Here is a 144,179-nt window from a genome sequence, read left to right as displayed (position 1 = left end):
CCAGACCAGGTAAGGAAGGCAGATTTCCTTCCCTAAAGGACACTAGTGAACCAGATGGGTTTTTACAATAATCATTTCATGGTCACCACCACTGAGACTAGCTTTTTTTAATATTCCAAATTTATTAACTGAATTCAAATTCCACCAGCTGCCATGGTGAGATTTGAACCCATTTCCCCAAAACATTAACCTCAGCCTCTGGATTACTAGCCCAGTGACATAACCACTACACCACCATTCCCCTCACAAGGTACAACATAACTGGAGGAAACAGCACCTAACCAGTGGGCACACTATCGTGTTTTGCACCTCAGGGATATGCAAAGTTAACACACCAGCTTCAATGTGTCAACAGGAGCTTTATTTCAATGCTTTTAAAATGTCTGCTTTCTCATCCTTACTGCTTGTTTCAGTTTCTATAACCACACTCATAGACTTAGCTCACAGCACACAGCATAGTGAGCAGTCAACAGACATATAATGAAGCACCGAAGAACTGAACACAACCGAGACAGGCACAGCTGCATGTACTTAGCTCCGCTGAGGAGATGGCTTTGGTATCATTGGAGCTACCACGACTGAGGCCATGGTCAGCGGCAGCGCTGAAATCATCAAAGATGACAATATGTTCATCGAAGATAACAATGTGTTCATACCTAATCCTCGTTCTTAGATCCCACTTCATCCTTAACCCAGAATCTCTTCTGAATTACAAACTGAATATGGCGTGAGCATGTACCTCTTGCTTTCCTCGCTCTTCTCACCACAGCCTTACCCTTGTGCCTTTCTCCTTTCAGATATCCAGGAACTGCAACCTGGCCAGGCAATGGTGGAAGAGGAAGAGTTGGAAGAGCAGGAAGACAGTGATGAAGAAGAAACACCATTTCTCACTCTCATTCTCGCAGCCACCATCTCAGATGCAGCATACTTCAGAGAGTAGCTTGGAGGTGGGATCTGCACATGGTGAGGCAACAAGCATGAGTAACCTGCAGCCAGTGGGAAAGACAAGCTTAGTGCAGGTGCCAGCTCACTGGAGGGCCAAGTCATGCACAAGTTCTGGTGCAGATGAATCAGATGAGCACTTCAATGGGGCGGCCAACATAAGAAGGCTGATGGTATGCACACTGAAATGCTTGGTGCATTGGGAATCCTGCCAGAAAGCCTGTAGTCATTGTCATAGAATGAGGAGAAGTCTGGCAGCAACTTGGCACAGGACTTTATACAGAGCTTGATGTCCATCTTCTTAAGCGTGGAAGTGAATGGCAAACTCCATTAGCACACTTGCGGCCCCAACCATGATATAGCTTCTTATGGCTGATGTCTCAGCTTCCAATGCAGCACGAGCAGGAGTGGAAGCTCAGGCTGAAGGCATACAAGCTCAGATGGTTGCCATCATAGCTCCAGATACCAGTGCTCAAAAGGGCCTGCAGGTTCTCACAGCTGTCCAGCAATCTGTCCTCTAGCAGATTACTAGGATTGCTGACCTGGTGGAATAGCAGTGCTTTCATGGAGCACAAACCTGCTGAGATGTCTCTCCGTGTGACAGCATTCATTCTACCACTACTGCCACTCCATCAGTGCCCTTGCTGTTGCCACCCAAGACATCCACCACCTTTGATGAGATAGAGCAGTGCAAAGCCAGGCCCTTCTAGGGCCAGAGCTACTCGAGATTTTCCTGCAAGGCCATCTGTGGTCTCCCCAAATGAAAGCTGACATCCTTCCACCAGCAGTGCTGCAACCACTGGGTAGCACTGAATCAGAGCACTAGAACAGGCAAAGGCACACAGAGGACGAGTACTAAGGGAATGCACAATGCTGATGTTTGTATACTATGTGGCATGATTTGATTTAGTTATTTGGTTTGGAAGGTTCGTTTTATGATGGCTTTCATTTTTGCATTCTGGCCAAGCAGGCACTGTAATGGTCAGTAACAGAAGACCGGTAAGGTGTGGGATGGTAGGTGAATGGGGAATTAGGTTTGCATTTACTGGAGAATTGCTCCCTGAGCATTCTGGGCTTGTATGACGGCCTGCTGACAGCTCTCCTCCTCCTCCCTTTTCCAGCAGCTTGCTCTGCTCTCTGTTGCATCTGGTCATTCTCCCTTTCATGCTGCAGTCAAAGGGTGGTGCATATTATTGCATGCAAGCCTGGAAGCAAGTGGTCCGTGCAGAATCCTTGAAGTCAGGACAAAATCCCACAGCATGTGCCTTACTGCTCCCTGTAGACTTCAGCAACTTTAAACAACCCTGGAAACCACCCAACGCTTCCACAATCACATGAAGTGTCAATAGAAATCAACCAACAACCATGCAGTAAGTAATTGATGATCCCTTTAAACACTGCTGCTGGGGAGAGTCCTTCTTCTGCGTGTTCACCTGTGTGAGATCATGAGAAGGTGTTCGCTGGAGTGCAATGCTCCAAAGTGGCAACACAGGTGACAAGTCAGTGTTATACACAAAGTCACATTACTATACGCCTATTGTGCATATTTCTGGTGAATGTTCCCTATGCATGTGCTTATGCCTTCACCAGGATAGTCTCCAGCATGGCTAGCACCAGAAGCATGTGCATATGCTGCTGATGCTGTTTTGGAAGCAGAGGGAGATACCTCATAATCTAAACCAATGCAATTCTGCTGGATGGTGCTAACAGAACTTACTCAATTTGTTGTCAATGAATGGGTGACACTGCAAGGCCACATTTATTGTCCATTACTTGAGAAGTTGGTGCTGATTCTCTTTGAAACTCTTTAGCTCCTACAAGGGAATTCCATAATATTGGCTCAGAATATTGATACAGCACCAATTCAAGGTAGTGTAATTTGGGGGGAGCTTGGAGGTAACGGTATACCTTCTTGTCCTTCTTGGTGGTACACCCACGGTGCTGTTAGGTAGGAATTTCCAGGATTTTGACCCAGCGACACTGAAGGAATGGCGATATGGTTCCAAGTCAGGATGGTGTGGGGCTTGTAGGAGAACTTGCAGGTGGTGGGGCTTCCATGTGCCTGCTGCCTTTGTTCTCCTGGGCTAGATAGTAGGGATTGCAGGTTTGTGAGGTGTTGTTAGAGAAATGGATCATGTATCCAGGTTTAAAACGACAAGATGTTATGAAGAATGTCTATATGTGTTTAGTCTAATCTTCAATGTTCACCATTTTCGCAAGAAACAAAAAAAATCTCTCCCAACCTCATTTTGGGCAATTGGTTCCATCTGCAAGCTGAGCTGTGGGAACGGATTGACACCAGGTGCCAAGGAGAAGTCTAGAGGTGACCCTTTTGGCTAAATTAAGTGAAAAATGTTCTCCACCTTAGTTTTCAGGATGTATCCACACCAGATCAGCACCAGGGAATCTACTGGTGAACATACCTAGAACAGTGCCAATTTAGGTACTGCAAATATTTTGAGGGGCATATCTTTCTGAAGCAATTTACAGTGGAGTTTAATTTGTTCTTATCTGCAATGAACAGGCCCATGTGCCCTACCTGACTCCAAAGCAATTTATATTGTTACTCCGATTGATTTTGGATAGGTGGTCACAGCCCAAGAAGAATAAATGTTAAAGCAAATGTGTTTTCTTTTCATCTTTTCAAAGGAAAGTATTGATTTGAGGCATTCCTGGAGTACCCAAGGTCATTTCAAATCACATCGTTCATTAAGTTACATGATGTCAATGGACCCTTCATGTCAAATATACCCGAAGGTGACATATGGCACATGTTAAATAAAAACACTTAGAACTGTGCATTTTTTGACTAAATCAATTCCAAAGAACCCAAGGCAACTTTCTTTAAGGTCTAATGTAGTGGTTCAAATTTATGGCTTGTGCATGACAAGTTAGAAATATTTGGTATTTGGACAGCGCAGGATGTATTGGAAGTGGTCAGTTAATCCAGAGTGGGTAGAAATGAATTACAAAAACTGTGTTAACACAGCCTGCTCTGTGTCCAACGCAACAGCACACCTGGACTTCCTGCACCCAATTTGGCAAGGAAGATGACTTGGGGCCAGTTGTGTCAAAGATAGGCAGACTGATTGGCATTGGAGGACTGAATCATGAGAAAGGTGTGAGTGAATTTGAGCTATTTGTCCATCACAGAGCTGATTAAAAAGGCAGATCTGGTAGCAAAGGTAAGTTGAGAAAATCACTTCACTGCTTCAAACGAATCCATGAAAACAGGACAAAGAAGCACAAGATCAAAGTAGCAATAAATAAATTTCAAACTGATATCAGGGAGGTTTTCTTCATGCAAGAAACATAATCAGCTGGAGGTTGGATTTCTGTGTTTTGCAATGGAGACAAAAAAGCCTGCAACCATCTAAGAAGAAAATGCTGTGAGGGAGTAACTGCTGGGTCGTTCTGGCTGGGCAATCTTAGAGGTGCTGAATGGCCTTCCTCACTGTATCTATTTGTGGTCTTGCAAAGGGGGTACAATGAGATTCCAGGCCAGCAGAGCTTTCTCCCATTAGTGAATTCTTATATTTAGCCATTTACAATGGGAGTTTGTTGTTCGCCAACAGGATATCATAGCGCACAGACATCAGACACCCATGACTAAACAACATCATTTAGTAAACAGTAATGTTAGCTGAGAAGCAATGGTGTTAGGATACTCACTGATGCAATAGAATATTGTATTTATGAAAACAAGTGAATTTATAAATCTACATTAGCGATTCAATTGATCATTTACATAATTAAGATGTTAGAGCAGCAGTCAAGCAGCAAACACAGACATTTCTGTCACTTCAGCAATTCTTCAGTATTGCAGAGTTGACAGCTATTTGCAGTTACTAACCTTTGTTTTATGCAGACACTGATTTCTGAAACCAAATCATATATTCTGTCAACATTTGTGCCTTTCTTCCTGGCCATTGCTGTGGCTTTCTAGATGATATTCTTGTAATTTTCTTGAGAAAGGTGGGCTGTGCCTGGCTGGAATTGTCTTCCCTCTTTGGCAATTATTTCTGTTTTTTACCAATGATACAATGGAGATCTCAGCTGGGAGTCTGGACAGTGACTAGCAAGTGTAAATTCTTAAAAGTCTGCATATTAACTGCTGCTTGTTACTGGCAAGGCAGAAAGTGAACATTAACTCTAGGCAATTGAGCTGGGCCCAGTGCTTGGTTGTTTATTTAGATGAGCTTCATAAGTGGACAATTTACTGATAATTGTCACTTCGTATGAAGTTGCTCATTAAAAGAAAAGGAGCTGGCTCTGAACGCAGAGATAAAAACAAAAAACTGCGGATGCTGGAAATCCAAAACAAAAACAGAAATACCTGGAAAAACTGAGCAGGTCTGGCAGCATCGGTGGAGAAGAACAAAGTTGACGTTTCGAGTCCTCATGACCCTTCAACAGAACTAAGTAGAAATAGGAAAGGAGTGAAATATAAGCTGGTTTAAGGGGGAGGGGTGGGGGGGGTGGAAGAAGTGGGTGGGGGGTTGTTGGGACAAGCAAGCAGTGATAGGAACAGATAACCAAAAGATGTCACAGACAAAAGAACAAAGAGGTGTTGAAGGTGGTGATCTTATCTAAAAGAATGTTCTAATTGAGATTGGAGAGCAGCACGAGCAAGGTAGCTCTTGTGGGGGTGGGGTGAAATAAACCATGGGTGGAATACATTTAAAAATAATGGAAATAGGAGGGAAAAGAAAAATCTATATAAATTATTGGAAAACACAAAAGGGAGGGGGAAGAAACGGAAAGGAGGTGGGGATGGAGGAGGGAGTTCAAGATCTAAAGTTGTTGAACTCAATATTCAGTCCGGAAGGCTGTAAAGTGCCTAGTCGGAAGATGAGGTGCTGTTCCTCCAGTTTGCATTGAATTTCACTGGAACAATGCAGCAAGCCAAGGACGGACATGTGGGCATGAGAGCAGGGTGGAGTGTTGAAATGGCAAGCGACAGGGAGGTCTGGGTCATTCTTGCGGACAGACCGAAGGTGTTCTGCAAAGCGGTCGCCCAGTCTGCGTTTGGTCTCTCCAATGTAGAGGAAACCGCATTGAGAGCGACGAATGCAGTAGACTAAGTTGGGGGAAATGCAAGTGAAATGCTGCTTCACTTGAAAGGAGTGTTTGGGCCCTTGGACGGTGCGGAGAGAGGAAGTGAAGGGGCAGGTGTTGCATGTTTTGCGTTTGCATTGGGAGGTGCCGTAGGTGGGGGTTGAGGAGTAGGGGGTGATGGAGGAGTGGACCAGGGTGTCACGGAGGGAATGATCCCTATGGAATGCCGTCAGGGGGGGTGAAGGGAAGATGTGTTTGGTGGTGGCATCATGCTGGAGTTGGTGGAAATGGTGGAGGATGATCCTTTGAATGCGGAGGCTGGTGGGGTGATAAGTGAAGACAAGGGGGACTCTATCATGTTTCTGGGAGGGAGGAGAAGGCGTGAGGGCAGATGAGCGGGAGATGGGCTGGACACGGTTGAGGGCCCTGTCAACCACCGTGGGTGGAAAACTTCAGTTAAGGAAGAAGGAGGACATGTCAGAGGAACTGTTTAATGGGGCCAGATTTTCCTCCTTAATCGAGCACTTATTTGGTCAGTGCACAACATAGGCATGCAACCCTCACCACGTGATCATCTCCTTTGAATTCCAAAACAAAAATAAAAACACCTGCCCCTTTACTTCCCCTCTCCTCACCGTCCAAGGGCCCAAACACTCCTTTCAAGTGAAGCAGCATTTCACTTGCACCCCTCAGTTTAGTCTACTGCATTCGCTGCTCCCAATGCGGTTTCCTCTACATTGGAGAGACCAAACGCAGACTGGGTGACCGCTTTGCGGAACACATTTGGTCTGTCCGCAAGCATGACCCAGACCTCCCTGTCGCTTGCCATTTCAACACTCCACCCTGCTCTCATGCCCACATGTCCATCCACCCTGCTCTCATGCCCACATGTCTGTCCTTGGCCTGCTGCATTGTTCCAGTGAAGCTCAACGCAAACTGGAGGAACAGCACCTCATCTTCCGACTAGGCATTTTACAGCCTTCTGGACTGAATATTGAGTTCAACAATTTTAGGTAATGAACTCTCTCCTCCATCCCCACCCCCTTTCTTCCAATAATTTATATAGATTTTTCTTTTCCCACCTATTTCCATTATTTTTAAATGGACCTTTTAGCCTATTTCGATCCCTTCCCCCCACCCGACCCCCACTAGGGCTATCTGTATCTTGCTCGTCCTGCTTTCTACCCTTAATGTCACCTATTAGCACATTCCTTAGATAATATCACCACCTTCAACACCTCTTTGTCCTTTTGTCTATGACATCTTTTGGCTATCTCCACCTATCATTCACCCTCTATCCAGCTCTAACTGTTCCACCCCCTCTTAAACCAGCTTATATTTCACCTCTTTTCTATTTTTCCTTAGTTCTGTTGAAGAGTCATATGGACTCGAAACGTTAACTGTGTTCCTCTCCACAGATGCTGTCAGACCTGCTGAGTTTTTCCAGGTATTTTTATTTTTGTTTTGGATTTCCAGCATCCGCAGTTTTTTGCTTTTATCATTTGAATTCTACCCAGGCAACATTCCAACATGCTGAAAAGATAATTGTCTCTTTACATAACTACTTCTGTGTGTGGATGTGGATGTGCATGCGCATGGTTGGGTGTGAGGGAGAACACAAGATGCAGGTATATATTATAGGGGTACTGAAGAGGGGTTAGGGTCCAGGACAGTTTTATGTATGCTGCACTCCATGTGGTGTTCAACTGTAGTCATTTTTATCTTCACAATCCAGGAAAATCTGCAACGGCATGAAGGACACCAAAGCAATGCAGAATTTGTACTGAGGCAATGCTCTATTCTTAATGGAGACCCAAAAAAACCAGCTAAGAGGGTAAGCCTAGAAATATTGCAAGATAATGCACGCAGGACACGATGAATCAATTGTATATCAGCATGCTGTTTTGCAAAGTTCCTTACCTTATCTATCAGGCTACCAGAACTATCAGGCTCTGAACATGATAACTCAGAAACAGGATAAGATACTCTCTAGCCTTCTAACTCTAGCCTTTTCTGTATCCTCTCCTTCTTTCATTATTCTATTGCTGCCTCCCATCTTTCATCCTCCAAAATTTCAGCTCATTTAAAACTCTCCTTTTTTATTCATTCACGGGATGTGGGCTTCGCTGGCTGGGCCAGCATTTAATGCCCATCCTTAATTGCCCTTGAGAAGGTGGTAGTGAGTTGCCTTCTTGAACCGCTGAAGTCCATATGGTGTAGGTACACCCACAGTGCTATTAGGGAGGGAGTTCCAGGGTTTTGACCCAGCGATAGTGACGGTGATATATTTCCAAGTCAGGATGGTGAGTGGCTTGGAGGGGAACTTTGCCTTCTATTGGGATAACAAGGGATTTTACCAATGAAAACACAGGGAGCATGTGCACCAATGCCATGGGCCAAACTAAGCAAACACTATTTTAAAAAGCACCTTAACATGATGCCATAGCCTTGCTAACTGCTTGTGCAGCACACCCTACAATATCACAAATAAAATATTTCACTCTTGGACCATTATGCAAAGCTATGTTTGTAGTAATGTTATCAAATTCAACCAGAAAATTTGGAATAACATATAATGAAAAGGGTTAAAAAAAATTCAAGTGCTGTTATGTCATTTCTTTCATGATCAAATTTGAATGGTTTACCCTTTAGGCAATTCCCCAATCTTTCTGTGTGGCATCTCAAAATAATATTGTTAGTCAGAGCACAAAATCTGAAAATGGTTAAGTTAATAAAAACATTAAGTTAATCAAAAACTATCCTCAATGCTTTCTCCCACTGGTATTTCCTGATCAATGTCAATATGTCAATAGCATTTCTGCCATATCAGTGGAAATTATCACATGTCCTTTGACAAATAGTCCAGCAAGAGCAGATCAATTCACTGATGTCTGTTGGACAGCAAAGCAAAATCAAAATAACCAGGTGTGAGGTGTTGATAAGCAGAATCCCTGTAGCTGGCTAATAAAGGGAAGAGCTTCAATCGTTTATTTCAAAACCTGTCTAAAATGGCTTCTCTTTTCCACAGTCTGTTAATATCCAGCGGAGTGATTTGCAAAATTCTATCACCTGTGAGTCCAGCCTATGAAGCCCAGGCAACTGTAATGCCAAATAGAAAGAAAATTAATTTCATGTGTACATATGCAATCTCGTGATACTACCCTGATTTCATTTTTACAAATATAAAAGTTGAGAAAAATTATGGGGCTTTAACTTTAACCTGTCTTTTTTGGAGTCAAATGTTGAACTTCTTGAGTTTAGCAGACTGCTCGTCATCACATATCCTGCTTATTGTATGTGAATCCATGATCTGTCTCAGCCCTAAGGTCTGGAATTCCCTCCCTATACTCTCCTTCCTCTTTTAAGAGGCACCTCAAAACCAATCTCTTTGACCAAGTTTTTGGTCAACAGTTCTAAAGTCTCCTTTTTGATGTTTTATCTGATTATGCTCTTGTGAAGTGCCTTGGGCCATTTTACTACAGTACATGCAGTATATAAATGCAAGTTATTGTTAAATACTAACAATACCCTAATTTACAGCATCATTTCTGTTATGTATTGCAACTAACAGAAAAGATTAGTTGGTACTACACTTGGTAGAGATTAGTTGACTTAAAGGTTGAAATATTTTTATCAGCCAGAAAACTGTGATCCAACAAGATATCAGCGTAACAGGAAGACAATTTTATTATTGCTGTGAGGGATGTGATCTTTCCAAGCAAATAAATATTTATAAAAATGTCACTACAGCTTCCTTCTCCAGTACCACTGCTTTACTAGACATCGATTCATCCATGAGAAAAGAATGATTAATAAAATCAAATACAATGCAAAAAGGGCAAAATTATCCAAGGGCAATTTTGATTAAGAGAACCTTGAAATTTCATCTTTTTGATACAAGGTTAAAGACATCTGCCATAATATCCAGCTCCCTAGTGCATGGTATATCAGCACTGCAAGTGCTGTTTTGCCTCCAAAATGGTGTCTGCAGCATAAGCACACACTTCTGACACTAACTGTGCCATAGGCCACTGACAAGGGCCTTCACATGTGCACAGGGAGCATACAACTTAAGTATGGAGAGTAGGCAGATTGTGATGTCAATAAGCATGTAACACCGATTTAACACTAACCCTGTCATTTTGGAGCACAATGGTCTTGTTAGCTCTTGCACACGCACAGCTGAACATGCATTCAGCAGCAGGAAGGACCACCACTAGTGCTATTTAAATGGATCATGAACTACTTTCAGGTGCAGTAGTTTTCAACTCCTGTGGCCTGCAGCATTTCAGGGAGAGTGAGCAGAGGCCACACAGAACAGCACAAGCTACTGAAAGAGGAAGGAGGAGGGAGAGAAAGGCTCTCAGCAGGAGGCCATATCCACCCAGGATGTTCAGGGGGCAATTCTCCCATATGAACCTCAGAAAAGTACAACATGTGAGACATCTCTGTTTCACTAAGGTTGTCTTCATTGAAATCTGCCACCAGCTGCAGTCTCAACTGCAACCTCAGAGGTTGATGAGGTGCATGGGGATGACAGTGCCAGTGGCTGTGAAGGTGACCATGGCCATGAACTTTTTGTACCTGGCACATACCAAGCTGGAGCAGGCACCATTTGCAACACTTCCCACTTTTGCATCCATTGTTGCATAAGAGAAGTCACTGAGGGTCTGTATTACAAGAAAATTACATTAATAACTTCATGACATACCTCTCCCTGTCGAAAACTGAACCGTTTATAATTCTAAAAGACGACTCCATTTTAATAACCCATCTCACACTATCTCCTATAATTATTACACTGTTACATTACCAGATGCATACACTAACATAATATATATGCACAAGTCTTTGGTATCAACAGAAGTCATTCCAGTTCAGTGTCTAGGTTTTTTTTTAAAATGTCCCATTTTCCTTTAAGCTTCAAACTCTTGATAACACATCTGTGAACAGATTTTCTCTTCAAACAATATGTATAATATGAAGATTAAATGGTTGTAATAATAGACTCCATATGAAAAGCCATGCACTTTTGCCTCGAAATTTGTCCAATAGCTTCAAAGGATTACGGTCTGTATAAACAATGGTTTCGGATGAATTGTTTGCAACATAAATTTCAAAATGCTGCAATGCTAACACCAAACCCAAAGTCTCTTTTTTGATCATTGAATATCTTCTCTGTTGTATATTCAGCTTCTGTGAAAAATACCCTATCGGTTTTTCAATTCCAGCATCTTCTTCTTGAAACAGCACAGCCCCAATGCCTATATCACTTGCATCAACGGCCAACTTGAATTGCTTGGCATAATTGGGTACTGCCAAAACTGGTGTCATAGTTAATACACTTTTCAAACTATCGAATGACTTCTGACACTCCTGTGAATGGTCACTTCTTGTACTTTTTTAATAGTTCAGTCAGTGGAGCAACCACTTGGCCAAATCTTGGTACAAATTTCCAGTAAAACCAACTCGTGCCTAGAAATCTCAAAACTTCTCATTTTATTGTAAGCACTGGGAAATCCATGATAGCCTTAACTTTCGCATCCCTCAGAGCTACCTTACCATGTCCAGTGGTATGGACTAGATATGTAACTTGTGCTTTTGCAAATTCACTTTTAGCCCAGTTAATCACCAAACTAGCTTCTTGTAGTCGAGTAAATAATTCTTCCGGATTCTATAAATGCTCCTCCCGTGTCTGACTGAAAACTATTAGATCATCAATATAAACAGCACAATTGCTTAGACCTGCAATTGCTTAGTTTGTCAGTCTTTGAAATGTGGCAGGTGGATTCTTCATACCAAATGGCATGACTTTAAACTGATATAGTCCACTTGGCGTTACAAAAGCTGATATCTTCTTGTTGCTTTCTCCAACAACAGTACCTGCCAATATCCTTTTAACAAGTCAATCTTTGTGATAAATTTTAATTGTCCCACTTTCTCAATGCAATCTTCCAACCATGGTATGGGATATGAATCCATTTTTGTCATCTCATTCATTTTTTGATAGTCCACACACAGTCTTTGTGTTCCATCCAGTATCGGTACCAGTACAATAGGCGAACTCCAGTTACTGCAACTAGACTCAATGATACTATTTTGAAGCATGAGATCAATTTATTTTTTCACTTGTGATAACTTTGCCAGATTTAATCTGTAAGGTCGGTGAAAATGAAATTTCTACCGGGACATCATGTAAAGCTAAATGTGTCTTTCTCAACTTATTTCCACAAATAGGTTTGTATGACTGCAATACTTTTCCAAATCACTTTGACATTTGTTTGGAAGGTAACTCAATATTTCATTTAATTTTTCAAGCACCCCCATTATTAAATAACTGTCATAACCAATAATTTTAAGTGGTGTGTTTGAGATGCAGCTCTAAATTCAGGAATCAGACCACCAGTTCTTGAGAGGTTTCTTATCAAACACATGAGACATTTATTAATTTGCATGAGTTAAATATATACACATGGCTACAAATTACTACTATCATAATTTTTAACAAATTCCCAAACTAATCTCTATCAAGGCAACAGCAACCCATAGGCTTTAAGCAGACACCAAGCAAAGCATTTTCACCTTACAAATTCAAAATTAAGTTCCTTTCACTTTGGTTCCTTTGTAGGCACAGTGGTAGGCTTACAGGCTTTGATCATACATTGCCTCTGCCCTGCACACACAAAACTGCTATCGGTTACACCACATCTCATTGAATATAAATTCTCATTGTATCACCAGCCCTATTCTAACAATAAAACCCCTTTCATAGTACCAATTTTATTAGTAATATAAACATTGTTTGGTCTCTGCTAGCTAGGTGTCAGATTTCACTCCCCTTCTTGAGTGCTTTATTCAACAAAATGCAAATACACTCTATCTCTCTTACATCTCAAAATTAGTATACATCAAAGCACCAAGACTAGCTGGCCTTAATCCAATTAAGACACACACATAGATTCTATTTTTTAAAAAATAATTTCCGATAATATACATTAACAGCCTCATGACAAGGATTAAAATCCCCTCCAAATGGGAAATTAATGGAATATAATTTCAAACCCATGGACATGTTTTGACCTCATGATTGGAGCTATAAATTTCAAAAAGATTAGCTGCAGTCAGCTGTACAGGGCTGGCCAGCAAAGGGTTAATTCAAGAAGTCTGATGACCCAATACAATGGCACAAAGGACATATCATCAATACAATACACTCAAGGAATTAGTCAATCACCACAGAACAACAGGAAATATGTTTTGGCGTGTCTGAGTTACATTATTATAAAAGAGCAGATCTAAGGCTTTGGGCTGCGGTTGGAATAAGGGTCAAGGTTAGTCACCTTGACTCAGGCCTACAGTCAACATCGGACAGACCAGCTGTGTTGGGGATTGTAAATTTAGCCAAATCATCATGATATGGGTCTGAGAGTTTTGTGAAGGGCTGGGGTGAAAACTTGGTGTTTTTTGGCCAGTACCTTGTAACTTGTTTCAGCCACATCTTGGTGATTTTGGTCTGAAGGTTTTTTTCTTTAAGGTTTCAGGACAGGACAGGGCGTGATATTTTGCCTGTGTTTTTATAAGTTTTAACTGAGTTGTGGTGACTTTATGTTGGGTACTGGGAATAGGTTGTTTTAAATTTGGGGTTTTGTACTATGGGGCTGTGGGTGATTCAATAAAACAATTGTGAATTATCAGAAGAAACTTGTCTCGCTGGTCATTCTGTTTAAGCCAAACACTTGTGAATCCGGTGTCATGAACTTAAGTGTGGGGAGGGTCTCTGAGGGAAAAGGGGAGCCCCTACAGAGTTGGCAACAGCTGAACAAATGGCACCATGGACAAAGTGGGGGAGGAAAAGTGATCCTCCCATGACAATGGAAATGAGGTGACAGAAGTATATCCATGAGAAGCTAAAGCCAAGTGAGGCTTGGTTAAGGGAAATAGCTAATTCAGAGGATCCATTAAAGACAGAAAGGGCCACAGGATAGTCAGGGCATGAACAGACGGTGAGCTATTATCAGGGCCAGGTCTGTAAGGTAGAGGAAGAGAGAAACGTGTATCAGAGGTTATATTATGAGGTCAAGGCGCAGGCTCAGGACTTGAAGATGAAGTGTGAGGGTATGAAGGTGGCTTACCATTTGGTAAAGGAACAGAACAGGGACAAGGTGCCTTTGGAGGTAGAGAAGTTGTCTAATAAACAGGTCCAGGCAGTGCTCACAGAGCGCCTGGAGGAGGGGGGACAGAATCCCTTTTGCAGAAGCTGTGTTCATCCAAGAATGGATGGAGTAGAAAAAGCTAAAAGCTGAAAAGGTAACAGCCCTTTTGGTTAGAACAGTTTATTGTGCTGAGAAGTGTGGCAAGGTTTTTCAGGAGTCAGAGAATGTAAGATGCAGGGCAAGCAAAGGAATTGGGAACTTAAAAGGGAAAATGGGCAGGCAACAGGTACTGGTCCCTGCTGAGATGAGAAGACATGAGCTCCCCTGTCAGTGAGACCATGGTCCATCTGTTTGCGTAAGGTTGAGACATAAGAGAAACTTTGGGGTCATGGAAAATGGTTAGGGGAAAGTAAGAAATTAAGTTGATTTGCCTACAATATAGTTAAAATGCTGTGTGAACGGTAAAATAAATCTTGGGTGTATATGAGTGGATTCAGCTTCTGTCTGTGTGTTTTAATAAAGTGTCTTGTTTGAATTTGTGTGTCTGTGCTCCAGTGCCTGTCAATGAGTGGACGGATGTTGGAAGCGTTAAGTCCAATTGTGTTGTATGCTTGTGCTGAGAGAGGGAGAGAGTGGGTCTTTGTCTCTTTGATTTCTCTGTGTCTGCAAGCCAGTGTCTGTGTCACTTAAAAGGTGCTTAACCCCTTGAGGTCTGTTTTTGTAAGTGGTTTTCGAACAGTTGGCCATTCAATGTGTTTCATAAGTTGGAAAAGGAGAGAATGTGCGTGGATGAGTATGTTTTAAAATTTCTCCTGAAACTGTGATATCTATCTTAAAGGGGAGGTGTAGTTAGTGAAGTAAAATCTTCAATGATTGAACCTGGAGTCATGATTACGGGCCAGAATCATGATTCCAAGGTATTTTGATAAACATGTGAGAATTTTAATTCGGGTACAAATTCACAAATGTGAGAGCGAGGAACTTACAATGTTTGGTAGGATTGATTGGAATCTTGGATATTTGAATTGACCATGGATAATCCTAATTGGATTGGTAGAGGCAAAATACTGCGGATGCTGGAAATCTAAAGCAGAAACAAAAAATGCTGGAAATTCTCAGCAGGTCTGACAGCATCTGTGGAGAGAAAGACAGAGTTAATGTTTCAAGTCCGTATGACTCTTGAAGAGCGCTCTCGTCTCTGAAGAAGTGTCATACGGGCTCGAAACGTTAACTCTGTCTCTCTATTAATTGGCCTAATTGGATTGGTTTTGGGTTAAAAACTTGTTACAAAGTTTAAGGATTTGGGAATTTTGTCCTTAGAAAAGGGAAAATTTTGAGATTGGATACTGCTAACTGGAACTTGAGTTCAGACTGCCAAAAGTAGGGGAAATAAAAGAGAGCTTGGAATTTTAAACAGTTGAAAGGGTAGTTTAAAATACTGTCTGAGGAGAATGTGAAGAAATCTGAACAAGAGTGTAAAAGATATCATGAAAATTCAAAATATATAAACAGTTTCTGATTTTTAAATTTATTTTCATTGGGCATTACAAAATGTTTAAGTTTCACAATTGTCAGATGTGTTTGGACAAATTAGCCCCGAGCAAAATGGATCTGTGTGTTTTTATTACAGGTAAACTGCATGTAACAAGATCTGCTGTAGCTTTGACAAAATAGTCATGGATTAAAGACCTATTTTAAAAAAAGGAAAACTAAGAGCAATTTGGCCTTAACCCACTCAGGCCATTGGTTATTTCCCAAACAAAGTGCTTGAATTGGGAAGTCTGGTGTAAACACATTGACCAACGAGTGTCAGACTTTTCAAAACCAGTAAGCCTGAGCACAAGAAATTGGAAACAAAAACAGAAACAGAAATACCTGGAAAAACTCAGCAGGTCTGGCAGCATCAGCAGAGAAGAGTACAGTTGACGTTTTGAATCCTCATGACCCTTCAACAGAACTAAAGTAAAAATAGGAGAGGGGTGAAATATAAGCTGGTTTAAGGAGGGGGTGGGGCGGGGTGGGGGGGGTGGAGGGGGGGGAGAGAAGGGGAGGTGGTTGTTGGGACAAGCAAGCAGTGAAGCAGTGATAGGAGGAGATAACCAAAAGATGTCACAGACAAAAGAACAAAGAGCTGTTGAAGGTGGTGATATTATCTAAAAGAATGTGCTAATTAAGAGTGGATAGCAGGACAAGCAAGGTACAGATAGCTCTAGTAGGGGTGGGGTGAAATAAGACTGAAAGGGCATAAAAGGTATAGATAAATGATGGGTGGAATACATTTAAAAATAATAGAAATAGGTGGGAAAAGAAAAATTTATATAAATTATTGGAAAAAACAAAAAGGAGGGGGAAGAAACGGAAAGGGGGTGGGGATGGAGGAGGGAGTTCAAGATCTAAATTTGTTGAACTCAATATTCAGTCCGGAAGGCTGTAAAGTGCCTAGTCGGAAGATGAGGTGCTGTTCCTCCAGTTTGCGTTGAGCTTTACTAGAACAATGCAGCAAGCCAAGGACAGACATGTGGGCAAGAGAACAGGGTGGAGTGTTGAAATGGCAAGCGACAGGGAGGTCTGGATGATGCTTGCGGGCAAACTGAAGGTGTTCTGCAAAGCGGTCACCCAGTCTGCGTTTGGTCTCTCCAATGTAGAGGAAACCGCATTGGGAGCAGCAAATGCAGTAGACTAAATTGAGGGGTGCAAGTGAAATGCTGCTTCACTTGAAAGGAGTGTTTGGGCCCTTGGACGGTGAGGAGAGAGGAAGTGAAGGGGCAGGTGTTGCATATCTTGCGTTCGCATGGGAAGGTGCCATAGGAGGGGGTTGAGAGTAGGAATGGACCAGGGTGTCACGGAGGGAATGATCCCTACGGAATGCCGCCGGGGGGGCGTGAAGGGAAGATGTGTTTGGTGGTGGCATCATGCTGGAGTTGGCGGAAATGGCGGAGGATGATCCTTTGAATGCGGAGGCTGGTGGGGTGATAAGTGAGGACAAGGGGGACCCTATCATGTTTCTGGGAGGGAGGAGAAGGCGTGAGGGCGGATGCACGGGAGATGGGCTGAACACGGTTGAGGGCCCTGTCAACTACCGTGAAATTGGAATTGATGAATTAATTTTAATTCATATGGGTTGGTACTCGAAACATTTTGAGGGAATATTATCTGAAATTCAAAGGGATTGTGGGAAAACAAAAAGGCATACACAGACCATCTAGGTGGTTTCTATGGATATTTTAAAAAGGGGTTTCTTTTGAGGAAGAAGTGAATTAAATATTACAAGAAATCTGTCTGCCCAACAACACTGTTATTTGGATTTAGGACAATTTTGAGATGTGAAAAGCACAGGAATTCTCTGAGTGGGAAACCACAAGACAGATGAGCAAAGGCATAGAAATTGCAAATGCCCTGAGAGAGGAACCACAAGATGGGTGAGCGACACCTGAGAGAGGAATCACAAGATGGGTGAGCAACCCCTGAGTGGGAAGTCACAAGATGGGTACAGATGAAGGGAGAGCTGGAGAATCTTTTAAGACCATGCATGAAATAACTTTATTGATACTGAGTGAGGTGATTTGCAGGTCAGGAGTGCCATACCGAAAGGGTTATCAATCTAAGCTGATATTATTCAGAGATCACGTTCATGTCACAATGGAAAAACTGTTTCACCCCAGAGGGATCAGTGATACTAGGGATGGATTTTGGCACTGATATTCAGATCCATCCCTGGATATGTATTGCTCCTCATTTTTGTTATTGTACAATTCATTATTGTGGGCTGTAACTTCCTCGGAGTGGCAATCAGCATCGGATTGCCATTCCGTGCCCACTTACCTACACCAAATTCTTTCTGTGCTTATCTCGCCTGACCTTCCAACTCAGGCCTGGCGAGATCCAGGCAGCGCAGCTGTCTCTGAAGCCAACATCGAAGTCCACCACCGTCGAATTGAAGGAGACACGCCCCTTTTTTACAGCACTAGCTGCCATAAAGCAGGTCAGTTTAAAGGTCTCATTGAAGTTGACAGGCCAGGGAGAAGGTAAGTGCCTTTTTTTTTTAATGTTCATTCACGGGATGTGGGCTTGCCCATCCCTAATTGCCCTTGAGAATGTGGTGGTGAGCTGCCTTCTTGAACCGCTGCAGTCTATGTGGTGTAGGTACACCCACAGTGCTGTTAGGAAGGAAGTTCCAAGATTTTGACCCAGCAACAGTGAACAAATGGCGATATATTTCCAAATCAGGATGGCAAGTGACTTGGAGGCGAACTTCCAGGTGGTGGTGTTCCCATCTATCTGCTGCCCTTGACCTTCTAGATGGTAGTGGTCGTGGCTTTGGAAGGTGCTCTCTAAAGAACCTTGGTGATTCCTGCAGTGCATCTTGTAGATGGTGCACACTGCTGCTGCTGTGCATCGGTGGTGAAGGGAGTGAATGTTTGTGGGTGTGGTGCAAATCAAGCGGCCTGCTTTGTCCTGGACAGTGTCAAGCTTCTTGAGCGTTGTGGGAGCTGCACTCATCCAAGCAAATGGAGAGTATTCCATCACACTCCTGACTTGTGCCTTGTGGATGGTGGACAGACTTTGGGGAGTCAGGAGGTGTGTTACTCGTTGCATGATTCCTAGCCTCTGATCTGCTCTTGTAGCCATATTATTTATATGGCTAGTCCTGTTCAGTTATTGGTCAATAGTAAGCCCCAGGATGTTGATAGTGGGGGATTCAGTGATGGTAATGCCATTGAACGTCAAAGGGTGATGGTTGGAATCTCTCTTGTTGGAGATGGTCATTGCCTGGCACTTGTGTGGTGCGAATGTTATTTGCCACTTGTCAGCCCAAGCCTGGATATTGTCCAGGTCTTGCTGCATTTGGACATGGACTGCTTCACTATCTGAGGAGTTGTGAATGGTGTTGAACATTGTGAAATAATCAATCATCAGCGAACATCCCCACTTCTAACCTTATGGTGGAAGGAAGGTCATTGATGAAGCAGCTGAAGATGGTTGGGCCGAGGACACTACCCTGAGGAACTCCTGCAGTGATATCTTGGAGCTGAGATGGCTGACCTCCAACAACCACTCCCGTCTTCCTTTGTGCGAGGTATGACTCCAACCAGCAGAGAGGTTTCCCTCAATTCCCATTGACCCCAGTTTTGTTAGGGCTCCTTGATGCCACACTCGGTCAAATGCTGGCTTGATGTCAAAGGCAGTCACTCTCGCCTCACCTCGGGAGTTCAGCTCTTTTGTCCATGTTTGAACCAAGGCTGTAATGAGGTCAGGAGCTGAGTGGCTTTGGCAGAACCCAATCTGGGCTCCAGTGAGCAGGTTATTGCTAAGCAAGTGTCACTTGATAGCACTGTTGATGACCCCTTCCATCACTTTACTGATGATCAAGAATAGACTGATGGGGCGGTAATTGGCCAGGTTGGATTTGTCCTTCTTTTTGTGGACAGGACATACCTGGGCAATTTTCCATATAGCCGGGTAGATGCCAGTGTTGTAGCTCTACTGGGACAGCTGGGCTAAGGGAGCAGCAAGTTCTGGAGCACAAGTCTTCAGTACTATTGCCGGAATGTTGTCAGGGCCTGTAGCCTTTGCAGTATCCAGTGCCTTCAGCCGTTTCTTGATATCACATGGAGTGAATCGAATTGGCTGAAGACTGGCATCTGTGATGCTGGGTACTTCCAGAGGAGGCCGAGATGGATATTCCACTTGGCCCTTCTGACTGAACATTGTCGCAAATGCTTTAGTCTTATCTTTTGCACTGATGTGCAGGGCTCTTCCATCATTGAGGATGGGGATATTTGTGGAGCCTCCTCCTCCAGTGAGTTGTTTAATTGTCCACCACCATTCATGACTGGATGTAGCAGGACTGCAGAGCTTAGATCTGATTCATTGGTTGTGAGATCGCTTAGCCCTGTCTATCACTTGCTGCTTATGCTGTTTGGCACGCAAGTTGTCCTGTGTTATGGCTTCACCAGGTTGACACCTCATTTTTAGGTTTGCCTGGTGCTGCTCCTGGCATGCTCTCCTGCACTCTTCATTGAACCAGGGTTGACCCAATACAATGGCACAAAAGACATATCATAAGTACAATACACTCAAGGAATTATTCAACCACCACAGGCAATAGTACTGGAACAGGGTCATTCAAACCCTCATTAATTTTGGAGCCAGGTGCTGTTACTGTGCCACCTCAAAAGCTGGAGAATTGCTCATACAATGAGAACTAATAATATTTGTCTGGATACATCTTCCATGGAAAACCCTGTATTGTTTCAACCAGCAGGAGCTGATGACATTTGTCTGGACTTTGCATGGAATCAACTAAATTGGATCAACAGGAAATATCTTTTGACATGTCTTAGTTAAATTATTATAAAAGGAGAGCAGACCTAAGGCTTTGGGCTGCAGTCAGAAGGAGGGTCAAGTTTGGTCACCTTGACTCAGGCCTATAGTCAACACTGGACAGACCAGCCGTGTTGGGAATTGTAAGTTCCAGCCAAATCGTAGTGATATTGGTCTGAGGGTTACGTGAAGGTGTGGGGCGAAAACTTGGTGTTTTTTGCCAGTACACTTTTAACTTGTTTCAGCCATATTTTGGTGATATTGGTCTGAGGGGTTTTTTTCTCTTAAGGTTTCAGGACAGGGCATGATGTTTTGCCTGTGTTTTTGTAAGTTTTAACTGAGTCAAGGTGACTTTGTGTCGGGTAATGGAAATAGGTTATTTTAAATTTTGGGTTTTGTACTCAGGGGCTGTGGGTGATTCAGTAAAGTAATTGTGAATTATCAGAAGAAACTTGTCTCACTGGTCATTCTGTTCAAACCATACACTCGTGAATCTGGTGTCACGAACTTGAGTGTGGGGAGGGTTTCTGAGGGAAAAGGGGGACAACTACAGTACCACTCTGTCCTGCAAGAGAGAGGAGGGAAGTATATCAATGAATGTGGTACAATCTGTTTGGGTGATGTGGCAGTAAAGTCAAATATCTGGCAGTGTGCCAGCTATGAACGTGAGGCTTGCAGCAGTGCTGAGTGTGAGGATGAGGTGAAGTTATGGACGCCTATGTATGAGCCGAGATTGACAGATTGTTTGTAGATGAGTGATGGAGATGTGGTGCATTGAGCTGTGTGCAAGGCTTGTCATGAAGCTATTAATGTATATAAAATTATGGAAAATGTTTTTCTTTTAAAATAGAGGTTTAGTCTGTGGGTGTGCCTTAATTGGATTAAAGCGAGCAGGTCTGAGTGCTTTGATGTGTACTAGTTTAGGTATGGAAGAGAGATAGCGTGCATTTGCATTTTTTGAATAGAGCTTTCAAGAAGAGGGGTCTGACGCCTATCTAGCAGCTACCAAGCAATACGTTTATATTACTAATAAAATTGGTACTATGAAAGGGGTTTTATTGTTAGAATAGGGCTGGTGATACAATGAGAATTTACATTCAATGAGATGTGCTGGGTATAACTGATAGCAGTTTTGTGTGTGCAGGGCAGAGGCAATGTAAGATCAAAGCCTGTAAGTCTACCACTGTGCCTGCAAAGGAACCAAAGCAAAAGGAGCTTCATTTTGAATTTGTAAGGTGAAAATGCTTTGCCTGGTGTCTGGCCAATTACTGTCCCATCAGTCTATTCTCAATCATCAACAAAGTGATGGAAGGTGCTATCAAGAATCACTTACTCAGCAATAATCTGCTCATTGATGCTCAGTTTGGGTTCTGCCAGGCAACTCAGCTCCTGGCCTCATTACATGGTGCAAACATGGACAAAAGAGCTGAATTCTAGAGGTCAGAGTCATTGACCTTCATTAAGGCAGAGTTTGACCAAACGAGGCATCAAGGAATCCTAGTAAAATTGAAGTCAATGGGAATCGGGGGACTCTCCAATGGCTGGAGTCATACCTAGTTCAAAGGAAGATGGTTGTAGCTGTTGAAGGCCAATCGTCTCAGCGGCAAGACATCACTGGAGGAGTTCTTCAGGGTTGTGTCCTAGGCCCAATCACCTCTAGTTGCTTCATCAATGAGCTTTCCACCATCATAAGCTCAGAAAAGGGGATATTCACTGATAATTGCAGAGTGTTCAGCCCAATTCACAACTCCTCAGATAATGGGGCAATTATGCCCACAAGAATCCTGGACAACACTTAGGCTTGAACTGATAAGTGGCAAGTAACAAGTGTCGGGCAATGGCCATCTCCAACAAGAGGGAATCTAACCATCTCCCCTAGCCATGAAACAGCATTACCATCACTGGATCCCCACCAACATCCTGGGGGATACCATTGACCAGAAACTTAACTGGACTAGCCACATAAATACTGTGGCTACAAGAACAGGTCAGAGGTTGGGAATTTTGCAGCGACTAATACACCTCCTGACTCCCCAAAGCCTGTATGCCACCTACAAGGCAGAAGTCAGAGTGTGATGGAATATTCCTCATTTGCCTGGATGAGTGCAACTCTAACAACACTCAAGATGCGCAATACCAAAAGAAAAAAGGGCAACAGTTGCATGGAAACACAACAACTTGAAAATTCCCCTCCAAGTCACACACCATCCTGACATGGTAATGTATTGCATTCCTTCATTGTCACAGGGTCAAAATCCTGGAACTCCAGGACTGTGTACATACACCACATGCTCAAAAAGGCAGCTCACCACCACCTGCTGAAATGAAATTAGGGATGGGTAACAAACGCTGGCTTTGCCAGCCATGCCCACATCTCAAGTACACTTGAAAAAGTGCAACAGTTTATCAGAATATAATTTATGTTCTCTGGACAAGACAAACCTCTTCCTGGAGCTGTTTGTTTCTTTGCTGCTCTTCAATTGTGTCGCTTCTCGGTTTTTATCTTCCATCCTTTTTCTCTTTATGGCAGTCACGAGTTTTTCTTGTGTCTGCCTCACCGCCTTTTCCTTGTTTTTTGCTCACTCTTCCTGTACCTCTCTTCCCTTCCCTCAGTGTCAGCTTGATCCAACTCCTAAACTTGAGCACATAGCCCAAGTGGACAATTCACTGCAGTGCCAAGGGTCCGTTTCATTGTCATAGGTAATTTCTTCTGGATGAGATGTTGTCCCTTTCAGCAACCTGGCCAATGAAGATTGTTACTTGATTAGTAATCCAGAGAATATAAATTCAGAGAGTTCAAATTCCACCAAGATAAAGGCAAAATACTGCAGATGCTGGAAATCTGAAACAAAAATAAAAAATGCTGGAAAAACTCAGCAGGTCTGGCAGCATCTGTGGAGAGAAAGACAGAGTTAACGTTTCAAGTCTGTATGACTTTTCTTCAGAGCTTAAAGACAGAGTTAATGTTTTGAGTCCGTAGGGCCCAAGTGCTCCTTTCAAGCGAAGCAGCGCTTCACTTGCACTTTCCTCAATTTAGTCTACTGTATTCGCTGCTCCCAATGTGGTCTCCTCTACATTGAAGAGACCAAAAGCAGACTGGGTGACTGCTTTGTGGAACATGCTCAGTCCACAAGCATGACCCAGACCTCCCTGTCGCTTGCCATTTCAACACATTACCCTGCTCTCATGCCCACATGTCCATCCTTGGCCTGCTGCAATGTTCCAGTGAAGCCCAACGCAAACTGGAGGAACAGCACCTCAACTTCCGATTAGGCATTTTACAGCCTTCCAAACTTAACATTGAGTTCAACAACTTAAGACCATGAACTCTCTCCTCTATCTTCACCCTTTTTTGATCCCCTTTTTTCAATATTCATTTTTATTTTTTTATTTTTATTTTTTTTCCACTTATTTTTATTATTTAAAAAAATAATTTATTTCCATTTTTATTCATTGTTTTATCCCCAGCTTATAGCCTATTTTCAATTTTTTTCCCCACCGATGCACCCTTCCCCTATGCCACCCCCACTAGGGCCATCTGTCACTTGCTCATGTTGTTCTTTCCAGAGTGCTTACCTTGGTCCGACCATTATCAGATTCTGTTTTCTACTCTAAGGGGAGACTTTTCCCCATGTTGGGCGGGCCGTGGGGGAGCAGACGCAGGTGGGTGCATACCTGATCGCCGCCCGCGATCGGGTCCTCGCCGACATTTTACGCGGGCGGGACAAATAAGGCTAGCCCAGCATAATGTGTGACTCCCAGGGATAGCAGGAGTGGGTTGGCGGTGGCGGGTGTGCAGAGACTGCTGGGTCCAATGGCGACCTGGCAGCCTGTTTAAATGAAGGCCTGGCAGCCTTTGCAAGGCTGCTCAGAATGGCCGGGAGAAGAGCACGTCAGAGGGGGCATCACGCAGGTCCGGAGAGTAGGACATCAGGGCAGTGTGCCCCTTGTTTCTCTGACGAGTGCCTAGCTGCCCTCCTGGAGGAGGTGGCAGCATGGTGGGAGGTCCTCCTTCTGAGAGACGGAAGGCGGAGGCCTCCCCACCTGATTAAAAGTGCGTGGGAGGAGATGACAAGAGTGTTCGCTCCCATGATGTGGTGCAGCGCACATGGCTCCAGTGCTGTAAAAGGTTCAATGACCACCTGAGCTTGAGAAGGGTGAGTACCATGTTGCCTCAGGTCACTTAATGCAGCCGTTACCCTTTCCCCCCAGCCCACACCGCAACCCCCGGCAATCCAAAGTACAGAAACGGCATTGAATCCTTCACAGCATGTATCCCTCGCTGGGTGTGGCAACAGATCAGAGGCTGGGATATTGCCCATTCCCAGTTCACCCTGAGAGGGTTAAGCTAGGATGTGTTCTGCATCCGCAGTATGTGTGGCACTGACACTCAGAGTATAGAATGGGGTTGAAAATCAAGGGTCTGCACCTAGGCAGAGTGGTGGAACTGCGAAGCATGTCGAAGTCAGGGTGCTAACATGCTGGGAGGGAAGCTTCCAGGTGGCAGGGCACCAATCCATCTTTTGGTGTTTGCACTCCACATGCTTGTGCCTCCTTGCTTAGCAAAGTAATATCTTGTGGTGCCACATGTGAAGGAGGCAGCATTTGGGCAATGGGGGTGGGGGGGGTGGGGAGATGGCGGTCAGCCCTGGCTTCTTTGGGTGAGTGTGCGGCAGCTGCGGGGTGATGAAGAACTGGAGTCCTGCAATGTCCCACTCTGGCTGGGTTGGCAGGGATGCGATGGGAATTCAGGTGCAGCCTGGACTAGTCAATGCTCTTCTCTCCTTTTCAGGAGAGGACTGCGCACAATTCTGCAGAACGGAGGTGGACTGGCGGAGGCCAGGCCCGGTTGGCCATCCCGACACCTTACAAGCAGCAGGCCATGGATCTGGAGAGGCGCCATGCCCCCAGGTCCACCGGTGGCAGTGAGGCTGGGGTCACAGGGAGGTAGGTATGTTTGGCGAGCACTCAGGTCACCATGTGTGTCACAGAAGCCGTGGCACTGCTGAATTCTCAGTGATTGAAGTTTGCAACATGGGTTGACCATTGCTTATGGAAGGATGAGCGCATAATGATCTGGGGGAGCAGCATGCAAATTGACATTGTCTGAACTTTAACTAATCAAATGTCCTTGTTCTTTTCAGCATTGCCGGAGCAGGGCCAAGAGGAGGAGGCAGAGGGCCCACCTCTCGCACCTGAGGCCCCAGAGGAAATCCACTCAGCAGCGTCACGCCATCTCAGCCAGGCAGGCACCAGCACAGATACTAACACCTCGGTGGGGATTAGATCTTTGGCTCGTGTCCCGGGGCACAGCGATGAGGGCACTTCACACTCGCTTGATGTGCAGGCAGAGACAGAGAGTGCCCAGTGTGCCGGCAGTCAGAGGACTGCTGGGAACCAGGCACATGCTCAGTCGGTGGTTGACGATGAGCCTCTGGAGTCGTCCGTGAGGCAGCGGTCGCTGGAAGTGCAGCAGGGTATGTGGGAGAATCTGGCGGAGATACATGAGGCTATGCGTGGCATGGTGCCCGTACTGAAGGAATGAGCCTCACGGCTGAGCGCCATGCTTCTGCCATTGAGAGTGTGGTGACTCTCATGGAGAGGTTTCTCCAGGAGATTAATCAGGGCCTCCTGGGGTTGCACTCGGACCTGCAAGCCCTCACATCAGCATTGACCTCAGTTGGTCAGTGCCAATATGGGAGATGGTTTGGGCACCAAGTATCCCAGCTCGGTGCCCATCCATCCACGGTGAGCAGGAAGGTCCAAAGTGACCTCACGTCGGCACAGCAGCTGCCTGTCGTCTCTGCGGGCTCCTCTCAGGGTGCTCTGGATGAGGTCAGCAGCTCCTCTGCCCCTCTGCCAGTGACCGTAGCATCCGGCGAGGCTGCGACGACTGGGGAGATGCCAGTTGTGGAACTGGCCGCTCCCTCCCAGGCAGAGCCAGCACAGGCTCCATGGGCCAGAGGACGTCCGCCAAGGTCATCGAGGCCAACAGGACAGCACAGTGAGCAGGCTGTCTCAGATGCCAGTGCCAGCATGGGGGAAGCACCTAGACATAGCACACTTAAGCACAAATTTAAGGTACCGTAGGCACACCACGGGTTTCTCACTGGTGCTTTTATGTTGGCGCATAGTAGTTTACTGAAGACTTTGTGATGTTCAACACCATTTTTTTTGGTTTATGAAGTTACATTTGTTCCCTCAATAAATTTTGACACATTGCCATGCCCCAGGGTGATTCCTTACTTCTGCAAGTGGACAGGAACCCATGACGTTATGAGTGAGTTGTTTGACATTGAGATTTATTGACAAGGGCTTTAGTTAATGTTAGTATCCAGGCTGATTTAGCACTAGGGATGAATTTTCCTGTTGGCGAGCGGGGGCAGGGCCCACTCGCCGACGCGTAAAATGACGCACGGTGATGTCGGGCGTGCGTCCCGGCGTCACCGCGCGTCATTTAGATTGTCAGTTCGGTGGGCGCACAGCCACCCGAACAGTCAAAAGCCTATTAAGGCCATTATTAAACTAATTAAAGTTAAGAATGCTGCTCGTCCAACCTTAAGGTTGGTGGGGGGCTGGCGAAGAGCCTAGGCGGCCTTCGCATTTATCATGAAACCTCATCCATAAGCGGGATGAGGTTTCATGAAGGGTTTGTTAATTAAATAAAAATTTTTGAAAAAATTAATGGGCATGTCCCAGCTCATGTGACAGTTTCACATGAGGGGAAATGTTCTTAATTTTTTTCCACCTTTATTAAACTTTCCATAACTTAAACTAATTTCCCTGAGGCACCTCCATGCCTCAGGGAGATTTCTGCACTCTTTCGCGTACATGCGTGAAAGAGCGCAGGTCCTGACTCAGGGAATCCCCCCCGCCTGCACAGGGAGCGTACAGTGCTTCCGGGTGTGTGTCACACTGGAAGGGTCTCAATTGGCCCTCCCACGTAAAATGGCAGAGTGCGCCCGATCAGGGGCACCAATCGGATTTGTGCTCGCTCCCGCCCGCCCCCGCACAAACCCCCCGATGGGGGGAAATTTCTTCCCCAGGTATCAACTATGGAGCCTGCAGCCCTGACGTGTTGAAGGTCCATCTGTGGTGTGCTAGCTGAAGGTTCTTTGGATTAAAGCCTTCCGGGTCTCCCTGCCTCCCTGGAGTATGCCCGGGTCAGCGTCTACCCCCTCAACATTCTCCTGTGCCTGCTCATCCTCGGACTCACTGCTGGACTCATCATGTGCAGCCGGAGCAACTGCATCCACGTCTTCTTTGTCCACTGCATCCCCACTTTCTAGCACCAGCTTGTGGAGAGTGCAGCATGCAACCACTATCAGCAACACACGATCTGGGGGGTACTGGAGTGCGCCCCCTGAGCGGTCCAGGCATCGGAAGCACATCTTGAGAAGACTGATGGTTCTCTCCACCACCGCCCTTGTGGAGGCCTGGCCCCTATTGTACTGCTGCTCAGCTTCTGTTCTTGGATGGTGGAGAGGCATCATGAGCCACCTTCTGAGGGAATAGCCCTTGTCACCCAGCAGCCATCCATCCAGCCGGGCTGGAGCACTGAAGAGCCCCGGCACCTGGGAGTGTCTGAGGATGTAGGCGTCATGGGAGCTGCCTGGGTACCTTGCACAGACTTGTAGAATCAGCATCCTGTGATCACACACTATCTGCACATTCATGGAGTGGAAGCCCTTCCTGTTGATGAAGGCCCTGGGCTCACCTGCTGGCGCCTTGATGGCCACATGTGTACAGTCTATAGCACCCTGGACATGGGGGAAGCCAGCAATGGCCGCGAAGCCTCTGGCTTACTCTGTCTGGCTGGCCTCGTCCCATCGGTAGTGGATGAAGGTCAATGCACGCCTGAACAGAGTATCTGTCACCTGCTTGACACAAGTGTGGACAGCTGATTGGGAGACTCCGCAGAGATCACCCACCGACCCCTGGAAAGAGCCGGAGGCATAGAAGTTGAAGGCAGCTGCGGCCTTTAGTGCCACTGGCATGGGTGCCCACCCACACAGTTTGCAGAGATCTCAGGGCCTATCATCTGACAAATGGAGGTGAATGTCTCCCTTGAGGGATGGAGCCTCCTTCAGCACTGGACCTCAGACATATTGAGGTAGCTGCTTCGCCGCCTGTACAACCTGGCAGCAGGATAGTGGCATCTTCTGCAGCCCCTTCTGCGTTGGACTTCCCGTTATGCCTGTGCATCTCCTCCCAAAGGTGACTCCCCTGGAGGCTGAATGTGGACTCCTGACCTCCTCCCCCCTTCTGGCCCTCCTTCCTCCTCAGAGGAGGTGCCTCCAGTGGAGTCCCATTCAACTCCCATTCCCAGGCTAAGGGAAGGCTTCCTGAAAGCGGCAGGCCCCAAAAATGATCTTTACTCTGGAGTCCTGACCAAGGCTTTTACTCCTGTCCTAGGAGCTGGTATGAGTTTAAGTCTTCCTGCTCACACAGGCAAGTATAAGTAACTTTCACACTTAAATACATGAAAGATCACATTCGTGACCCCACTCACCCCTCTTATCCCGCCCGGGGATGAGGTTTATACAAATGTCTCCTACCCACCTGCCCGTTGTGCCTGTGCGACATCCTGAAGATCACACTGGTTGCAAAAAAATTGTATTGAATTGCTACCTCAAGGGCCTTAACTGACCTGTTAATTAATGGCGGACGTGCCTCCTAACTCAGTGTGTCCGCCTTCCGAAATATCGTGATGGCGGCGGTGACATCAGGACACACACCCACCATCACCATGTGTCATTTTATGCATCGTTGTGTGGCACTGGCCCCCGCACGCCAACAGGAAAATTCTGCGCTTAATGTCACTATTAGCACCTGCTTTAGCCAGCACCAACACCATTAACACCCCTTTAATCTTTTGTTTATGACATCTTTTGCAATCTCTCCTTTGCCTCTACCTATTGCTGGCCTTCTATCCAGCTTCACCTGTCCCACCCCTCCTTAAACAGTTTATATTTCACCACATTTCTACTTCACTTTCACTCTGAAGCAGTGTCATATGGACTCGAAACGTTAACTCTGTCTTTCTCTCCACAGATGCTGACAGACCTGCTGAGTCTTCCAGCATTTTTTGTTTTTGTTTCAAATTCCACCAGTGCAGTTAGTGTATTCAAATTCATGTTTTTTTTTAGAAAAAGCAGAACTCAAAAAATTGGCAATGGCAAAAAGTGACCTTGAAGCTGATGCACGGTCATAAAAACTCAACTTGTTCACCAATGGTCTTTAGGGAAGGAAACTTGCCATCCTTACTCAGTCTGGCCTATGTGTAACTCCAATCCCACGCAAATGTGGTTGACTCTTAGCTGACTCCTTAAGTAGCCTGGCAAGCCACTCAGTTGCATCAATTTGCTCAGGGTAACAAGGGATGGGAAATGTCAACCTTGCCAATGGCACCCACATCCAGAGAATTCATTTTAAAATAACCAGCATCAAAAACCCTTAGTACATATGAGACCAATTCCAGTCGTCCAACTTAATTCAGACCAGAGTTTGCAAAGTAAGACTGATTGTGTACACTGAATTTCCTAGACCATGAATTTGAGTGACCTGGGCCACACCAAACATATCGCAAGACTGGTCAGAAAGCCCTGAAGGTTTGACAAGAGATCAGCCTGGTCTGCCTAATGTGACCAAAATCCCTTACACTTCTTTCCTCTTCAAGTCTACTAGGATGGTGTGGCTACATAATTTCTTTGTCTAGTGATCTGCTGCAAGGGATGTGGACAAAATGCGTTGAATTTCTGATCAGTAAAAATGTGAAGCAAGTGAGAACTCCAAATAACTAAAGCCCAGGCCTGCACATTCGGAGGAAGAACTAAACCAGAATGGTAACCCTAAATAGATTAATACAAGTCAAATTGGAGAAAGGACAGGACAAAGAGAGGAGAAAGGGGGATTAATCTAATTTACAATTCTAGAATTTAAGAATCACATATACTAAATTCTGCTTCATCTAAAATCTCTCATCTATGTATAATTGTGACACGCAAATCTTACTAAACAGCAGAGATGCTATGTTTATGTGAAATCCCAGTTTTTAACCCAGGCTCATCAGAGGGGCCTCATGCTGAACTCAGCAGAGCTTCCTTGTTTAAGCAACACTCCACTTCCATCCATTCTTTGTGTGCCTTTGTATTTTGACACACTTAGTGTCCGTACGCTACAACATGATTCGAATTGTGAATTCACCATTAGGAATCTTATAAATGTAAAGTGAGCTTTAATTTTTAACCATGTTACTATTATTAATGAACACATGATTCAGAAATATTAACGTGAGCCAGTTCCCAACAGCATCATGTATAAAAGTCGACAGGCTGTATGCAATGGCCTGTACAAATCACAAGTTATTTTTCACTCTGTCATTATGAATGCTGAAGCCCTAATCATTTTAACCCAAGCAAATAAATGTGTAGGTTGTTGTCAGCATAATTAAGTTTGGGAATTTTACCCCTTATTCTAAACAAAGTAAGCAGTGCAAGAATTTTGTGTCTCCAGAGTGAGCCCAAATCCCTGATTAGGCCATTTTTCATCCTAATCCAGCTCCTCCAGCTGGCTCCAGGTCATGCACATTTTTCAATGGATAATTCAGCAGTGAATCCACTGACAGTTTACACAGTAGTTTCCAAATTGGCCCCGAGAGGTAGGCCTTGTTTGTGCCAAGACCAACTCAGAGTGTAGGAATTTGTCAAGTTTACATTAATTGTACGGTATGAACTTGATAGGTGCAGACACAGAGCCTGCTCCATCCTCTAATCGACAATATAACTGAAGCACAATATGAGTTAATTGTGCAATGGCTGTGGCCTCGTAACTAGTGTGACACCACTTTCTAATACTGCAAGCTAGCTATGGGGCCACATAATCAAATTTCACACCAGAACATTTGCTCGGTTCAGTAAACCAAATCAAACAACTGAAATTCAATTTAAGATATTCAGAGGAGCCCTCATTAAATTGTATCAACCCCATCACACAAAAAGCTCATCTTCACTAAATTTATGAAAATATGTAAAAAGAAAATGTTGTAATTGCATGAAGTCAAAGGGAACATGTGTACCCACACCAAGATGGTTGACTCTTAACTGCCCTCTGAAGAGCTCTAGCTATCTGTTCGGTTGCATCAAATTGCTAGAAAAATAGTCCAATACCATTTCAAGGGAACTAGGCATGGTCAATAAATGCTGACCTTACCTGCAATGTTCATATCCCATGAGTGAATAATAAAAAGACTAAGATACAGGCCCATCATATTCCATGGCACAGTCCCTATAACATTTGACCCAGTTCCCACCACATTGCATTTGACTGACATCGCCCAGCTCCAACACATCACTGTAATTCAACCCAGGGTATTGTCAATCACTCGTTGAATTTATTTTTTGACTCTAAACCTACTTTTCAAAGCATATTTGAATTTTGCAATTGTACAAGTAAAACGCTGTTTGGACCCTGGTTTCAAATGGTTTTATACAGATTGGGGACTTGACAGTGAAGCACGCAACAGAAGTTTTACTACATGTGTGCTAAGAAATCAGATCAGACCGAACCCACATGGAGGTGTGGATCCTGTATTTTCATGATTATGTGCATGACACCTCTTGCAAAACAGAAGCAAGAGTGAAATGCAGGTTGGTCATAAAGTATTTCAATGCTTGAACAAATCACAGCAATGTAGATTGGGGTCTACATTATGAAAGGATACAGTGACCTCTATTACACAGTTTAACCACTAGTTGTAAATTTATCTGACGCACCATCCATAAACTGCCAGACAATATATGAAGTGGGAGAGTACAGGTTTTTGTTCACGTTTATTACTGACTGTAAAACTAGATCAATTATTTAAAACAGGCTTATGGTCACTCAACTATTCTGAACATCTTACTGTCAGGTAATGTTAATATTTAAAATGTGGTAAAAATGTTCCATTTCCAGCAGTTATCCTTTACTTATAGTGCAGAAAGTAAACTGTTTAATGCAGTCCAATATAATTCTCATACTTGTTGTACAATATTTTTTATAAAGTGCAAATTTATAGTTTTGAAACCAAGTGGACATTGCTCCTCTAAAGCAATTCATAAGCACTGTTACTACTGTACGCTACTACAAGATAAAATATATGGCAAAGACCTCAAGGTCCACAGTGATATTATGGCTCCAACATATAAATAGATATCTAAGGATAGCAGTATTTTTTAAAAGATAAGCTCTGATTAGTCCATGATTGTTTTCCAATTGATAAAGCTTGGCTACATTTTCTTGGTGGTGGCTACGTCCATTCTGTGCAGCATAATACTGTACAATAGCAGTGCACATGGATTTACTGTGAATAAAAGAACAGGCTGGATATCTTGAATTTGAATTGGAAATGTTATAAAGAAGCATTGTAAATGAAGACTTAGTTGTAGCAAACTACATGTATAATGGACATGCTTATAACAGATAATTGCATCTATTGACAAAATTCTGAAATTCAAAAGTCAGTGCTTGTTGAGCTAATATGGTCTGAAATGGAGTTTGAACTTTAATTCACAATCATTGTTTCAGATTGCTCATAAACCCATTCAATGTCAAATCACCCTTTTGGCATTTCATCGAATATTATTTTAAGTATCATTTGGCCTGTCTTACATCCAGTTGTAAAATAAAGAGCTAAGGTGCAGTCAGGGCTACCTTATGTTGCATTTGATTTTACCATCATATATAACACCATCCACTTAAATGTACCAGCTGTTGTTAGATTCAACATGTGTTACACTCACTGACACAGGTGCATATCTAAACTGGACTGGGTTGCATTCAGAGGCTCTATAATGATTTCAGCTTTCACTGTGGACATAGCTATTAGGATTTTAGAGCCAACAAAAGTAGGTGTTTAATGCTTATTAATGGTTATCATTTAAAATGGCATTCAAGAAGTTACTCAAATATGGTTCACATCCAAAGATCCCCAGGGAAGTTAGAGAAAATTTTCCAAAATTCTGGAAGGAAAATTGTGCCAGTGGTCTGGACAGTTGCAAATGTGACTCCATTCTTCAAAAATACAAGAGGACATAGATAGGCAGACAGGATGGATGGATGGATGTTAGATCCAGTGCCCTTGGTTTGCTGGGGCTAAAAGATCTAGGTTGCATGCTTGTTTTGGGGTGAGCTAGTTGGTGCAGAGACAGAGAACATCCAGAGATTGTTGAAAAAAAATCCTTAAGTTAAATACAGTAAAAAAAAGTTAAATTATTTATGTACTTTAAATAAAAACTAGAACCCTTACCTTAATCTATTTTAAATTGGAGAAAAAAAGAGAAAAAATGTTGCCAGGGATGAAGAATTATAGTTATGAAGCAAGATTTGAGATATTTTAATAGCGATACAAAAGGTTAAAGAATGATCTGATTGAGGTCTTCAAGATATTGGAAGGTTATGATAAAGGTGATGGATTGTTTCCAGTGATTGATGAGGCAGCAAAAGGGCACAATTAAAGGAAGTCATCATAAATAAAGGGGAGATTGGAAAAATTCTCTATGCAAAGGATAGCTAGTGCTTAAAATTCTGTCACAAATTATTATTTGAGGTCCCATAAATTATTTTAAAAAGGTGTTTATTTGCCTGAAAAAGAGAATTACTAAAGATTATGGGGAATAAGTAAGAAACTGATCAGAATGGAGGCTTCTGTGGAGGAAATCACTGCCACAGATGTAACAGAATAAAGAGTCAAGTTGTGTTACAACGTTATGGTCAAAATTTGGTTTGTTCCCTTTTTTGGACACGAAGACTGCAATTCACAATCTGTCCAAGGTCTGTCCTGTTGAGGCAGGCAGCACATAAACATTCATGCTGCCCAATCAATTCCACGATTATAACGTTCAGCAGAGCAATGCTGCTGGCTGGCTGAATGCTCAACAGTGGGCCCAGCGGGCTGCATGGCTGGCACCTCCAAAAGACAGTTTGGCCCTCTTACGCATTGATTGTAAGGAAGCTGCTGATGACTATCTGTACAGCAATTGGCTATAAAGGGAAGCACCCCAAATGATGCAACAGGGAAGAGAGGACTCCCAGGTTCTTAGATCTGGCACTAGAGGCCTTAGTCCAGGAGATTGACAGGAGGAGAGAGGACATGCTTCTACAGAGGGTCAAGTGGCCCTCAAGCACCAGTGCCCAGAGAAGTTAATTCCAAGAGTCTGGCCCTAAGGACCTGACAGCAGTGCTGCAAGAAGTTAAATGACCTCATGCTGGTGGTCAAGGTCAGAATGTATCTTCATGACATCTCCCAACCATCACTCCACCAAACTCACACACTGCTCAAAGCACCACACCCCATCAGTCAGAGTTCAGACCTAACATTCAGATGCTCCCCCATGCTCATCAATGATGCCAGCCTCAATGCCTCCAATACCTTCACCTATTCAATTGTGGCAGGCTCATCACCCAGTTGAACATACTCACTGATATCTTCCCTCTCTCTTACAAAACATAACCACATGGAGCAGAGGGGAACCAGATGGAGACAGGCATGCCAGCAACACTTAAATTTGCTGTCACAGAAATCATTGCATTTGGTGCCACCAAGACATTCAGGATGGCGGTATGTTCCTGTCAATGGCTCTTCTCACATCCCTCCTCACCCCTATTCTGCTATCTGTGAAGTGAAAGATGCAGACTGCGTGGCAATGAACTTTATACTTTCCATCCCACCTCACTTTCCTCCCCTGATCTTCCCTTACTAATTTTCTACTTAGATACCAAGGGCCTCGTCATTTGCTCAGCTATTGTAGCTCACAAGAAAAGGGCAAGAGTTGCTACGGACCTATGAGGAAGAAGCACTATCAGTTGATCAGAGACTTGCAGCCACCAGCTCTAATGCTAGCAGAGTATGTTTTAAGGGTAATACAGTAATGTGAACTGCATGTGCTGAGTTACCGAGCAGAAGTTGGCTGCAGCCAGGATAGAGGGAAAGGGTAGCTCACCTGCTAACTCCCCTGAGGTCACTCACAAGTTGTTACAGTGGACTCAGGTCAGGACATCGATGGGGTGGCCTATGGGAGAATGCTGATGAGTATGGCATTGGCAAGACTGTCAGACAGCCACATCACAGCACAGGAGTCCGGCTCCAACATGACACAGGTCATCGTGCAGAGCTTGGAGCATATCTTTCCAGAGTTGAAGTGGTGGCCAATTCTATAACAGCATATCCAGCTGTGATGCAGCGTTTGGTAGCTGCTGCCTTAGAGACAGTGGAGGGTTCAAGAGAGTCTATGGTGAGGTAAAGTGTTGTCAGCCAACATATAGAAATTGACATGTTTTTGGATGATGTCTCCAAGGGTCAACATGCAGATTAAAACTAGTTCTGGGGCAAGGATAGATCCTTGGGAGGCACCAGAGGTAACGGTGCAGGATCAGGAAGAGAATCCATTGGAGGCAATTCCTGATTACAACTATATAGATAAGAATGAAACCAGTGTGTGCAGTCCCACCCAGCTGGATGATGGACTTGCAGCATTAGAGGAAGATGATAAGGTCAACCATGTCAAAAGCTGTAGCTGGGTAGAGGAAGATATGGAGGGATATTCGCGTAGGAAGTCATTGGTGACTTTGATTAAAAGCTTTGTCAATACTCAGATTGGCACAAAAACCCGACTGGAAAGATTCAAGCAAGGAGTTCTGGAAAAGATGGGCAAGGTTTTGGAAGATGGCAGATGGAGATAGGGTGGGAGATGACAGATGGAGATAGGGCGGTAGTTTGCAAGGACTTAATGGTTAAGGGTTAATTTTTTTCAGAGGAGTGATGATGGCAGATTTGAAGGAGAAGGGTACGGTATCTGATGAGAGGGAACTGTTAACATTATAAGCTAACATGAGGATCAGGAAGGGAAATTGGGTGGTTAGCAAGTTAGTGGGAATAGGATCAAGGGAGTAGTGTGTTGGTCTCATGGACAAGGTGAGCTCAGAGAAGGCCTGAAGGCAGATAGGACAGAAACTAGAGAAAGTTGCAAATTTAGGGCAAGGACAGGGGAAAGTTTAAGCTAAGCTCATCTGCTGCTGAAACCCTCATCCATGTCTTGGACTTGGCTATTCCAATGCACTCCTAGACAGTCTCCCATCTTCCACCCTTAATAATCTTAAGCTCATCAGAAACTCAACTGCATATGTACTAACATGCATCAAGTCCGATTCACCCATCACCCCTGTAGCCCTGACCTAAATTGGTCTCAGTTGAACAACAATTTTACAATTCTCATCCTTGTTTTCAACTCCTTCCACCTCACACCTTCCTATCCCTGTAACCACTTCCAGCCCTATAGCCTTCCAAGATATCTGCACTCCTCTAATTCTAGCTTCTTGAGCATTCCCAATTTTAAGTACCTCCACCCTTGGCAAACAAACCTTCAGCTACGGAGGCCCTACGCTCTGAAATTCCCTCCCTATACCTCTCCGCCTCTCTACTTCGTTCATACACCTCAAAACTTATTTTTTGATCAAGCTTTTGGTCATCTGTGCTAACACTTCCTATGTGGATTGGTCTTGCATTTTGTTTGATAATGCTCCTATGAAGTGGCTTAGGAGTTTTTATTATGCTTAAAGCGTTTTATAAATGCAAGTTGTTGCTGTGTCTGAAAGCTTGTGGGCCTAAGTTTCATTCCAGCAACTTCCACATGTAATCTAGCTTGACATTTCAGTGCAATACTAAGATTGTGTTGCAGTCAGAAATGCCGTTGCTTAGATGACATGTTACAAGGAGGCACTTTCTGTCCTCTCTGATGGATGTAAAATATCCCACACAATTTGAAGAGTGGGGAGTGCCCAATGTCCTGACCAATTTTGAAGTTTTCCCTTGGATTTGCCATCAATCACAGTAGTTGTAGTTTTATGATATCCCCTTGTTCTTGATTGGCATATTAATTCCTTTTATTATTTTAGACAGTTCAATTGGATCACCTCTCAAATTCAATTCCAGAAGAGTTTAGCAAAATTCAACTAATCCCTTTTGACCATGTACATATACCCCAGATATCATGCAGATGAACTGTTGCTGAACATCCTATGTGTTTTTCCTAAGGGATCCACCTAAAACTGAAAACAATGTTCCAAATGAGGTCTGGGAAATGTTCTAAGTACAATGCAAATTACCATCTTATTCAAAAACTAAACATACATTTGCCCCCTAGCCATTGGTTCAATAATTTTATTCAATAAAGAATTAAGCCTCACAAATCAGGAAAATCCCAGTTTTGAAGTTTGGCTCACCATAGATAATTGTATCTTAGTTTACTTAAATATTTCAGCCATAGCTGGGTTTCATTGAACACTTATGGAATCAATGTCCAGGAGCAAGGAGAATTAAAATTTGTATTTCATTTATTACTGAAAATGCCCAACATTCAGCTATTCCTCCAAAATACAAACCTAAAACATACAAACTCCACCTTTTAGCTGGCTGACTGCTGTAATATTGACAAGTTCCACCTTTGACTGTGACACTCAGCTTCTTCTCTGAGGGATAATCTGCGCTTGTTGTCTTTAGTTACTTTATAGTTTAACTAACCATGTTCCATGTTATCTGCGCACTGTATTTTGCTGCTTTATTTCTGGGTTTAGAGAGTTAAGCTATTAAGCCACAAAATAGTTTACAAGTCTTACTTTTGTTCAGTGTTGCAATAGTCCTTTCCAACCTTTTGCCCCTTCTAGGAACTTCGAGCGGAATCGCTGGCATCGGGCGTGTTCAGTGGTGTGGGTGGGCAATATGGCAAGAAGGCCAAAAATCGGTTTCACGATGTCGTGAAACCAGTTTGCAATCGTTCTCTCAGCCATTCGATGGCGGGCTGCCTCTCACACTATTGGACGTAGGGAGACTCATTGTAATACATCTGCATATCACTATAAGGCTAGCCCGCTGGAATCATCCCCCCACGCTGGATCGTCTGCCCACGTCAGGGTGATAGCACGCCGACGTGTTTCACAACAGCACATAAGCGACGTGCACCTGACGAGCTGCACTTCGTTCAGAATTTCGAGGTTTGTTTGCCGACCTTGCTTCAGGCAGTATTTGCAGTCATCAGTGACAGACCTCACAGATAGCACCACATCACTTTTATGGGAGCTCATGGGCAGGTCTCACACTACCAGACCAGCTACAAGGCTTTGTACAGCTGCAGGGCTAGGGCTTGTTTGGGGAAGGAGGAAAAATGGCCTCAGGAAAGGGAAGAGGCTGCAGGGTGAGGGCTGACTGGGGAAGGCGGGGTATCCCAGGGTTTGTGTGGGGGCACAAGTTGATATGTGTAAGTGGCCTCAAGATGGTGAGGGCTCAGGAGGCAGTCTCCAGAGCAGATGAGGACAGATGAAGATGTGAGGGTGGGTGTGAGAGAATGAGCGGAGATGTCCCTTGAGTTGTCAATGAATGAGATGCCAGTGCATGTGTGTTGGGATAGAATGTGTGAGTTTAGAGTGATGAGATGGTTGCCTTACCCAGGTAGCATGGATGAGGTCATTCGTCCTCTATCTGCATTGAATGGCCAAGCTCCTCTGTGCAGCAATGACACCGATCACCACTGCCATCGCCTACCAAGCTGGGGTGGTAATGTTGCTGCCCCTCCTGCGACAACAGCAGGGGTAGATGACATCACGGCGGGCATTCAAAAGGCGCTCGAGGGACACATCACTAAACCTGGGGGCTGCAGTCTTTTTGCCTTTTGGGGCTATCCTATCTTCTTCGCAGCAGTCCTGGGTTGGAAGCACTTAGAGGCGTGTATGCAGCTGCACTTTAAATATGGTCCCCAGCGTGCTGAAGCGGCGAGGTGATGGCATGGTGGGCGAATAAGAGCACACCTGCCATGGAAACGGCGTGTTTCCCGGGAATGCATAATTAATGCAGTGGGTTTGGGATGATAAGACGTGAAAAGCTGCCATTGCAGCTGGCAGGTAAAACGTCGTTTTACCTATCCACTACCGTGCTTAGTGCAAATTTGGGATGATTCCGCCCTTTATCCATTATGTAACATGGTGCAGTACTAAAGTGTGACTATCTTTTTGAAGACGGGTCCACAATAATTTTTCACAAGTTTCTTCCAGGAATCACTTGTCCTCTGAGTTATAGCCACTTTTACACTGGTGGTCAGGTTCCAGGAGAGCAGGGTTCAAACTGAGTGCAATGTCATAGGAGCACTCTATTTCCTGCTGCTAAATTTTGGAAGACCGGGCCAAAGGGAAACTTGGGCTCCATACCTCTGACCTCCACTCATGGGGGACACAACTTTGGGCCCTAGGTCTCAAAGATGCAGGTCACAGCTTGTTCATATTACTGCTTGCTGGTGGTGAAAATTATATGACAATCTAACATGATTAGTGTACAAATATAATTCAAATCTCACCCAGTTTTTGTCCATTTTGCTGTCCATTATCTTATCCTCCAACATTTCAGTCGGCTGGCAGATGAGCAAACCACGATCTGAATGCTTAACTTGCTTTTAGAAATATGATGCATAATGGTTCACATTACGATTTCATATTCAATTTTATTTCAGTAAAAATGCATATTGTATATTAATGTTTACCATTACAATAGTTTGACACATATAATCAATGTCAGTTACTAAAAAGCACCTAGATGTAGATATTCCATTTTTACATATAACATGTTCTGACTTGTAAAAGCCATGTCATACCAGAGGTTTCAACCTGAAAGCATTAAAATAATTAACACTCAAGCTAATGAAATAGTGGCTCATGAAGTTATCACTTGAGGCAAGAATTCAAATATCAAGGATGAAACTAAAAAGCATTTTTATCTGTCTCCTTTTGTTTTTAAGAAGTGCACTTAATGCCCTTTATGTCCATCTTTTGTTACCCAAGATTAGCAAGGCATTTCACTATATAAATCAAATGTTTTCCTGAGTTATTTTCAAGAGCCTGCCATGTCAGGCAAAATTAGCTGTGGGTTTTCTTTACTCTAGTCAAATTAAGCACATTTACAATTAGCTTCATATATGCAGACTATGAAAGCTCACTAAAGAGCTTGTAATCAATTAACAGCAGAATCAGACAAACATTTTTAAATAAGAAAAATCTAAAGTTAGCTGAATTCCAGAGTAAGAAGCCAAATATAAATAGTTCTCAACTTCACTCTGTTGTAGCTCAACAATCCAATTAAAAATATTTCAATGAAGTTGAGTTCAGAGTTAGAATTCTATAAATGTTGCAACTTCCAAGCCTGCTGTTCTAACATTGGCAATGTATACATGGGCAATAAACACTGCAACACATGTAATGGCAAAAGCAGGTTTCCAATAACAGGACACATTCAGTTTAGGGGGAGATGGAAGAGGGGAAAGGATAATCAATAACTTAAGTGGCGAAGCTGTGTAAAGCAAGAGAGATCACAGTAATATTCAATGTAACAAAAAGTTGAATTAGTCCAGTTGTTTTCACATTATAATTATTGTTAAATTCTGTTGTGCCTGCATTTGTAATAATAAACTACTTCTGGAGTCTCTTCTGAAATTTAAGTAAATTGCTTGTGCAGAATTGTTGCTGCCTTGCCTATGAAATCACTGCACTCCAAAGTAATTGTGCGAATCTGATATTACTACATGATATACACTATACAAATCCAAGCCACATTTCTGAGCTACTAACATAACCCAATTTTACGCCATAAGCTGAATAATTCGTTTTCATAAAATGTTAATTCCCAGAAAGACTTCAAAAAAAATTTGGCTGGTGGCAAGACTGACCTACAAAACTCTTGTCTTATCTACTAACTGACTGTTAAGAGGCAATGAATATATTTCAATGCATCCAAGGTGGTGGTTATCTGTTACCATTTAAAATGAAGGAGATTACATTTTTACTGCAATATCAGCTGTAAAACAAATTTCACTGACTTGCATTAATATGGGTAGCAAATTATTTACTGAGCTTTGCATCTGCATATTTCAGGTGCAAGTTCATCTGCCATGTAGGCTAACTGCACTTAGATTCACCATTACACTACACACTGAGCAATGATTCCATTTATGCAAAGATGAAAAAAATTGTTCAATAAAAGAATAAATGTGACATTTTATCTAGTACGTATTTACTACTGGCAAGATTGCAATTGACTAAAATGAACTATTTTAAGTTGCTCAGTTTCTACCAATGATCAGGCAAGCAATCAACTCAAAGCATTAATATTTCATACTTTTTTACATGATCTAATGACCCTAACTGATCTTCATATTGGAGCAAAAAAAAACGTAATATGGTGTATTATTCAAGGCCTGATTGTCAAAAACATATAACACACTCCTGCATTTATTTTGCAACACACAAGCACATTTCATAACGAAAAGCACATCATGCAGATTGTCGACAATTCTAGTAAATCTTCACATGACAGAATAACACTCCTTTCTCTGTAAACAATGCCTTCCACTAAATAAATTCTTCAATTTAAGGTAAATTGGTGCTCAAGTATGAGATAATGATTACATTCAAAGAAGTCATTCTTGAGGTTTCAGGTGCAGATACAGTGCTTGGTGTGAGCTCTTTCACTTCTTAATGTCACCTCAGTATTTTAAGATTCTCCAGACCTTTATTTAGGTTATGTGAAAACTCAAGTCCCTGCCGTTCAAGACAAAAAAAAACTCTCAGGAGAAAATAAAGCCTTTACAGTAATTTACCAAAATCACCTCCCTCTCGAAATTTTGTCCTGTAAAGTTCTTAGACTCTTCAGCAACTGTTGTGTAAAAACCTGATGGATCCTTCCACAATATGTATTTGTAGTTTTCTGCAGTTCTTTTTCAAGTGGATGCAGGAGTGAACGGATGGGATCTTCCCCAAAAGGGTACTGCAGAGATTGCAAGACAACATACAAAGCACTAATGAATTAGTTACATTTGAAGTAAAAACATACATTTCAGTTTGTTTGAAAAGCAAAACTTAATTCGGTCTTCAAATACCAGATTTTTAATTTATTCTTTCAAGGAACGTGGGCATCACTGGCTAGGCCTGCATTTTTATTGCCAATCCCTAATTACCCTTGAGAAGGTGGTGTTGAGCCGCCTTCATGAAACGCTGTGGTCCATGTGGTGTAGGTACACCCACAGTGCTGTTTGGGAGGGAGTTCCAGGATTTTGACCCATTTCCCAGGCAGTGAAGGAATGGTGATATAATTAGACCATAGAATCATAGAAGAGTTACAGCACAGAAAGAGGCTATTCAGCCCGTCATGTCTGTGCCGGCCAAACAAGAAAAACTAAAAAAACCAAGCTGCCCATTTTAATCCCACCTTCCAGCACCTGGCCCATAGCCTTGCAGATTACAGCACTTTAGGTACAGATCCAGGTACCTTTTAAATTAATTGAGGGTTTCTGCCTCCACCACTAAACCAGGCAGTGAATTCCAAACACACATCACCCTAAGAGTGAAGAAGTCTTTCCTCATGTCTCCTCTAATCCTTCTACCAATCACCTTAAATCTGTGTCCCCTGGTAATTGACCTCTCTGCTAGGGGAAACAGGGCATCCCTGTCTATTCCATCTAGGCCCCTCAATCAGGTCACCCCTCAGCCTCGTCATTTCCAAGGTAAACAACCCCAGCCTATCCAATCTTTCCTCAGAGCTGCAATTTTCAAGCCCTGGCAATATTCTTATAAATCTCCTCTGTACTATTATGTCCTCTCTGTAATGTGGCAACCAGAACTGTACACAAAATTCCAGCTGTGGCCTAACCAGCATTTTATACATTCCATCAATACGTCTCTGCTTTAATATTCTGTACCTTGTCCAGTAAAGGAAAGCATTCCATATGCTTTCTTTATCACCTTATCCACCTGTCCTGCCACCTTCAGGGGCCTGTGGACACGCAGACCAAGGTCTCTTACTTCCTCACCCCCTCCCAATATCCTTCTGTTTGTTGTGTATTCCCTAGCTTTGTTTGCCCTCCCCAAATGCATTACCTCACACTTCTCTGGGTTGAATTCTATCTGCCACTTTTCTGCCCACTCAACCAAACCATCAATATCATTCTGGACACAACAGTTATCCTTTTCACTATCAACTACATGGCCAAATTTTGTGTTCCAAGTCAGGATGGTGTGTGGCTTGGAGGAGAGCTTGCACATGGTGGTGTTTCCATGCATCTGCTGCCCTCGTCCTTCTAGGTGGTAGAGGTCATGGGTTTAGAAGGTGCTGTCGAAGTTGCCTTGGTGAGTTGCTGCAGTGCATCATGTACACCACTGCCACTGTGTTTCGGTGATGGAGGCAGTGGATGTTGGAGGTAATGGATGGGGTGCCAATCAAGCAGCTGCTTTGTCCTAGATGGTGTCAAACTTCTTGGATGTTGTTGGAGCTGCACTCATCCAGACAAGTGGAGAGTATTCCATCACACTCCTGACTTGTGCCTTGTAGATGGTGGACAGGCTTTGGGAAATCAGGAGGTGCGTTGCTCTCTGCAGAATTCCCAGCCTCTGATCTGCTCATGTAGCTACAATATTTATATGGCTGGTCCAGTTTCTGGTCAATGGTAACACTGAACAATGACCTGCCTTTCAGATGCATCTCAGGTTTTCAGGAACTAAAATGAAGGCAATTATATATTTTAGAGATCAGTGAAAGGATAACCTCACAATAACCATTTACAGTTTATTATTTTCCAGATTCTTGTGGTCAATGAAATAAATGGATGTTCCCATACACCACTTCATAAAATGTGGTAATGAGCTGGTACAAAGCACTGCCACCCATTATACTGTCTACAATTTGATTCATTGTGCTTCACTGGCGACATTGTCATCACTGACAAGGATATAGTAAAAGATCTTTTGAAAGTCAATGTACACCACATCAACTGCATTAACTTTATCAACTCTCTTTGTTACCTCATCAAAAAACTCAAATCAAGTAAGATTAACACAATTTGCCTTTAACAAATCCATGCTAGCTTTCCTTAATTAATCCACACTTGTCCAAGTAACAGTTGATTTTGTCCCGGATTATTATTTCTAAAACCATCAAGGTTAAACTGACTGTGCTGTAAATGCTGAGTTTATCTTTGCACTGTTTTTTGAACAAGCATGTAGCATTTACAATTCTTCAATCCTCTGGCACCACTTGGTATCTATGGAGGATTGGACAATTGTCAGTACCTCTGCAATTTCCACCCTTCTTATCCTCAGCATTCAAATGTATCCCATTCAATCCTAGTGATTTATCAACTTTAAGTACAGCCATCCTTCATTCCCTTTCCCTCTCCTCTGCCCTACCATTTTTTCCCAAAAACTACTGTCCTCTTTTTCCCTCTTCCCCTTATTTAATTCTCTCCTATCTGTCCTTACAACACTTCTTTACTTAACTCTGTGCCTGTTTTGCTGCTGCTTTAGGAGGCTCCAGGTATGGGCAGGCAGATGAAGGAAAACAAGAACCAGCAAGAGCAGATAAGCACCTCTAACCAAACAGACTGGAAAGCAGGAGAATGTGGACCTCTGAACAAAGTGGGAGGGAGAAGCCTGAGCTGCTGAAGTACATAAGGAGCAAATTGGGTGCTAAAGCAGCACTGGAAATGGAAAGGAATAGGTTGCTGAACATCAGAAGGGGCAGTAATGGAATGAATTTACCCACCCAAAGAAAGTACTTCTAAATGAACCACAGGTGAGGAACAGGTTCAGGTGACGCCTTCTATGCTTAAGTGGTATATCAACACTAGATCACACATTAAGATTGAACACAGTCAAGGTGCAGGAAGACTCCTGACGCTCCAGCAAGTCATCATCTTCAGGGATTGGGGAAGGGTTGGATATTAAAATAAAGACAGAACTTCCAGTATATACTTTAGTTTGAAACAGATCAAAGTTTCATGATGCAGTTGACAGCAGAGTATATCAAATAACAATTTAAATCTTGCAAAAGCTGTTTCCACTCAACTCTGTACCACTGCTTTGTTTTGCATTTATGGGCGATAGTGTACCAAACTTTTCCCAAAAATTTGGCAATTTCACATGTAAGACAAATTTGAAATTACATCACCATGTTTATGAGTCATTAATCAACATAAAACGGAAGGATTTCTTGGGCCTCACTTCCAATTTTGGATTTGTAACAAGATAAAGTAACAAGGATAACACGAGCAGTAGAATTTTATTTCTTTGTCAATCATAACCTTAACAACTTGAGGGAAGAAAACAACTGCAATGTGGTGGCTGGAAGATTATAATAGTGATAAGTTATATGAAAGTCTCTAATAGGTGAAAAACTTTCCAGAGCTTCACACTCACATTTTAAATATTACAGAATTTAACATGAACTTCTATATCGTACCTGAAATATTAAAAGGAAGAAAGGCAGTGATTTGCATATTACAGAAAAATGCAAAAATTTAGATCCACAGCAACTGACCTTACGACAAACAAACACAGAGTTTATGATCCCAATCTTTGCACAATATCAACCAGTATTTGTCAGTTAGACTTTATAGCCTAAAAGGGACAAAATCTACACTTTTGCAGCAGAATAATTCATTGTATTTTACACGGTGTAATATTCCTGTCTCAATAAAGCAACATCATGAATGAGTGGGATTATTAGAAATTTTTATTCAATAACATAAATTTATATTTTATACACCTTAGGCAATAAATCCACTGCAGATTATTAGGATTATATGAGAAGTTTATGTAAGTCTTGTACTGTGAAAACCATGAGAAAAAATATTTTCAAGCTCTTCAAAAATAAAGTCTTTTATGTTTTTAGTGTATTGACCTTAATGCCAGCACACACAGAATACAAAACAAGATCATCAAGGAAATTGCAACAACTGATAAAAGCATTTTGTATATACTGTTTTTATGATACTCACAGGACCATAGGCTGCAATCAAAGTTTTATAGCAATACACTTCTGCTGTGATCAATACAGTCTCAACTCCCAAACAGCAGATATCTTAATTTCTATTGTAGAAATCTCTGTCAATGAAAAGCTGGCTGCCTGATATTGATTTTTCAAATATAAATTTTAACTTAACTTTAGACATCCTAAACTTGAAAGTCCAAAAGACATTGAATGTCAACCAAGGTCATGCATTCAATGATTTTAGAAGTTTATTTTGATTACTCAACATTATCAGAACAGTCAGTCAGAAGGGTTGTGTGCGTTTACATGGGTGGACTTCCCAACCATTTGATATATTTATGCTGTGTTACACAAAGTGGCCTGAATTTTCCCGTCGGCGATTTGGGGGCGGGGCCCTCTCGCCTACGGAAAAATGACACGGGGATGACGTCGGGAGGAACCCCCGACATCATCCCGGTCCCTTTAAATTTTTAGGAAGGCGGGCGGACAGCAAATTCAGCTGTCTGCCCGCCGACCTGTCAATGGCCAATTGAGGTCATTGACAGGTTAATTAAGATAATTATAAAGACCTGCCCGTCCAACTTTAAGGCTGGCGGGCAGGCCAGGAGCCCCAGCGGGCTTCTGATAAAGCATGAAACCACATCCACTGGCAGGATGAGGTTTTATGTCCGTTTTTAAAAAGTCTAATAAAGTTTATGTCCTTTTTATTAACTTGTCCCATCTCGTGTGACATTGTCACATGAGGGGGACATGTTAATAATTTTTTAATTTTTCTATTTTTTGAATTTTCTTACCTGTCACTAATCTCCCTGAGACAGGACTTTACATCAGGGAGCAGTGCGCTCTTTCGCGCACATGCGCGAAAGAGCACACTTTGACAGATGGGCAATCCCTTCCCCCCCCCAGCACAGGAAGCGCATAACACTTCCTGTCAGTCAGGCCGCTGGGCGGGCCTTAATTGGGCCGCCCACTCAAAATGGCGACAAGCCCCGTTTCGGTGGCAGGGGTCGGCTGTCCGCCCGCCCGCCCGCCATCCGAGGGCAAAATTCTGCCCAGTGTATAGAACCTATTGGTGCAGCTAAAACCAAAGCTCAACATGATCACTAATACCAGCCACACAGATAACATTGGTGGGTACCTGGAGTACTTCAAAAACCTCCTTCATGGGACATGGGGCAGAAGATTGCCGTTGGCGCGCGGGGGCAGACCCGACACACCAACGTATAAAGTGATGCGAGATGACGTCGGGTGTGCGTCCTGACGTCACCGTGCGCCATCACGATGCTTCATTTGGCAGGCTCGCACCGGATTTGGCTGCGTGCCTGCCAAACTGTCAACGGCCTATTAAGGCCATTAAGAAAGCAATTTACCTTATTAACGATGCTGCCCGTCGAACCTTAAGGTTGGGGGGCAGGCGAAGAGCCCAAACGGCCTTTGCATTTTCCAGGAAACTTCATCCACAGGCAGGATGAGGTTACCTGAAGGTTTTATAAAATTAATAAATTTTATAAACTTCACAAACATGTCCTAGCTCACGTGACAATAAAGTAAATTTTTAACTTCATTTTTAAAAAAACTTTTATTATCTACTTAGGTCTCCCAGAGGCAGCTCCGTGCCTCAGGGAGACTGCTGCGCTCTCTCCCTCCTTCCCCTCCGCCCGCACAGGTAGCGCTGAGCGCTACTGGCCATGCATTACACGGGGCGGGCCTTAATTGGCCCACCAGTGTAAAATGGTGGCGCGCTGCCGATTGCGGGCGGCGATCCACTCCATACCCACCCCCTCCAGCCCAGCCTGTCCGCCATAGGTAAGATTCTACCTGCTCCCTTTCCCTTTTGGGGGTGCGCTGTGGTGTCTCTTCTCCTATCTACCTCCACATCAATCACCTTGGAAACCTCTCTCTGCTCTGATGTTCCACTTTCCACTGTTTTACATTCCAGCAACATTATTCAGTGCCTTTAAGAGGGACAGACTGCCTCACATGCATCACGTACTCTGCTCTGAGCCCAGAGTCACCCAGCAGCTAGGAACCCTGTTCGGCCCTATGCTGCAATCATAGGAATAGTAAAGTGGGAACACCAAATTTGCATGCTGCCCAAGTTCAATAGAACAAGCGCAAGCAAGATGCAAATCGCAACCCCCACATTAAAAGTAAAGGAGCAGGTGAATTTTTAGCTCTCTTATTCATACTACAACTTCCTTGCAATAAAAGGTGAACATAACATTTGCATTCCTAATTGTCTGCAGTACCTGTATGTTGTAATGAACACTTTAATCACAGAAAATGGTTCATCTTCAAGGACTTAGGACATTCTGGAAGAATTTGTTTTTTCAAAGACATTGTCCCTTAAAGGGTTAATGCAGGAATCCGATTGCTATTCCTGGAAAAAGCATCCTTTTACAAGAGAAGGTAATTAAGCAGTTGAAATAAACTGTCAACCTCTTGACCCTGGTGAACTGTGTACAAAGGATGTGTACATGGGATTTATAGCTCTGAAAAAAACCACGCCTGGAAGACTGTGTTTTAAAAGTGGGTTTTGGTTTTGCTTTGAAAAGAGAAGGACCAAATGCTTGAGAAGGAAGACAGCAGTCTTTTGCAGTCCAGAACCAGTCCACAGCCAGAATGAATATAAGCTGCTCCTGAGATGCTCTACGTGCTGAAATAAATTACTCTTGAGTACTCCATGAGTCCATCTGAAAAGCAGTGCCAGAGTCATTGATTGTTTCACAGATCAATGCTGAGACCCCAACCGTATAGCCCAGATGCCATTTCAAGAATTTCACCGTCTATTCTTTGCCTTTGAACTATTGACTTTTCACCTTTGGTGGAATTCCTCCATTTCTAATTTTATTTAGTTGTTTTTTTGTATGTGTATGTGTGTCTTAGGATATTTCAAATGAGTAATTAGTAGAATTTTATATTCCATACTGTATGTTGATAAGCTTTGCCTTTCTATTAACATGATTGGTTTCATACTAAACTAATAAATCTGTTCTTTATCGAAAGAAGCCTGGGGCAGAATCTTCTGGTCGGCGTACAGGGGTGGGTCCCACACGGTAACAGATAAAATGACGTGCGGTGGCATCGGGCATGCAACCTAACGTCACCGCATGTCATTCTGATCTCCTATTCGGCGGGTGCACACAGGAGTCGGCTGCGCGTCTGCCATATGGTAAAGGCCTGTTAAGGCCATTAATAAACTAATTAAAGCAAATGTCAGGGCTGCCCGTCAAACCTGAAGGTTCGCGGACAGACGAAGAGCCCAGGCAGCCTTCACATTTCTCATGAAACCTCATCACGGGCAGGATGAGGTTTGATGAAGGGTTTATAAATTAAATAAAAAATTTTATTAAAATTCATAAACATGTCCCAGCTCATGTGACACTGTCACATGAGGGGACATGTCTAAATAATTCTTTTTTTTTATTTTTAACATCTTTTGCACCAAACTTAATCTCCCTAATGCACAGAGCTGCCTCAGGGAGATTACTGCGCTCTTTCACATGCATGTGTGAAAAAGGGCAGGCCCCAACTCTCCCTCCTTCCCCCGCCTACACAGGTAGCGCTGAACGCTTCTGGGTGCATGTCACGCTGGGTGGGCCTTAATTGGCCCACTCACGTAAAATGGCAGCGCACAGCCGATTGCGGGCGGCGATCGGCTCTGCGCCCGCCCTCACCCACTCCCAACTGGCCTGCCCGACGGGGAGAAAATTCTCCGCCTGGCTAAAGTCTTTTTATTCTGGATTCCAGTAGTGAAGGTAAACAATTGGCCATTTGGCAAGTAAATTAAACTTTTGAACTAATGGTGCGACCTGTGGAATAGAGGGGCTAGATCAACTGCACACTCCTCCCATCCCGGTCGTAACATAGATTGGGGTCTCTTGCGGGATTTGAAATGTGATTGGAAGCAGAATAGTAATAATTGGAAGGATAAGATGATGGAGATTAGGCTTCTTATACATTACTGGCTTTGAAGGCTGTTAAGACTTTTCTAGATATAGAAGATGGTTTACAAAAAGTAACCAATGCTAAGCTAACGGAATTGGCAGAAAAGTTGGAGCTATAAATAACTGTAGGGGCGAGGAAAGCTGACATATTTGAGGTAATAGCGCAGCATTTGAAATTGGAAGGGATGCAAAGGAGGTCACGTTCTCCCGAGGGTGAGTCAATTGAGTTAGCTAGGATTTAGTTGCAAATGAAGCAGCTTGAACATGAATAGGAACTGAAAAAAACTTGAATTGGAGGCAAAAGAAAAAGAAAAGGAAAAAGAGAGAGATGAAAAAATTTGAATTGGAAGAGGAAAGAGAATTGGAAATGCGAAAATTTGACCTCCAGAAAGAGAAATTAGCAAGGGAGGAATGAGAGCAGGAATTCCAGCTTAAAAAACTGGAATTAAAAAGAGAGCCCTCAGATGCTGAGGAAGGTTATGATGAAGAAACCACCTCCACCCCAAAGCCCAGTGGGGAGATGTTTAAATTTGTACAAGCCCTCCCTAAGTTTGAGGAAATGGATGTAGAGACATTCTTTATTTTGTTTGAAACGGTAGCTAAGCAAATTAAGTGGCCAAAAGAAATCTGGACATTACTTTTACAGAGTAGGTTGGTGGGTAAAGCTCATGAGGTTTATGCATCACGTTCAGAAGAACTTTCTGTGGATTATGATGCAGCAGAAAAAGTTACTCTTAGTGCGTATGAGTCAGTCCCTGAGGTACACAGGCAGAAATTTTGAACCGTAAGGAAACAGCCTGGACAGACTTATATTGAATTTGAGAGGGTAAAGCTAAGTAATTTTGACCATTGGAAATGGGCATTAAAGGTAGAGGCAGCTTATGAGGCTCTTATGGAAATAATTCTCCTGGAAGTTGTTAAAAATTCACTTCCTCCAGTAGTTAGAACCCATGGTGAAGACCAGGGGGTTGCAACAGCTAGACAGGCAGGGGAGGTTTTCTGCCACCCCCACAAACCCAAGAGGGATAGAAGATGGGAAGGTGAAAGGAAGGTAAGTAGCCAGGGAAGAGAAGGGACAGCTGGGAATACCCTGGAAACTGCACTTCAGACCAGAAAGGAAGGTGCTGAGGGTGGAAATGATATTCAAAGGCTTGTGTTTCTATTGTAACAAGGTGGGACATGTTTGTGCAGATTGCTGGAATGTTTTGAAAGTCTAATACATGGAACGCTTCACGAATTTGCGTGTCATCCTTGCGCAGGGGCCATGCTAAGCTTCTCTGTACCGTTCCAATTTTTAGTATATGTGCTGCCGAAGCGAGCACCAGATTGCTGGAAGTTGCACGGGAAATCAATGGGACTTATTGGGGTACGTAAGGGCGATTGAGGAAAAGGAGCCCTGACTGAAAATACAACAGATCAAGTTGTAGCGTTAACTGCAGCGGTGAAACCGAATGTGAACACTGCTGTGAGTTCAGGAGAGGCGAATGAGATTCATGAGAGTTATAAAGAACTCTTATCGAGAGGAAAAGTATCTCTTTATCTCTCAGATGGGACAGCAAAATCTATAGCCATGCTAAGAGATACAGGAGCCACTCAAACACTTTTGCTGGGGAAAGCACATTAAAAGCCAAAATTTTAATAAATGGTATTGGTGGGGAGTATATACCAATACCTTTGTACCAGGTGCAATTGGAGTGTGACCTAATGTCTGGGACAGTGACAGTAGGGTTGTTCAGAAGTTACTCGTAGAAGGAGTTGATTAACTTCTGGGAAATGATTTAGCCGGAGCGAAGGCAATAGCTTTTCCCATAATTATGGAAAACCCAAGTGAGGTTAAAGAGATGGAGTAGTTACGGGAAATTTTTCCTTCATGTGTGATGACCCGAGCAATGGCTAAGCAAAGTCCATCAGCAGAAGTCAAAGTGATACCACAGACACATATTTGGCTAGCTGAAACTTTCTTTAAAGACATAGATAATCCAAAAGAGATGTTTAATAAATCTTCTCTAGTTGAGGCTCAACAAGCTGACCCAGAGTTAAGTAAGGTAGCACAATTAGCATAAACTGAATCTGAGACTGAAGAAGTTCCAGAATGTTATTATGTTAAAAATGGAATTCTAATGAGGAAATGGAGACCTTCTCACAGACCTGTAGATGAAGAGTGGATGGCTGTTCATCAAGTAGCGGTACCGCCCAAATATTGTAAAGAGAATTAAGGATAGCACATGTACGGATACGGAAAACTCAAGAATGGATAAACTAGCAGTTTTATTGGCCATGTCTTCACAAGGACATGGTGCAGTTTTGTAAAACATGCCATACGTGCCAGATGGTGGGAAAACCACAATATGCAATCAAACCAGCACCCTTAATTTTTTTTTGAGGAACCATTTAGTAGGGTGCTAGTAGACTGTGTGGGACCGTTACCAAAAATGAAAGCAGGACACCAGTATATCCTATTATTATGGATATGACAACTCGATTTCCAGAGGCCATCCCTTAGAAAAATTACAGCTCAAGTAGTAGTAGAGAAGTTAACCCAATTTTTTACTCAATATGGATTACCGGTGGAGATCCAGTCAGATTAAGGTTCCAATTTTATGTCTAAAATTTTCCAAAACAAAATGAGTAGTTTGTGTATAAAACAGTTAAGGTTCACAGCATACCATCCACAGGCACAGAAAGCTTTAGAGAGGTGCTATCAGACTCTCAAAACAATGATTAAAGCATATTGTCGTGAATATCCCCATGATCGGGACAAAGGGATGGATTTTCTTTCATTTGCTACCTGAAATTAACCGAGTCTACTGGTTTTAGCCCTTTCCAATTAATTTATGGACATGAGGTAAGAGGTCCTCTGAAATTAATCAAAGAAAAGTTTTTCGGGCAGAAGGACAAATCCTCTATGTTCGATTATATGTCCGTGTTCCTGGAATGGCTCACGGGAGCCTGCAAACTGGCTCAAGAACATCTTAAAGTTTCTCAAACAAAGATGAAGGAATGGGCTGATAAGCAAGCTATGACCTGAACATTACAACCAGGGAATTAAGTGTTAGTGTTATTGCCTTTGCAGGGGGAAACTCTGAAAGCACAGTACAGTGGTCCCTACAAGGTAATTAAGAGGGTTTGTAAAGTAAATTATTGAATTGACACCCCAGATCACAGGAAAAAGAATCGGCTGTGTCAAATCAATATGTTAAACGATACCATCGTAAGGAGGAGGACAAGAAGCAGCAGGTATGTTAAGTAGTAAGACAGTGAGGGTGAAGCAGGAGACTTAGACAGTTCCCAAATTGAACCTTCTACTATCTGGTTAGCTAACACTGAAATATTAGGACAGTTAGAAACCACATTTTCATACTTAGAGGCAGGACAACAAGAGGAACTAGTGAGGTTACTTACAGAATTTAAATGGATCTGTAGGGACAAAGCAGGCTGGACAACCTTAGCCATACATGATGTGGATGTAGGAGAATTCCCTCCTATAAAACAGCATCCTTATTGTTTAGGGCCAGAGAAACAGGCTCAGGTGAAAGCAGAGATCCAGTACAGGTTAGAAAATCACCCCATTGATCCCAACCAAGTTTCCCTGTTTGTGTTAGTGCCTAAATCAGATGGTTCAACCAGATTCTGCATAGAACTACAGAAAGGGCAATGCAGTAACAAAAGCAGATTTATACCCAATTCCTTGCTTAGAAGACTGTATTGAAAGAGTTGGCAGTGAACATACAAACAAGGAGCAGGAGTAAGCCATTCAGTTGCTCGAGCCTGCTCCACCATTTAATAAGATCATGGCTGATCTGATAGTAACCTAAAATCTGCATCCCACCTACTGCCAATGAATGCTATGCTTCTTACCAAAATAGATCTGTTAAAAGGATATTGGTAGGTTTCTTTAACACCCTGAGCTAAAGAAATATCAGCCTTTGTCACACCAGGTGGTCTTTTCCAATGCTGAGTGATGCCATTCGGGCTAAAAAGCGCACCAGGAACTTTTCAGGGGTTAATGAGCCAAGTGGTAGCTGGTGTTCCTAATTGTGTGGTTTATCTGTGACACTTAGAAACACCACCTGAAACAGCCAGAAGCCCTGTTTAAAAACTACAGGCAGCTGATTTGGTAATAATCTTGCCAAAAGTGAATTGTGAAAGCGTTGAGTAACTTTTCTAGGACATATAGTAAAGCAAGGATAAGTGTTGCCAAGAACAGCAAAAGTACAGGCACTGGTGGAGTTCCCTGCCCCTAAAACTAAGCGGGAGATCATGAGCTTTCTGGGAATGTGTGGGTTTTACTGAAAATTTGCACCAAATTTCAGCATTATAGCTACTCCACTGACGGACTTGTTACAAAAGAAAGCCAAAGTAGGGTAGACGAGAGAGTGCCAAATATCTTTTCAAAGACTGAAAGCAATTTTTATCAATGAACCAGTGTTGACTGCTCCAAATTTCACTAAACCCTTCGAAGTAGCAATTGTTGCTAGTGACCTGAAGGTAGGTGCAGTCCTGTTACAAGATGATAAATTGGGCATAAAAAGGCCAGTGGGATACTTTTCCCAAAAACTGAATCAACACCAAAAAGATACTCCACAGTGGAGAAGGAAACCCTGGGCCTGTTACTAGCTGTTAAACATTTTGATGTGTATGTCTGCCATGGATACTGGGAGACACTATATATACTGATCATAATCCCATAACCTTTGTGGACAAATTTAAAAACCAGTATGCCAGACTATTTCAATGGAGTTTATTATTACAGCCTTATCACTTAAAGACTGTTCACATTGTGGGGAAAAACAATGTAATTACTGATGCTTTGTCTAGAATTTAACTTTGCCTTAAATTTGCTAAAGGCCAAAAGATACAAAGAGTAACTGTATTAGCTTTGTATAAAAAGTGAATGAATGAGTGTGGGTGTGTTTTAGTACTTTTTGTTTGTTTTATTACACTTTGCAATGAAACACATATAAACATGGCGTTTAATTTCGCCAAGGCGGGAAATGTCATGAACACTAAACACAGAAAACGGTTCATCTTCAAGGACTTAGGACATTCTGGAAGAATTTGTGTTTTCAAAGACACTGTCCCTTAAAGGGTTAATGCAGGACTCTAATTGCTATTCCTAGAAAAAGCATCCTTTTGCAAGAAAGGGTAATCAAGCAGTTGAACAAAACTGTCAACCTGTTGGCCCTGGTGAACTATGTACAAAGGGGGTCACATGGGTTTTATGGCTCAAAGAAAAACCATGCCTGGAAGACTGTTTTAAAAGTGGGTTTTGGCTTCGCCTTAAGAGAAGGACCAGCTACTCGAGAAGGAAAACAGCAGCCTTTTGCAGTCCACAGCCGGAAGTGAATATAAGCTGCTCTTGAGATGCTCTACATGCTGGAATAGAGTATCCTCGATATTCCATGAGTCCGCCTGACAAGCTGTGCCGGAGTCATTGATTGTTTTGCAGATCAGTGTTGAGAGACCAACCATATAACCCGGATGCCATTTCAAGAACTCCACTGTCTATCCTTTGCCTTGGAACCATTAACTTTTAGCCTTTGGCGGAATTCTCCATTTCCATTTTTATTTCATTGTTTGTGTGTGTGTGTGTGCGCGCGCGCGCATGCACGCACATCTCAAAAGAGTAATTAGTAGAATTTTATATTCCATACTGTATGTTGATAAGTGTTGCCTTTCTAGTTAACAAGACTAGTTTCATAATAAATTAATAAATTTGTTCTTTATTGAAAGAAGCCTGGTTAAAATCTCTTTTATCTGGGTACCAGTAGTGAAAGTAAACAATTGGTCATGTTGGTGAGTAAATTAAACTTTGAACTAATGGTGCAATCTGTGGAATAGTGAGGCTAGTTAAATTGTGCATGCCTCCCATCCCGGTGGTAACAATGTTAACTTAGTGATTCGTATAAAAGGACACCCAAAATCACTCTGAATCCCAACATTTACTCTTCTCAGCTTTGTAGAAGTATTCTTCCAGCCAAAATGAATAATTTCCACACTTCTTCACATTATGTTCCATCTACAACTTTAACGAGTCAGTACCTAATTCCAACCTCCTTACATACTCCTCACAGCTTACTTTTGCACCTAGCTTTGTATAGTCAGAAAACCTGGATATATTACACTTGATCCCCTCATCTTTGGTATATATTGTAAATAGCTGAGGCCCAAGCATAATTCTTGTGACACCTCACTAATTACACCCTGCCATTCTGAAAATGACTCCTTGATTTCTACTGTTATTCATCTGTTGACTAATCCTCAATCCAAGCTAATATATTACACACTAATCCACAATCACGGGGAAACAATCTACTTCTTACTCTGAAATCAATTTATTACCTATAGTGAGGATGCAGTAGTTTCAGATTGTAAGGGGTGCTGGGCTAGCATAATCTCAAACAGTGTTTGTTAAAGGTGTCATTTTTAGCTATAGAGACCTATCAATGGGATGGACATAGAAGTGATAAGAATGGTGGCCAGGAGGGAAAGGAAGTGAGCTGACATCTTATTTTTGCACAATAATTTAATATGAAGGTTCAAAATGCTGCCTAACGTCACTGTGTCACCAATGGGTACATACGCCACAGCCATATATTACATTGGAATTAAGAAATTACATTTGATTTTTGGATACACAAGTCATTACGTTTAAGCCACTGGAATTATCTATACTTTGAAGTGATTGGATATGTACTGAGAGATGCTGTTTGAGGCTGATCAGTAAGAATGAAAAAGAATACAATTATAGCAAAAGAAAGATAAGGAAAAAACAATGGGGAACTCAGATAAAATATACTTAGTTACAAAAGATAATATGAAAATAAAATGAAACAAGTGCAGCAATGAAAACACCTCAACAGGCAAAAAAGAGTTAGCACAAATCTATTGAAGAATAGTGTTTATGTTTTTCCTACAGTGATGGCCTCTCAGTTTGGCTAGGTGATCAGCATAAACTCTGGTGGGAATAGTGGAGGTCAGCAAGGTGAGTAAAGGAAAACTAAAATTAATTTTGACCACAAAAAATGAAATAATTCAGCTTATAGGAAGCCATAATTTGTGACAATTATTCTGTAGTTATCTTCCATATTTAGAATCATAGAAAGATTACAGCACAGAAGGAGGGCACTTGACCCATCACATTCATGCCAACTCTCTGCAAGAGCAACTCAGCTAGTCCCAATGCCCCATAGCAAATTTTATCTCTTCAGGCATCTATCCAATTTCCTTTTGAAAGCCACGTTTGCACCTGCATCCACCACACCCTCAGAAAGTGCATTCTATACCCTATCCACTCGCTGCGTAAAAACGTTTTTCCTCGTGTCACCATTGCTTCTTTTGTCATTCGCCCTACATAAGTGCTCTCTGGTTTTCAGCTCTTCCTGGGTCAAGAATTTTAAAATAGGAGTGAGAAAAGAAAGAAATGATGAAAAACAGTTTTCAAAGCAACTAACTTTGGCTAGCGGCATCATAGGGCCACAATACAATGAAGTAGTAACATGCACCATCATGAAGCGGCTCCAAAAATCTCAACAATTTGATCATGGGGAGCTGTGCAATGAAGACCTACAGGTAACAATAATAAAGGACTGGCAGAATCACTGTAGAGTACAGTGCCCTAGATGAATGCCAACATTAACAGTGGTTTAGGGTCAGGCACTTTGAGGCAAAAGCTATGTGCGTTAAAGGGGTAGTAAAGGCAGCAAATATATAAATTTAAATAATATCCTGATCATATCCACCGACTGGAAAATGCTGCCACTATATACCCTTTCTGCTGGTTGTTTAACCTCATTAGAGAGGAGATCATCTTTGGACAAATGATTGGCCTGGTGATCTGAGCCTGGTCTCTGTTATTGAACAGCTGGAGCATCTGAAAACAGATTTCATGACCATGTGGCAAATAATGCAGACATATCTCTGCTTTCTTCCTACATCCATGATATGACACTGAACAATACAAGCACAAATTGGATAGACTTCACAGCATGGAATCACGGTGCTCAACTCTAGACAGATGCAGGGACTGGTTAAAAATTGGAGATAATTGTGCTACCCAAAGAGGTATTCATATTTTTCAAATCTAAAATCCTTAGGGAAACGAACAAAAAAAAATGCTCAGGAAACAAAAAAGAGACAAAACAGGAGCCAGCTTCATTTAAAATTAAAATGTGTTAATATGCATTCTATTAAAGAAAAGCACTAATGACTAGCATTTCATAACATTTGGCAGGAACAAGCTTATATTATATTAACTTATAAGGATTGAGGATAAAAGAAGCTTACAACTTCAGCACACATGAAGTTGGGCAGGGGTGTGGTTATGTACACAATAGCTCATTACCTGCCAGAGCGCTGCCTTTAATTGATGCAACTTTGCTGTAGAATGAAAAAGAAAAAACGCCCCTATGTGCATTGGGCTAATTACAAGGGTCATTACTATTGATTTCCAGTGAAAAATAACTACTACTACATCATATTTCGACATAGGAATCCATCGCTTAAGATTCTCAATCTTAAAAAGCATATAACAGGTCCCAAGTAAAAAACCCCTTAGAAGAGAAAAATGAATATGTAGAGCAGCACCAGATGCAGGGGCAGCTGTGTTGCATAGATTTCAAGAAAATTCTTTTTTACAATGGTACTAGAATGTTACACTTATGGTACATCAATGGATCATTTCAAACAGGGAATAAAGACCATTAACTATTATTTTCAGCCTATATTTCTGGGCTGCAGTACTTACTCTTTTTATTGCTTCATACACGGCCCTGAAAGCTGGCTGCTTTTCATCGTGGTAGACGCCACGATTTCCATGAAGAACAAAGATTCCTTCATCCTCTGCTGCTTTACAGTTGCTGCCATACATACAGTGGTCAGGACGGTAATTCCATTGACATGGAAAAATAAACAGGCTTTCTGTAATAGGAAAAGGAACAAAACATCAGATAGTGCAGTGCAAGTGATAAAAATAAAGACTCGGTCTAGGAAATTAAGTTAAACATAATTAGATCTTCAAATTCAATGAAATATTCCATCTCAATTTTTCTGGTAACCGGCCTTTGTTCTGGATATTGTCATGCTACTTGTGTATTATTGGAGCTGCAAATCCAGGCAAGTAAATGTATTCCATCATACTCTTGCCTTGTAGTTGATGGAATGGCTTTTGGGAGTCAGAAGGTGAGTCACTCACCACAGGACGCCCAGCTTCTGACTTGCTCTTGTAGCCACAGTATTCATGCGGCTTTTCATGTTAAAGTCAAAGGCAACCACCAGGCACCCACCTCCCGGCACATATGTTAATGGCGGGTGCGGGGTACTTTACAATGATAATGTTATTAAATGTCACGGGGATGTGGTTAGATTTCATATTGGAGATGGTCATTGACTGGCACCTGTGGCACGAATATTATTTGCCATTTATCAGCCCAAGGATGAGTAAATAGCCCCAGAGAAGAGAAAAATGAATACACATAGCAGCTCCAAAAGCAGGGTCAGCTGTTGTTTCTAATCAAAATAGAAAAAGTTTTGCAACACACCTGCAGGGATTGTTTGACATACAAAATATCATGTCTAAGAATTTTAAAAAAGCATAAGCAGCTCTCAATGCAATGGTGAGAAAGGGGAAAAGAAAGCGAGTGAGTGAGGGGAAAACAGCTGAGTGAGAGAGAGCGCGAGGTGAAAAGAGCGGAGCAAAGAGAGTGTGAGTGAGTGAGCGAGAGGAAAAGAGCAGACCGAGCAAGGGGAAAAGAGCAGAACAAGAGAGCAAGTGTGAGTGAGCGAGCGAGCAGGGGGACAAGAGCGGGGCGAGAGAACGAGTGCGAATGAGCGAGCGGGCGAAGGGCAAAGAGCAGAGCGAGCAACAGGAAAAAAGCAGAGCCAAAGAGTGGAAACGTGCAGAGCGAGAGAACGAGCATGAGTGAGTGAGCGAGCAAGGGGAAAAGAGCGGAGCGAGAGCGAGCGAGTGAGCAGAGCAAGGGGAAAAGAGTGGAGTGAGATAGTGGGAACATCTGAGCAAGAAAACGACTGTGAGTGTGCGAGCAAGGGGAAAAGACTGGAGAAAGAGAACGAGCGTGAGTGAGTGAGGGGCAAAGAACAGAGAGAGAGTAAGCCAGTGAGAGAAAAAAGTGGAGCGAGAGAACTCGAATGAGTGAGCGGAAAAGTGCGAAGAGAGAGAATGAGCACGAACAAGCAAGAGAAAAGAGAGCGAAAGAACAAGCGCAAGCAAGTGAAGGGAAAAGAGCAGAGCAAGAGAACGGGTGTGAGCAAGTGAGCGAGCAAGGGGAAAAGAGCAGAGCGAGAGAACGAGTATGAGTAAGCGAGCGAGCGAGGGCAAAGAGCGGAGGAGAGTGAGCAAGCAAGGGGAAAAGTGCAAAGTGAGGGCAAGCAAGCGAGAGTAAAAGAGCGGGGCAGGAGAACGGGCGCATGTGAGCGAGGGAAAAAAGCTGAGTGAGAGAGGGCGCGCATGCAAAATGGTGGAAAAGAGCAGAGCGAGAGAGAACGAGCAAGTGAGGGGAATAGTGCAGAGTAAGCGAGCGAGGGGAAAAGAGCGAAGCAAGAGAATGGGCGTGAGCGAGCATGGGGAAAACAGCGGAGTGAGAAAACGGGCGTGAGCGAGCGTGGGGAAAAAAGCGGAGCAAGAGGTCGGAAAAGTGCAGAGCAAGAGAACAGGTGTGAGCGAGTTAGGGGAAAAGAGCGGAGCGAGACCAAGTGAGGGGAAAAGAGCAGAGCTAGTGAACGAGCGTGAGCAAGTGAACGGAAAAGTGTAGAGTGAGAGAGTGGAAATGTGCAGAGCGAACGAGCGAGAGGAGAGGAGCGGATCGAGGGGAGAGGAGTGGAGTGAGCGGGCGAGGGAAGGCGAGGGAGAGCAGGTGAGTGGATGCGAGGGGGAGCGCAGGCAGGGGTAAGGGGGGGGACGGGGGCAAGGGGGCGAGGGGGAAGCGGGGGCGAGCTCAGGCGCATGGGGGCGGGCCGGAGCTCGGGCGGCTGGGCACAGGCGGGTCAGAGTGCAGGCGGGCGGGGTGGGATCAGAGCACGGGCGGGGGCAGTCACAGTGCGGGCGAGCTGGAGTGCGGGCGAGCTGGAGCGCGGGCGAGCTGGAGCGCGGGCGGGCGAGAGCGCCAGCGCACGAGGTAGCGCCAGTGGATGAAAGGGTGCGCAAGGGTGAGCGGTGTCGAGGTGGAGTGGGCGGGAACAAGGGCATAGGCGGGACCGAGAGTGCAGGCGGCCAAGAGAGAGCAGGTGAGCGAGAGCACGCGAGAGAAAGCGGAATGGAGTGAAAGTGGAAGAGAGAGGGAGTGGGGGGGGATGTGTGGTGAGGAGAGAGAGTAGCAGGAACAAACCTGGGTTGTGGTGGAAGACAATATTGAGTAAGTCTTGGTCTCCCCACGTAATGTTGAGCTTATACTTCTTGAATAAAGGTAAAAGTAAATCTTCCCATTTCAACCTTGCGGTTGTCATATCATTCTATATGATAGAAAAAAGTGAACATAAAACTCATGTTAATGCTGCAATTTGCTACATAAATAGTTGAAAGAGGTCAAGTAATATTTCTAATCAGAAACACAATAGACACTGATATATTTTCAAAGAAAATGTCCAGGTTCTTCACAAAACACTTGATTAAACTCCTCATATATCCAGTTCAAAGCAGCACCCAATATGTTACCCATTTGCCTACCAAACGAAGATGTCTCAAGTGGAGGTTTTTTTCACTTACTTAAAGTCAACTTCTGATTATTTTGGACAGCAGGAGAATACATGCAGCCTTTAATTATCAGACATCACCACACTTTGTTCTTAATGATTGAAACACATTTCATTCCTAGTTTATATTGGCACGTGAACGGCAGAGCAAACCAGAAATGGGCAGACGTAAAAATGACAATATATAAACTGTGCCGAATGCTCTGCTTCGGAACTTGGTTCAAAACAATTGCAACAAGTACGGTCCAATCAAGGTTTGGTAACTTGGTATTAGTTGACATGATGCTGAGTAACTTCTCAAAAAAAAGGTGGGGAGCAAAAATAATGGTTGAGGTAATTGGTCACCAGTAGCTTTCAATGTCCATGATAAAACAGGGGAGATAGAGGCAATCACGTCAGAAAGAACCAGGTATAGTAGGATTTAAGGAGACACGGCTACAGAAAAATCAGGACTGGAAATTAAACATTGCAAGTATAATATATTTAGAAAAGCTAGAGAGGGAAAAAGGGAAATGGGCATATAGATTGCTTTCCTTTATTGGACGAGGCATTGAATACAAAAGCAGGGATTTAGTGCTGGAACTGTATAAGACTCTAGTTCGGCCACAGCTGGAATTTTGTATACAGTTCTGGTCGCCACATTACAGAAATAACATAATTGCTCTGGAAAGAGGACAGAGGAGGTTTACAAGAATGTTGCGAGAGTTTGAAAATTGCAGCTATGAGGAATGATTGAATAGACTAGGGTTGTTTTCCTTATAACAGAGGAGGCCGAGGGCTGACCTAATTGAGGTGTACAAGATTATGGGGGGTCAAGATACAGTAGGCAAGAAAGACCTGTTTCCCCTAGTTGAGGGATCAATTACCAGGGGGCACAGATTTAAGGTGATTGGTAGAAGGGTTAGAGGGGACATGAGGAAAAACCTCTTCACCCAGAAGGTAGTGGGTATCTGGAATTCACTGCCTAAATTGGTGGTTGAGGTTGAAAAACACTCAACTCATTTAAAAAAGGTACTTGGATCTGCACCTGGATTGCTGTAACCTGCAAGTCTATGGATCAGTTGCTGGAAAGTAGGATTAAAAATGAGCGGCTAGTTTCTTTTTCTCCTCTTCTTTTCGTCGGCACATACATGATGGGCTGAAAGGCCTCTTTCTGCGCCGTAACTTTTCTATAGTTCTATGGAGTAGCTATACCGATTAGGGACACCATTATGGCAGGAAAGAAAGGTAAACAGATAAAACTAGCATCCATCTGGACCCACCAGTGCCCCTCCTCTGCATCTAGCTGTAACACGGTTGCACACCACATCTACAAAATTATATCTCATATTCTTTGATATAAGATAACAAAGGATCAATCACACTAACAAGAGTTGTCTATAGACCACCTAATAGTGGAAGAGAGGTGGAGGAAGAAATCTGCAGACAAATTATAGAACTGAATGAATAAACATAATAATGGGGGAATTTCAACTATCCTGAAATTAATTGGGCAGAAGAGGTATAAAGGAATGGAGTTCCTACAATGTGTACAAGACTCCTTTCTAACCCAATATATAAAAATGCACAGCAAGTTAAGATTTGCTATTGGATGTAGTGATGGGAAATGAGCCAGAGCAAATAGAAGAAGTAAAAGTAGGGGAACATCTAGACAATAGTGATCGTGATATAATACAATACACTTTAAGATGATGACAGGAAGGGACCAATGTATAACAAAAAGCAGGTTAACAGAGCAAATTTGGTTTTAAGGCGCTGAGAATAGAACTTCAGAAAATAAAATTGGCAATATCAGCAAACAACAATGTAGAACAACAAAGAGAAACTCAGCAGAGTACAGGGACATTATATTCTGCTAAAAGGAAAAAACAAACTAAACTCTAATGCAGGGTCTCCCAAACCGTGGGTCATAGCCCCCCGCAATCGGGTCATAGAGGTTGCATCTGGGGTTGTCCACCTCTGAGGCAGCAATGGTGACTGCGAAGAGGAAACTGCCCAGTCTGGAGGCTCTAGAGAGATAACCCTGGATTCACTGGATCAATGCTGCCGAACAGCAAAGGGCGGAAGGTGAGCCCAAAGTGCCCTTTTACATCAGATCATTTTTAGCAGCAAGTTTGAGTAGGCCTGCAATGTCTGTCCGTTAACTTGATGCAGGCACGGGCAGGCACGTGTAATGCAGACACTGAGTGCGGGAAAAGCTAGGTGGTCGTGCAGCTGAGCCGGGAAAGCAAGCGGCGGCTTCAAACATTGCTGTGTTTCTGCTCCTGTCTGCCTGTTGTACAGGCTCTGTCCCACCCCGCCCGCCGGATAGCTACTCTGCTTCACATGCATTGGTAACTAGACCAAGAAAGGGTTGAGCGGGGGCCGGGGAGGAGAAAACAAAGGGAAAGTGATTATGTGGGGAGAGGGGAGTTGGGAAGCAGGGTGTGTACGCATGGTGGTGGAGAGTTGAGGATTACAATGTGTGCGGAGGTGGAGAAAGAAGAGTTTCACTGTGTTTTCTGTCACTAGGGAACATGGAGAGCTTGGCTGAAACCTGCATAAGTATATAAAATATTTTTACAAAGTATTTTAAAAGCTGATTTTCATATTTATATGATGATATATGATATGTCAATCTATAATAGAGAAAATTGAATGATTATATACCAAATGTTACTATGCTGCTTTTTTTCTCTCAGAGGGTTGTGCGACTTTGGAACTCTGCCTCAGTAGCTGGTGGAAGTGAGGTCATTGAATATTTTTAAGGCAGAGGTAGATAAGATTCTCATTGGGCAAGGGAATCAAAGGTTATCGGGGTTAGATGGCAATGCGGAAATCAAAACACAAGATGATCAGCCATGATCTTATTGAATGGCGGAGCAGGCTCAGAGGTGCTGAATGGTCTACTCCTGTTCCTATTTCTTATGTTCTTATTGCTGTTTTGTTTTTGCTGACGTCTGGGATCACGTTAATTTTCAAGTGTTAAAATGTAAAATATTTGGGAAGCACTGCATTTTTAGGTTTAGTCCTTGGCCGCTCGCAAGTTCTTGTATGTAGCTTACCTACGATTTATCAACTGGTCCCTCTGTTACGACTACGTAAAAGGCGTTTCCTCAAAATGGTCCGTGAGCTAAGAATTTATGTGCTTGTATTTAATTCCTTTTAATAGGCTTAAATCAGAAAAGGTTAGTTTATTACAAGACACTGCTGTAAGTTACTTAAGTAAAGGTTACTAACTGAATACATAAAGGTTAAATGCAGATAAGGATGAAAGACACTTATAAAAGATGAGATTCAGTTCAGTCCTTTAAGATAGTGTTGGAGGTCCATAGCATGCAGTTGAAGCACTGGTTGTCTGGAGTGAAGGGTAGTGTTCAGCAGCTGCAATGGCTGCTATAGTCAAAAAGTCAGTGTTTGGCTTTTGAGGTGGACTTAGCAGGTAGCTTTGGGGAACGAGGGAAGGTCCCTTTTCTTTAATGGTTCTGCTGGCACGCCACTTGAATACTGCCTGGATTCTTTCTTCAGGAGAACATTGATAATTTCTGGACAAATTCCTCTCTGATTCCAATCACTGAGAGAAATCCAGCTCTTACTGCTGTTCTCAGTTAGTTCAGTTAGTTGACAGTTTTAGGCTGGGACTGTCTTCCAGAGGTCTTCTGGGTTCTTTGCACAAAATGGCTGTTCTCAGCCAGACTTTATACAGTTCAATACTCAAAACGGCTGCTATCCCAAACTGTCAAAGCTTCTATATTAGGTATTGGATTAGCCAAGGTCTGGCAGCATAGTCCTATCCATTATCTTTTAGCCGAGGTAATTAAACTTTGAAATAGCTCAGCCATTAACTTGAAAGGCTCTCATTCTTCCATGTTTGGTGAGGTAGGAAAGAGCTATTCACACCTCCAGGGAAGCCACTGTCAACTGGTTTCTGTTTACCCTTGTGGAAATGTACGTTGAATTTCAAATGTCTTTACATGTCTGGATATGTCTACTTGGAGCCTTCGAGAAGCTTGGCAAACATTGCAGTTGTAAAAGCAGCCATTTTTGAGGCTCCTTGTGTCCATTTAAAAGAAAAATTAGCTTTTTACAAAATCTATAATAATCACAACTACACATTTGTGACTCCTCTGTAAATCATGCTTCTGATGATCCAGTAAGTGATAATGAGATTCCCAACTTCCAATGAGCTCAGGCTGTGGAGAATGGATTGTAATATTTAGTTTCAAGGCGCTTTATTCAATGCTGGTGAAAATACAATAGTTTGCTGGCCTAAATAACTTGCAACTCCTTAAAAAAGTAAAAGGACATCACTTGAATTCTAGGGGCTAGCTCAGTGACTCGCATTGAGTTCTTGACTCCAATCAGAAACCTGATGTTGACTCCGAAAGCTATGTGGACTTCTATGCACTTGTGTGGTTTGGCAACTGTGAAAACAACAAAATTAGGCTTTCCTAACACCGACCATCCTTTTCTAGTTGCTGACATACACTTGCAACTTCTGGCTGTATTGTGCATTGCATAAGTTTAAAGCGTACTTTACAGGAATACATTGAAAACAGCCATCATTCTGTGCAGTAGTCAACGTGGGTTTGTTTATACATTTTAATTTAAGCTGGGCAGTCACACAACAGGCAGCATGCTGCATTTCCAATGTTCTGTAAGTTGAGTTATGGGACCTGGAACAGACAGCAGGGGAGTGGAAATTAAAAACAATGGGAAAGGCGAAGGAGGCTGCAGAAGGTTGTTGGGGGACAAACAAGTGGGGGTGGTGGTGGGGGGGGTGGGGCGAAGAAACGGTGAGGGGTCATAGGGGAAGGGGAAGTGAGGTTTTGGAACATACAATGATGGTACGAGCATTTGGAGAAAATGCATATGCGCCAGCAGGAATTACAGTGCAAGTGACTACATAGATAACAGATGATAAGGGAGAATAAGAAGAGATTAGGAGAGAAACAATTAGGAAGGCAAAGGGGAACCATGAAATTAAATTATCAAGGAACATAAAACAAAATAGTAAAATATTTTATAGGCACATGGTTCATGGTTTGAATAGGACTATTAAGGGGTAGACAGGATAATACCATGGATAATGATAAGAGAGATGGCAGAAATATTAAATAATTATTTTGCTTCGGTATTTACCGGGAAAATAGAATAGGTAGACATGACTGTTAGGTTTGAGGTGCAAGTAAACAGGTTAGATCTAACATTTGCATTTTTAGATAAGTGGAGAGTTTGTTTGAATATCAAAAGGGTGTCACTCAGAGGTATCAAGAAACATATTTGCAGCTTGCAGGAGTTCCATAGGTAAATAGAAGGGGGATATTATATTTTATTGACCTGAAAGCAAAGATAAGATGGAAACCTGAAAGACCTTATATTTGGAAGGGTTTGAGTTTCAAAGGGGTGTGAAAACAATAGAACCTGAGATGAAAGGATAAAAGGTATTTTAGAGTTACTGTTTTGAGCTGGAGCTGTGAGATGTAGCAGCCGGAGCTGTGGCTGAGAGAGGATTCAGTTTGAATCAACTATACATTCAAGCCATAAAAGTCTAGGACTGCAATAAGCAGATTTACAGATGACACCAAATTGTGGAGGAAGACAATAGCCAATACCAAGGACGACTACCACAAACTACAAGAGGGCAGATAAATTGACAAATAATTGGGCAAATAATTGACAAATGAGGTCAACACAGTTAAATATGAGGTGATAAATTTAGTAGGAAGAATACAGAGGTCACTTATTACTTGTAAGGTGCAAGGCTAGTGGAGTAGAGGGACAAAGGGTCCTCAGAGTATAAATACGCCAGTTACTGAAAGTTGTGCCACAGGTTAGCAAAGTTGTGTATAGAACCTTAGTTAGGCCACTTACTGCATGCAGTTGTGGTCGCCATAATATAAAAAGGATATAGAAGCACTGCAGAGTGTGCAAAGATTTACAAGGATGATAATAGAAATGTATGGATATAGATCAGGAAAAAAATGAAAGGCTGGGCCACTTTTCTCTTATAAAGAAAAGGCTTGAGGTGTAACCAACAGAAGTATTTAAATTTATGAAAGGTTTTCATAGAGTGGATACAGAGAGAATGTTTCCTTTATGGGGAAGAACATAACTTGAGGCCATCATTATAAGATAGTCATCGAGAAGTCCAATAGGAAACTCAAAGAATTTAGAATTCTTTATCTAAAGAGAGATAAGAATGTGGAACACACTACAACAGGGAGTGGTTGAAGCGAACAGTCTAGATGTATTTAAGAGGAAGCTAGACAAGCACCTTAGTGATACCATGGCAAAGAAGGATGCCATTCAGCTCATCAAGTCTATGCCGGCTTTCTGTTGGATAATCCAATCACATAGGAGGTTGATGGGAATAGATGGTTACGATAATGGATTTAGATGAGGAAAGATGAAAGGAGGCTCCAGTGCAGCATAAACACTGGCATAGATTGGTTGTGCCAAATGGCCTGTTTCTGTGCCGTATATCCTATGTAATCTATCCCATCCCTATCACCATCCCACATTTGTGTTCCCCATCGCATCCCCCCAATAATCCTTCCAGCCGGGGTAACTTTGTTGGGCTCCCCTTAACTTCCACTGTTCTTTTTCTCCACCAACTCACCCCCCACAATAAACCGCTGGCAGAGTACATACCTCATGCACTCTAGTCACCGTGACAATAGAGCAGCTGCACCTCAAAACAGCAATCACCAACTAAGGCTCACATAAATGTAGGGCTCTTCGATTGGGGGGAGGGTTGTCAAAGAAACATCTGGACAGACAGCTTTTGAGCCCTGCCCCTCAGACTTTCTGAACTCTTAGAAGTTGATATCTCTTCCATCTGCCAGGGGGTGAGGCGGCTGTAAATGTTGTAACATTTTCACTATCTTCACTATCTTAACAGCAAAAGGATGTCAGCACTCATTCTGTCTGCTGGCACGTGTGCAATTCCCCCCACCGTTGATGTCATTGTTGTGCACCCACTGAATGCTCCCAATCCCTCGCTACCTCTCGTTTGCCGCCTCACTCCCGACCCCTCACTACTTCACTCATGGTTTCGCTCACTGCTCCTCTCCTGAACCCTCGCTGCCTCACCCATGGCAAGTGGAGACAGTGAGGGGTTGGGAGCAGGGCAGCTAGATCAGATCTCAATTTTATTACGTGCAACCTCAGGTTTTTTACCTGGTGCTTTGGGATCAATATTCTGTGAAAACTACAATCCTTAAGCTGTCACAGTGAGATCGCACATTTGCACGTTAGAGAAACATTCGAAAAAAGAAACACATTTTAGTGGTGCTTCACTTGTTAAAATAGCTTAACACTGCTCAATATTAGAGATGATCTTATTCTTTGATCCAGGCAGCTACCTGCAGCATTGCTAGCAGTGATGTCACAGGCACTGCCAACTGCATGTGCAATGAGTGTGCCCTCTGCAGCTGCTGTGTCAGTAAACGCAGCCCAACATTTTACATCGATACTAAGGTACTAATGTCTATTTAACCACATGTCATGCCATAGGTGTCAATCTAGTGAAATTTTGCACATGACCAAAACAGTCTGGACAGACAAAAAAGGCATATTATTATGGTCTGAATGTTTCATTATATTCAGGTGGTGGCCATAACTGAGAGTTGACTTGATATGTGTGTAAATAAAAGCCTATAAAATGTGTTAAGGATTAGCTCTAATTCAATTCTTCGCCACCTGCCTTTCTGGAATAAAATGGAAGAAAATGTAGGTCAGATGAGCACAGAGATGATAGGTGAGTAGGACTTTGTGAAGTTTAGGATAGAGCAGGAGTCTGATGAGCTGAAGAAGTTTACAGAGAATGGAATATGAGAGGCAAGCATTGGAAGAACCATGTAGAATTTGAGAAAATCAGCTCATGGGTGAATGCAATGCAGAGGCTGCAAACAGCCTTGAAAAAGTAGCCAGGGAAGGGAATGGAGCTCTTCAGCAGATCAACATCTGCACAGGCTAAGCAGTTGGCAGCTTGACAGTGTTATTTTAAGTGACTCAGGGGACAGATATGTTGAGAAAATGTTAAAGCAAGAAAGAAAAATAACACAATGAAGGTTTAAAAAACTAAGAAGGGATAAAAATCTATTCACGCTAATAAATATTTTATTCTATTGGAGTTAATATGTGAAGAGTATGAGCACATCTGAGCAACATTTGTGATGGAATGAAAATGAGGATGTTGGGTATAGAGCACTATCCATTTTAGGCACCTTCATATCAAATATAATTCATATCAAACATAACACAGTTTAATGTACAGCAAAGCTCCATTTTCCTCATTTCTTTGCCCCAGGTTTGGAAAAACACCAGATATTTTCCACAAGATATTCATTTTTTTCCTATATAAGATTGCTAATTAGTTGAAGCACATATTATTGTGATGAATTTGTAAAAGTGCTTGTATGGATATGAAATATTCTCCTGTAATACTCTTAACAGATTCCACCACAGAAAAGATGACCTGAACACAGCTGCACAAAAATAATAGCTCAACAGAAAATAACTATTACAGTATTATAGTTCACTTCTCCATCTGAACAAGCAACCAATTTATCTCCTTTAAGTTTGTTTCAGTTGAAAAACAAAGCAATTTGAAACTATGCAAGCATGTGGCATATCAAACACCATTCCATAGATTAGTTTTGCTCCATGTTTTAATTGAAATCAGACTCTCTTCCCACCTCCAATATTTCAGTGCCGCCAAAGGACAGTCTAATAGCGCCATCAGCTGGTCAAAGTTGCTAATATTTTACCCTCCGGAACAGACTTGGAGACCTTTCTAGAGACTGTAACTAGAGACTGCAGTCACTAATTTAAAAAATGTCTACTATAACAGGGTTCTCTAATTTGGTCACTAAATCTCCGATTATTCAGCTGCAAACTAATGGTCTTAGCTCGTACTTGTTAAAAGGTCACTAGTTAATGATTGAAGACACGACAGTTGCTTTCAACACTAGAATAAGGTGAGAAAGGGCAGGGAGAATATCATCAGGATTCCCCGTCTTGATCACTATCCTGTGACTGCTGCTGGAAAGTCTTCAGGAAAAAAAAAAGAGATTAAAAAAATTTCAAGCTAAACACTAAAATAGTAGATTGGAGCCTGGAAAAATATATATTCAGTTACAATTGATCTGGCAATTAGATTTTGTACTTACCTATTATTCTATCAATTAAATACAATTTTACCATATACCATATATTATACAGTTAAACATTTATAATCAACTAAATAATCAAAAGCAAATAACAATAGTGGAATAAATTTCACAGTAAAAGAAGGGGCTGCACAAAGATTGCGACTGTGTTATAAATCAACTCAGAAGGATCTCAGTATGTTAATTTGCTTCCTGCCTCTTCAGAGCACACTATAACAGATCAAACAAACCATAATGTACACAAAATAATGCTTCAGTTAAATATATGAGCAAAAAAAAAAGATCCAGGTCACTTACCTTAAAATATTTTTTTCGAATACGGGTCATGTTCATCAACATAACTCCAGAGTTGATTCCAGTCTTCCCATAATATGGATGTCTGGCAAAACGATTGTACCAGCCAATTCGTGGCTCCTCATGTTCTGGTGCCATTCCAGCAATCTGAGTATGATTGAAATCTTCAAGAAATGCCCATATATCATCCATAGGACGTAAAAAAAGAATATCTGTGTCCACATACAGCAAAGAATCCACGTCCTTCAAGATCAACTGAAAAAGACAGAGAAACGCGTCAGGAAGAACAGAAAGTAGGTACCGTTGAATCAGCTTAGTGCAGATATATGCTGAATACTGAGACTGCTCAAGATAACTATTTGCTAACAGTTTCATTCAGCACAGATCACAATCTGTACAGTCAGGGTTTTCAGCTCCAAATGCTTTCATATGAAGGCAAAAAAATATATACTTTGCAACAATAGCAGTCCCTTGATAGATGCGCAATTGTTCTAACAGTCAATTTCTTGGAAGTATCCTTGGCAAGCGTTTTATTTTGGAATTATCTTAATTTATAGAAGATTTTCATTCACTGGCACTCAAAAAGAAATGTTCTTCAGTATGTCCACAGCATGGGGATCTCTGCTTATTAGTCTTGCTATGAGACCAATCAAGGTTTAGCTCTGGCGCCAACACCACCCCCTTAAAACAGAATTTCAATTAATTGGATGTTACTAAAATCACTGAAGCTTCTGGATTAGCATAATCCAAATATAGTTTCTGGTGTCCTTCAGTCCTCCCTTATTCCTTTGTACCATGTTTTAAATTAGTGGTCTGAGACAGCCTACAAAGACACATTTTATGTAGATATCCTCTTCTGGAGATATTTTGATGTTACTTTCTTTTTGATTCACAATGATTTGGGAATCTGCACATCAAGGCCAGTGCCCACAATTTCAGTGCTAAAAATATGAATGGCATATTAAAGGGCTACAATTACTCTAATAGATGGTTGGGCAGACCCATCTGGATTACAAATGCAACACTTTTTATAGCTTTAACGAATTGACAAATATTTGGCAAGATTTTCAAATACAGTTGCTATAAGCTTTGGCTGAAACAGGGGAAGTTCCCTCATGGTAAAAGATGTGGAAGCGAACCAATGTTCCACATATAAATTATGTTACTCAATGCAAAGGAGGTGGTGATTAAATGTTTGATTGGGCTGGTCTGTCTTGCAGGGACTGCCTCCGCTGTCAGCAGTTAGGACAGGCAACTCAGCATTTAACAGCACTGTTAGGGAACCCTCTTATCCAACTGCCTGACACTGGACAATGACAGGGCGTCAACCAGCTTGACTCAACCCATAAAAATGAAAAATTAACTGCAACATGTCAGAGAAGTAAAAGTCATCAGTTTGGGAGGGTTTTATGCTCACTTCTACTAGATTTTGATTAATGCTGTACTGGCTCCATGGGCCTGACAGGACAGGTTGTTAATCAGGGTTTTGCTCAAACAATGCTCAGCATTGGCTGACGCAGAAGTGCCAAAGAAATTTCTACTTATTACAGCATGGTCATTCAATTTCTCCATGTGGTTTCACTTCATTTCAATACCACCTGCAGAATACAGGACTTCATAGGAATCAGTTCCAGTCAAGTGGGTAGAGAGTGCGAGATAAATATGGCTAACAAATAATGCTGGGGTTTCCCATTGTGCACTCACCATCCTGAGATTTTTCTGGCCATTAAAACAATTGCCTGTGGTGGCTGGTGGTGGAAGTGGTGGGGGAGTGAAATAACATGCAGGCAGACACAAATGGAAAACCTCAGCAAGACTCTGGTCATTATCTTTGGAAGACAGGCATCTAGCCTGGCCATTAGCAGCAGTGAAAGTTGTCCTGTCCTTGAAGTCAAGGAAAATGTGGTGCTAGATTTGTTTTACCAGAAACTTATGCATCAAACACAAGCCATGACAGGTATCCATTAGTGCTGAGGGAAATAAAAAAAACAACTTGTATTTATCTAGAGCGTTTAATGTAGAAAATGTGCCACAGTACTTCAGAGGAGAAATGCTTTGCAATAATGGAAGAGAAAAGACGGACCACTATAACTATAGGTTAGAATAAAGATGGCTTTTACAACAAAGTAGTAAAGTAGTAGCAAGGTTGTGGTGTTTAGAGAAGGAGTTCAAGAGAGTTGGACCAAGACAGCAGAAGGTTTAATCTCGGATGATGGAATGGAGGAAGAAGATTGCACAGACAAGATTCTGAATATGATTCAAGAGATAGAGTGGTTTGAGGCTGTGAGCAGCCTTAGTAATGAAGATGAAGAATTTGAATCTGGTATATATATATTTTTTTGAAACTGTTAATGTTAATTACCATAATTATTACAATATTGGACTATAAACAGTTCTTTAATAACAAAATAGAAATTATAGTACACTAATAATTAAATCACAGAAAACATTTTCTGACTGGTTCAAGAATTAAGCCTAAAGGTTTGGACATAGAAAAACATTGTTCAGCTCAAGGAAAATAGAACTTCTGCTTCATTTCATACTGGCATCTTCTTTCTCAGCGTGGGAGCAGAGAGATATCAAAGATATTCATACAACCCAAAAATGATGTATTCCAATAGCAAGAACAACACAAGAGATACTCTCTGCTATGTAATTTTCAGTTAATGTGCCATTTCAGTTCCAGCACTGTGTGCAAGATACTGAGTGAAGATGGTGAGTAATGTCTACTAGTATAATACCAAAATAACTTCAGCTGATTTTCCTCAACTAAATATTTTGGCTAGGAGTATGAACAGATAATTACTACTCTCCTGTATCTAACCATAAGCCCATTTTATGATAGAGTATCTCACAAAATACCTGATTAAATTGCTGAATATGACACAGTTTCTCTACCTTTAATGCTACAATTGTCTTTCAGTTCAGAAACCAGAGTGAGCTGAAGATAATTTTTACATATAATCTATACCTAAATATAGATTTCTGATGTTATGGTTATTTGAGTGGGAAGCCAAATTGAATGCCAAGCCTAACAGAATACGCCTAACTGCAAGAAGTCAACAGGAAAGAGAGATTTCCACATATTTCCTTGAAAAATTATATCTTTAGGATATTCCATAATTATTTTTGGCTCTACAATTTCAGACGAAGTCCCACATTGAAACAGTAGTATTGAACAAAGAAGCATAATAGCATTCTTAATTAAGCAATTTCTTCTCATCATTTTATTTACAGAGAGATCATATTAAGCAACTATAATGCAAAATGAATCTTACAGGTAGAAAGAGTCTCTGTGAAGCACAGGGCTTGAACAGTTTCTTCCATGCCACTGCAGTCTCAGCTGGAAATGTTATTGGGTAGATGGTGTGACTAAACTTCTGATGAAACGCTTTTTTCCAGGTTTCCAGCTGTGTGCAAAATAGAGATACATTACTAACAGGACGGCCATCAAAATTCATTGCCAGAAACGTGCTACCTTGAAATAAGATAAATACACATTGAGACAATTGCTACTGCCAATCCAACGATCTGTTTTCCCAATGGGAAAGTACTAAGTGGCGTTCAAGTATCTTTTCATTTTGGGGTGGGTAGGAAAATAACTGAGTTATTACAGGTCTACTGTCACCTCCCAGCTGTCTAAACAGTGGCACTGGCAGATGCCAAAGAGGAGATCATCCTGAGTATATGAGATATTTCACCCTGCAAGATGACAAAATGGAAAAATAGTGCAGTAACTACATTAAATAGAAATATTTTAAAAACTTCTGAATTAATCAATTTCAATATACCCATGGGACACTTATTAAATTTCTTCATAAATCTGTTTAAACATGAAAATGTGTTAAATATCAATGTAGGTACATACCGAGCTATTGAACTTCTTGTGGAGTTCATCTTCTGCAAATATGTGGAAATGAAGTGGTTTCTGACTAAATAAAACTGCAGACTTCAGCATTGTTAAAGTTTCTTCCAGTCTCTGTCCACAAGCTACCACGGCCAGATGCATCCTCCAAGAAGAGTTTTTTGATGAGCCTGCAGGACTCCAAGTTCCTACTTCATGCCTGCGGAATTAAGATTTTGATAAAAATATATATTGAAATGCGGAAAGTTCAGATCCAATTTGCTCCCTACTGTAAAAACACATGTATCTTCTCATCAAAAATGAGTTTTTCCTCAGTGAATTGACATGACTCAGAAATCCATTTCCCAAGAGAAAACAAAGTGGGTACATTCACCCTCACTGCTGCACAGTGCTCTGGTGCAGCAGATCTCCCACCCATTACAGAACATGTCAGGTTTTACTTTGATGGATTCTAATGGGATGAAATTCATGTAGATTTTTCAATGGGCAAGAGATTACTGCTCAGGTGGTGAGGGTGAAAATTACCCCTTTATACTCTCAGACAATTTTACCTTTTTACAAAAGGAAGCTTCAATCTACAGCGTTCTTTGGAATCTGACCACATGTAGCCTACATGAATCAGTAGTTCACACATTTCACTTTTCTTTACACTTCACATCTAAAGCCTGAATGATCAACTATTCTTCAGTATGTCCCAATGTCTATACAATCCCTTCTCCAAATTAGATGCTAAGAGCACAGCCAATATTTGTAGTACTGTTAAAATTAATGGTCAACATTTTATCATCTGTCACCGCAACATTAGCACAACACACACACACACACTCACACTCTCTTGGGTCAAACCTAACCCTTGCATTATTGGCAACAAATATTCTGCAAGAAATGAAGTTTTAAACAATCTCAACCCAGTGAGGACTGACTCCCAATACACAGATGTCTATTTTTAGGTAAATATTGAATTTCCATCTCAGTCAGAAAGACTAGTGCAAGAAATGAAAAATAATTCACTGGTTCAGGAAGAGATAATCCTCTCAAATTTGTTGTTTCATGCTTGGACATAGTTCTACAGATAATAACTACACTCCAGACATTAGCCAAGTAGTCATTCATCATGTGCACGCTAAGACATGTCGTCAGTGTTGGTAATATGTGGACAGAACCACAGCCAAGACTGATCTTGTCCTACCCGAGGTTCAGGCACAAATGCTTTCCAAAAGAATTTGTTGGACAGTGATTAGGAAGACTACCTGATAGGTTATTAGTCTCTCTTACCCTGAAACACTGACGCAAATAGCAGTATTCCTACTGCAACTTCAATTGAGATCAGCTCAAATCAGGATGAGGTAGGGATTGAATTTTGTATAGCTTAGCTAGTCTGAGTCATTGAAGGGATACAACAAATGTAGCATGCCTTAGTAGTGACATCCTCATGTAGGTGAGCAGGGAAATTCAACTCTTACCCTCACACCATGAGAATAAGTAAAAATTGGTTTTCTGTCTTTGACCTATTTCATCTGCTACCGAGTAGTTCAACGATCCAATACAAAATTCAAATGAGGGTTTGGGCCCTTCTTTGCCCATCTCCATTTTCACAGCTGAACTGAGAATCTGGGACAGTCCTGGTTGTAACTCAATGGCTCAATGGAACAGAAAGCTATCCTTTAAACCCCAACTCTGCCAATTATGAAAACATAGTCCTGTTTGTCTGACAGTTCTGTAGCATTTTGGTGGCCTCAACAAATTCCTAATGGGAAAAAAAATCTATAAAATTAATTGCCCCTAATCAGGTAATAAGGCTGCTAGTACTGAATATTCACATTTATGGGGAAGAATGTTCTCTTGTGCTTGTATTACAGTTACAGGACCTTTTTCCTCTACATATAGTCAATACTGTAACCAAGCTGTGGTAATTATGGTTTTGTTTAGTTTGTAATGTACCTTTAAGAATAACACTTGTTAAGGAAGATCATATGATCTGCAGTAACCAATAGGAGAGTAGCACGGGCTACCTCAGCAGTTAGTGTAGAGATAAGAGTTGGAGCTGAAAGCACATGTGGTAGTTGCTGCTGAGCATAATGGAAATAAACTTAATGTCTCCACCTAAGAAGTGTCTGCAGATCAACTCTATCATCAATAGTAGCAACTTGGCCACCCTTACAACACAAGCCTATATCCTCCTGGCTAATTTCTAAAATTTTAAAACTGAACCACGGCTTTTTTAAAATGGCTAAAGCGATGTATGTCTGTGACCCTCAAACAATAAGAGCTATTTGGCAGTATTGAAGAAATTTGCATCCAGTTATCTCTGAAGAGATCTTAACGACCCAAGGGCTGCAGTGACCAAATTCAAAGGGAACTATACGGAGGCTATCCACATTTCACAAGCCAGGCCTGGACAACCGTTGCCAATTTGTCTGCTATGATAAAGGACCCAGATAAAGGGGTGCACACCCTTTGGCAAAGCCAAAGTGGAGAGGTGGAAGTCATGTGACATGACCCCTCCCTTGCTGGTGAAACCAGTAATATTGCCTTGAGCTGCAAATCTCAGTCTTCAATCTTTCCATCTACCTAGCAGCAAGCACAGAAAAGGGGAGAGCAGGAGTTATTAGCTTCTTGTTGAATGGGCACAAAAGCTGTCTGCAGGAATCTGTGGTGGAAGCCAAACAGAGAAGGCAAGAACGCACTTAAAAGTAGAACTAATGATAGCCAGTTAAAACAGTGAATTCAGCTCATTAACAGGGATATAGTGTGGCATGCTTCATTTTCTTCATCTCAATGAATGCTATGAATTGAAATAAAATTCACTGTAAACCTTCATTTGTTTGCAGATTTCATGTTAGTTGCTGATTTACAACTGGATTCATTTCACTAGAATATACATTAGTGCAACGTCATGAATACATTGGGGAACGCATGAGATTGCAGTATCCAATTCACACAAAGTGCTTCATTGTTTCCATCCCAAAGTCATGCTATCATAGGACTAGATACTGGGTAGTAAAGGTAAATCCTGATCATCTGTATAGAGGGGACACTTTGAGAAAACATCTGAATGTAAGATATAAAATTTGTTACAATAATTTACCCTATGTTCATACTCTATTACAATCATTACACTCATTGGCTATAACCAAAATGGCATGCACAATCAGGTCTGCTGGCTGAAAAGATAAAGCCCTATGCCCTCGGAAGACAAGTTCCACAATGGGATACTCACTTTATCAATACCAGAAATATCAACCAGTGTAGACTTGAAGAAGGTTCAAGAAAAACCATGTCCATTGATATTCACTGAAACTACTCGAACTGTAGTTATGTATCAAGCCTACAAACTGGAAAACATGGTAAATAATTGTGACTTGGATTTTTTAAAATATCTATTCATGGGATGTGAGCGTCACTGACTCGGTCAGCATTTATTGCTCATCCCTAATTGCCCTCGAGGAGATGATGGTGGTGAGTTACCTGCTTGAACCGCTGCCGTCCCTGTGGTGTAGGTACAGCCACAGTGCTGTTAGGGAGGGAGTTCCAGGATTTTGACCCAGCGACAGTGAATGAACGGCGATATATTTCCAAGGATGGTGAGTGACTTGGAGGGGAACTTCCTGTCCCATCTATCTGCTGCCCTTGTCCTTCTAGATGGTAGTGATCATGAGGTTAGAAGGTGCTGTAGACTTGTAGGTGCTTGGTGAATTCCTGCAGTGCATCTTGTAGATGGTAGATACTGCTGCTACTGTGCTTCGGTGGTGGAGGGAGCGCATGTTTGAGGATGAAGAGCCAATCAAGCGGGCTGCTTTATCTTGGGTGGTGCCAAGCTTCTTGAGTGTTGCGGGAGCTGCACTCATCCAGACAAGTGGGGAGTATTCCATCACACTCCTGACTTGTGCCTTGTAGGTGGACAGGCTTTGGGGAGTCAGGAGGTGAGTTACTCATCACACGATTCCTAGCCTCTGACCTGCTCTTGTAGCCACAATATTTATATGGCTAGTCCAGTTCAGTTTGTGGTCAATGGTAACCCCCCCCAGGATGTTGATAGTGGGGGATTCAGTGATTGTAATGCCATTGGTCGTCAAGGAACGATGGTTAGATTCTCTCATGTTGGAGATGGTCATTGCCTGGCACTTATGTGGTGCAAATGTTACTTGCCACTTGTCAGCCCAAGCCTGGATATTGTCCAGGTCTTGCTGCATTTGGACATGGACTGCTTCAATATCTGAGGAGTTGCAAATGGTGCTGAACTGAGATGACTGACCTCCAACAACCACAACCCTCTTCCTTTTTGCTAGGTATGACTTCAACCAGAGTTTTCCCCCTAATTCACATTGACTCCATTTTTGCTTGGGCTCCTTGATGCCATACTCGGTCAAATGCTGCCTTAATGTCAAGGGCAGTCACTCTCACCTCACCTCTGGAGTTCAGCTCTTTTGTCCATGTTTGGACAATGACGTCAGGAGCTGAGTGACCCTGGCGGAACCCAAACGGAGCGTCGGTGAGCAGGTAATTTCTAAGCAAGTGCTGCTTGATAGCAGTGTTGATGACCCCTTCCATCACTTTTACTGATGATGGAGAGTAGACTCATGGGGCGGTAATTGCCCAGGTTGGATTTGTCCTGCTTTGTCTGCACAGAGTATAGCTGGGCAAATTTTCCACATTGCCGGGTAGATGCCAGTGTTGTAGCTATACTGGAACAACTTGGTGAGCGGCACAGCAAGAGCTGCAGCACAAGTCTTCAGTACTATTGCCAGAATGTTGTCAGGGCCCATGGCCTTTGCAGTATCCAGTGCCTTCAGCCATTTCTTGATATCACATGGAGTGAATCGAATTGGCTGAAGACTGACATCTGTGATGCTGTTTCGAAAAAAAGTCAATTCTCCCCCTTTACAATGAGGCCTTCAGAATGTCTTTCGAACATTTTCTGTCCTCCTTGAGATTGGGTGCCATCCTTTAGTTTTGAAAAGATCTGCTTCAGAAACTATTTATTTGGCATACAGATACAGTGCCAAGGCACCAGAGCTGATTTCACGTGATCTTGGTTGCAATGCTAGAGTATTTGCTTCAGTTAAAGTGCTAGAATTTGTTTGCTTGTCTGCCCACGACTTGAGTAACCTATGAAGACACTGCTGATGGAAATTCTCCAGCACCCAGATGTGCCTTTGGTAGATGGCCCAACTCTCATTGCCATATAGAAGGGTGGTGACAACAATAATGCTGTAGATTAAAGCTTTTGTCCCATTATGGAGATCCCCGTTGTCAAAGGCCTGGTTGTGCAATTTTTGGAAGGCTGCACTGGTACTGCTAATTCTGTGCTGGATCTCCTCTTCGGTGGTGAACTTTTGAGAAAGGTAGCTGCCGAGATATGGGAAGTGTTCAACAACTTCTGGAGTCACCCCAGCAATAACAAAGCATGTATGGGAGGAACCTGTTGCAAACTGTACCATATGGCAGTTCCTCATCCAACAAGCCACAGCATAATGGGAAACTGACCACATAAACTCTGCTGCAGAGAAGCGTCAAAAGCAGAAGGAGACAAAGCAGGACTCTGGCTTGAGAATCCTCGTTCCTCAGCGTAACTCGTCCTCTCTGCCCAAAGTGCTGTGGTTCCAGGACTGGCTTGCAGCGTCACCCGAGGACCAACAGCCATGCTTGTCCTCATGTCGACAGACATTACCCTCGTTTCGAGGGTCTGACGACGATGATATAAATAGATATGCCTGTGTTAAGTGTTGGGGTATCTATATATAAAACAGGAAAATAGGTATAAGATCTGACTACATGGTTTATTGGCTTCATTAGATTACGATCAACTGCTCGGCAATTACAAAGCAGCCAATGTTAATAATGTTTCAATTTTGACTTTTTCAATAAATTACAGGAATGAATAAATTGTATTTAGGATTGAATCATGACTACTTTACAAACACAAACTGAATGTAAGGAATGAGCTGCTCCAATTGTTGCACCTTCATATTTTTCAATGTAAATCGTTATCGTTTTTGACAGGATATCTTGAATTGAAATTTCTACAGCACACTGCAATATGACCACTGAAGTAATAATATTTTTTATAACAGCACTCTTTCACCTATTTTACAACAGTACAAAGCTATTTAAATTGAACGTTTTAAACATAAAACAGTGAAGAATGGCAGCCTTTTAAAATGGTATCAACTGCAATTTGTTAATACTACAATATAGGGCACTACACACCTAAAATAGAAAAGGGTGAACATCATATTGCGCTAAACAACTAGCCAACATGGACGATATTAAACTATAATTTAAAGTCTGCGCACTTAATATCAAATATCAAAGACAAATATTTTGATTAACAGAATGCTAATTTCTGCCTGTTGAAGTACACACGAAGGCAAAACAATTGGGGCACGTTGGTTTGGATAACACTTTGCAGCATACAGCGCACCAAAGGATTTTGTTAACCAGTAACTCAGAACTAACATCCACCCAAAAGCTCTTAGAGACTGAAGAGGCATTTTTCAAGCCCTTTTGCCTCTATCATAAATAGTTAATTAGAGTCAGGTGATGGTCCCCTAGACTGGAAATAGGTTCCAATTTTTAGAAGAGAGATAACTTGATGCCAGTAATAGATAAAATGCTTGAGAGCACTACTAGAGTGCACTACATAACTACTTAGACAGAGAAGATCATTTCAGGGACATCCAACATGGTTTCTGGAAAAGAAAGTTGTGCCTCACCAATTTGAGCAGAATATTTGAAGGAGTCACCAGGTTAATAGATGAGTGTAATCCAGCAGACATCATCTACCTGGACTTTTCAGAAAGCTTTGGAGAAACCACATAAGAGATTGTTCTACTTAATAGAATCATAAGGAATAGTAGTAATCTGCTGTGATGGATTGAAACTCGGCTGTGTGCTTGGAGAGAGAAGGCGATATCAAAGGATTTGGATCTAGTTAGAGACTAGTGACCAGTGGTGGCCTGCAGGAATCAGTGTTAAAACTTCTGCTTTTTTTTTAATGATTTAGAAGTGGTGTTGGGGGGAACAACTCGAAAACTTGCTTTATGATATACATTTCTTCCTTTCTTGTTTAATTGCATGTGTAGGGAAAAGGGAATTGATTATTGTAAACTAACTAAGTTAAAATGAAAGCTATCGTCTCAAGACCTAAGCGAGAACAGTTACACTACATGTGAGAACACAAACCAAATGTTCTGATCTATCAAAATGATTCTACATAATTTTTGCACGGTGTGAAACACTGGAGAAACTTTAATCCCTCCTACCCCCCAAAAGAAAACTGGTGGGCTTGAGAAGGGTGGGATCTTAAAAATTTGAATCCCAACCTGCCTCCAACTCACCCACTTGTTTTAACGAGGGAGGGCAACCTCCTCCAAACAGCAGATTGTAAATTTAAATATTGTAATGAGCTTATGCGGTAGTGGTGTGTTCAGTCAGATGCTGTGATGACATGCACTTTTACATGCATATTGCAGTTGAACTATGGATAGTGATGGTAGAGGCTCCAACTTTCTTTCCATCATATGCTGATCACAAGTCGCTCCCACTGTTATTGGTTGTCATTGATGTGTGTTGGAAGAATTTGCAAGTTGATAATCAACCTGTTTGGCCATATTATGAATGCATCTTCCTTGGCCATCAAGTCCTCAGATGGGACTCAAACCCAGAGCTTCTGGCTCAGAGGCAGAGATGCTACCCACTGTGCCACAAAGACCTTCAATGAGGCAATGTACACTATGTTAAAATCAACATTTCAAATTTAGCCATTGCCAGCTATTTTTTCTAGGCCTTAGTAAACACAGTAGCTAAATGAGGCAAGGACTGCTGGATCCCAGAGGCAGTGCCTTTCCATTTACCTGATGTTCCACCCCACCTTTCACTCTGCTGAATTCTGTCACGACTCTTCCAATCACCCTCCCTCCCACCCCCAGCAAGCCTCCAATCCCTTCCTTCTTTCTGCAGCCTGGTACCAATGGCCTACCTGCCCAGAAACCAACTAGCTTATCAAAGTGGCTAACTGCGGCCAGGAAACTGAGACAAAAATGCTAATTAAGTCCTGCTGTTAAAATCGGCAGGACACAAGCAAAGTTCATTCTGCTAGGTTTTCCGACCTCAAAGCAGCCACTCCCACAATCCTGCCTAGTCTCTAAGTTAATATCCATACCACCATATCAATATTAGCTGTATTTCCTAGTAAATACTAGACTATACAGCCACGCCACACATTGTGGTGTGTTACTATTTCTTTGACTTTGATGGACAGTTTTCTAAAATATTCTCATTGGACGGAGCCAATTCAATTAAGTATCTATACATGGAGGCTACTTACCTTTACTCAACAGTCACCATCCAATTTTGCCCTTCATTTCCTTATCATTTTAATTTCATTTATTCTTCTTTGGTAATTTCTATTTTCCCAATTCTTCTTCCAATGATTTTTTAGGAAGCTTTTTCCTTCCAGTTCTTTGCATTTTTGAGGCATGGAGCTGGAAATGGGCAGCGAGAGTATGTTCCTTTTTTAAAAATTGCCTCCTGCCCCTCTGCTGTTGAAGAACTATGTATAAATATTATGTCAATAGCTAAGCCATCCCACAACCATTGGATCAGATCAAAGCTTTGCAGTTCTGCCACATGCAATTATGAATAGTGGTAGACAATTAAACACCTAACAGGAGGACGCAGCTCCATGAGCATCCCATCCTGGATGAAGGCGAGTCCAGCATGTGGAATGCAAAAAAATCATGGCTGAAGTGTTTGCAACCATCTTCAACCAGAAGTGCCAATGGATGATTTTTCGTGGCCTCCTCCTGAGATCACACCAGTCAAAGATGCCACTCTTCTGTCAAGTTGATTAATTCCACATGATAGAAGAAATAGCTGAATACAACAAAGGCCATGGGAGCTGACAACATCCTGGTTGTAGTGAAGACTTGTGCTCCAGAACTAGCTGCTCCATTAGCCAAGCTGTTCCAATACAGCTACAACACTGGCATATATCTGACAAAATAGAAAATTGCCAAGATATATCCTGTCCACAAAAGAAGCAGGGCAAATCCAATCCGACCAATTACCACCCAACCAGCAGAAAGTGATTGAAAGCATCGTTGACAATGCTATCAAGCAGTACTTACTCACCAATAACCTACTAACCAATGCCTCATCACAGCCCTTGGACCAAACATAGACAAAAGAGCTGAATTCCGGAGTTGAGGTGAGTGGAGGCAAGTGATTGGAGCTCACCACCGGCTTCTCAAGGGCAATTAGGGATGCGCAATAAATGCTGTTCTTGCCAGCAATACCCACACCTAATCTCTCCTCATAAGACAATTCCGCCATCCCAGCGAATAGTCTGGTGAACCTCTGTTGCACTCCCTCCATGGCAAGTATATCCTTCCTTAGATAAAGAGACCAAAACTGTCCACAATACTCTCGGTGTGGGTCGGATTTTCTGGCCCCGTTTTGGGCGGGACCCGCCATGGCGGGACCAGAAGATCCCAGTGGCTGGGGGGGGTGCAGAAATTCCTGCCCGTGTTCTCACCAAGACTCTACACAACTGCAGCAAGACATCTTTACTCCTGCACTCAAATCCCCCTGCAATGAAGGCCAACATACAATTTGCCTTTCTAATCGTTTGCTGCACCTACATGCTAGCTTTCAGTGACTCATGAACAAGGACACCCAGTCACTTTGGCCATCAACATTTCTCAACATCTCACCATTTAAGAAATACTCTGCCTTTCTGTTTTTTCTGCCAAAGTGTATAACTTCACACTTATTCACATTATATTCCATCTGCCATGTTCTTGCATATTCACTTACCCGGTTCAAATCCCCTAGAAGCCTCCATGCATCCTCCTCGCAACTTACATTCCCACCGAGTTTTGTGTCATCAGCAAACTTGGAAATGTTACATTTGGTCCCCACATCCAAATCATCAATATAGATTGTGGACAGCTGTGGCCCCAGCACTGATTCTTGTAGTACCCAACTAATAACAGCCTGCCATTGTTAGAATGACCCGTTTATTCCTGCTCTCTGTTTTCTGTCTGTTAACCAATTCTGTGTATTACGCCCAATCCCATCTGCTGGGACCTTATCAAAAACGTTCTGAAAATCCAAATGCATCACATCCATGGTTCTCCTTTATCTATGTGACAGGTAACATCCTCAAAAAACTCCAATAGATTTGTCAAACATGATTTCCTTTTCATAAATCCATGTTAGCTCTGCCCAATCATATTATTTTCCAAGTGTTTAGTTATCACACGCATTATAATAGGTTCTAATATTTTCCCTACTACTGATGTCAAACTAACAGGTCTTGATTGAACTTGATTATAAAAGATCCTGAGGGCCTTTACATAGTGGATGTGGAAAGGATGTTTCTTCTTGCGAGAGAATCTAGAACTAGCAGTCACTGTTTAAAAATAAGGTGTCACCCAATTAAGACAGAGATGAGGAGAATTTTTTTTCTCTCAGAGTGTCGAGTGCCTTTGGAGCTCTCTTCCTCAAAGGATGGTGGATGCAGAGTTTTTGAATTTTTTAAGGAAGAGGTAGGTAGATTCTTGACAAGCAAGGGGGTGAAAGGTTATTGGGGAAAAGTGGGAATGTGGAGATGAGGTTACAATCAGCCATGATCTTATTGAATGACACAGCAGACTCAAGGGGCCGAGTGGCCTACTCCTGTTCCTAATTCATATGTTCATATGTCTATAGTTCTCAGTTTTCTCTCTCCCTCTTTCTTAAATAGTGAGGTTACAGTTGCTATTTTCTCATCTGCAGGAACCTTTCAAGGATCTATAGAATTTTGACAGATAACCACCAATGCATCCACTATCTCTATAGCCTCCTCTTTCAACACTCTGGGATGTAGCTCATCAGGTCCAGGGGATTTATCAACCTTTATGTTTTTCCTAAAAAATGTGGCACACGGAAACAGACGCAATACTCCAGTTGAGGCTGAATCCGTCTTCTATACAAGTTTAGCATAACTTTCTTGCTTTTGTACTCTATGCCTCTATTAATGAAGCCTAGAATGTTGTATACTTTATTAACCTCACTCTCAATCTGTTCTGACACCTTCGATGACTTATGTGCATATACACCAAGGTCCCTCTGATCCTGCACCCCCTTTAGAATTGTATTCTTTATTTTTATTTTGTTTCTCCAAGTTCTTCCTACCAAAATGAATCACTTCACACTTCTCTGCATTGAATTTCATCTGCCACTTGTCCGCCCATTCCATCAATCTATTTGTCTTGTCTAGGTCCTTTTGATGTTTCACATTATCCTCCTCACTGTTCACAATGCTTCTAAGTTTTGTATCATATACAAATTTTGAAATTGTGCCCTGTACACCAAGGTCTAGATCAAGGAAGAACAAGGGTCCTAACATAGATGTACCGGGGAAACTCCACTACAAACCTTCCTCCAGACTGAAAAACAAACAAACATTCATTAACTACTAGTTACTGTTTCTTGCCACTCAGCCAATTTCCTATCCATGTCACTACTGTCCCTTTTATTCCATGAGTTATTCCATAAATTTTGCTCACAATTCTGTTGTGTGGCACTCTATTAAATGCCTTTTGGAAGTCCATGTACACCACATCAACAGCATTATCCTCATCAACCCTCTTTGTTACCTCATCAAAAAATCTAAAGCAAGTTAGTTAAACACGATTTGCCCTTAACAAATCCATGCTAGCTTTTCCTAATTAACTCACAATTGCCCAAATGACTATTAATTTTGTCCCAAATTATTGATTCTAGGAGCTTCCCCACCACTAAGGTAAACTGACTGGCCTGCAGTTGCTGGACTTATCTTTACACTCTTTTTTGAACAAGGGGTAATACATTTGTACTTCTCCAGGGCATCATCCCCTGATAAGGGAGGTTAGAAAAGGCTTGGCACTAAAACCTGTCAAATTACTGTGTAGCAGTAATGAACAAAGGAAACAATGTTGTAAAATCAGTAGGGTACAAGCTGGAGGATATCAAGCTAAAGCTGTACAATGAACAAGTCACACATTTCAAATGTTGTGTCCAGATTTAGTCACCAATACGGAAGGGGAACATTTAGGCCATTGAGACAAGGCAGACAAGAGTCACAAAGCTGATCCAGAGCATCAAATGATTGGTTCATGACAAGATTGGAGAAGTTAGAACACCTTTGCCTGAAAAAGAGGTGACTGGGAATGAACTTCGAAGGTATTAGAGATATTAAGTGTTATTGTATAAAGGCTAACTCCAAAACACTACGCCAAGGGAAACCTAAACAGAGCAAATGAACATAACCCAAACTGGTGAAGGATCAATGAATAACTGGTATCACAACAACAATTCGTATTTACATACTGCCTTTAACATAGCAAAACATCCAAAGGTGCTTCAGAGGAGTATTACCAAACTGAGCCACATAAGGAGATATCAGGTCAGGTGACCAAAAGCTTGGTCAATGGTGGAAAATAAGGAGCATCTTAAAAGGAAACAAGAGAAGCATAGAGGTTTAGAGAGGGTATTCCATAGCTTCGGGTCTTGGCAGCTAAAGAAATGGCCACCAATTAATCAGAGAATGTAGGTCAGTGAGCACAGTAGGCTAGTGGGACGGAATGGTGAGAGTTAGAATACAGGAAAGAGGGAAGATCATTGGGAATGATCTTTCCCGTAGGACAGTGGATGCAAAAAATTTAGATTTATTAAGGATGTTGCACAAAAGCAATGAGAGAAATGACCAAATCTTAAACAGAGGGATAATTGTTAGTCAAGACACTGAAAGAAGTTCCTTGCCCTTAGTGCTGTAGGATCTTTTATAATCACCTGACCAGGAAGAGTCAGTTCTTACATTTGTGAATACATGGTGGTGACAGAGGGTGCAGGGTAGGAGTAACCTTCCTAATTATTACATGATCCAGTCTGAAAAGGGACAGCATCAACAAACAGTTTTTCTCCTAGCACCAATTCACAACAAGTACATAGGTATGGGGAGTCAGCAGTGCACTGACTCAGGTTGTCAGAGCTGCTGCACCTCCATGTTGGCTAACCGTGGGGCTGGAAGGGAGAGAGGGATGGAGGGGCTCATTATAGGTCATGCGCGCATGTGGTGGGGGGGAAAAAAGGGGTCATTGCAGTGCATGTGGTGGGGGGTGTCAGTGCACGGAAGTGATTTTGCTGACTCATCTGTCACCAGGGAATATGGAGATTTTGGCTGAAACTTACACAAGTACAAAAATGACATTTTTACAAATTACATTAAAACAGATTTTCATATTTATTTGATTATGTTGATCCATATATACTGAATGTTATTGCATTGCTTCATTTTCTATTTTCTTTTTGTAGGCATCTGGAGTCACGTTAAGTTTCATGTGTTAAAATGGGGTCACATTGGAAAATATAGTTTGAGAAGCACTGGTTTAGGACCTCCCCCTGCTGGCTCAACTACTCAACTGACAAATTCATTAAGCCATTTAAAAGGCCTTACCTTGCCGTCATTTAATTGTCATCGAATGTCAAGTCCTAGTTAAGATTCCTGAAAATATTGATTAGTTTTAGGAAGCTAAGAAAATTTAAGTAGCAAAATAAAAGTACGATTATATCTGTTCACACACCAATCACAGAGTAAGCCTATGTTAAATTCAACTCAAGTGCCTGAGCCAAACAAGTTCCTGAAAATTACCTGTTAAATTACTGTTCATAAACTTAATATTTCCCAATATTTAAATCCTAAGGCTTAGAAATGGGAGTTTAATCTCCTAAGGGCGTAAAACTCTCAAATATTCACAGCAGGATGTGTGTTCATAGTGAGATAAACTGCTGTTTGTAGTTAGGATACAAGATGGAGCTTAAACCAGCATTTTATCCTCCCGTTTATACTCGTGGCCTCTCAATAATATAATTATTAAACTAGGTTTGTTGTTGAGCTCTGTAAAGATCCAGTGGGCAGCAAAAGACTTTGAACTTTTGTGCAGGAATAAAGACGAAGGAGGCAGTATGCCCGCAATAATGTTGCTCAATTGTTTTAAGCATATAAAATACTCCATACATTATCCACACCACATCTTAGGTCATTCAACCTAAATTTCAGTACGTCTGCGTCTCCACACGTAAGCATTCATTTGCATGCACTGTCATGTATCAAAACAACCAACTTGTAACTATTTTCTGCTCTTTTTCCAAATTTAGGTATTTTTTCCCCACAAAACACTACAAACACTAATCCTGTGAAAATTGGAACACAAGTTAAACTATTCTGTTTACAAATTACAGAGCAGCCTACCTAAATGCAGATTCCCAAAAGCAGTTCACTGCACAAACACCAGTGGGCAGCATCCAATATGGATTCCAGAAAGATACAGATACATCCTTACACCTGATTGAATAAAAAGAAAGTAGGCCATTTATGAAAAATAACTTTTTTCACAAAGCATCGTGCAAAAAATAAAATGACCAAGCATTAAGGAAAGCATAAAAAATGTTACTAAATTCGTTTATGTATTATGTAGCTATTAAAAAAAGATGTAAAATTATGCTGTACAATAACAGATTATGAAGCTTAACACAATTGTCTGAAATGATTGGGCTGAAAGAGTGGAGAATTTCAAGGAAGTTAATCATAATCAAAGAGTTTACCTTTTGTTATTCCAAAGTTTATACTGAATATTTGGAGTCTATGCCACTTACAACTTTTTAATTGTTCAGAAGTTTTATTTTACCTTTCAACAAAAGATTAGTTACAAGTGTAATGGATGCTTTGAATTTTCTCCTGAGATTTCCAGATGCTGTCTTGGAGACCCCGTCTTTTTAAAATAGGTAATGAATTCAATTCACAAAGTTGGCACGACTGAAAATAGAGCATATTGCAGGCGTGTGACATGAGACTGATGCTGGAATTTTCTGTCCTCGTTGGCGTCGGGTGTGAGTGGACAATATGGCAAGAAGGCCAAAAATTGGTTTTATGCTGTCATGAAACCAGTTTGCAATAGTCCACTCCACCCATCAATGACGGGCTGCCTTTCCCACCGTCCAACGTCGGGAATGTCATTTTAATACATTTGCATCTAATCATAAGCCCTGCTGGCTGGAATCGTTCCCCCACACTGGATCATCCAGGCATGTTGACGTGATTGCACGCTGACATGTTTCACAACAGCATTTAAAAGGCGTGTAACTGGCAAGCTGTACTTCGAGGGGAACTCGGAGGTGAGTGCACACTAACATTGTGCAGCGCTTGCGAGCGCTACCTGTTCGGCTTCAAGGAAGAGGCATTCAGGCGAGGGCGCGAGCAAGTAGTATTTTCCCTGGCTGACAGTGCGGTGCCAGTATAACGGCTGCATTGCGGTTGGGGCAAGTGCACGATCTGATGGTAGTGCACAAGCACACGCAGGTTTGGTGGGGGGGGGCGCAGCGGGGAAGCAGCCATGCATTAGAAATTAAGAAAAACTTGTATAAAGTAAGCATTCTTCCATAGCAGAGACAGCTACATCGACATGCTTGGAGTCGGGCCTCTAGCTTATCTGCCCACTCAAGCAATGCAGAGGCATGAAAGGCCACCAAATGCTCCTGAACTTTGCACCGCTCAGGCACAGACTGCAAATTAATGAGCATTTTAGGGGGCTACAGAACAATTGAACAACTGGGCAAGTTGTATAATCTTCTTGCGAAAGCTGGCCATGGAGCAGTCACTGGTGGAGGCACTCACAGTCCCTTACAATGTCTGCATTGAGTTTTGAACCAGTTGACCCCATGATTCAAGCTAACAGTGCAGCCTTGCAGTGTGCAGTGAGGCAAAAGTGGGTGGGGTTTCGGGTAGCCATGTAGCGCACTAAACTACAGCCATCCAAGTGGGGGCCAGCAGTCTCTGGCATGCATTAAGGGGCCTCAAGACCGAGTCGGAGCCGCACACGTAACCACTAGAGTTCCCTAGGAGATCAACGCTAACCCACGTGTCACTCACTTTGATCTTGCAGAAGGAGTACATCAGGAACATGGAGCCTGGTGACCTAGCTGTATGCCTCACAGCTTACAGGGAGCAGATGAAGGAGAAGAGAATGACAGAAGTATCTGGCTGGGCAGAGGAGCAGCAGCAGCACCCTCAAGAAGAAGGGACGGCTGGGGCTCTTGTGCATGCCACTGAAGAGCCACAGTGAGCCTGGTTAGACCCAGGGTCTATAGATGGCGCCCGTCATTCCTGCAGATGACTGAGAATTAGTGTCGCAAAGAGCGCACATCTAGGGAGCTGGTCGGTCACATATGCCACCTGCTGAAGGATTTGGCGCCACGGGGCCATGGAGGGCATCCGCTGCCAATGGCTACGAAAGAGTCCGCAACACTCAATTTTTACGACAGTGTATGGGATTTCGCAAGTCTCCATGCACAAGTGCATCCAGGAGGTCACAGACGCCATATTCACAAAGGCACATAGCTTTGTGCACTTTGCCCGGGATCAGGAAAGCCAGGATGCAAAAGCAATTGGATTTGCCCAGATCTCAGGTTTCCCACTGGTGCAAGGTGCCACCGACTGCACTCAGATGGTGCTTAGGTCTCCTAACAAGCAGTCAATTACGTCAACCGCAACTTGCGACCACCACAGACGCATCTTACAAGTCTGCGCACGATTCCCAGAGAATGTTCATGACCCATGCATTCTTGGTAGGTCACAGATCCCCAATGTCTTCCAGGGTCCACAGAGGCTGCAACGTTGGCTCCACAGGAACAAGGAGTACCCGCAGAGAACGTGGCTGATGATGCCCATGCAGTGGCCACAGAGTGCAGAAGAGAGAAGGTACAACAAGACTCACGGTGCAACTTACAAATGGTTCGCTGCACCAAAGTGTATGTTGAAAATGAGGTTCTGGTGCCTGGACTAGTCTGGTGGAGACCTGAAATACAGTCCACAGAGGGTGTCATGCATCGTCGTTGCCTGCCCGCCCACATAAAACGGCAGCACGCAGCCAATCACGGGCGGCAATCGGCTCCGCGCCCACCCACGCCCACTCCCGACTGGCCTGCCCAATGGGGAGGAAATTCTCCTCTATGAGATTATTCCTTAACTTACACTGCTCTAGTGAATAAAATCTTTTTTTATTCTATATTAGACTTTCCATTGAAACACAAAAGCAAAATATGTTGGAAATCCAAAATAAACGCAGAAAATTCTAGAAGTACTCAGCAGGTCAAGCAGCAACTGTGGAGGGAGAAGCAAGTTATGTTTCAGGTTGATGGCCTTTCACCAGATCTCAACCTGAACGTTAACTCTGTTTCTCTCTCCACAGGTGCTGCCTGACCCGATTATTTTCAGCAATTTGGTTTCTGTTGGTAGACAAACTATTTTTTAAGACTAGGTGACTGACAGGCAGCCTGCTCCAAAGTCTCTGCCACTACTACATTTGAGCTATCCACCAAGATAAGAAGGACAGAGATGTTCATTCCTTTTGTGTGCGCCCTCTTACGTGCCCCCTGCTGCATGCACCCTCTCCCACACCACACTCTGACCTCTCCCACACCGACCTCTCCCTCTCTCCGTCCACCCCGTGCACTCTCCCCCTAATCGCACAAGCAAAGGAGCACGCAAGAAACATAGACAAGAATAAGAAAGGGGAGAAAGAACAAACAGCAAGTGAACGAGGTAAGAACCAGTAGGGAAGACAGTGAGACAAAGCGACAGGGGTGAATACGGAGACACACACAAACGTGACTGAAGCGAAGGAAGCAAGAGCAAGCAAGAGAATGCGTGAGCAAAAGAAAGCAATTTATTAGCATCAGTACCATTAATCAGACACTGCACACTCACTGGTTGCATCGTAAGGACTCCAAATGGATGGATATCCCTGACTCAGGATACTTAGAATTAGATATATCACAATTCATATTAATCCCAGCTGTCAAAGTTTTAGCTGGATTCAGGTCCCAGAATTTTAAAGGTGCATTCTAGCACACATAACCCGATTTTTGTGGAGGTGGGGGAGAAACATTCATAATCTAGTATCATATCTCATTTGTAGTTACGAAATACATGATTTGGCTCCAATTTGTGCTTTAACCAACAGTATTGAAAAATAAATTCAGAACAAAACCAACATTTTGTGTGTGTTTCCAAACAGCACAGAAAACGACTACTTCACTTGAATAAAACCAGTAATTATAATGGGAAAAAACTGAAACCAGTAATGACCATCAAGTAGATTTTCATACACAAATGATGCCATTAACTAGTGCTGTGGCTCCTTTCCCTAATAATAAGAAAAAAAACTTAACCAAAATTTAAAATTCAAAATGTTATGTACATCTTCAAGAATTAAAATTAATCTTAACAATAGAAAAGAAAGCTCAACAACAGGAAGTGCTCTGCTAAACTATTTTAATTGTTGAAAATGTGGAACAGGAATCAATTTTTAGCCACTTCTTTCTCCCCCTCTGATGAAGCCACACAAGATTATAAACAGGGCATTATAAATTAGCAAAGTAAAACTGCTAAAGCAGACAGTCACCACAAGAGTCATGTTACTGCATAACAATATTTGAATACATTTTCTTTCTACAATGAGTTGAGCATAATCTGCTTTATTCACTGCAAACAATATCGTAAACGGTTCAAGTTTCCTCCCAATAGTGTTCATAGAAAAAGACAATTTCTGAGGTTACACTTGCAGTTTTAGTATGTCATGAATAATAAAGTATATTCTGGCATCAATAATTACAATTTACTGTGCATATACCAAATCAAATTTTGTTTGTTAATGTTCCTGTGGAGCGCCTTGGGGCATTTTACTATGTTAACGACACTATATAAATGTAAACTGACATTGATGATAATATTGACCTCACAAGAAATCCTTTCAGCCAGTCAGTTGAGGCATGGCAAAGCAGGGAACTGATTCCAGATGTTAAAGTAGGCTCATTTGAGGAACAAATATATTTGTCTCGACAGTCAATTAAGATGCTATCCTATTCTAACATCTGGACAAGGTGTTAACAATAGTTTACAATCCATCTGATGCTTTGTTTACTTTTGACATTTGACTCGAAAAACAAAGTTTTCTTGATGGTGCTTTGAGATATAAAGACTTTCTCCGAAAACCTCAACTGTGACTGTGACATCTGCCAGCAGCATTAAGCCTTCTCATGCCTGATAAACAATTGTTGGAGTTTACAAATCAAATGCACATTATCCTCCAAGAAACAACTCATTTGGTTTTCAGCTGAAACTAAGCACCTGCTTCTTAATCAGTGGACACTTTAGGGCCTGATTTTAACTTGCTTAAAATGCATTCACTTACACACGGTTAAAATTGGGCCCTTTGCCAACAAAGAATAAAAGGTTAGATCAAATTTTGTGTACTGCCCACTCTTTTGCCCTAGCAGCAAAGGCACTTTAAGGATATCATCTTCTAAAGTCAATTTTAAATGTATATTTACTTTATCTACAGTTATATATTAAAAGTTCTCTATTTCACACAATATGGAAATTCTGCTTTCGTCAACTTTGCTAACCATCTGTTGTGTGATTTTACACCATAAGAATGATGCTTCTCACAAGCCATATGGTGATGCCTGGAGGTTACATGCTATGCTAATAAGCAAATCTATACAGTACAAATCAATACACGAGGTCTAGCTCATGGTACTTATTATATTTCAAAAGGAACACAAGTACACTATCAATGAATGCACACTATTGTAAGGATGTCACAGAATCACACAGTGCAGAAGAGTCTGCATCGACACGTGAGAAACACCTGACCTACCTACCTAATCCCATTTACCAGCACTTGGCCCACAGCCTTGAATGTTATGACGTGCGAAGTGCTCATCCAGGTACTTTTTAAAGGATATGAGGCAACCCGCCTCCACCACACTTCCAGGCAGCGCATTCCAGACCGTCACCACTCTCTGGGTAAAAAAGTTTTTCCTCACTTCCTCCCTAAGCCTCCTGCCCAACACCTTGAACTTATGTCCCCTCATGACTGACCCTTCAACCAAGGGGAACAGCTGCTCCCTACCCACCCTGTCCATGCCCCTCATAATCTTGTATACCTCGATCAGGTCGCCCCTCAGTCTTCTCTGCTCCAACGAAAACAACCCAAGTCTATCCAACCTCTCTTCATAACTTAAATGTTTCATCCCAGGCAACATCCTGGTGAATCTCCTCTGCACCCCCTCCAGTGCAATCACATCCTTCCTATAATGTGACGACCAGAACTGCACACAGTACTCCAGCTGTGGCCTCACCAAGGTTCTATACAACTCCAACATGATCTCCCTACTTTTGTAATCTATGCCTCGATTGATAAAGGCAAATGTCCTATATGCCTTTTTCACCAACCCGCTAACATGCCCCTCTGCCTTCAGAGATCTATGGACACACACGCCAAGGTCCCTTTGTTCCTCAGAACTTCCTAGTGTCAAGCCATACATTGAATACTTCCTTGTCAAATTACTCCTTCCTCACACTTTTCAGGGTTAAATTCCATCTGCCACTTATCTGCCCATTTGACCATCCCGTCTATATCTTCCTGTAGCCCAAGACACTCAACCTCACTGTTAACCACCCGGCCAATCTTTGTGTCATCTGCAAACTTTCTAATCCTACCCCCCACATAGTCATCAATGTCGTTTATACAAATGACGAATAATAGGGGACACAGCACAGATCCCTGTGGTACTCCAGTGGACACTGGCTTCCAGTCACTAAAGTATCGTTCTGCCATCACCCTCTGCCTCCTAAAACTAAGCCAATTTTGAATCCACTTTATCAAATTACCCTGTATCCCATGTGTCTTTGCCTTCTTTATAAGTCTCCCATGTGGGACCTTGTCAAAGGCTTTGCTGAAATCCATATAAACTACATCAACTGCACTGCCCTCATCTACACACCTGGTCACCTCCTCAAAAAATTCAATCAAATTTGAGGCATGACCTCCCCCTGACAAAGCCATGCTGACTATCCCTGATCAAACCTTGCCTCTCCAAGTAGAGATAGATTCTCTCCTTCAGAATTTTCTTCAATAGTTTCCCTACCACTGACCTGAGACTCACTGGTCTGTAGTTCCATGGCTTATCTGTACAACCTTTCTTAAATAGCAGAACCACATTAGCTGTTCTCCAGTCCTCTGGCGCCACGCGCCAACCCCCCCCCCCCCCCCCCCCCCGCCCCCACCCCCCCTCCCACCCCCCCACACATTGGTCATAGAGGAATTAAAAATTTGGGTCAGAGCCCCTGCGATCTCCTCCTTTGCCTCCCTCAGCAGCCTGGGACACAAATCATCCAGACCTGGAGATTTGTCCACTTTTAAGCCTGCCAACACCTCCAATACCTTGTCACTCCCTATATCAATTTGCTCAAGAACCTCACAGTCTCTCTCCCTGAGTTCGATACCTTCATCCTCAATCTCTTGGGTGAAGATAGATGAGAAGTATTCGTTCAACACTGAACCGATGTCCTCTGGCTTCACCCATAGATTGCCCCCTTGGTCCTTAATGGGCCCTACTCTTTCCCTGGTTATTCTCTTCCCATTGATATACTTGTTGAATATCTTGAGATTTTCCCTACTTTTACCAGCCAGAGCTTTCTCATATCCCCACTTTGCTCTCCTAATTGCTTTCTTAAGCTCCACCCTGCACTTCCTGTACTCCACTAATGCCTCCGCTGATTTGCTCCCCTTGTACCTGCTAAAAGCCTCTCTTTTCTTTCTCATCTTATCCTGAATATCCGTGGTCATCCATGGTTCTCTGGGCTTGTTACTCCTTCCTATCACCCTAGAGGGAACGTGTTGAGCCTGTACCTTCCCCATTTCCTTTTTAAACACCCCCCACTGCTCCTCTGTAGATTTCCCCACAAATAGCTGTTCCCAGTCTACCTTGGCCAGATCCTGCCTTATTTTACTAAAATCCACTCTCCCCCAATCCAAAACATTTTTATGCAACTTGACTATTTCTTTGTCCATAACAAGCTTAAATTGTACCATGTTGTGGTCGCTATCACTAAAAGGCTCCCCCAGCACCACCTCAGCCACCTGTCCGGCTTCATTCCCCAGAATTAGGTCCAGCACTGTGCCAGCCCTTGTTAGACCCTCTACATATTGACCTAAAAAGTTCTCCTGCACACATTTCAAGAAATTCACTCCATCCAAGCCCTTAACACTATGTCTATCCCAATTAATGTTGGGAAAGTTGAAATCAACTAATATAACTACCCTATTGTTATTGCTTTTACACACCTCCACAAATTGTGCACACATTTGCTCCTCAATTTCCCACTGACTATAATAAACACCTAACAATGTGGCTGCCCCTTTTTTATTCCTAAGCTCTACCCACAAAGCTTCATTCGATGCTCCCTCCAAGAAATCATCTCTCCTTACTGCAGTAACTGACTACTTAACTAATAATGCAATGCCTCATTAACCCCCTCCTGTCTCGATTCTATATCCCGGAATGTTGAGCTGCCAATCCTGCCCCTCCCTCAACCACATCTCAGTGATGGCTACTATATCACAATTCCACGTGTCAATCCTCACCCTTATCCTCATCCGTTTTGCCTGTAATACTCCTGGCATTAAAGTAGAGGCCATCCAGCCTTGCCTTACTCCCTTGAAACTTAATGCAGCTGTACTCCCTCTGACTTGATTGTTTTACTGTATTATGATTTGTCCCTATTCTGCTAACATTATGTGTCACCTCCCCCTGCCAAATTAGTTTAAACTCCTCCCAACAGCACTAGCAAACCCCCCCTGCAAGGATGTTAGTCCCCCTCTGGTTCAGATGTAGACCGTGCCGCTTGTACAGGTCCCACCTTCCCCAGAAATGATCCCAGTGATCCAGGAATCTAAAACCCTCCCTTCTGCACCAACTCTTAAGCCACGTCTTCATCTGTGCTATTCTCCTATTTCCAAGCTCGCTAGCACCTGGCACTGGGAGTAATCCAGAGATTACAACCCGAGAGGTCTTGCTTTAAGTTATTCAACTGTGGTGGCACCCTTCATCTACTGGAATTCTCTAACTCATCACATGTACAGAAATCTGCACAATTTCCTTCATGCACATAAAGTAACTGAGATTCAGACATCAAGGCAAAGTCCCATGGTGCCTTGCAACAACCTTGTTGACATGCCAGTGTTTTCTTGACCGTAATGGATTGGGTCCATTAATTAAGGAGATTGGTGGGGGCGGAGGGTTTGAGAAACTGTTAGGTCTTTTGCTTCATTTAGGCGTCAAATGTCTCTCGGGGGCAGTCATTTGTTTTGCTTTCTCCAAATCACTCATCTAAAATAATTCCCAGCAGGATGTCCACACTAGAGACAACTTTGGCTAGATCTGTTTCTGAAGACATTGATTTCACAACTCTTCTGCTTTGCCTAATGTGGGCACAATGAGCTTTTAAGAGATAGGAGAGAACTACTTGGGTAAGGACATTTGAAATAATGACTGGAAGGATACTTTTGGATCAAGTTGGCTGCATACCACATATCTGGGTCAAGAGTTATGGAAGGTCACCCCATTTTTGTGGTAATATGACCAAAAGTTCAAGCAGTTGCTATGGCTTTTCACAATGGTGCTGGAGGGCATCTTAGTTTTATTGTAAAATGTTTGCCTCTTAATAAGGATGCTGTTTCACGATTTGCTCTCCAAGGCTTCCCATTCACTATGTTTCTGGAAGTGGTGTGTAGGTCAGCAACGTTCTCGGGCTTTTTTTAATTGTGATCATTTCTACTCTGGAATTCTATTCTCAATCATTTTCATCACAATTTTTTCCATTTCTTCTTTTCCTATCAAGCCTTCAAAATTTTTCTTTCGCCTGTTGCGCTGTGCAGGACTCATTCTCCCGGGGCACTTCAAACTTATCTTGGGTTATCTTGATAACTGATGCTTAGACAGTAGACAGTTGGTTTTGGCTGATTAGTCCAGCAGTAATCCTGAACTCTAAACTTTGGCAAACCAAGCTAAACTCCTCAACTTGGCTAAGGTGAGATACACATGCAAACCACATCAGACAGGCTTTTGGTTTGGAGATTCTTAATTATATCAGACAAAGTAGAACAAAAATATATTTCTAATTAATAAACATCAATGGATTAACTAAGTAAGTTCAAACATTAAATAAATGAAATTCACAATGTCGGAACCAAAAATGAAAACAGCAATTGTGCAAATGGGCGGTAAAAAATACTCTTCTCTAAAAGTACCAAGAATTCTAATTAATTAACTTATGAATTTGGAACTCAAAATCAGTCAATACACATTTGGAACACACCTATGAAGCAGAACCACATCTGTGTGCACGCACGCACGCACACACACATGGTCACTGGCTGGCAAACAGGAACAGGTACCTTGGCCAATTTTCCCATCCTTAGCCCAGGAGCACCAAGACAAATTATCAAATTCTAATCAGAACCTCAATTGAGAGTCCTTAAACTCAACACAGACCAAAGATGAACCTGGAATATCCATGATTTGTATGGCTTAGTTACACACTGAATAAACTCACTGAGCCATTGAGGAGCCCTTTATTGGGGTCTTTTCTGAATTTTCCACATTTACAGACAATATATGCTGTGAGAATTCAGAGCTGACTTTGAGGCAGCATATATACTTATCCATTGCCCCAGTACTCTACAGTACTCTGCTTTACCTAGGGAATCTTTCCTTAAACAGGCTTTATCAGTGGAATAAATTAACTCAACTAGAAAAATAATTTGCCATTACAGCCAGGTTTTATGCCTTCTACCAATGACGGAGCTACGCCACTTTTCTTTCCAGCACCAACATGACAGTTCTATCTGAAAGCAGTCCATCCCCAATTGTGGCTCTGAATACGAATATATAATGCTTCGATCTTGAACTTTCTTAGGCAATTATTTGTCTTTGCTTTTCTGTACCCTTTCATCTGCCTTTTGTTCCATGAACAAAACAAGCCACAGTCACCTTGATAGCTGTAGACAATGCTGTCCTTGCACTGCTTTGAAATTACAATTGCAGCTGCAGCAGTTCGCACGTTTCACTCATGATCTCTCTTACGAAGACAAGGTATTTCATCCATTGGTCCTCACTGCTGCTGTTCACTGTTCCTGAAGTCTCTTGCAGGCATGGGGCTGAATTTTCACTTTGGCTTGCGGGGGCAGACCCCACACATAAAATGACGTTACTGCGCGCCGTGATATTTTGTTCGGCGGGCACGCGATGATGTCCGACGCACGGCCGCCATTAATTAACGGGCCACTTAAGGCCCTTGAGGCACCAATTAATGCCGATTTTCGGCGCCAGAGCAATCTTTGGCTCGGCACACAGGCGCAACTGGCAGGTGGGTAGGACACATTTGTATTAACCTCATCCACAGGCGGGATAAGAGGGCTCACTGGAGTCGTGAGTGTGTACAGTCAAGCATTTATTTCTGAAAGTTTTTGAAACTTGCCTGTGTGATCTGCAGTACTTCAGAATGCATACCAGCTGCTTTTTCTGGACTCAACCTTCAGGTCAGCACTCTGCAGTGAGTAATCTTTTCCGGGCCTGCAGTTTTCAGGAAGCCTTCCCTTAGCCTAGGAATGGGAGTTGAACTCTTCACTGGAGCCAGCTCCTCTGAGGGGGAAGGGAGGGCTAGAAGGGGGAGGAGGCCAGGAGTGCACATTCAGCCTCCAGGGGAGCCATCTTTGGGAGGACAGGTGCAGGTACAAGGGGGATAGGGCCAAGAAGTAGTCCAAGGTGGAAGGGGCCGCAGAAGACGCCACTACCCTGCTGCCAGGATATACAGGTAGCGAAGCAGCTACCTCAATATGTCTGAGGTGCAGTGTCGAAGGAGGCTCCATCTCTCAAGGGAGACAGTCAACTATATCTGTCAGATGATTGGGCCTGAGATCTCTGCTAACAGTGTGGGTGGACACCCCATGCCAGAGGCTCTGAAAATCACAGCTGCCCTGAACTTTTATACCTCTGGCTCCTTCCAGGGATCGGTGGATGACCTTTGAGGTGTCCCCCAATCAGCTGTCCGCACTTATGTCAAACAGGTTACAGACGCACTGTTCAGGTATGCATTGACCTTCATCCACTACCATTGGGACCAGGCAAGCCAGAGACAGCGAGCCAGAGGCTTCGCAGCCATTGCTGACTTCCCCCGTGTCCAGGGTACAATAGACTGCACACATGTGGCCATCAAGGCGCCAGCAGGTGAGCCTGTGCCTTCGTCAACAGGAAGGGCTTCCACTCCATGAACGTGCAGATAGTGTGTGATCACAGGATGCTGATTTTACAAGTCTGTGCAAGGTACCCAGGCAGTTCCCATGACGCCTACATCCTCAGACACTCCCAGGTGCCGGGCTCTTCAGTGCTCCAGCCCGGCTTGATGGATGGCTGCTGGGTGACAAGGGCTATTCCCTCAGAAGGTGGCTCATGATGCCTCTCTGACATCCAAGAACAGAAGCTGAGCAGCAGTACAATAGGTGCCACGCCTCCACAAGGGCTGTGGTGGAGAGAACCATCGGTCTTCTCAAGATGCGCTTCCGATGCCTGGACCACTCGGGGGGCACACTCCACTCCAGTATCCCCTAGATCGTGTCTTAGTGATAGTGGTTGCATGCTGCGCATTCCACAATCTTGCGCTGGACAGGGAGGACGCAGTGGACGATGAAGACGTCGACGCAATGACTGCGGCTGTACACAATGAGTCCAGCAGAGAGTCCGAGGATGAGCATGCACAGGGAAATGCTGAGTGGGTAGATGCTGACCTGGGCATACTCCAGGGAGGCAGAGACACCCAGGAGGCTTTAATCCAACGAACCTTCAGCTAGCATACCACAGCACACCACAACAAGCCTGGGCTGTAGACTCGATACTTGATACCTAAGTGCAAAATCTACCAGGTAAGCAACAGCAACTAAGGGCCTTGTTGACAAAGCTGAATGTCCATCCAAGCACTCATTACAGTTTAGAAACCATATACATGCAGAAGAAAAGAGGCACCCTCAACCATGGTGCCATATCTGAATTTATTCTGTCAAGCAAACCAACTTAATCCATAAAAAAGAGAATACTGTTATCAAACAAAACAAATCATAAGGACCTCATCTCGGCCCAACAAAAAAGCACCAGTGATAAACCCATAGTGTGCCTAAGGTACCTTATGCTGTCGTTTTCGGGTGCTACGCCTCGGTGCTGACCCATCACTCGGAGTGGCATCTGAGACAGCCTGCTCACTGTGCTGTCCGCCTGGCCTCGATGACCTTGCCAGTTGTCCTCTGGCCAATGGAGCCTGTGCTGGCCCCGCCTGGGAGGGAGCTGCCAATTCCAAAGCTGGCATCTCCCCAGTCGTCGCAGCCTCACCGGATGCTCTGGTCACTGGGAGAGGGGCAAAGGAGCTGCCACCCTCATCCAGAACGCCCTGAGAAGTACCCACAGAGACGCCAGGCAGCTGCTGCACCGACATGAGATCGCTTCGGACCTCCCTGCTCACTGTGGATGGATGGGCACTGAGCTGGGAAAATTGATGCCCAAACCATCTCCCACACTGGCAGTGACCAGCTGAGGTGAATGCCAGTGTGAGGGCTTGCTGGTCAGAGCGCATCCCCAGGAAGGCCTAACAGGTCTCCTGGAGGTGACTCTCCGAGAGTCGCCATTCTCTCCATGGAGGATGCATGGCGCTCGGACATGTGGCTCATTGCTTCGGCAATCATCCGCGTAGACGCCCCCACCACGGAAACAAAGCCAAGCATAGCCTCATGTATCTCCCCCTGATGCTCCCGCACAACTGGCCGCATTTCCTGTACCTGCTGCATCACGGATGACTCCAGAGGCACATCATCAGGCACTGACTGATCATGTGCCTGGTCCCCTGCAGTCCTCTGACTGCTGGCGCCATGGGCACACTCTGACTCTGCCAGTTCCTCCAGCAACTGTGAAGTGCCCTCACCACTGTGCCCTGGGACACTAGCCAATGTTCGAGTTCCCACCGAGGCGCTTGTATCTGTGCTGGTGCCTGCCTTGCAGAAATGGTGTGACGCTGGTGAGACTTCAGGCCGCTCAGGTGTGAGAGGGGGCCTCTGCTGCTCCTCCTCCCAGCCCTGCTCCGATGATGCTGAAAGGAGGAACAAGGAGAGTGGGTCAGTTAACATGGAGACAATGTCAAAGTGCATCCCTGTCCCCCGGATCATTGTTCGCTCACCCTTCCATAACCAATGGTCAAGCCATTTTGCAAAATTAAATCAATTAACATTCAGCAATTCTGTGGCTGTTGGGAGAACAATGCTGATCTCACTGTTGGGCATAAATACCTGGCGCCCCAGTCTCACCGCCACCAGTGGACCTTGGTGCATGGCGCCTCTCCAGATCAAGGGGCTCCTGCTCGAAGTGGCTAAGAATGGCGATCTGCGCCTGGCCGCCACCAGTCCTCGCATTCTCTGCTGCATTATGAGCATTCTTCTCCTGAAAATGAGAGACGAGCATTGATTAGTGAAAATTACACATGGATTCTCTTCGTGCACGGCCCACCCCAACCAGAGTGGAACATATCAGGGCTCCAGAGCCTCCTCACCCTGCTACTGCCGAACACTCACACAAAGATACTAGGCCTGGTCCACACCCCTGCACCCCCCCACCCCACCCCACCCCTCCACCCCACCCCCATCTTGGGCACATGCTGCCTACACCACATTAGGCACCACACGGTATATCCTTCCATAGCAAGGAGGCACAAGCACAGCAGAGCGCAGAAGATGGTTCATTGCCACGCCAACTTGAAGCTCCCCTCCCAGCATGTCATCACCCTGACTTGGACATGTCCTGGAGTTCAAAACAGCGCCTAGGTGCAGCTCATCCAGGTTGCCCCCAAACCAGTCAAGTGGGACTCAGTGTGACATAAGCTGTAGGGGCAGTACACATCTCTTCATCACCCTCTCAGGCTGACCTCAGCATGGGCAGTATCTGCCGGCCCACACAGCAAAGGACAAATGCCGTCAATGATTCAATGCAGTCACTACACTCAGACTTGGGGATGTGGGTGAGCAGCAGAGGGCAAAGCCGACCTGCTGGGTTACTGACCAATGCCGGCATGGTACTCACCCTGCCAGAGCGCACAAGTCTTTGAAGCGCTTGCGACACTGGATCCAGGTGCACTGCACCATGTCGCAGGAGCTCACCACCTTCACCACTTCCTCCAGGCACGTTTCGTCATGTGGGGAGGCCTCCTCCTTCCATCCTGGGGAACCAGCACCTCCCGCCGTGCTGCCACCTCCTCAAGGAGGTCAGCAAGGCAGTTATCCGAGAAATGAGGGGCACACTGGACCCCCACCCTACCCTCCGGCCTGGCCTGTCCTGCTGCCCTACCCTCCAGCCTCACCTGCTCCGCTGGCCTAACTTCTGGATTGGACTGCTCACCACAAGCCCTCTGGTGAGCCCTTCCACTTGACATTGTGAGCAGCCTTACAAAGGCTGCCAGAGCTTCTGATAAACAGGCCGCCGGGTCGCCACTGGACCCTGCGGACAATGCACTTCCCACTGCCGCCCGCCCACTTCCACTATCCTCGAGAGTCGGGCATTATGCTGGGCGGGCTGTTCATTTGTGCAGTTTAGTAGAAAGATTGACAAGGCCTTGTTAAAGGTGCAGAGGAGATTTGCTAAAATGCTACAGGCACAATGGGCTAAATGGCCTTCTGTACTGTGGCTCTATTTATGATGGCCAGGATGCTGCATCAGAAACTTCAACAATCTCAATTCCTGTTACCCAAAGTGGACATCAATCGATGATTCTCATCAAGTCCACAAAAGTAAAGTGCTAAAAGTTGTTCTGATAACAGGTCACAGACCCGAAACATAAACTACAATTCTCTCTCCACCGATGATGCCAAACCTGAGTATTTCCCACATTTTCTGTTTTTATTACAAAAGCAGAGTAGCCTCTGCTCGCTAATAGTACCCCAGAGTGTAAGGATATATTTTCACCATCAATTTCTCCCTATCCTACCCTTCTAAAGCTATTGTGTCTGTCAAAATGGAGTTCTGTGGGCTCCAATCACCCTTTGGTACCATCACAAATGATCGCTAAAGTATGAACCTCCGACTCCGTCGTGGCAGGACCCACTAATGGGAAATTCAGCAGAACCAGACGATCCCAGCAACAGGCAGGGCAGGAAGATCCCACGCTAGTATCATTCACTGAATAATCAGGATTAGGAACCCTAACCTTTTCCACTAGAATTCAGGGTCACTTATGTCAATAGCTCTCAATTCTGCATAAAACGCAAGCCCAATGAAGAAGTGAATTCTGTCCATTTCTGGAAATATTCTTAACATCTGTTATTTCTACCCTCTTCTTTACCATGGCAGTTTACATCATTCCCACTATGATCAATGAATTACTGATTACTGAATCTTGCATTTTATTCATCCCAAGTTCAAAATAACCAATCATTTCTTGGTGTTTCAGACATTTTTCTTCATTAAAACACAAGTACTAGTGATTTCACTTTGTTGAAATCAAGTCTCAGCATTGGATACTTAAATTTATTTTTTTCTCCCGCACTCCCTTCCAGGACTGTAGAGCTGATAAACCCCATATCTGCCAAGCCATTCTTTCCTCCAATGATCTTCAGGACTTGAAGACCTATGGCAGAATTTTCTGCCTGTTGGGCAGGCGGAGCGGGAGCAGGCGTGGGCTCCTCCAGGAGACCAATCAGGGCTTTCTGGGGATGCGCTCGGACCAGCAAGCCCTCACATCAGCATTGACCTCAGCTGGTCAGTGCCAGTGTGGGGGAGGTGGTCTGGGCACCAAGTTTCCCATCTCGGTGCCCATCCATCCACAGTGAGCAGGGAGGTTTGAAGCAACCTCATGTCGGTGCAGCAGCTGCCTGTCGTCTCTGCAGGCTCCTCTCATGGCGTTCCGGATGAGGGCGGCAGCTCCTCTGCTCCTCTGCCAGTGACCGTTGCATCCGGTGAGGCTGCGACGACTGGGGAGATGCCAGCTGTGGAATTAGCAGCTCCCTCCCAGGTGGGGCCAGCACAGGCTCCACGGGCCAGGGGATGACCACCAAGGTCATCGAGGACAACAGGAAAGCAGAGTGAGCAGGCTGTCTCAGATGCCACTCCCAGTGAGGGGGCAGCACCAAGATGCAGCATCCTGAAACGCAAACATTAGGCACACCACGGGTTTATCACTGGTGCTTTTGTGTTGGCCCGCAATGATGTACTGGTGTACACCCCCTGAGTGGTCCAAGCATGAGAGCCGCATCTTGGGAAGACCGATGGCTCTCTGCACCACAGCCCTTTTGGAGGCGTGGCTCCTATTATACCGCTGGTCAGCTTCTGTTCTTGGATGGCGGAGAGGCATCATGAGCCAGCTTCTGAGGGGATAGCCCTCGTCACCCAGCAGCCATCCATTAAGCCGGGCTGGAGCACTGAAGAGCCCCGGCACCTGGGAGTGTCTGAGGATATAGGCATCATGGGAGCTGCCTGGGTATCTTGTATAGACTTGTAGAATCAGCATCCTGTGATCATACACCATCTACACGTCCATGGAGTGGAAGCCCTTCCTGTTGACGAAGGCGCTGGGCTCACCTGCTGGCCACATGTGTGCAGTCTATTGCACCATGGACATGGGGGAAGCCAGCAATTGCCAAGAAGCCTCTGGCTCATTGTGTCTGGTTTGCCTGGTCCCAATGGTAGTGGACGAAGATCAATGCACGCCTGAACAGAGCGTTTGTAACTTGCTTAACACAAGTGTGGACAGCTGATTGGGAGACATCGCAAAGATCACCCACGACCATTGGAAGGAGCCAGAGGCATAGAAGTTCAGGGCAGCTGTGACCTTCATAGCCATTGGCATGGGGTGTCCACCCACACAGTTCACGGAGATCTCGGTACCAATCATCTGACAGGTATAGTTGGCTGTCTCCCTTGAGACACGAAGCTTCCTTCGACACTGCACCTCAGACAGACTGAGGCAGGTACTTCGCCGCCTGTGTACCCTGGCAGCAGGATAGTGGCATCTTCTGTGGCCCCTTCTGCCTTGGACTACCTTTTGGCCCTGCACCTCTTGTGCCTGTGCCTGTCCTCCCAAAGGTGGCTCCCCTGGAGGCTGAATGTGCACTACTGGCCTCCTCCCCCTTCTAGCCCTCCCTTCCCCCTCAGAGGGGGTGCCTCCAGTGGAGAGTTCAACTCCCATTCCCAGGCTAAGGGAAGGCTTCCTGAAACCTGCAGGCCCAAAAAAGATTCTTCAATGCATAGTGCTGACCTGAAAGTCACTCCAAGCAGCTGGTATGCATTTTGAAGTACTGCAGATCACACAGGCAAGTATCAGTAATTTTGAAAAATCAATATTTGACAGAGCAGACTCACGACCCCACTGAGCCCTCCTATCTTGACCGTGGATGAGATTTATACAAATGTGTCCTACCCGCTTGCCTATTGTGCTGATCCGAAGATCGCACGGGTGCCAAAACAAAAGAAATTGCCGTCAATTGGTGCCTCAAGGACCTTAAATGGCCCGTTAATTAATGGCAGGCACGCATCGGAGATCATTGCATGCCTGCCCAACGAAATATCATGATGGCGCGCGGTGACGTCGGGACACTCGCCCAATGTCACACTGCGTGTCATTTTACACGTGGGCATGCGGGTCCCGCCCCTGCACACCAACGGGAAAATTCTGCCCCTAGGCTTGACATCATTTACATCACTGCCTCCTGATTTACTAAATCTCTTTCACTCTCGCGAACTTTTGTGCTATCTTGTATCACAGGCCTGTCTCCTGTTATCTCAGGGAAAAAAACTGCCTTTCCCCAATGACAACCAGGTCCTCCAACTGCTAATGGATAAAAGCACTGCCCAGTGTGATTAAAAAAATACAATTTTCCATCTTGTGCTTGTTCAAGACAAGACTTTAAAATTGCACTTATGGCATTTGACCAACTAGTGCACTGGTCACTACTGGTCTGAAATCTGTCTCAAAATCCACAATATAAATGAGGAAATAAAAATTCTGACCTTTGACCATACATATAATTTGGATGAGAACAACAAGTGTTATTAGATTGTCTATTTATTAGTTCAATATCCTAGGGCCTAGCATTATCTCAAAGCAGCAATGCTGATGGAGATTTGAATACATAGGTGTGTAGCAGAGACTATAAAGAAATTCTTCTATCTCAGAACACAAATGATTTACAAACCACTGAAGCTTTGTTCTTATAGTTGAAAATCATCAATACCTCAATTAGATTTGTCTTGTAATTACTAACATACATCCATCATTAAACCAAAAGCATGGTCAAACAGGTAGGTTTTAAGGAATGTTTTAAAGGAGGAAAGAGAGGTGATATGTAGAGCAGCGGTCCCCGAACTGTGGATCTCAACCTCCAGTGGAATCGCAGAAACAGCTTTTGGGGTCACCAGTTCCCTCTCCTCCGAGGAAGCAATGGCAACAGCAGAGAGGAGACTGTGTCACAACAGCCCTGGACTCACTTGATTGATGCGAACAAACAGCAAAGCAGCAGGCAATGAGCCCAAAACACCCTTTAACCTTAGGAAGCACGTCTGGCAGTAATTGTCGAGTGGGCCTGGGATGTGTGTGAGCTGATATGACACAGGCAGGGGTCAACAAGCATAGCACTGTCACTGAGTGCAGGAAAAGCTGGGAGGTCAGGCAGCTGAGCTGGGAAGGCGAGTGGCAACTTCAAACTTTACTGTGTTTCTGCTCCTGTCTGCCAGTTGTACAGATTCCTTAACCCAGGCTGGAAACTCTGCTTCACAGGCACCAGCAATTAGACCAAAAAGAAAAGTGGGGGGGAAAAATTGGTAGTGGAGCAGGCACTGATTACTGCACAGGGGGGTGGTATGAGGGGGTGATGAATCTGTGTCTTGGGTGGAAGGGAGGCTGATTGCTGTTTGTAGGAATGAATGGGGGAAGAGGGCTGATTACAGTGTGTATAGGTGAGAGGGGTGAAGGGGAGAGGAAGAGGCATTTTACTGAGTCTTCTGTCACCAGGGAATATGAAGAGTTTGGTTGTAAAAATGTTATTTTATGTAGCTCCTGGTTCGTGCATGTGCAGAAACTCCGAGGTCTGTCAGAACTTGGAGTTCCCAAGCACTGCGCTCAACGAGAAGCAAAGTTGGCTTTCATAACATCCTACCCCCTTGGGAGAAAGAAAGCTTCGCCATAGTGAAAGTTTCTTTATAATTTCTTTAAAAGGAGTACTTATCATAAACCTCTAACAAATAGATTACAAACTGTACAAATAAACATTTAATTTTGTTCCACAGCTACACATATTGTATCATAAAGTTAAAGGTTCAACCAAAACAAAAGCCAGTAACAAGCAGGATTAGCGGGATTCAAACATCATAGAATTATCATAACTTAGAAGTTGCCTTTTTTCCTACACCCTTTCTTTAAATTCTGAATAGAACCTCAGGAAGTACATGGTTTTTGCCATAATCTTTTCATGGTCAACCAAAAGTAGTGAAGATGCATTAAAGTTTTTTTTTAAGAAACATCTTGAGCTGCTTGTATTTTATTTATTTTGTACAGTGGGTTTTCAGCTTTTCTGGTGTAATGACAAACCAATAATCTGACGGTCTTCCCCTCTTCACATGTGGATGTATATTAGTCATGCTATATAGGTATCTCAACTTTAATACAAGAACATGGGGTTTTTCTTACTCTTCTCTGTTAATGGAAACATGCCTTCAATGGGTCCTTTAAGTTTGCTACAGAAAGAATGTATGTTTGATTGACAAATAGCTTCAAAATGATCTTCGCTCACTTCCTCCATAGCAGATTTTGTCACTTGATTGCTTTGATCCACACCAGATGAATAAACTTCCATTGAGGGAGTTTTCCTCTCTTGACTGATATTGTTTTCTAGCTTATCCATGAGATATGTTATAGCCTTCTGCACACATTCACATTCTTCTTGTTGATGCTTGAAAAAAACAAATGGAACCTTCATCTGCACTTCTTTCACTATTTCATCTGAATCTCTGTTTACTCTCCTGTTTTCCAATTCATTTCCAACCTTACTAATCTTTTCATTCAGCTTAGCAACTGCTTGGGTCAATTCAGCTGCCTTTGCTTCAGAGTCTTCTGTAGAAGCTTTATATAAGCTTTACATAGGCATTCAGTTCATTTCGGCATCTTTCTTCCATGCTCACTGACTGCTCCTTAGACTTTTTCAATTCACTCGTTAGATCAATGATCTTCACTATTTTTCAAGCAAGGGCCGTTTTAGCAAAATATCTGCAATGTGATATCTACATCGACTAATAAAGGCCATTGCCTGATTCACTTCTGCTTGCAATAGCACAAAGGAAGAAAGGACATTAATCGAAAAGCAGAGTACATTGTTTTTTCTGGGGTAATGCAGCTTGAAGTGGACCGGCTTGGCCGTGCATCAGTGCTAGGGTGAGGGACTGTTGCCTGGATACAAAGGGGACACACACACACATATCTCTCTCAGTCCCCCACACGCACACTCAGCAGTAAGCCTCTTCCACCCCCTTCTCCCTGCCACCACGACCTGGGCTCCACTCAGGGAGCCGCACTTAATGTTGATGGGAGCCGCCACTGGCTCATGGGACTTGCAATTTTCCTTATCAACTTTTAAAGTCTGGATTTGCTCTTCCATGCCACACATCATCCTTCTTGCTCTCCAGATTGCATCAAAATTGAAGAATTTCATTGCTCTTTTCATGACAATGTTACAACAGTTCATCAATCTTGGTTTTTAATTCTGCATTCAACAAACTGTTCCAAATCATCAGCAATTCCTTTTCCTGTACAAGGCGTTTATCGAGACTCTTAATAGAACTTCTGGTACTTGAAGTTGATTAAGTTTAATTGACAATCTACCTTGTTGAATTTGCATCTACAAGTTTATTATTTAGACGGTTCAAGTCCTTATTCAAGTGTTCTACTTACTGTGACCGACACAAGTGTTCTCACCTGTTCTAGTTTTCCATTAGCAAACTCATCTTTTTTGCATGATAATTGGTTCTCTACACTGATCAGTTTTTCCTTCAATTACTTATTATCAGCGCTAAGTTTCTCATGTTTGACCACAGTAATTTTTAGGAGTTTGGCAAGATCAGCATGATCTGGCGCTTGCTGTAACATAGTCAGCGCACATTACCATCTACGCTGGCCAAATCATTACCTAACATAAAACCTACCCCTTCAATAGATAAACTAAGAACATAAGAACATAGGACACAGGAATGTAGGATCAGGAGTACGCCATTCGTCCAGTCGTGTCTGCTCTGCAATTCAGTTAGATCATGTCTCATCATCTACCTCAATGCCACTTTCCTGCACTATCATTTGATGTCACTAGTATCCAGAAATCTATCCATTTCTATCTTGAGCATGCTCAATGATTGAGCTTCCGTAGCCCTCAGGGATAGACAATTTCAAAGATCCGTCACCCTGAGAGTGAAGAAATTCCTTCTCAACTAGTCTTAAATGGCCTTCCCCTTATTCTGAGACTGTCTTCTGGTTCTAGACTCACCAGCCAGAAACATCCTATCTACATCTCCCCTGTCACGCAGTTTTAATGAGATCACTTCTCATTCTTTGAAACTCTAGAGAATACAGACCAGTTTCCTCAATCGATCCTCCTAAGACAATCTCACCATCCCAGAGATTAGTCTGGCGAACTTCCATTGCATTCCATCTATGGCAAGGAAATCCTTCCTTAGATAAGACGACCAAAACTATGAACAATACTTCAGGTGCAGTCTCATCAAGGCTCTGCACAATTGCAGCAAGACCTCTTTGCTCTTCTACTCAAATCCCTTGCAATGAAGGCCAACATACAACTTGCCTTCCTAATTGTTTACTTCACCTGCATGCTCACTTTTAGTGACTCATGAACAGGGACACCCAGATCCCTTTGACATCAACATTTTCCAATATCTCACCATTTAAGAAATACTCTGCTTTTCTGTTTTTTCTACCAAAGTGGATAACTTCACACTTAACCACATCATATTCCATCTGTCATGTCCTTGCCCATTCACTTAGTTTGCACAAGTCACCTTGAAGCCTCCTTGTATCCTCCTAACAACTTATACAACTAGGTAGGAATGTGTCATCAGCAAACTTGAAAATATTACATTTGGTTCCCCACGTCAATTTAAACAGATTGTGGACAGCTGTGGCCCCAGCACTGGTCCTTGAAATACCCCACTAGTAACAACCTGCTATTCTGAGAATGACCCATTTGTTCCTACTCTCTCTTTTCTGTCCAATAACTGATTCTCAATCCATACCAGTAGGATGGCTACAGTAACAATTCCATTTACTAAGTCACTTCTGTTATGATCCCAGCTGTTGTTCCTACTGGACAAGCCTGAACCTAGGGTGGGGCCCAGCTTGATAGATCCTAACTTTTTGCTTTAGAAACATGGAGAGTAGCTACTGAACAGAGTCACAGGAGTCAGGTGATGAAGTTTTAACAAAGAATAAAACATTTATTTAACAAAAGATTAACTAATATCAATACTCCTTCACCCAAAACCATACTTTTACAGATATATACAGATTTCTAAGGGTAACACAAGTTACAAAAGCTCTTATACTCTAATATTGTACATAGTCCATGTAAACTAAGTACATAGTCCATGTAAACCACTAGACGACCTGTGGTCAGACACAGCACAGTCTGAAATCAAGTGTTATGACGTGGCAGGTGATGTGTGCCAGGCAGACCAAATCCACAAAGGAAATTTGGCCAAGCTATCACAACAGTTTTGCAATTTTTATTTATTATGAGAAGATTTGTGCACTGAATTCAGAAGTAATGAGTCCGCTAACATTAGAGATTTTTAAAAAACTAAAATATTTATTAACAAAAGAAGATTTCAAGCATATACATAATATTAGTTAATTATAACAAGTACCAAAATTCCTAATTAAACTGACTCCCAACTACACCCCCTTTAAGGCAACAGTCCAAAATAGATTTTAAATTTAAATAGCATGCCAACAAATTTACCACAGCACCCACTTGACAGTGGAATTCCAAAGACTTTTCTCCAACTTCAGCTACTGGATACGGCAGACTTTTGCAAACATGGCTATTCTTATATAGCTCTTTTATGGTCCCACAACATCACCTTCCTTCCTTCTTTATATGTGTTTCTCTCTTGTTAATCTGCAAATTCTATTGTTCTGTGCGTCTTTGGAAATGTGCTTTTCCTATAACATAAAAATCTTTCAAGTTGCCAATGTGGTCAGTGCCTTTTTGGAAAAATAAACATAATAACCTTGCCCTCTTTATCTTGTTAATTGTAAACATTCTACCATCTTTTTCAAACCCAAACAACTCCTTCACTTATCAAAAAATGAAAATTTCCTTCACACCCTACATGCTAAGATCTCATCCATGTTTACTCATTAGCATTTCAAATGCCTTTTATCCCCAACTTCTTTTGATAATTTCAAGCTTGCAGCCTATTTAACTCTAATTAAATTAAATCGCACAGACAGAACCATTTACACTCACACCCATAAAGCTACTTTACAATAAACCACAATAATATTATGAAAAATATTAGAGTTTCGTGACAAGTGACAGATGCCACACCAAACAGAAGCTATGAATCTTTCATCAGCTCCTCCCAGACGCTTTTGTCACACTGTGAGCCAACCAGTCTCACTGAGCTCCGTCTTTCACATGACGGTTTCCAATCGCCACACTCCAAGAACTCGCTTTGGAATTTTCTCCCAAACCAAGGCTTTCTCTCAAGACGCCGTTTGCAAAGATCCAACTCCAGGGTTTTGAACTTTCCTTCTGATGTTCCTCTCCCCTGGGTCACCACGTGTATTCAAGCCGTCTTCCACACGTTCTCTCTCACTGACTCAACCATCAACGGTACACCACTGCTTCAAATGCCCATAGCAAAGAGTTACAGACCTTCAGCCATCTTTTTGGACCTACTGGCCTCTTGCTTTAAATCTGCTTCCTGCAGCTTTTCTTCCTTTAAGTTTGAAGCTCGGAGCTGTCCTCTGCTCCTCACTCTTAACAGGACATTTTCCAGGTTCCTGCCCTTCCTTTGACTTGAAGGTCTTCTTGGGACTTTCTCCTGTTCCACTCCTCTGGATTTTGGGGACTTTCTTCTTTAGTTTGGAACCTGCTATCTGTCCCTTTTCATGTCCTGCCTGTCCTGGCACCTTCTTCCAACTGCACTCAAACTGCTGCTTTTCCTGTGTGTGTGGGTGGGTGGGTCTCCCTCTCTGGGCCTCTGTTGCTAGGCAACAGCACATTAGAAATACAGGTATATAAATAGAGCTTTAGACCTGCTGTCTCCACTCAAAAATGGATATAGATTCCAGGATTGACCTTTTAACTAACAAATAGACTATAAATTAAACTTAAACTTAGAGAAATACCTTATTCTTAACACATCCAAATACACATAACTTAAACTCTCTCTATTTCCTAATACTTCATAAACTGATGTTACACAAGAGAACAGAGGTTCATAAATCACATGAGTATCCCCTATTAATACCTTTTCTTTCCATTAAACCACCTGGAACACAAATTGTATGATCAGCCACTATCAATGACTGATCCGCCCCAGTGTCTCCCAAAATATTAATTTGTTTGTGTGTTTAGTTAGAGGAGTAAGGACACTTCTCCCTTCGAGGCAAAACATCTAAAACCTCTAGTAATCCGATTCACTTTAGCAGTATTCAAGAAAGAATTCCCTTGACTATCCCAAGCCATAAATCCACTTTCTAATAGGTTGTGAGCGAACACTTTTCACTTGTGCCATTGCTTTCCTGTTAAGCCTTTTCTAAAGACTCCTTAAGCGCTCCTATTACTGCCACTGGTATAGCGCTCAGCTTTCAACAATTGGCTTTGAGATGGCAAAAAAAGCAAAAAATTTACATCACTTTTATCCTCTGCACTATCGTTTGTATTGACTTGAACAACTTCTGCCTTCTCCCTAAAGCTAGACTCTTTTCTATTCCTCCAGCTTCCCTGTAGGTTTACAAACAGAGATCTACTGCCACCTGGCCACCTATGTGATATATCATAAACATCTGCCACAACTGTTGCTTCACATACCTTAGTCTTTCAAGAGTGACCTAATAGCTATTGGGATGCAGTTTCAAAATTCTTCCAATATCATTAGCTCTCTCACATTCTAAAACATTTGTTCTAACTTCAGTAATCATAACCATCTGTCAAACATTTCCTTCCCCCTAGCAAATTCTACAAATATTTCATTCGGTCTTTTCTTTAAAGCGCAAAATTTCAACTGATATGCTTCAGGGACAAGCCCGTAAGCATTAAATACCGCAATTTTAATTACCTCAATCTGTGGATTGCTCTTCTGAAAGCTAGAATACACATCCATGGCCTTACTGACCAAAACACTTTGCAAAATGAGAGCCCGTGTGTCCTTTGGCCACTTGAACTTTGTAGCAACCTTTGAAATCAGATAAAATCTCTCAACTCAGTCTTCAGTGAATAGCCGAAGACTCCTTATTATATCGAAGCTCGGAATGGAACTCGATTCCTCATCCAAACTACTAAACTCTTATCACCCCACAATCTAAGCTGTTGTCTAGCCAGTTAATGCATCCTCCCTTCATCCGCAACTGAATTCTAGCTAACTCAAGCTGTGCTATACCTGTGTCAGGCTTTTCTTCTAATTCCAAATGCTGTGCTAGTATCTCAATTACGTCTGCTTTCTTAGCCCCAGCTTTTCACTCTTAACTTTAATTTTCCTAACCTATGCTTAGTTAATTGTTGCAGATCACTCAGGGATAAATCTTCTCTCCAGAAAAGTCATAGCAATTGACAAAGCCATTCTGCTTTTCAATCAGTACAGTACAATTCACTATGGAAATCTTATCAACCTTCACTTCAGCAAATCCCAGCACTTGTATTTATCTGTGGATCTGAAATCCAACAAGAGCCCCAATTTATATTATGATCCTAGACCAGACCCCCAAGTTTTTGGTAAGATCTGGTTAGGGTCCAATAATGTTTTGCTTAAAGTAGACAGAAGTTTGAGATTTAAGACACCTGCTCAGAGAATAAAGCTACAAGATTCCACAGGTTTTGAACAAACAAAAATAAACTTTACTTTACAAGATCAGAAAGATAAAATAATTTACAATATCTATCTTATATTCTAAGACTTATTACTCAGGGTAAATAGAAGGTACATGTGAATTAACAGGCAAACTGTAGTCGAACACACCACACTGCACAAATAACAGACACGACCAAGACAGAATCCAAGGATTTCTCAACAACCACCCAGGCAGTAGTAACACTGAGTTAATCAATCTGACTGAAATTCTGTCTCTCTCACAAGGAATTCCCATCTTCCTGTTCGAAGATCTATCCTAGGAATTCTCTCCAACTCGGATGGCTTCAGCGACGGCGCATCCCGCAGAGTTTCAAACTCAAATCCTGAGACTCTGCTCCCCTGGATTCCCAGGTATGCACTCAAGCACCAACTCAAGCACAACTTCAGCTTTTCGGCTGGGCCAAGCAGAACACTACTGCTCCAAAGGAATACCTTCGCTCCAATGGCCTGCAGCATGGAGTCACTAGCCTTCTGCTGCCTTCTTAGATCTTCTCCTAAGCCCCCTCATACTGTCAGAGCCCTCACCACTTAAAGTCTGCCAACTGCAGCCCTTTCTCTGATTGAAGCCTTTTTCTCTGCTCCTCTCTTTTTTTCCCTAAACTTAACCGGGACCCGTCTCCGTCCCCTGCCTGGGACTTCTCTTTAGGCATCTCTTCTTGTCCCCTCTTCTTTTTGGATCTCTCCCTGTTCCCTGACTGGGACTCTTGCCTTCAATGGTACACCGCTCACATGATATGGGGCTTCCGTGCTGTCTTCCCTTTCTGCGCAGGCTTGCTAGGCCTGTCCTCGCCCTGAAGAATTTAAAATGTTGAATTGCACATATTGAATTGCACTCCCAGTCTGGGCATGCGCAGAAATTTTGACATTGTCGGGACTTGGAGTTCCCGGCCTCTGCTCTTGATGAGAGGGGCAAGTTGGCTTTTGTAACAGCATAGATCTCGCAAGATCATGGGGCTAGAGGATATTACAGAGATAGGGAGGGACGAGGCCATGGAGGAATTTGAAATCAGGATGAGAATTTTAAAATCAAGGTTTAACTGAAAGTCAATGAACGTCAATGAACATAGGGTGAATGGGACCTGGTGCAAATTCAGAAATGAACAGCAGAGTTTTGGATGACCTCAAGTTTACGCAGATTAGATTATGGAAGGCCGACCAGAAGTGCATTGAAATAGTCAAGTCTAGAAGAGACGACAGTATGTGAAGACAGAGGACCATTAACATTATCAGCTAACTTGAGAATCAGGAAGGAAAGTTGACTGGTTAGCTATCTAGTGGGAATAGGGCTCAGGGAGCAGGAGGTGGGTCACATGGACGAGCTCAGAAAGAGCATGAGGGGAGATGAGAGAGAAACTAAAGAAAGATACAAGTTCAGGGCTAAGGCAGGGAGAGCTTTAGGTTAAGTTTGACCAGTGGGTTAGGGGAAGGGTAGGAAGTAACAGAGGTAGCTTATTGGTTGGTCTCAATCTATGGGCAGGATTTCCACACCAGCCCACCACCAGGATATTCCGGTCCCGTCGTGAGTCAATGGGCTTCTGGCTGGGGCGCTGCCTTGCCCGAGGTGGGTCCCGCCTGCGACACAGCCAGAAAATTCCAGCCTATATGCACCTCTCACTTATTGTTGGAGGCTAGGGTGGAAGAGACAGGGAGAAGAATTTAGGAAGATTTGCAATAGAGAAAAGAAGCTGGGGTTTATCTTTGTATTTCAGGATGATCCTGGAATATTACAAATATCTAAAGTATTACTAGCAAATCTTCCATGACAATGCTCAGTGGATCAGTACAAGTGGCTGAGAGCTTAGATCTTATTGAAACAAAAACAATTAAGGGGTTTGACAGGATAGATGTTGTGAGGATGCTAACCCTTGCTGGGGAATCTAGAACTAAGAGTCTTAGGCGTAGAATAAGCAGACTAGGATGAGGATGAATTTCTTTACTCAGAGTTGTGAATCTTGGGGATTCTATACCCAAGAGGGCTGTGGATGCTCAGTTTTTTTTTAATGTTCATTCATTCGTGGGATGTAGGCATCATTGGTTAGGCCAGCATGTATTGCCTGTCCCTAACTATCCTTGAGAAGGTGATGGTGAGCTGCCTTCTTGAAATGCTGCAGTCCATGTGGTGTACATACACCCACAGTGCTATTAGGGAGTTCCAGGATTTTGACTCAGCGACAGTGAAGGAACAGCGATATATTTCGAAGTCAGGATGGTGAGTGGCTTGAAGGGAATTTCCAGGCGGTGGTGTTCCCATGTGTCTGCTGCCCTTGTCCTTCTAGATGGTAGTGATCATGGGTTTGGAAGGTGCTGTCTAAGGAGGCTTGGCGAGTTCCTGCAGTGCATCTTGTAGATGGTACAGACTGCTGCTACTGTGCATCGGTGGTGGAGGGAGTGAGTACATTCAAGACTGAAATCGACAGATTTTTGGATACTAAAGAAATCAGAGGCCCAGAGGTTTTTGTGTGGCTGGTGTGGGGGCTTAAGAGAGAGATACAAGTGGTACATTTCCAGTGGCAACTTGGGAGGGGAAGGGAAAGGGGCAGGGGATACAATAACCTTCTGTGATCCAGCACAATGGAGGGTGACAGTCAGCACATTTTTAAAATTTATTCTTACATGGGATGTGGGTGTCATTGGCAATGCCTACATTTGCTGCCCATCCCTAATAGCCCTTGAGTTGAGTGGATTGCTAGGCCATTTCAAAGGGCAGTTAAGAATCAACCACAATGTGGTCCTGGAGTCACATGTAGGCCACAACAGATAAGGGCAATGGATTTCCTTCCCTAAAGGACATTAATGAACCGGGGCTGGGGGTGGTTCACAACATTCAATGATAATTTCATGGTCACCATTACTGAGACCTGTGCCCCCAGAGGATTAGCCTGGGCCTCTGGTTGACTCGTCCAGTGACATACCCATAACTCCACTGTCTTGCCCGCTCCAATACCAGAGAAGTGGGGTGGGGGATGGCAGTCATTACATTAACTCCAAGGAGAGGAGGCAGACAAGCTGTATATTTACCCCCTTATGTAGTGGGGGAGGGTGGGGGGCATCAGGGTCTACATTTACCCCCAGCACCATGGAGAGTGTGGGGAAGAGGAGGTGTATTTACCCCCAGCACCATGGAGAGTGAGGGGAACAGGTGGTGTATTTACCCTCAGCATCATGGAGAGTGTGGGGAACAGGCGGTGTATTTACCCTCAGTATCATGGAGAGTGTGGGGAACAGGCGGTGTATTTACCCCCAGCATCATGGAGGGTGGGACAGGCAGTGTATTTACCCGCAACATCATGGAGGGAGGGACAGGTGGGGTATTTACCCACAGGATCATGGAGGGGGGGACAGGCGGTGTATTTAGCCCACAGTCATGGAGGTGGGGGTAAGGCGGTGTATTTACCCCCAGCATCATGGAGGGAGAGGGACATGCGGTGTATTTACCACCAGCATCATGGAGGGAGAGGGACAGGCGGTGTATTTACCACTAGCATCATGGAGGGGGGTACAGGCAGCGTAATTACCCTCAGCATCATGGAGAGTGTGGGGAACAGGCGGTTTATTTACCCCCAGCATCATGGAGAGTGTGGGGAACAGGTGGTGTATTTACCCCCAGCATCATGGAGGGGGGAGACAGGCGGTGTATTTACCCCCAGCATCATGGAGAGTGTGGGGAACAGGTGGTGTATTTACCCCCAGCATCATGGAGGGAGAGACAGGCGGTCTATTTACCCCCAGCATCATGGAGAGTGTGGGGAACAGGTGGTGTCTTTACCCCCAGCATCATGGAGAGGGGGACAGCCGGTGTATTTACCCACAGCATCCTGGAGGGGGGAACAAGCAGTGTATTTACGCTCAGCATCATGGTGGGGGTGAACGGTGGTGTATTTACCCTCAGCATCATGGAAGGGGTACAGGCCGTGTATTTACCCTCAGCATCATGGAGAGTGTGGGAACAGGCGGTGTATTTACCCCCAGCATCATGGAGAGTGTGGGGAACAGGCGGTGTATTTGCCCCCAGTATCATGGAGAGTGTGCGGTACTAGCGGTGTATTTACCCTCAGCATCATGGAGAGTGTGGGGAACATGCGGTGTATTTACACCCAGCATCATGGAAGGTGGGACAGGCGATGTATTTACCCCCAGCATCATGGAGAGGGGGACAGGTGGTGTATTTTCCCACAGCATCATGTAGGGGGCGACAGGTGGAGTGCTTATACTCAGCACAATGGAGAGTGTGGACAACAGGCGGTGTATTTACCCACAGCATCATGGAGAGCGTGGGGAACAGGTGGTGTATTTACCCTCATCGTCATGGAGGCGGGGGGACAGGCGGTGTTTTTACACTCAGCAACATGGAGGGGAGAACAGGCAGTGTATTTACCCTCAGCATCACGGAGGGGGGGACAGGCGGTGTGTTTGCCCTCAGCATCATGGAGGGGGGGACAGGCGGAGTATTTGCCCTCAGCATCATGGAATGGAGAACAGGCTGTGTATTTACCCTCAGCACCATGGAGAGTGTGGGGATCAGGCGGTGCATTTACCCTCAGCACCATGGAGAGTATCGGGAACAGGCGATGTATTTACCCACAGCATCATGGAGAGTGTGGGGAACAGGCGGTGTATTTACCTCCAGCATCATGGAGGGTGGGACAAGCGGTGTATTTACCCTCAGCACCATGGAGGGGGGGGGGGAACAGGTGGTGTATTTACCCTCAGCACCATGGAAGGGGGGACAGGTGGTGTATTTACCCCCAGCATCATGGAGGGGCAGGACAGGTGGTGTGTTTATCCTCAGCACCATGGAGTGTGTGGGGAACAGGCGGTGTATTTACCCTCAGCAACATGGAGGGGGAGGACAGGCGGTGTATTCACCCTGGGCATCATGTAGGGGGGAACAGGCGGTGTATTTACCCTTATCATCATGGAGGTGGTACAGGCAGCGTAATTACCCTCAGCATAATGGAGAGTTTGGGGAACAGGCGGCGTATTTACCCCCAGCATCATGGAGAGTGTGGGGAACAGGCGCTGTATTTACCCCCAGCATAATGAGTGGGGGACAGGCGGTGTATTTACCCGCAGCACCATGGAGGAGGGGACAGTTGGTGTATTTACACCCAGCATCAAGGAGAGTGTGGGGAACAGGCAGTGTATTTACACTCAGCATCATGGAGTGGGGGGATAGACGGTCTATTTGCCCTCAGCATCATAGTGGGGGTAGACAGGCGGTGTATTTACCCTCAGCATCATGGAGAGTGTGGGGAACAGGCGGTGTATTTACCCCCAGCATCATGGAGAGTGTGGGGAACAGGCTGTGTATTTACCCTCCTCATCATGGAGGGGGTACAGGCAGCGTAATTACCCTCAGCATCATGGAGAGTGTGGGGAACAGGCGGCATATTTACCCCCAGCACCATGGATGGGGGGACAGGCGGTTTATTTACCCTCAGCATCACGTAGGGGGGAACAGGCGGTGTATTTACCCTCAGCATCATGGTGGGGGGAGACAGGCGGTGTATTTACCCTCGGCATCATGGAAGGGGTACAGGCCGTGTATTTACCCTCAGCATCATGGAGAGTGTGGGCAACAGGCTGTGTATTTACCCCCAACATCATGGAGAGTGTGGGGAACAGGCGGTGTATTTACCCCCAGCACCAAGGAGGGGGGGGAACAGTTGGTGTATTTACCCCCAGCATCATGGAGAGTGTGGGGAACAGGCGGTGTATTTACACCCAGCATCATGGAGAGTGTGGGGAACAGGTGGTGTATTTACCCCCAGCATCATGGAGGGCGGGGGGTGCAGGCGGTGTATTGCCCCCAGCATCATGGAGTGTGCGCTGAACTAGCGGTGTATTTACCCTCAGCATCATGGAGAGTGTGGGGGACAGGCAGTATATTTACCCCCTGCATCATGGAGGGGGGTGAAAGGCGGTGTATTTACCCTCAGCATCATGGGGGGGTGCACAGGCAGTGTATTTACCCTCCTCATCATGGAGGGGGTACAGGCAGCGTAATTACCCTCAGCATCATGGAGAGTGTGGGGAACAGGCGGCGTATTTACCCCCAGCATCATGGAGAGTGTGGGGAACAAGCGGTGTATTTACCCCCAGCATAATGGAGAGGGGGACAGGCGGTGTATTTACCCGCAGCACCATGGAGGAGGGGACAGGTGGTGTATTTACCCACAGCATCATGGAGGGGGGGACAGGCAGTGTGTTTATCCTCAGCACCATGGAGAGTGTGGGGAACAGGCGGTGTATTTACCCACAGCATCCTGGAGGGGGAACAGGCAGTGTATTTACGCTCAGCATCATGGTGGGGGGGAACAGGTGGTGTATTTAACCTCAGCATCATGGGGGGGGGCACAGGCAGTGTATTTACCCTCCTCATCGTGGAGGGAGCACAGGCAGCGTAATTACCCTCAGCATCATGGAGAGTGTGGGGAACAAGCGGCGTATTTACCCTCAGCATCATGGAGGGGGGGGGGGGGGACAGGCGGTCTATTTGCCCTCAGCATCATGGTGGGGGGAGACAGGCGCTCTATTTGCCCTCAGCATCATGGAAGGGGCTCAGGACGTATATTTACCCGCAGCACCATGGAGGAGGGGACAGGCGGTGTATTTACCCACAGCATCATGGAGGGTGGGACAGGCAGTGTGTTTATCCTCAGCACCATGGATAGTGTGGGGAACAGGCGGTGTATTTACCCACAGCATCCTGGAGGGGGGAACAGGCAGTGTATTTACGCTCAGCATCATGGAGGGGAGGAGAGGAGGTGTATTTACCCCAAGCAGCATGGAGAGCGGACAGTTGGTGTGTTTATCCTCAGCACCATGGAGAGTATGGGGAACAGGTGGTGTATTTACACCCAGCATCAAGGAGAGTGTGGGGAACAGGTGGTGTATTTACCCCGAGCATCATGGAGAGGGGGGGGACAGGAGCTGAATTTACTCCCAGCATCATGGAGGGGGGGACAGGCGGTGTATCTACCTGCAGCAGCATGGAGGAGGGGACAGGAGGTGTATTTATGCTCAGCATCATGGAGAGTATTGGGGAACAGGCGGTGTATTTAACCCCAGCATCATGGAGAGCGTGGGAAACAGGCAGTGTATTTACCCCCAGCATCATGGAGGGGGGGACAGGCGGTGTATTTAACCGCCGCACCATGGAGGAGGGGACAGGTGGCGTATTTTCCCACAGCATCATGGAATGGGGATCAGGCGGTGTATTTACCCTCAGCATCATGTAGAGTGTGGGGAACAGGCGGTGTATTTACCTCCAGCATCATGGAGGGTGGGACAAGCGGTGTATTCATTCCCAGCATCATGGAGGGGATACAGGCGGCGTAATTACCCTCAGCATCATGGATCGTGTGGGAAACAGGGCGTGTATTTACCCCCAGCATCATGCAGAGTGTGGGGAACAGGTAGTGTATTTAGCACGAGCATCATGGAGGGGAGGGGGGACAGGCGGTGAATTTACCCCGAGCATCATGGAGGGGGGGACAGGCGGTTTCTTTAACCGCAGCACCATGGAGGAGGGGACAGGTGGTGTATTTTCCCACAGCATCGTGGAGGAGGGGGTCAGGCGGTATGCTTATCCTCAGCACCATGCAGAGTGTGGGGAACAGGCGGTGTATTTACCCTCAGCATCATGGAGGGGGGACCAGGAGGTGTATTTACGCTCAGCATCATAGAAGGGGGGGGACAGGCGGTGTATTTACCCTCAGCACCATGGAGAGTATTGGGGAACAGGCAGTGTATTTAACCCCAGCATCATGGAGAGTGTGGGAAACATCAATGTATTTACCCCCAGCATCATGGAGGGGAGGAGAGGAGGTGTATTTACCCCAAGCAGCATGGAGGGGGGGACAGTTGGTGTGTTTATCTTCAGCACCATGGAGAGTGTGGGGAACAGGTGGTGTATTTGCCCGAAGTATCATGGAGAGTATGGGGAACAGGCGGTGTATTTTACCCCAGCATCATAGAGAGTGTGGGGAAGAGGCGGAGTATTTACCCTCAGCATCATGGAGGGGGGACCAGGAGATGTATTTACCCCCAATATCATGGAGAGTGTGGGGAACAGGCGGTGTATTTACCCCCAGCACCAAGGAGGGGGGGAACAGTTGGTGTATTTACCCCCAGCATCATGGAGAGTGTGGGAACAGGCGGTGTATTTACACCCAGCATCATGGAGAGTGTGGGGAACAGGCGGTGTATTTACCCTCAGCATCATGGAGGCGGGGGACAGGCGGTGTATTTGCCCCCAGCATCATGGAGTGTGCGCTGAACTAGCGGTGTATTTACCCTCAGCATCATGGAGAGTGTGGGGGACAGGCAGTGTATTTACCCCCAGCATCATGGAGGGGGGTGAAAGGCGGTGTATTTACCCTCAGCATCATGGGGGGGGGGCACAGGCAGTGTATTTACCCTCCTCATCATGGAGGGGGTACAGGCAGTGTATTTACCCTCCTCATCATGGAGGGGGTACAGGCAGCGTAATTACCCTCAGCATCATGGAGAGTGTGGGGAATCGGCGGCATATTTACCCCCAGCATCATGGAGAGTGTGGGGAACAAGCGGTGTATTTACACCCAGCATAATGGAGAGGGGGGACAGGCGGTGTATTTACCCGCAGCACCATGGAGGAGGGGACAGGTGGTGTATTTACCCACAGCATCATGGAGGGGGGGACAGGCGGTGTGTTTATCCTCAGCACCATGGAGAGTGTGGGGAACAGGCGGTGTATTTACCCACAGCATCCTGGAGGGGGAACAGGCAGTGTATTTACGCTCAGCATCATGGTGGGGGGGAACAGGTGGTGTATTTAACCTCAGCATCATGGGGGGGGCACAGGCAGTGTATTTACCCTCCTCATCATGGAGGGGGTACAGGCAGCGTAATTACCCTCAGCATCATGGAGAGTGTGGGGAACAAGCGGTGTATTTACCCCCAGCATAATGGAGAGGGGGACAGGCGGTGTATTTACCCGCAGCACCATGGAGGAGGGGACAGGTGGTGTATTTACCCACAGCATCATGGAGGGGGGGACAGGCGGTGTGTTTATCCTCAGCACCATGGAGAGTGTGGGGAACAGGCGGTGTATTTACCCACATCATCCTGGAGGGGGAACAGGCAGTGTATTTACGCTCAGCATCATGGTGGGGGGGAACAGGTGGTGTATTTAACCTCAGCATCATGGGGGGGGCACAGGCAGTGTATTTACCCTCCTCATCATGGAGGGGGTACAGGCAGCGTAATTACCCCCAGCATCATGGAGAATGTGGGGAACAGGCGGTGTATTTTCCCCCAGCATCATGGAGAGTGTGGGGAACAGGCGGTGTATTTACACCCAGCATCATGGAGAGTGTGGTGAACAGGCGGTGTATTTACCCCCAGCATCATGGATGGGGGAGACCGGCGGTGTATTTACCCTCAGCATCATGGAGGCGGGGGACAGGCGGTGTATTTACCCTCAGCATCATGGAGGGGGTACAGGCGGCGTAATTACCCTCAGCATCATGGATCGTGTGGGAAACAGGGCATGTATTTACCCCCAGCGTCATGCAGAGTGTGGGGAACAGGTAGTGTATTTACCCCGAGCATCATGGAGGGGAGGGGGGACAGGCAGTGAATTTACCCCGAGCATCATGGAGGGGGGGACAGGCGGTTTCTTTAACCGCAGCACCATGGAGGAGGGGACAGGTGGTGTATTTTCCCACAGCATCATGGAGGGGGGGGGACAGGCGGTATGCTTATCCTCAGCACCATGCAGAGTGTGGGGAACAGGCGGTGTATTTACCCTCAGCATCATGGAGGGGGGACCAGGAGGTGTATTTACGCTCAGCATCATAGAAGGGGGGGGACTGGCGGTGTATTTACCCTCAGCACCATGGAGAGTATTGGGGAACAGCAGTGTATTTAACCCCAGCATCATGGAGAGTGTGGGAAACATCAGTGTATTTACCCCCAGCATCATGGAGGGGAGGAGTGGAGGTGTATTTACCCCAAGCAGCATGGAGGGGGGGACAGTTGGTGTGTTTATCTTCAGCACCATGGAGAGTGTGGGGAACAGGTGGAGTATTCACCCGAAGTATCATGGAGAGTGTGGGGAACAGGCGGTGTATTTTACCCCAGCATCATAGAGATTGTGGGGAAGATGCGGTGTATTTACCCTCAGCATCATGGAGGGGGGACCAGGAGGTGTATTTACGCTCAGCATCAAGGAAAGGGGGGAAGAGGCGGTGTATTAACCCCCAGCATCATCGAAATGTGGGGTACAGGTGGTGCATTTACCCTCAGCATCATGGAGGGGGGGGGATAGGCAGTGTATTTACCTTCAGCATCATGGAGGGGGGGGGATAGGCGGTGTATTTATCCCCAGCATCATGGAGGTGGGGGGATAAGCGGTGTATTTTGCCCCAGCATCATGGAGAGTGTGGGGAACAAGCGGTGTATTTACCCTCAGCATCATGGAGAGTCTGGGGAACAGGCGGTGTATTTACCCTCATCATCATGGAGTGGGGGGACAGATGCCGTATTTACCATCAGCAACATGGAGGGGGGAACCGGCAGCGTATTTACCCTCAGCATCATGGAATAGGGAACAGGCGGTGGATATTCCCTCAGCACCATGGAGAGTGTGGGTAACAGGCGGTGTATTTACCCCTAGCATCATGGAGAGTGTGGGGAACAGGCAGCGTATTTACCCCCAGCATCATGGAGAGTGTGGGGGACAGGCGGTGTATTTACCCTCATCATCATGGAGGGGCGGAGGACAGATGCCGTATTTACCATTGGCAACATGGAGGGTGGAACCGGCAGCGTATTTACCCTCAGCATCATGGAGGGGGGGACAGGCGGTGTTTTTACCCCAAGCATCATGCAATAGGGAACAGGCAGTGGATATTCCCTCATCACCATGGAGAGTGTGGGGATCAGGCGGTGTTTTTACCCCCAGCATCATGGAATAGGGAACAGGTGGCGTATTTACCCTCAGCATCATGCAGGGGGGGGAACAGGCGGTGTATTTACGCCCAGCATCATGCAGGGGGAGGACTGGCGGTGTACTTACCCCCAGCATCATGGAGGGGGGGACAGGCGGTGTATTTACCCGCAGCACCATGCAGGGGGTTCAGTTGTTGTATTTATCCCCAGCATCATGGAGTAGGGGACAGGCGGTGTATTTACACCCAGCATCATGGAGTGTGTGGGGAACAGGCGGTGTATTTACCCGCAGAATCATGGAGAGTGTGGGGAACTAGCGGTGTATTTACCCTCAGTATCAGGGAGAGTATGGGGAACAGGCGGTGTATTTACCCCCAGTATCATAGAAGGTGGGACAGGTGCTGTTTTCACCCCCAGCATCATGGAGGGGGGGACAAGTGCTGTTTTTACCCCCAGCATCATGGAGGGGGGACCGGTGGTGTATTTTCCCCCAGCATCATGGAGGGGGGGACAAGTGCTGTGATTATCCTCAGCACCATGGAGAGTGTGGGGAACAGGCAGTGTATTTACCCCTAGCATCATGGAGAGTGTGGGGAACAGGCGGTGTATTTAACCTCATCATCATGGAGTGGGGGGGACAGGTGGTGTATTTACCCTCGGCAGCATGGAGGGGAGGACAGTCGGTGTATTTACCCACAGCAACATGGAATGGGGAACGGGCGGAGTATTTACCCTCAGCATCATGGAGAGTGTGAGTATCAGGCAGTGTATTTACCCTCAGCACCATGGAGTGTATCGGATACAGGTGGTGTATTTAACCCCAGCATCATGGAGGGGGAAGAAAGGGGGTGTATTTACCCTCAGCACCATGGAGGAGTGGGGGGGGCAGGTGGTGTATTTACCCCCAGCATCATGGTGGGGGAGAACAGGTGGTGTGTTTCTCTTCAGCATCATGGAGAGTGTGGGGAACAGGTGGTGTATTTACCCGAAGTATCATGGAGAGTGTGGGGAACAGGCGGTGTATTTACCCCTAGCATCATGGAGAGTGTGGGGAACAGGGGGTGTATTTACCCCCAGCATCATGGAGAGTGTGGGGAACAGGCGGTGTATTTAACCTCATCATCATGGAGTGGGGGGGACAGGTGGTGTATTTACCCTCGGCAGCATGGAGGGGAGGACAGTCGGTGTATTTACCCACAGCAACATGGAATGGGGAACGGGCGGAGTATTTACCCTCAACATCATGGAGAGTGAGAGTATCAGGCAGTGTATTTACCCTCAGCACCATGGAGTGTATCGGGTACAGGTGGTGTATTTACCCCCAGCATCATGGAGGGGGGAGAAAGGGGGTGTATTTACACTCAGCACCATGGAGGGGTGGGGGGGGCAGGTGGTGTATTTACCCCCAGCATCATGGTGGGGGAGAACAGGTGGTGTGTTTCTCTTCAGCATCATGGAGAGTGTGGGGAACAGGTGGTGTATTTACCCGAAGTATCATGGAGAGTATGGGGAACAGGCGGTGTATTTACCCCCAGCATCATGGAGGGCGGGGGGGTGCAGGCGGTGTATTTGCCCCCAGCATCATGGAGTGTGTGCTGAACTAGCGGTGTATTTACCCTCAGCATCATGGAGAGTGTGGGGGACAGGCAGTGTATTTACCCTCAGCATCATGGGGGGGGGGGCACAGGCAGTGTATTTACCCTCCTCATCATGGAGGGGGTACAGGCAGCGTAATTACCCTCAGCATCATGGAGAGTGTGGGGAACAGGCGGCGTATTTACCCCCAGCATCATGGAGAGTGTGGGGAACAAGCGGTGTATTTACCCCCAGCATAATGGAGAGGGGGACAGGCGGTGTATTTACCCGCAGCACCATGGAGGAGGGGACAGGTGGTGTATTTACCCACAGCATCATGGAGGGGGGGACAGGCGGTGTGTTTATCCTCAGCACCATGGAGAGTGTGGGGAACAGGCGGTGTATTTACCCACAGCATCCTGGAGGGGGAACAGGCAGTGTATTTACGCTCAGCATCATGGTGGGGGAGAACAGGTGGTGTGTTTCTCTTCAGCATCATGGAGAGTGTGGGGAACAGGTGGTGTATTTACCCAAAGTATCATGAAGAGTGTGGGGAACAGACGGTGTATTTTACCCCAGCATCATAGAGAGTGTGGGGAACAGGCGGTGTATTTACCCCCAGCACCATGGAGAGTATGGGGAACAGGCGGTGTATTTATTCCCGGCATAATGGAGAGTGTGGGAAACAAGCGGTGTATTTACTCTCAGCATCGTGGAGGGGGGGGACAGGTGGTGTATTTACCACCAGCATCATGGTAGGGGAGCAAAGGTGGTGTTTTTAACTTCAGCACCATGGAGAGTTTAGGGAACAGGCGGTGTATTTACACCCAGCATCATGGAGAGGGGGACAGGTGGTGTATTTTCCTCCAGCATCATGGAGGGGGGGACAAGTGGTGTGTTTATCCTCAGCACCATGGAGAGTGGGGGGAACAGGCGGTGTATTTAGCCCCAGCAGCATGGAGAGTGTGGGGAACAGGCAGTGTATTAAACCTCATCATCATGTTGGGGGGGGGGAACCAGGCGATGTATTTTCCCCAAGCATCATGGAGAGTGTGGGGAACAGGCAGTGTATTCAACCTCATCATCATGGAGGGGGGGGCAGGCGGTGTATTTACCCACAGCATCATGGAATGGGGAACGGGTGGAGTATTTACCCTCTGCACAATGGAGAGTGTGAGTATCAGGCGGTGTATTTACCCTCATCACCATTCAGTGTATCGGTTACAGGTGGTGTATTTACCCGCAGCATCATGGAGGGGCGGGCAGGCGGTGTCATTATCCTCAGCACCATGGAGGGGGGGGACAGGTGGTGTATTTACCACCAGCATCATGGTGGGGGGGGGGGGGGGGGGGGGGGCACAGATGGTGTGTTTATCTTCAGCACCATGGAGAGTGTGGAGAACAGGCAGTGTATTTTCCCCCCAGCATCATGGAGAGTGAGGGGATCAGGCAGTGTATTTACCCTCAGATTCAGGGAGAGTGTGGGGAACAGGCAGAGTATTTACCCCCAGCATCATGGAGGGTGGGACAGGAGGTGTATTTACCACAAGCATCGTGGAGGGGGGAGCAGGCCGTGTATTTACCCTCAGCATCATGGAGAGTGTGGGGAACAAGCGGTGTATTGGAGGAGGGGGACAGGCGGTGTATTTACCCGCAGCACCTTGCAGGGGGGTCAGGTGGTGTATTTACCTCCAGCATCATGGAGAGTCTGGGGAACAAGCTGTTTATTTACCCGCAGCATCATGGGAGTGTTTGGGGAACAGGCGGTGTATTTACCTTTAGCATCAGGAAGGGGGGGGACAGGCGTTGTATGTACCCCCAGCATCATGGAGTGGGGGGACAGGCGGTGTGTTTATCCTCAGCACCATGGAGGGGGATACAGGTGGTGCATTTACATGGAGAGTGTGCGTAAAAGCCAGTGTATTTACCCCCAGCATCATGGAGAGTGTGGGGAACAGGAAGTGTCTTTATCCTCAGCATCATGGAGGGGGACACAGGTGGTGCATTTACCCTCAGCACCACGGAGAGTGTGGTGAACAGGCGGTGTATTTACCCTCAGCATCATGGAGGGGGGTGACAGGCGGTGCATTTACCCTCAGCACCATGGAGAGTGTGGTGAACAGGTGGTGTATTTACCCTCGGCAGCATGGAGGGGAGGACAGTCGGTGTATTTACACACAGCATCATGGAATGGGGAACGGGCAGAGTATTTACCCTCAGCACCATGGAGAGTGTGAGTATCAGGCAGTGTATTTACCCGCAGCACCATGGAGTGTATCGGGTACAGGCGGTGTATTTACCCCCAGCTTCATGGAGGGGGGAGAAAGGGGGTGTATTAACCCTCAGCACCATGGAGGGGGGTGGACAGGTGGTGTATTTACCCCCAGCATCATGGTGGGGGAGAACAGGTGGTGTGTTTCTCTTCAGCACCATGGAGAGTGTGGGGAACAGGCGGTGTATTTACCCCCAGCACCATGCAGAGTGTGGGGAACAGGCGGTGTATTTATCCCCAGCATAATGGAGAGTGTGGGAAACAAGCGGTGTGTTAACTCTCAGCATCGTGGACAGGGGGACAGGTGGTGTATTTACCACCAGCATCATGGTGGGGGAGCAAAGGTGGTCTTTTTAACTTCAGCACCATGGAGAGTGTAGGGAACAGGCGGTGTATTTACACCCAGCATCATGGAGAGTGTGGGGAACAGGCGGTGTATTCAACCTCATCATCATGGAGGGGGGGCAGGCGGTGTATTTACCCTCGGCAACATGGAGGGGGGAACAGGCAGTGTATTTACCCTCAGCAGCATGGAGGGGAGGACAGTCGGTGTACTTACCCACATCATCATGGAATGGGGAACGGGTGGAGTATTTACCCTCAGCACCATGGAGAGTGTTAGTATCAGGCGGTGCATTTACCCTCAGCATCAGGGAGGGGGTGACAGGCGGTCTATTTATCCAAAAGCATCATGGAGGCGGGGGGGGACAGGCGGTGTATTTACCATCAGCACCATGGAGGTGGGGGACAGGTGGTGTATTTACCCCCAGCATCATGGAGGTGGGTGACAGGCGGTGTATTTACCCTCAGCAGCATGGAGGGGGGGGGGGTGACATGCGGTGTATTTACCCCCAGCATCATGGAGGGGGGTACAGTCAGTGTATTTACCCTCAGCACCACGGATAGTGTGGGGAACAAGCGGTGCATTTACCCTCAGCATCATAGAAGGGGGGGGGGGGGGGGGACTGGCGGTGTATTTACACTCAGCAGCGTGGAGGCGGCGGGGGGGACATGCAGTGTATTTACCCCCAGCATCATGGAGGGGGGGAAAAGGCAGTGTATTTATCCCCGAATCATGGAGGGAGGGACACGTGTATTTACCCCCAGCATCATGGAGAGTGTGGGGAACAGGCGGTGTATTTACCCCCAGCATCATGGAGAGCGTGGGGAACAGGCGGTGTATTTACCCCCAGCATCATGGAGAGTGTGGGGAACAGGCGGTGTATTTAACCTCATCATCATGGAGTGGGGGGACAGGCGATGTATTTACCCTCGGCAACATGGAGGGGGGAACAGGCTGTGTATTTACCCACAGCATCATGGAATGCGGAACGGGCGGTGTATTTACCCTCAGCACCATGGAGTGTATCGGGTACAGGCGGCGTATTTACCCCCAGCATTATGGAGGGGTGGACAGGCGGTGTATTTACCCCCAGCATCATGGTGGGGGGGCACAAGTGGTGTGTTTATCTTCAGCAGCATGCTGAGTGTGGGGAACATGTGGTGTATTTACCCCCAGCACCATGGAGAGTGTGGGGAACAGGCGGTGTATTTACCCCCAGAATAATGGAGCGTGTGGGAAACAGGCGGTGTATTTACCGTCAGCATCATGGAGGAGGGGACAGGCGGTGTATTTAACCACAGAATCATGGGGGCGGGGAACAGGCGGTGTATTTAATCTCTGCATCATGGGTGGGGGGACAGACGGTGTATTTACCCTCAGCATCATAGAGTGGGGGGGGACAGGCGGTGTATTTACACTCAGCATCGTGGAGGCGGGGGGGGAGACATGCAGTGTATTTACCCCCAGCATCATGGAGGGGGGAAAAGGCGGTGTATTTATCCCCAGCATCATGGAGGGAGGGACAGGTGGTGTATTTACCCCTAGCATCATGGAGAGTGTGGGGAACAGGCGGTGTATTTACCCCCAGCATCATGGAAAGCATGGGGAACAGGCGGTGTATTTACCCCCAGCATCATAGAGAGTGTGGGTAACAGGCGGTGTATTTAACCTCATCATCATGGAGGGGGGCGGGGGACAGGCGGTGTATTTACCCTCGGCAACATGGAGGGGGGAACAGGCAGTGTATTTACCCTCAGCATCATGGAGGGAGACACAGGCGGTGTATTTACCTCCAGCATCATGGAGGGTGACACAGGCGGTGTATTTACCACAAGCATCATGGAGTGGGGGGGACAGGTGGTGTAATTACACTTAGCATCATGGAGCGGGGAGCAGGCGATGTATTTACCCTCAGCATCATGGAGGGATAGACAGGCGGTGTATTTAGCTACAGCATCATGGAGAGTGTGGGGAACACGCGGTGTATTTACCCTCAGCATCATGGATGGGGGCACAGGCGGTGTAATTACCCTCAGCATCATGGACAGTGTGGGGAACAGGCGATGTATTTACCCACAGCATCATGGAGTGTGTGGGGAACAGGTGGTTTATTTACCCCCAGCATCATGGAGGGTGGGACAGGCGGTGTATTTACCACAAGCATCATGGAGGGGAGGGGGACAGGCGGTGTATTTACCACAAGCATCATGGAGGGGGGAGTAGGCCGTGTATTTACCCTCAGCAGCATGGAGGGGGAGCGACAGGCGGTGTATTTACCCCCAGCATCATGGACGGGGGGTACAGGCCGTGTATTTACCCTCAACACCACGGATAGTGTGGGGAACAAGTGATGCATTTACCCTCAGCATCATAGAGGGGGGCTGGAGACAGGCGGTGTATTTAAACTCCGCATCATGGAGGGAGGTACAGGCGATGTATTTACCCACAGCACCACGGAGAGTGTGGGGAACAGGCGGTGTATTTACCCTCAGCATCATGCGGGGGTGGGGGGGACAGGCGTTGTATTTACCCTCAGCAGCATGGAGGGGGGGGACAGGCGGTGTATTTACCCACAGCATCATGGAGGGGGGTACAGGTGGTGTATTTACCCTCAACACGACGGATAGTGTGGGGAACAAACGGTGCATTTACCCTCAGCATCATGGAGGGGGGTACAGGTGGTGTATTTACCCTCAACACGACGGATAGTGTGGGGAACAAACGGTGCATTTACCCTCAGCATCAGAGGGGGGGGGGTGGAGACAGGCGGTGTATTTACACTCAGCATGGATGAGTCGGGGGGGGAGGGGGGGACATGCACTGTATTTACCCCCAGCATTATGGAGGTGGGGGGAAACAGGCGGTGTATTTATCCCCAGCATCATGGAGAGTGTGGGGAACAGGAAGTGTATTTACCCCCAGTATCATTGAGAGTTTGGGGAACAGGCGGTGTATTTACCCCCAGCATCATGGAGAGTGTGGGGCACAGGTAGTGTATTTACCCTCAGCACCATGGAGGTGGGGGACAGGTGGTGTATCTACCCCAGCATCATGGAGCTGGGAACAGGCGGTGTATTTACCCCCAGCATCATGGAGAGTGTGAGGAACAGGCAGTGTATTTACCCTCAGCATCATGGAGAATGTGGAGAACAGGCAGAGTATTTACCCCCAGCATCATGGAGGGTGGCACAGGCGGTGTATTTACCACAAGCATCATGGAGTAGGGAGGACAGGCGGTGTAATTACCCTAAGTATCATGGAGGGGGGAGCAGGCAGGGTATTTACCCTCACCACCATGGAGGGATAGACAGGCGGTGTATTTAGCTACAGCATCATAGAGAGTGTGGGGAACAGGCGGTGTATTTACCCCCAGCATCATGGAGCGGCGGACAGGCAGTGTATTTAGCCTCAGCACCAATTGGGGGGGGGGGGGGGGGAACAGGTGGTGTACTTACCCCCTGCATCATGCTGGGGGGGCACAGGGTGTGTGTTTATCTTCAGCACCATGGGGAGTGTGGGGAACAGGTGGTATATTTACCCCCAGCACCATGGAGAGTGTGGGGAACAGGCGGTGCATTTACCCACAGCAAAATGGAGAGAGTGGGAAACAGGTGGTGTATTTATCCTCAGCATCATGGAGAGTATGGGGAACAGGCGGTGTACTAACCCTCAGCATCATGGAGAGTGTGGGGAACAGGCGGTGTATTTACCCTCAGCATCATGGAGTGGGGTACTGGTGGTGTATTTACAGTCAGCACCATGGAGAGTGTGGGAAACAGGAAGTGTATTTACCCCAAGCATCATGGAGAGTTTGGGGAACAGGCGGCGTATTTACACCCAGCATCATGGAGAGTGTGGGGAACAGGCTGTGTATTTATCCCCAGCAACATGGAAAGGAGGGAGAGAGGGTGTATTTACCCCCAGCATCAGGGAGGGGGGGACATGCGGTGTATTTACCCTCAGCACCATGGAGGTGGGGGACAGGTGGTGTATTTACCCCCAGCATCATGGAGCTGGGAATAGGCGGTGTATTTACCCCCAGCATCATGGAGAGTGTGAGGAACAGGCAGTGTATTTACCCTCAGCGTCATGGAGAGTGTGGAGAACAGGCAGAGTATTTACCCCCAGCATCATGGAGGGTGGCACAGGCGGTGTATTTACCACAAGCATCATGGAGTAGGGGGGACAGGCGGTGTAATTACCCTAAGTATCATGGAGGGGGGAGCAGGCGGTGTATTTACCCTCACCACCATGGAGGGATAGACAGGCGGAGTATTTAGCTACAGCATCATAGAGAGTGTGGGGAACAGGCGGTGTATTTACCCCCAGCATCATGGAGCGGCGGACAGGCAGTGTATTTAGCCTCAGCACCAATTGGGGGGGGGGTGACAGGTGGTGTATTTACCCCCTGCATCATGCTGGGGGGGCACAGGGGGTGTGTTTATCTTCAGCACCATGGAGAGTGTGGGGAAAAGGTGGTATATTTACCCCCAGCACCATGGAGAGTGTGGGGAACAGGCTGTGCATTTACCCACAGCAAAATGGAGAGAGTGGGAAACAGGTGGTGTATTTATCCTCAGCATCATGGAGGGTGGGACAGGCGGTGTATTCACCATCAGCATCATGGTGGGGGGGGAACAGGCGGTGTGTTTAAGCTCTGAATCATGAGGGGGGGGGGCAGTCAGGCGGTGTAGTTACCCTCAGCATCATGGACGGGGGTACAGGCGGCATAATTACCCTCAGCATCATGGAGAGTGTGGGGAACAGGCGGTGCATTTACCCCCAGCATCATGGAGCTGGGAACAGGCGGTGTATTTACCCCCAGCATCATGGAGAGTGTGGGGAACAGGCGGTTTATTTACCCTCAGCATCAGGGAGGGGGGGGGGGACAGACGGTGTATTTACCCTCAGCATCATGGAGGGAGAGACAGGTGGTCTATTTACCCTCAGCATCATGGAGAGTGTGGGGAACAGGCGGTGTATTACCCTCAGCATCATGGAGGGGGGTACTGGTGGTGTATTTACAGTCAGCACCATGGAGAGTGTGGGAAACAGGAAGTGTATTTACCCCCAGCATCATTGAGAGTTTGGGGAACAGGCGGCGTATTTACACCCAGCATCATGGAGAATGTGGGGAACAGGCAGTGTATTTACCCCCAGCATCATGGAGAGTCTGGGGAACAGGCCGTGTATTTACCCTCAGCATCATGGACCGGGGCACAGGCGGCGTAATTACCCTCAGCATCATGGACAGTGTGTGGAACAGGCGGTGTATTTACCCCCAGCATCATGGAGAGTGTGGGGTACAGGTGGTGTATTTACCCCCAGCATCATGGAGAGTGTGGGGAACAGGCTGTGTATTTACCCCTATCAACATGGAAAGGAGGGAGAGAGGGTGTATTTACCCCCAGCATCAGGGAGGGGAGGGGACAGGCGGTGTATTTACCCTCAGCACCATGGAGGTGGGGGACAGGTGGTGTATTTACCCCCAGCATCATGGAGGGTGGCACAGGTGGTGTATTTACCACAAGCATCATGGAGTAGGGGGGACAGGCGGTGTAATTACCCTAAGTATCATGGAGGGGGAGCAGGTGGTGTATTTACCCTCACCACCATGGAGGGATAGACAGGCGGTGTATTTAGCTACAGCATCATAGAGAGTGTGGGGAACAGGCGGTGTATTTACCCCCAGCATCATGGAGCAGCGGACAGGCAGTGTATTTAGCCTCATCACCATTGGGGGGGGCGTGGACAGGTGGTGTATTTACTGCCTGCATCATGGTGGGGGGCACAGGTGGTGTGTTTATCTTCAGCACCATGGAGAGTGTGGGGAACAGGCGGTGTATTTACCCTCAGCACTATGGAGGTGGGGGACAGGTGGTGTATTTACCCCCAGCATCATGGAGGTTAGGAACAGGCGGTGTATTTACCCCCAACATCATGGAGAGTGTGGGGAACAGGCTGTGTATTTACCCCTAGCAACATGGAAAGGAGGGAGAGAGGGTGTATTTACCCTCAGCATCATGGACAGGGACACAGGCGATGTATTTACCCTCAGCACCATGGAGGTGGGGGACAGGTGGTGTATTTACCTCCAGCATCATGGAGCTGGGAACAGGCGGAGTATTTACCCCCAGCATCATGGAGAGTGTGAGGAACAGGCAGTGTATTTACCCTCAGCATCATGGAGTGTGTGGAGAACAGGCAGAGTATTTACCCCCAGCATCATGGAGGGTGGCACAGGCGGTGTATTTACCACAAGCATCATGGAGTAGGGGGGACAGGCGGTATAATTACCCTAAGTATCATGAAGGGGGGAGCAGGCAGTATATTTACCCTCACCACCATGGAGGGATAGACAGGTGGTGTATTTAGCTACAGCATCATAGAGAGTGTGGGGAACAGGCGGTGTATTTACCCCCAGCATCATGGAACGGCGGACAGGCAGTGTATTTAGCCTCAGCACCATTGGCGGTCGGGGACAGGTGGTGTATTTACCTCCTGCATCATGGTGGGGGGGCACAGGTAGTGTGTTTATCTTCAGCACCATGGAGAGTGTGGGGAACAGGTGGTGTATTTACACCCAGCATCATGGAGGGGGGTACAGGTGGCGTAATTACCCTAAGCATCATGGAGAGAGTGGGGAACAGGCGGTGTATTTACCCCCAGCATCATGGAGAGTGTCGGGAACAGGTGGTGTATTTACCCCCAGCATCATGGAGGGTTGGAGAGGGGGTGTGTTTACCCCCAGCATCATGGAGGTGGGAACAGGCGGTGTATTTGCCCCCAGCATCATGGAGACTGTGGGGAACAGGCAGTGTATTTACCCTCAGCAGCATGGAGAGTGTGGGGAACAGGCAGAGTATTTACCCCCAGCATCATGGAGGGTGGGACAGGCGGTGTATTTACCACAAGCATCATGGAGTGGGGGGGACAGGCGGTGTATTTACCCTCAGCATCAGGGAGGGGGGGACAGGCGGTGTATTTACCCTCAGCACTATGGAGGTGGGGGACAGGTGGTGTATTTACCCCCAGCATCATGGAGGTGGGAACAGGCAGTGTATTTGCCCCCAGCATCATGGAGACTGTGGGGAACAGGCAGTGTATTTACCCTCAGCAGCATGGAGAGTGTGGGGAACAGGCAGAGTATTTACCCCAAGCATCATGGAGGGTGGGACAGGCGGTGTATTTACCACAAGCATCATGGAGGGGGGGGGGGGGAAAGGCGGTGTATTTACCCTCAGCATCATGGAGGGGGGAGTAGGCCGTGTATTTACCCTCAGCAGCATGGAGGGGGGGCGACAGGCGGTGTATTTACCCCCAGCATCATGGAGGTGGGGTACAGGCGGTGTATTTACACTCAACACCACGGATAGTGTGGGGAACAAGTGGTGCATTTACCCTCAGCATCATAGGGGGGGGGGGGGATGAAGACAAGCGGTGTATTTAAACTCTGCATCATGGAGGGAGGTACAGGCGGTGTATTTACCCTCAGCATCATGCGGGAGGGGGAAAGGTGGTGTATTTACCCTCAGCAGCATGGAGTGGGGGGGGGGACAGTCCGTGTATTTACCCTCAGTATCATGGAGAGTATCGGTAACAGGCGGTGTATTTACCCCCAGCATCATGGAGGGTGTGGGGAAGAGGCAGAGTATTTACCCACAGCAACATGGAGGGTGGGACAGGTGGTGTATTTACCACAAGCATCATGGAGGGGGGGACAGGCGGTGTATTTACCCGCAGCACCATGGAGGAGGTGACAGGTGGTGTATTGACCCCCAGCATCATGGAGTGGGGGACAGGCAGTGTATTTACACCCAGCATCATGGAGAGTGTGGGGGAAAAGGGGGTGTATTTACCCTCAGCATCATGGAGAGTGTGGGAAACAGGCAGTGAATTTACCCACAGCATCCTGGAGAGAGTGGGGAACAGGCAGTGTATTTACCCCCAGCATCACGGAGGGGGGAACAGGCTATGTGTTTAGCGCCAGCATCAAGGAGAGTGTGGAAAACAAGCAGTGTATTTACCCTCAACATCATGGAGAGTGTGGGGAACAGGCGGTCAATTTACCCTCAGCATCATGAAGAGTATGGGGTACAGGCGGTGTATTTACTCTCAGCATCATGGAGGGCGGGACAGGCGGTGTATTTACCCTCAGCATCATGGAGGCAGGTACAGGCGGTGTATTCACCCTCAGCACCACGGAGAGTGGGGGGAACAAGCGGTGTATTTACCCCCAGCATCATGGAGAGTGTGGGGAGCAAGCGGTGTATTTACCCCCAGCATCATGGAGACTGTGGGGAACAGGCGGTGTATTTACCCTCAGCATCATGGACAGTTTGGGGAACAGGTGGTGTATTTACCCTCAGCATCATGGAGGGGCGCAACAGGCAGTGTATTTACCCTCAGCATCATGGGGGGAGGGACAGGCGGTGTATTTCCCTGAGCATCATGGTGGGGGGGGACAGGCGGTGTATTTACCCTCAGCATCATGGAGGAGGGGACAGTCGGTGTATTTACCCTCAGTATCATGGAGAGTATCGGTAACGGGCGGTATACTTACCCCCATCATCATGGAGGGTGTGGGGAACAGGCAGAGTATTTACCCTCAGCATCATGGTGGGGGGGACAGGCGGTGTATTTACCCTCAGCATCATGGAGGAGGGGACAGTCCGTGTATTTACCCTCAGTATCATGGAGAGTATCGGTAACAGGCGGTGTATTTACCCCCAGCATCATGGAGGGTGTGGGGAAGAGGCAGAGTATTTACCCACAGCAACATGGAGGGTGGGACAGGTGGTGTATTTACCACAAGCATCATGGAGGGGGGGACAGGCGGTGTATTTACCCGCAGCACCATGGAGGAGGTGACAGGTGGTGTATTGACCCCCAGCATCATGGAGTGGGGGACAGGCAGTGTATTTACACCCAGCATCATGGAGAGTGTGGGGGAAAAGGGGGTGTATTTACCCTCAGCATCATGGAGAGTGTGGGAAACAGGCAGTGAATTTACCCACAGCATCCTGGAGAGAGTGGGGAACAGGCAGTGTATTTACCCCCAGCATCACGGAGGGGGGAACAGGCTATGTGTTTAGCGCCAGCATCAAGGAGAGTGTGGAAAACAAGCAGTGTATTTACCCTCAACATCATGGAGAGTGTGGGGAACAGGCGGTCAATTTACCCTCAGCATCATGAAGAGTATGGGGTACAGGCGGTGTATTTACTCTCAGCATCATGGAGGGCGGGACAGGCGGTGTATTTACCCTCAGCCTCATGGAGGCAGGTACAGGCGGTGTATTCACCCTCAGCACCACGGAGAGTGGGGGGAACAAGCGGTGTATTTACCCCCAGCATCATGGAGACTGTGGGGAACAGGCGGTGTATTTACCCTCAGCATCATGGACAGTTTGGGGAACAGGTGGTGTATTTACCCTCAGCATCATGGAGGGGCGCAACAGGCAGTGTATTTACCCTCAGCATCATGGGGGGAGGGACAGGCGGTGTATTTCCCCTGAGCATCATGGTGGGGGGGGACAGGCGGTGTATTTACCCTCAGCATCATGGAGGAGGGGACAGTCGGTGTATTTACCCTCAGTATCATGGAGAGTATCGGTAACGGGCGGTATACTTACCCCCATCATCATGGAGGGTGTGGGGAACAGGCAGAGTATTTACACCCAGCAACATGGAGGATGGGACAGGTGGTGTATTTACCACAAGCATCATGGAGGGGGGGGACAGTCAGTGTATTTACCCGTAGCACCATGGAGGGGAGTACAGACGGTGTATTTACCCTCAGCACCATGGAGCGTATCAGGAACAGACGGTGTATTTACTCCCAGCATCATGGAGAGTGTGGGGAACAGGCGGTGTATTTACCCCGAGCATCATGAAGGGTGGGAGAGGGGGTGTATTTACCCCCAGCATCATGGAGGGGGGGACAGGCAGTGTATTTACCCTCAGCACTATGGAGGTGGGGGACAGGTGGTGTATTTACCCCCAGCATCATGGAGGTGGGAACAGGTGGTGTATTTACCTCCAGCATCATTGAGTGGGGGAGATGTGTTGTGTTGATCCTCAGCACCATGGTGAGTGTGGGGAAAAGGTGGGGTATTTACCCCCAACATCATGGAGGTGGGAACAGGCGGTGTATTTACCCCCAGTATCATGGATAGTGTGGGGAACAGGCGGTGTATTTACCCTCAGCATCATGGAGGGTTGAACAGGCAGTGCATTTACCCTCAGCATCATGGAGGGGAAGACAGATGGTGTATTTACACTCAGCATTATGGAGTAGGGTACAGGCAGTGTACTTAGCCTTTGCACCATGGAGAGTGTGGGGAATAGGCGGTGTATTTACTCTCAGCATCATGGTGGTGGGTCATGGCGGTGTATTTACCCTCAGCACCACGGAGAGTGTGGGGAACAGGCGGTGTATTTACCCTCAGCATCATGGAGGGGGGGACAGGCGGTGTATTTACCCTCAGCATCATGGAGGAGGGGGACAGGCGGTTTATTTACCCTCAGCATCATGGAGGGGGGAAGGACAGGCAGTGTATTTACCCTCAGCATCATGGAGGGGGGGGGAACAGGCGGTGTATTTATCCCCAGCATCATGGAATGGGATACAGGCAGTGTATTGACCCTCAGCATCATGGAGAGTGTGGGGAAGAGGCAGTGTATTTACCCTCAGCATCATGGAGAGGAGGCCAGGCGGTGTATTTACCGTCAGCACCATGAAGGGGAGGACAGGCGGTGTACTTACCCTCAGCATCAGGGAGGGGGGGGACAGGCAGTGTATTTACACGCAGCATCATTGAGAGTGTGGGGAACAGTCAATGTATTTACCCCCAGCATCATGGAGAGTGTTGGGAATAGGCAGTGTATTTACCCTCAGCATCATGGAGAGTGTGGGGAACATGCCGTGTATTTACCTTCAGCATCATGGAGGGGGGTACAGGCGGTGTATTTACACTCAGCATCATTGAGAGTGTGGGGAACAGTCAGTGTATTTACCCCCAGCATCATGGAGGGGACGACAGGCGGTGTATTTACCCTCAGCACCATGGAGGGGGCGAACAGGTGATGTATTTACACGCAGCATCATAGAAGGGGGTACAGGCGGTGTATTTACCCTCAGCATCATGGAGAGAATGGGAACAGGTGGTGTATTTACCCCCAGCATCATGGAGTGGGGGGGGGGGACAGACGGTATGTTTATCCTCAGCATCATGGTGAGTGTGGGGAACAGGCGGTGTATTTAACCCCAGCATCATGGAGAGTGTGGGGAACCGGCAGTGTATTTACCCTCAGCATCATGGAGGGAGGGACAGGCAGTGTATTTACCCTCAGCATCATAGAGGGGGGTACAGGCGGTGTATTTACCCTCAGCACCACGGAGAGTCTGGGGAACAGGCGGTGTTTTTACTCTCTGCATCATGGAGGGGGGGTGGGACAGGCGGTATATTTACCCTCAGCAATATGGAGAGTGTGGGGAACAGGCAGTGTATTTACCCTCAGCTCTGGTGTGAGAGTGGAACAGGCAGTGTATTTACCCTCAGCTCTGGTGTGAGAGTGGAACAGGCAGTGTATTTACCCTCAGCTCTGGTGTGTGAGGCGAACAGGCGGTGTATTTACCCTCAGCTCTGGTGTGTGAGGCGAACAGGCGGTGTATTTACCCTCAGCTCTGGTGTGTGAGGCGAACAGGCAGTGTATTTACCCTCAGCTCTGGTGTGTGAGGCGAACAGGCGGTGTATTTACCCTCAGCTCTGGTGTGTGAGGCGAACAGGCGGTGTATTTACCCTCAGCTCTGGTGTGTGAGGCGAACAGGCGGTGTATTTACCCTCAGCTCTGGTGTGTGAGGCGAACAGGCGGTGTATTTACCCTCAGCTCTGGTGTGTGCCGGGAGGTGCGCTAACCCGCCGAGCCAGTAGGAGACGCTCCTGCGACGGGTCACTGGGAATCCCTATTTTAACGAAGCGCCCATCCTAAAGCAGCTGCGCCGATGCCAGGGCGTGTCCTGACGAGCGAGGCCTCCCACCACCCTCCCACCCCGCTGTACCTTTTCAGCGGCTCGGGCCGCGCCGCAGACGACAGGCCCACTTCCCGTCCTCGAGCTCTCGGCCCTGGAATTCCTTCCTCCGCCTTGGCGATCTCGTTGAAGACATAAAGGATGAAGAGGAAGGCCAAGACCGAGCACAGCAGCACCGCCCGCAGGTAGCGCCGCATCGCCACCCTCAGTCCCTCGTGGCTCTGCCGTGGGCGAGGGCACGCGCGCTGGCGGTTATTTAAATTAAAAATCCCCTCCCCTCCCCCCCCCCCCTTTTAAAAGTCTCTCGAGCTGTTTTTTAAAACTTTATGGAACAGTTAAGCAATGGTTCCACCCACTTCCCATTCACTGGATCTTCACATTGTCAATCATGTGACGCAATCGGATAGCTCCAATAGGAACATCCTGGGCCTGGGCCAGTGGACGCTTATTGGCTGCTCGGCACCGCCACTGCTCCGATGCCTTGTGCTGGAAGAGAGAGGCTTGAGGTTCCTTCCCGGGCATCCCATCGGCCGATGGAGAACTTTTGAAGTGTTGTCACTGCTGCGTTGTCGGGTTGTCCAACTAGGACATGGCCTTTAAGATAAAAGCAAAACACGGCGGATGCTGGAAATCTGGAATAAAAACAGGAAATGC

The 144,179-nt window shown here is 45.1% G+C and overlaps 1 protein-coding gene and 1 non-coding gene across 6 annotated transcripts; both read right to left on the bottom strand.

Annotated features, from left to right (window-relative positions):
• Window positions 1-38,958: 38,958 nt before the first annotated feature.
• gxylt1b (glucoside xylosyltransferase 1b) lies at window positions 38,959-143,839 on the bottom strand. 5 transcript variants are annotated; one of them, XM_078568447.1, is made up of 8 exons: window positions 143,556-143,839; window positions 89,557-89,649; window positions 75,282-75,477; window positions 74,692-74,823; window positions 71,417-71,668; window positions 61,601-61,724; window positions 59,005-59,177; window positions 38,959-39,081 (listed from the first exon to the last, which is right to left on the bottom strand). In XM_078568447.1, the coding sequence occupies exons 1-8, from the start codon at window positions 143,720-143,722 to the stop codon at window positions 38,974-38,976; spliced, it is 1,245 nt and encodes a 414-aa protein (XP_078424573.1). In that variant the 5' UTR covers window positions 143,723-143,839; the 3' UTR covers window positions 38,959-38,973. The 5 variants fall into 5 exon arrangements, with proteins under 5 accessions (XP_078424573.1, XP_078424574.1, XP_078424572.1 ...); XM_078568448.1 differs by lacking the exon at window positions 38,959-39,081 and adding an exon at window positions 39,975-42,346 and having other exon boundaries at window positions 143,556-143,838; XM_078568446.1 differs by lacking the exon at window positions 38,959-39,081 and adding an exon at window positions 39,975-42,315 and having other exon boundaries at window positions 143,556-143,834.
• On the bottom strand, window positions 51,473-51,580 carry LOC144696840 (U6 spliceosomal RNA). Its single transcript, XR_013580252.1, has one exon. It is a non-coding gene; the product is annotated as a U6 spliceosomal RNA (small nuclear RNA).
• Window positions 143,840-144,179: the final 340 nt, after the last annotated feature.

Source organism: Cetorhinus maximus, chromosome 22, assembly GCF_964194155.1.
Source record: "Cetorhinus maximus chromosome 22, sCetMax3.hap1.1, whole genome shotgun sequence".
NCBI lineage: Eukaryota > Metazoa > Chordata > Chondrichthyes > Lamniformes > Cetorhinidae > Cetorhinus > Cetorhinus maximus.
This window is presented reverse-complemented; position numbering and strand designations above follow the sequence as displayed.

Excerpts from the sequence above, each read along its gene's own strand:
- gxylt1b (XM_078568446.1), bottom strand. The coding sequence starts at position 143,722 with ATGCGGCGCTACCTGCGGGCGGTGCTGCTGTGCTCGGTCTTGGCCTTC. Across the intron at positions 75,478-89,556 it reads TTTTGGGAATCTGCATTTAG|GCATGAAGTAGGAACTTGGA; the intron begins GTAGGCTGCTCT and ends TTAATTCCGCAG. Across the intron at positions 61,725-71,416 it reads TTCGAAAAAAATATTTTAAG|AATGATATGACAACCGCAAG; the intron begins GTAAGTGACCTG and ends TCTATCATATAG.